Source organism: Phocoena phocoena, chromosome 12 (assembly GCF_963924675.1).
Source record: "Phocoena phocoena chromosome 12, mPhoPho1.1, whole genome shotgun sequence".
Lineage (NCBI taxonomy): Eukaryota > Metazoa > Chordata > Mammalia > Artiodactyla > Phocoenidae > Phocoena > Phocoena phocoena.
The window spans coordinates 58,521,353-58,665,531 of record NC_089230.1 but is presented as its reverse complement, the minus strand read 5'-3'; the positions used below and the strand labels follow the sequence as shown (position 1 = coordinate 58,665,531).

The 144,179-nt window shown below is 40.8% G+C and overlaps 2 protein-coding genes across 2 annotated transcripts; one reads left to right on the top strand and one right to left on the bottom strand.

Annotated features, from left to right (window-relative positions):
• Positions 1-15,841: 15,841 nt before the first annotated feature.
• Positions 15,842-17,419, top strand: POU3F2 (POU class 3 homeobox 2). Its single transcript, XM_065888783.1, has one exon. The coding sequence runs from the start codon at positions 15,970-15,972 to the stop codon at positions 17,281-17,283; it is 1,314 nt and encodes a 437-aa protein (XP_065744855.1). The 5' UTR covers positions 15,842-15,969; the 3' UTR covers positions 17,284-17,419.
• Positions 17,420-50,683: 33,264 nt separating this feature from the next.
• Positions 50,684-117,879, bottom strand: FBXL4 (F-box and leucine rich repeat protein 4). The gene is made up of 9 exons (XM_065888784.1): positions 117,762-117,879; positions 102,426-102,543; positions 101,191-101,774; positions 89,091-89,433; positions 83,344-83,588; positions 76,067-76,280; positions 59,619-59,690; positions 55,814-56,126; positions 50,684-51,216 (listed from the first exon to the last, which is right to left on the bottom strand). The coding sequence occupies exons 3-9, from the start codon at positions 101,700-101,702 to the stop codon at positions 51,053-51,055; spliced, it is 1,863 nt and encodes a 620-aa protein (XP_065744856.1). The 5' UTR covers positions 101,703-101,774; positions 102,426-102,543; positions 117,762-117,879; the 3' UTR covers positions 50,684-51,052.
• Between the last annotated feature and the right edge of the window lie 26,300 nt (positions 117,880-144,179).

Genomic DNA, 144,179 nt, shown 5'->3' with positions numbered 1-144,179 from the left:
GGTTTTGCTGATGTAATTAAGGCTCCTAATCAGTTATTTTGATTTAATCAGAAAGATTAAATGAATCTTTCTGATTAAATGAGTGGGCACCACTCAGTTGTCAGAAGCAGACACCTTTCACGTTATAGCCCCAATCAGGACTGTCCCTGAAAGATCGTGGTGAAGAGAAGTCCACCTAATGGGCAGAAATTAGAGCAGTGTATTTGCCGCCTTTGTCAGGACTGGATACGGCCAGAGATATGCATCTGACTTATACGCAGTGACTAATAGTTTGGTTTGACAGTTAAGGACAAGGTAGGACTATCTATGCCAAGAACGACTAGGGAAGAGGTTTGTGCCTAGACCTACAGAATGAGCACAGAGTGTGAAGACATCTGCTCACCAAATGGCCTCCATTGCAGGTAAGGCTGCAGAAGTTTTGCTTTCCATACTCACAACTTTGTGCTCTGCTGGTTTAGAGGTCTTAGTTCCCACAGGAAGAATGTTTATACAAATAGACGTAACAATTATTCCATTGAACTGAAAGTTGACACTGTCAACTTGTCCATTTCTTAGTTCCTTATGCCATTGAGCCAATAGGCGAAGAAGGGGATTGCTCTAATGACTAGGCTGACTGATCCTGACTGATTCTGCTGCCACAAAATGCAGGTAGTGAAAACAGGAGACTCACTGGGATGCCTCTTAGAACTTACATTTCCAAGAATGAAAGTTAATGGAAGACCAAAGTAATTAAAAAAAAAAAAAGACAGAACCACTGAGGATTAAAATCTTTCATAAATGAAAGCAGGGGTCCTTTGGCCAGGTACAGAACTAGCTGAAGTACCAGCTGAAAGCCAAAGAAACATGGAATGGGTACCGGATAAAGAAAGTTAGAAATATCAACTGTAGCCTTGTGACCAGCTGTAGAAACATGGACAGTAGTAGCAGCTATACATTTTTATCTTCCTTGCTTATATACATTTTTATTTCTATTTTCCTATTACTTTATATAAGGAACGTTGGTGTTAGTTAAATTTGTAATTTAGTGTTTTTGTAACTGAAATACAAGAGTAATTAGTGGCCCATACACGGAAACAATACCTGTTGGAAAATTAGGTCTCCTTTGTCGGGGGGCAGGTTGGGGGTCGGTGATGAGAGGGTTAGAGCATCTTGTGAAGAATAGTTGCAACTTACTAGGCAGAAGCATAAAGTTCTTGTATAAAAGTTCTGATATGTGTAGAAACACAGTATTACACCATTGTCCTTTAACTCCAATTTTCCCCCTTGTAGATCTTACTTTGTAAAACTAGGGCTGAGGTTCTTTAGATGACATTGTCAGTTGGATCCTTATTAAATTCTGTCAAAAGAGATCCTAGAGAGAGACCAGAAGACAGGGAGAGCGCAGAGAGATTTGGTCCTTTTTATCTGCTTGTTCTTCCTATCGATATCATCCAAGCAAAGGTACTTCACCCTGGCCACAGCAGTTTGTCTCAACCTCCAACTTTTTTTGGCACTTCTGAAGCAGCCTTATCAGCGCTGGTTCCCTTGGAAGCACCAGCAACAGCTGCCAATGCCTCCTGAGCTTTGAGTCTCAACTCTTCAAGACTATTCCTCTTACCTCAAGGTATTAAGACTAGCTGAGCAGCATTCTCTCTACAGAGGTCTGAATCCCCTCTCCCTGGGGCCCCTCCTCCAAACTCTAAAGTTTTAGTAGCCTCAATCTTTCATATTTACTCCCCCAGTCCTACTTTTTGTTGCAATTATTACCTCTATTATTCATTAGTTTTTGCATTTTCAGCTCTCCAACACCTGTGTAATCAAACCCATAAATTAAATTCTTTGTTGAAATACCTAGTGCGGTTTCTTCTTTACCTACTGGAGCTCGACAGATACACACACGAGAGAGAACTATGAAGCAGTTATAAGCAACAGATTAGATGTATACATAGCAACATAACTTAATATTAAATATACAGTACTGAGTGAAAATGCAAGAAACAGAAGGAGATTTTCAACACAATGTCATTTACATGAATTGAAAATAATTCCTTCAGATAAACAACATGTATTTTCAAGAATACGTGGAATTCTTGGTGGGAATGTAAACTGGTGCAGCCACTATGGAAAACAGTATGAAGGTTCTTTAAAAAGCTAAAAATACAACTACCATAAGATACAGCAATCCCATTCCTGAGCATATATCCAGAGAAAACTATAATTTGAAAAGATACATGCACCCCAATGTTCATTGCAGCACTATTTACAATAGCCAAGATATGGAAGCAAACTAAATGCCCAATGGACATATATACAATGGAATATTAGCCAGCCATAAAAAAGAAAGTTAGAAATAATGCCATTTGCAGCAACATGGATGGACCTAGAGATTATCATACTAAGTGAAGGAAGTCAGAAAGAGGAAGACAAGTATCATATGATGTCACTTACATGTGGACTGCAAAATATGATACAAATGAACTTGTTTACAAATCAGAAACAGACTCACAAACATAGAAAACAAACTTATGGTAACAAATTGGGAGAGAAAGGGTGGGGAAGGGATAAATTAGGAGTCTGAGATTTAAAAAGAAAAAGAAAAAAGAAAAATACATACAAACATATTGGAATGGTGACCTATGAGAAAGACAGGAATCTGAGTGAGGTATGGGGATAAAGGAGAAGGGAAGAAAGAGGGAAGGAAGGAAGGAAGGGAAGAAAGGAGGGAGGGAGGGAGGAAGATAGATAGGAGAAGGGCTTTGCATGACCCAACGATGTTGCTGTACCATGAACTGAGATGTATGATTAACTTAACCCTCTGCCCTTAAGAGCATGACAATCATGAAAGAGTCGTGGCTGTTTCAATTTCAAGCGACAGAAACTCAAACTAACTTCAGGGGAAAAAAGCGTGATTTCTTGGCTTATATAACAAAAGAATCCAAGGGTAGACTTTAGGCACAGCTGAATCCAAGGGCTTGATTATATCATCTTACGTTACTCTGTCGACTGCTTTTCTCTGTATTGGTTTCTTTCAAGCATCTCCTCTTCACAACAGAGCTCATAGAGGATGAATACTTATACCTTAGCATATAGGGTAACCAGAGATTTAACTTTTTTCTTCTTCCTCACCATTTTAGCCAAAATTATGAGGCTGATATTCATTGGCCCTAATTGGCCTGCTCCGGTCATGTGCCTTTCCTGAACTAATCACTATAGGGTGCAAATACTTTCACTGGCCAAACATAGGTCATTCTCCCCAGATCATGGGGTCGGTCCCATGGAACCTGTTACTAAAAGCAAATTCTTCACTACAACACCAATCTCATTAAAACAGTTCCAACACTGCCCAATTACTAATAAAGAATTCTACAATGGCACTGTTTTCCAGTAGAAATTTCATATCTGGGTAGATCACAGAGGTAGAGCTGGTCTTTAAAGAGAGGACAAAGAAGGTGACTCATGACCATGTGGCTATATTTTAGGAATGCTGCAAATTCCTCTTGCCTAAAATATCTTTCCCATCTGCCAACCAGTCTTAAATTCCTATTCCACTACTGAGATTCATTGTTTGGGGCCTATAACATGGACCCTCCAAGCTGCTTTGGAAAAACATGTAAATACCTCTTAGCATGTATCAGCTTTTAACACCTTGACATTGATACCTTGGCAGATGGATGATGACAGGGAAGGCAACAAGTGAGGAGTCCCTCCGAGGAAAGAGTCTAAACAGGCTAAAATATCACAAAGGGCAGACCTGGAACTGTGTGATCAGGGTGATGGGGCAAAGCGAAAAGGGTGGCAGGTGACAGGACATTCGAGACACAGCTTATCTGATTCACAATTTCTCTTGGTAACAACGTTACCCACAACACACCTAATTGTGTGTTAGAAAGGGTATCCGCTGAGAGGATGTTTGGGAATCTAGTCCCTTCCCCTAACAAGACAATTTCCATGTTGGAGACATGGCTGTAGAACAGCATCTGTCCTGGGTCTGCAGGGAGAGGGGAGATTGTTTAAATAGAAAATACTCACCGGAAAGAACCTCAGACGCTAAGAACCTTCTTGAAATATTTCTAGCTTCTAATAGTTAAACAAAGATGTTCCCAGAATGTTTGTTGATCTTTTCTATTGACATGGAAGTGCTAGTTCCTAAATGACGTTTTGTTTTGTTTTGTTTTGTTTCCAGCTAATGCAGCAACAGCGAGACAGCAATACCCCAAAGCTAGCTTCCCACATCATTTGGGACAAGGTATTTTCCTTCTTTAGAGTGTCCCAAATTTGAACTCTTCATTACTAAGTTTCTCATCTCACCAGGCCCCATCTTCCTAAAGGGAATTATAACAATAAAAATCTTCCCCAAAATTTAGTAAGTAGGTGGAAAAAGAGAGAGAGAAAGGAAGGAACTCAAACTATCAACGGTGGTTAACCTAAGGGAAGGGAAATGTGATGAAGGTGAAGGTAGTGGAAAAGAAAATTTACATTTTATTCTATATGTTTTATTATTGCTTGACTTTTGTTTACCATGATGGTGTATTCATGAATCCTTTTAATAATTTAGAATTTAATTAAATTTGCACTTCATTGATTCTACTAACTAGAACTTGTTCTCACATTTGGGATTAAACTTGACGGAGGCCCGGCCAGCTCTGTGGCCTAGATAAATGCTGACCACGTGGAGAAAAAGTGTATCCTATAAATGGTCCCCACTGTCTGAATTAAGCTTAAGAATGATGCTCAAATTATATAAAGCCAAGCTGAATAAAAATGCAAAATACTCCAATTCTTTGTTACATCTACTTCTTTCCTTTTTTCAAGAAGAATGAACTACTGCTGTTCTTGAGAGCGTCATAAAGATACAGGTCGGTTATACTGCTCCCCTGGATGGGTTTCAGTTGGTAATAACTGGTTTTCTGAGAGGTTTGAGTTAAAGCTCTTATGTAAATAGAAAGAGACTTACATAATGCTCTTTAAACTAGAACTTTGCAGACAATCTGCAGTAGGCATATGAAATCTGTCTGTGCCGCAAATGGCATCTGAAAACTATCAGGAAGCCATCCAAGATTTGGTTCAAGAAAACTGGAAGAATAAACACCCATCGTGCAAGCTTCTGATCAATCGTTTAACCAAACCGCAACCACAACCAAACAGAGAGTATGTGAGAGATGTGTCTTGGGTTTATAGCAGTGCTAGTAAACCAAAGTGTGTTTCAGCAGCGCTCTCGAGTACAGTTCATTGTAAATTTCTGCGGAAAATTCTCCAGGGGCTGGAGTCATGCCTTAGGCCGTTTCCCTCCCTGTAAGGTTAGACAGTGCATCATCTCACGGAAGAGGCTAAACTGGTATCGATTTTCCAATCTCTAAAAGGAGTAACCGTTTCCAGCAAAAGCACGCTGGGGGCGGGAGGTGGCGGGGAGTGGTGCTCTGTGTAAAGGGGAAACACACTGCAAACTGAAAGCGCTGAGGAGTGGGGAAGAGGGAGCTGCGGTGAGCGAGCGGCGGCTCCTCTCTGCCCAAGTATCGAGGCTGCGAAGTTCTGGCCACAACAGCTGCGACGCTCTAATTCTGTGGACCTGCCGGGAGAGCTGTTTCTTTGCCAAAAGAGAGAGATTTCTGTATTTCTCAGGGAGGCGGGACGAACCGTCTTCCATCCGTTTTCACTGCCGCCTCGCGTTGATCACCCCGATCCTTACGCCCTCCCCTCCGAACCTCATCCTTGCACAGCAGAGAGGGAGAGACCGGGGACGGGGTGCGCGCGCGCTCTGGATTTCAAACTCGACCAAACTTTCCAGAAGCCCCCGGCTTTCGCCGGACTCCGTGCAGGCGCCCCTCCCTGCTTCCCCGCCCTACAGTCCCCGGGGCCCAGAGGAACGGTGGCCTAACTTTCAGGTCCATTACAACCCTGAGATTGGATTGCACCGGGGGCTCGGGGTTCGTGAAGTAACTGCTGAGTCTGAGCGAGCTTGGGGCCGCGCGCTGGGGGCCGGCCGGCCGGGCGGCGGGAGGGAGGGAGCGGCCCCTCCTGCAGCCTCGGGAAGCGTCCCGCCCCGCCCGGCCCGGGAACGAGCTCCTCTCCGCGGGCTCCTCCCCACCCCCTCCGTGGCCACCCTCCCCCACGGTCCCGACGGCCCCGCGGGAAGGGGACCCCGCAGGCAGAGCCCCCCGCCGCCCGCATCTGCTAACTGCCGCGACACCTCTTTCCCCTGCCACGTAACACACCATTGACGACCGTGTAGACTCGCACTCCCGCACGCCTGCCCTTTCCCCAGAAGCCTGAAAGTGGCTGAATGGAAACACTGACACGTGAAAACTCTATTCTGAGTGACTTAGCATCCGCCGCCTTGAGGTTTTAATCTTGCTCGGCTCGTCCCGCCTGGCGCTCGGGGCAGCTGTCCGCAAGGTCCCGGCGTTCTTTACTGTCCCCGGGGAAGGTGAGGGGAGAAGGATGGGGGGAGGAGGAAACGTGAGAGGTCTGGGGCCACTCGGAATATCCAAGAGGACACTCCAAATCCTAATCCCAGGAACTTAAGTCCCGTGCATTGTTTCCAAGCCAAATGCACATGGCAGCTTTCTTCGGAGTCCTGGGATCCCCAAATCACGTCTTAGGAACCGGGAGAACGGACGCGCGCGCCACCACTGACCATCTGTCCTGGGGTTGAGGGGCGGTGCGGGTACTGCTCGCCCTAATCCTGCCACCCTTCATCATCAGCAGGTTTCCAAGTACGGACACACACACACACACACACACACACACACACACACACCTGGTCCTTCTCCTCACCCTGTGGCCGTCGCCCCGCCCTGTGTTGCCCCAGACAGGGTCAGACTGAGGCTAGACTGGCCTTGAAGGTGTGGACGCCTGTGGCCAACAAGGTCTGAGATTTCAAAACGTCGGGGCACTGCTGGGGAGAGGGCAGACAAACCTCTTATCAGACCTCTTCACGAAGGAAATGAGTGCCCTTGTCTTGGCCTTTGGTTGTTCCCCACCTAAGAAAACCTTTTTTCTTTTGCAACCACAACATCGAGGATCACTGGCATCCCTGCAAAATTCTAGCTTAGACGATTTTTCTCAAAAGCGTTCGTGGTACGTTTTGACAGGACTTTCCTTCCTTCCGCGTCCCTGCAGGGATCTTCCCGTCTAGTTTTCCCTGCCTGAGATACTGACTGGTGGCCCAGCCTTCTCCCGGACAGTTGCAACGGGTCCCTCTGGTGCTCCTGGTCTACTTGGGGACCGCCCACCAAGCTCCCTGCTCTCCATCTACCATTGTCTGTACCAGGTGGAGAACGACTTCATTCTCTACGGTATGACCTCCAACCCGATGGCTCTTCCTGATGAAGCCAACGGAAGAAGGAAAGGAAAGCAGTGTAGCTGGTGGCTGGACACCCCAAAGGTTGACCTCAGAGAAGGAAAACCTTCCACCACTGCCTCTCCCCACCTTGCATTGTATCCCTGAAACCTGGAAATGAAAATGGAAATTGTTTGATGTATGAGGAGACTTTATCTAATTAGGGCATAAGAAATTTAATCTTTCCAGCGTGGAGGTCATATAATTAATGTTAATTTAACACTCAAATTCTCAGTCATTAATTTTTATTCTCTTAAATGCAGTTTGGCAGGTGCCCCTGATCCATGGCAATGGATTTTACTGGATGTGAGAGCACACTTGGTCTTAGGAGTGACTCACCACAGACCTTCCCATCCTAATAACAAGATCACATCATGTATGCATTATTAAGCCACGTAATTGAACGGTCCCTAGTTTGCATATCAGACTATTAAAATAATGTGTTTTGCTTTTCTCTGAACACGAATTGTTCAAGCCTCTGCGAATATGTGGCGATTCTGATAATTATCACCAAATTACTACAAATGTTCTCTTCATTAACGTGATTTCTTTCAAGCATTTTTAAAAATGTGAATATTATTATGAATTAAGGAACTTCTTACAAAGTTGTGTCGACTCCTTTTTTTCTTTAAAGACTTATCACTTGGAAGGAAAGGATATAGTTTAAATGGAGGAGGGAGACAAACTCTCTTGCTATGCTTTTCAAATGGCTTCCTCCAGCCAAATAAAAGTTTTCTCTCTAGTTTTTCAGGCAGCTTCTAGGCAAGAGATAGAGAGAAAAGAGACACAGAGAGAGAGACAAAGGGGGAGAAAGTGGGGGGGAATTTAAAAATCACAAGAGAGTAAGAGAATTAATTTTTAAAAGTGTTTACTATCTGATTCCCTTCTGGTGTAGATAATTTGTCCCCACAAATAAGATCTTAACTTTTTACCTGTCCTAGAGTAAACGAATATTCCCCATTTAAAAAAATACCAACTCCAAATTTTCTAAAGCTAACAGCTCACAATTAACTAAATAGTGCTGTTTTCCCCTAGCTCTTCTGAGCTATGTGGTTGGAGAAATTATGAGCCGTAAAGAGCCTTATTGTAACCACTTCACACACTGTTTTCAAAGTTGAATAGCAAGATATTAGAAAGAAAGAAACAAAAAGAAAGAACACTACTGCAAAATAAGAGTCTTTTAAATGTGAGAAATTTGCATCTATACTCCTTTCTAGTCAAATTTCCCTTTGAATGATTTTTAAACTCATAACAAACAGGTCATTCTGCCTCTGGTGTCATCACTCCCTCCCGGTACAGGGTACAGCGTCGGCGCCGCGCGCAGGTCTCTCTCCTCCGACGGCGCTTCCAGCGCGGAGATGCTGCCATCAGTCCCGGCAAAGAGGGGGGTCTACCCACCGGAATATCTCCCGAGTTTGAGAAGGTTGTGAGATTTTTCCTAGGTAAAATATGGCAGGGAAAGAGGAGAGAGGGAGAGAGGGAGCGAGGGGGGAAGGCGGTGGGGGGGGGGGGGGAGAGAGAGAAGAGAAGGGAGATAGGGAGAGACTGGTGCATTCCGCCCGCTCCAGTAGTAACCTGCGTGGCTGTTCCCTGCTGGGCTGGATGCCCCCTCCCCTCTTTCGGTGCCCGAATCCTCTGGGCCCCTCTTCGGGAGCCCGCAGTTAGCTCTCCGGGGAAGGGGTGCCAGGCCCCGGGCGGCACTTTTATTTTGGCTAAGAGGAGGGAACGCTGCTCCCAGGCCCGAGGGAGGCGAACTGAGCCCTTCTGTTTGGATTTCCCTTCTCGCTATAGCAACCAGCAGCATCCGGACAAAAATGCGCCCTCCCTGGACAATGGCCCGGCCTCCCGCTTCTCGCCCTCTCCTTCCTCCCCCGGATCGCAGCCAGAACCTGCCTAGGAGCTCAGTGGCTCGGTGGCAGGGAACGCCCCTTCCCAGCCCGCCGCGTTCCCTAGCAGTCCCCCCTGGAGGTCAGGCCGGGGCGCCCGGACGCCGCCGACCGTTCTCCCCACCCGGGCTGATGCCCCACGCAGGCCCGGGCCGGGAAACGCAGCCTCCCGGCGGAGCACGCGGGCTCCCACCGCGGACTTCTCCGAGGGATTGTGTGGGTGGTTGGCGGGCCCTGAGTAGCACAAACTCCAGCTTTTTTCAGGGTTAAAAAAAAAAAAAGTTAGTATAATGCACGAAGGCGACTACTCCCCCATCCCCTGCACATCCACATAAATATAAGTAAGCATCCTAAACCGCGGTCCGAGGCTTGATCTCTGACTTTCTTTCACTCTCACAAGGTTCATTGCGTTCCCTTCCGCGCCTATTCATTATTCTCTCCCTCTGACCTAGGGCGTTAGTATGATCAGGCCTGTGACTGCCGTGTCCTGTTTTCCTATTTTTGCTTTTAATGCTGGGACCCGGCTGCCCTAGATTACCATCGAAACCTCGCAGGAAAGACTTAGAGGGGTTAGCTGGTCTCGCTGTGCCAACCTAAGGCTCCCTTTTTCTGAGTCTTCTTCCAGACAGTGCCAGCCTCTACTCTCCCAGGACCCACATTGTGGAAACCTGTCTTTTAAAAAATAGTCCTCCCTAACTTCATTAAGTCCAAAAGTGCCTAGAATGACAGCTTTGAATCTCAGAGACCTAGAAGGTGGTCCCGGCCCACAGCTATTACCGCTGTGGTCAACTGTACACAAGAAAAACTTCGCTCCGTGCACCCGGATACTAGCAAGAGACTATTAAGTGCACTCTTAACACTTTAGCAGGGATTTGCATTCGTGCTCTATTGAACCAGAATAAGAAAAATGAAGTCCGACCTCAACTAAATGCATCTTTGTTTCCCCCAGTGATGGAAACCCAGCCCTAGACCTTGGACAGAGTACTCGGGAAATACGCCCTCCCCCCACCCCACCCCGCGCCTGTGCGCAAGTGTGTGTGAGTCCTCTTGCCCCTTGCCTTCCGATTCTCAGATTGTCCCAGAGGATAAGAAAGGGAAGGGATGGTGGCAAGAACTACATCTCAGTACATCTCCAAAAGCTTTAGAGCTGAGGAGGTTTCTGCTGAAATCACTTTTATTTATCAAAGAGTTGTCATTTCCTCCTGGTGGCCATCCACCTGCTTTAGGGCAAGGGATGGGGGTGGGAAACACCTTCAGGCTCCACTGTTAGGAAGTCATTTAACTGACAGTCCTTTGAAAACGAAATTTCCGAAAGGGAACTAGGAGCCACCAATCCCCTCGTGTTCTGTTCCTGATATTTCAACATAAACAAGCTGCATTAACTCCAAACAGAATTTGTCTTGCACACTGATGGAATGTGTCCTTTATGCTTTCTTCCCCGTAAGGCCTCAAATTCACCACTCAGAATTTAGCAGGCTTCCTTTGGTAAATTACCCAAAGTAACCCCTGAAACAGCTAGACTGCCAGGGTAATGTGGTTTTAGAAGTCTTTAAGCCATGCCTGTCTATAAAATATTCACTTGTGGACTACAGAGGGGGTATCATTTTTAATGATGAGATTCAGAACTGGAAGAAAAGGAGAAAGAGGTTAATATCCATGAATTCAAGTAATTTCATTTCAAAACACTGAACTTAGAACATTACATCTCACTGGTTTACACAGTAGTGAAGATAAAATAGAATCATCCGTATGTGAGGCATGGACAAACACAGAGTTGCCAAGAATATGAAGAATGGGAGTTTCAACTTTCAGAAAACTTTTCCTTCTTCAAGACCGTTTATGACATGGAGACAGATGCACATTTAGAAACTTGTAAAATGTATGTATAGATAGTAACATATAAATCTATGTGAGATTTTTTTAATTGAGGAGACATTGTGCTCCTACATAATTAAAGATATTAATTTCTGTCCCTTTTTTAAGGTAAATGTTTACTGCTTCTCTCACGAGAACTGGCAACTTGGAAATGCATTTTCCTCGCTCCTTATAAATGCATCCCCAAGCCTGCAATTCTTCGAGCTTTAAGGAGGTTTTCATTAAAGGAGCTAGCTGCCTCTTTGTGTGGACTGGCTGCTTAAAGCTGCAGCTCTGAAGTGGGAACCTCAGTTTTGACATTCTGTAGGCCCTTAGCAAAGAAGTTCCATTACGTGCGAAGCTCAAACAGCTTCTGGGGACTAGCAGAAGAGCAGAAAGCACAGGAATGAATGACTGAGACAAGGGAGGAAGAAGAGGAGAGGAAAAGGAAGAGAAAGAGAAGGGATTCACAGAATCCTCCTCCAAGGTGGATACATTAAAAAGGAAGTCCCAGTAGGCAATTTTACCCAAGTTCAAACCAGCTGCCACCTCCTAAGAAAATTGCCTTCGTTTCCTGATTTCTGTTATCATAAAACTACATCAATAAGAAATAAATTAAGATCAAACGAATACCGTCTCACCTCTATTTTAATAACTGTGTCCTTTCAGCTCCATGTATGGGAGTGATTATGGTGGTTTTTCTGCCAAGTCCTGGTATAGAGAAACACAATAAATGATATTTTACATACGGTGTGAGTGTGTTTACTAGATGAACCAAGTTAATAGAGTTCAGGTTACACTGCATAGGTTGATACTGTTACTCAGGTGAAGACTTTGGGGGCCTCAGGTCAAGGTGCTGGGCACTATCAAGACCCAGGCCCGGCTCACTCTTTCGAGAGGTGTGACAATGAGGGGATAAATATCGGTCTTTGGGGTTTAGCTCGGATTCGCTGAGTCGTTTCTCTCCAGGCAGTGCAGGAGGGAGTCCGCACCAATTCCTTAGACTCGTCCAGGTCAGGGTACCGACTCAGTAGAGCACTTGCTGGGACATAGGGCAAGGGGATGGGCTGGCGCACTTGCCAGGATCTCCTCTCAGAGCGCCTGGAGCTTGTTCTCGAGGAGGGGGCCCAGGGGACCCCGCAGTCGGCCCCGGAGGCTGCGAGGCCCGCGTGAACTGCCTGCTCAGTCTTTGTCCTAGCCAATGACCTCGGGGAGCTGTACTGGAGTGAGGTAGATATCAAGACACCTTGTCAGTTCAAAGCATTTTTAGGGTTGTTTGAAATCCTCTGCTCGTCAACGTAAGCAGCCTCTGTATTTGAACAGTTGCTTTGAACAGTGAAAAGGGAATGAGCTGAATCGAAACCTGGAGGTGTCTCCCCGAGACACCTTCAACGTGCTTTTATGAGGGTGGAGAAAGGCAGGCAGACGTGCGGACTCTGCTCCAGCGGGGTCAGCTGCAAAGAAAGGCGCCCACGATGGGGGGAGAAAGGTAAGGGAGGACCGAGAAGCCCCCATCTGGGGCTGAAACCTCAGAGAGCCCAGGTTCTCGGAGCCCCGGGGAGGGGCAGCGCCGGAAGGCAGACTGGAAGCCGAGGCTACTCAGGACCCGGCGTTCGCGCCAACCGGGCCTCCGGCGACAGCCGGGGAGGCGGGAGTGGCGCGGGGGGGCTGGGTACCCAGAGCCACTGTGAGCGCCCAGCCCAGCCCAGCCGGCCCGGCGATTGGCCCGGCTCCGGGGGTGGGGGTGAGATGCAGAGGCTGAGGCCCAGGAGTAGGGCATTGCTTTGTGTACTCCCCGGGATTTACTGGGTGTATTAATCCGGTAGAACCACCCGGCTTACCCTGTTGGGAACGTTTCGGCTCCGTCGCCTGCCAGCGAAATGAGGCGGGGGTGGGGGTGGAGTGGAGACCCGGGACGTCAGCGTGGCATGGATCTCCGAGCGGTAATCGCCAGTGAAGTCCCATTGCAGACAGGAAGTTGGGATGTACACGTGCAGCCTATTCTTGCTCCCCTACCCAACACCCCAGCGCCCAAAGCCCGAGACTGGGGAAAGGGAGGCAGAAGGAGAGGAGGGAGGGGGACTTTTAAACTGTCTCTGAGTCAGGCCGCCTCGGTTCCCTCGGAGATTGGAAACCTTTTTCTTCCCTCGAGTGTTTCACCCCACCGGCTGCAAAGGGCCTTGTCCCTTGAGAAATGAGAAATCAAATCCAGAGAAAAGCAGACACCTGCCCCGGAAGGGGGAGGGTGGCGAGCTGTTCAGCGCCCGGACGCGGCCCTTCCCGGCGGCTGGATCCTTCCATCTGTGGGAGCTCTGAGTTCTCCCAGCCGGGAGGCGGGGAAGGAGGGCCGCCGGGGGCAGGGGGTGAGAAGAGGCGCGGCGGGCCAGGCGGGACGCGGCTGGCGAGCGGCCTGTGCGCTCCCAAAGCCCCGGGAGAGCCAAGCGCCCAGCGCTGGGGACTCGGAACTGCTGCGGAGGGAGGCGGTCCTGCCCTCCGCCCATCCCCTTCACTCTCAGTCGAAAAGCCGCGGGCGCCAGCCGCCGAGTCTGCGCGCTCCGAGGCTTGGACTTTTTCATTTTTTCGTAGCCCGGCAAAGTTACGGGATTCCTAGCAGCCCCCAGGCGAGCGGCCGGAGTGGCTCCGCGCTTGCGCGGGAACCCAGCGCCACAAGGTGTGTGTCCTCGCCTCGCCGCGCGGGTGCGCGCGTGGGGGGATGCAGGTCCGTTCCGTTGGCCGCCTGTGGGTTCGCCCCTCCCCTAACGATTTCTCTCTCTTCCACACACACGCTCGTAAACAGAGGGCACGTGGAAATTCTCAGCCAAAGCGCCTTGCCCGGGCGGGTGCTCAACGTGGTGATTTATAAACAGCTCGGCCACTCCCCAGAGACCTCCGCTCCTCGTTGGTCATGATGAATTCTCTGGCCCGTTCCACTTTGCTGTCTAGATTAAGATGCTCGGAGGCCCCAAAGTGCTCCCCTTGAGCGTTGATTTGGCTTCCCTCACAAACTCACGACCACCGGCAGCGCCAGCGCTAGGGCTACCACGCGCGAGGCCGAGGGTGAGAGGTGGGGACGCAACTCACTTTCCCGGTGGTTTTTTGTTTGTTTCCCTTCCCGGCAGCAACTTCTGATTCGTTTTGCAGTATCCGTCCGGTACACTCGGGCCTGCGTGGTGGTTCCGCTGCTCCAGCATGGGTCCGCGCCCGGGTCTCTGCTACCCGGCTAGCAGGCTCCGAAACCCGCGGCAGGCACCTGCTCCCGGCGGCTACGGCACTGACGGCGCGACGCGCTCGCGCTGGGAAGAGCTGGGCAGCCAGGGCAGGGTCCCGCAGTCTCGCTCTGGAGTTCACGGCTGAAGGCTAAGCACGGAGCTTCGCCAGTGAGCGCCTGGGAGCGGAGTTAGACCAACCCACCAGCTGGCGTCCGCCGAAGTTTAGGATCAGGAAGGTTCCCCTAGTACTGCCCATTTTTCTTCACACGCTCTTCCTCCCTTTCGAAGCAGCTAACGGAAAAGTTGCATCCAAAAGCTCCAGGAGCACGAGGAAGCGCTCACGCAGTCCCCGCGGTTCCGCTTCCTGGAGCCGCCCTTGGTGCCTCCCCCGCACCCGGAGGCCGAACACCCCCTTGCCAGGCACTCCTGTAGCCTGGCACAGGGCGAAGGTCTACCGGCTCAGGGTCCTAGTTTCCTAAACCAAAAACTGTGCGCACGCCCCAGTGTTTGAATGTGTCAGAGACTTTCAGAGTTTTGTTTTCAGTCCAGACCGCTGCGCTGTCAGAGCAGGCAACTCCTCTCCTGGACAGGAGTCTCTTACAAGCCGAGGCACGGGCTGAGCCTGCCTCTCGTGGGGTACTCATCCCGAGGGGCTGGAAGACAATTGGGCCTGGAACCTAAAAGGAAGACATCCTACGCTAGCGGCGGGGTGGAGGGGAAGAAGAGGACCTTTATTGGGGCAAAAGTGTCCGCACACCCTGGAGCAAGAAGCTCATGGGCACTGAAATTCTAACTGTGGGGGAAAGGAGACTTCAACAGTGAGTCTAGTCTGACTTCTGGCTCTAGATATGAGACGTTGGCATGTGTGTGTGTGTGTGTGTGTGTGTGTGTGTGTGTGTCCCAAGGTGAAAAAAAATCGGACTCCCCATGGCTTGTTGGGACTCAGCCTTTCTCTTCCTCCTTCTTCACCCCCCTCTCCCGCCCTATTGGGAAGAGAAGGTGGACAGACACCCCCCTCCCCTTCGCCACCCAAGTCTTGCAAGTGTCTGTGGTCGATAGATGGCTGGGGCGCCCCCCTCCTCCACCGGGACCGCCCGGCGCGTCTGCTTGGGAGACAGATGGGGGGCGGGCCCATCCGAGGGGCGGAGGAGGCCGGGGGTGGGGGAGAAGGGGAGGTGAGAACTCTGAGATTCTGAATTGGGTGGAGAGGGGGGACCAGAGGAGGGCTAAGAGGACTCCGCGCCCGGGGGGGAGGAGGAGGGGACAGCTCTGCGCCAATCAGTGGCGCCGGCCTGGGAGGTTGCTAGCGGTATCCACGTAAATCAAAGGGCGCGGAGCCAATGGGAGGGGGCGGAGGGGGCGGGGCCCAGGCGCGTGCCGCTGCGAGCTGGCGCTGCCAAGAGAGCGGGAGAGAGCTGGAGAGAGCAGGGAGAGGGGGGGAGTGCGGAGCTAGTCAGAGAGTGAGAGAGAGCAAGGAGGGAGAGGAGGAGAAAGAGAGCGAGGGCGGGCGGGAGGCGGCGGCGGCGGCGGCAGCAGTAATAGCAGGAGCAGCAACAGAAGGCGTCGGAGCGGGCGTCGGAGCTGCCCGCTGGGGAGAGAGGAGAGAGACAGAGAGCGAGCGAGGAGAGGAGCCCGAGGCGAAAAAGTAACTGTCAAATGCGCGGCTCCTTTAACCAGAGCGCTCAGTCCGGCTCCGAGAGTCATGGCGACCGCAGCGTCTAACCACTACAGCCTGCTCACCTCCAGCGCCTCCATCGTGCACGCCGAGCCGCCGGGCGGCATGCAGCAGGGCGCGGGGGGCTACCGCGAGGCGCAGAGCCTGGTGCAGGGCGACTACGGCGCGCTGCAGAGCAACGGGCACCCGCTCAGCCACGCTCACCAGTGGATCACCGCGCTGTCCCACGGCGGCGGCGGCGGGGGCGGTGGCGGCGGCGGCGGCGGGGGCGGGGGTGGCGGCGGGGGCGGCGGCGACGGCTCCCCGTGGTCCACCAGCCCCTTGGGCCAGCCGGACATCAAGCCCTCGGTGGTGGTACAGCAGGGCGGCCGCGGCGACGAGCTGCACGGGCCGGGAGCCCTGCAGCAGCAGCAGCAGCAACAGCAGCAGCAGCAGCAGCAACAGCAGCAGCAGCAGCGGCCGCCGCATCTGGTGCACCACGCTGCCAACCACCACCCGGGGCCCGGGGCATGGCGGAGCGCGGCGGCTGCGGCGCACCTCCCGCCCTCCATGGGAGCGTCCAACGGCGGCTTGCTCTACTCGCAGCCCAGCTTCACGGTGAACGGTATGCTGGGCGCCGGCGGGCAGCCGGCCGGGCTGCACCACCACGGCCTGCGGGACGCGCACGACGAGCCGCACCACGCTGATCACCACCCACACCCGCACTCGCACCCGCACCAGCAGCCGCCGCCCCCGCCGCCCCCGCAGGGCCCTCCGGGCCACCCTGGCGCGCACCATGACCCGCACTCGGATGAGGACACGCCGACCTCGGACGACCTGGAGCAGTTCGCCAAGCAGTTCAAGCAGCGGCGGATCAAACTGGGATTTACCCAAGCGGACGTGGGGCTGGCGCTGGGCACCCTGTACGGCAACGTGTTCTCGCAGACCACCATCTGCAGGTTTGAGGCCCTGCAGCTGAGCTTCAAGAACATGTGCAAGCTGAAGCCTTTGTTGAACAAGTGGTTGGAGGAGGCGGACTCGTCCTCGGGCAGCCCCACGAGCATAGACAAGATCGCAGCGCAGGGGCGCAAGAGGAAAAAGCGGACCTCCATCGAGGTGAGCGTCAAGGGGGCTCTGGAGAGCCATTTCCTCAAATGCCCCAAGCCCTCGGCCCAGGAGATCACCTCCCTCGCGGACAGCTTACAGCTGGAGAAGGAGGTGGTGAGAGTTTGGTTTTGTAACAGGAGACAGAAAGAGAAAAGGATGACCCCTCCCGGAGGGACTCTGCCGGGCGCCGAGGATGTGTACGGGGGGAGTAGGGACACGCCACCACACCACGGGGTACAGACACCCGTCCAGTGAACTCGAGCGGGGGGGAGGGGCAGAGCGCGGGGCTCCCCTCCCCTTCGGTCCGCGACCCTTTCCCGGCCCCCTTGTTCCCTCTCTAACTTCTGATTGTTCTTTTCTTTTTAATTATTATTTCCCCGTACCTTAAAAAAAAAAAAAATAAGGAAAACAACTAAGGCACTGGACTATCCTTTAAACGGTAGCAGGTGTAATGATATGTTTTGACCTTTACAGGCTAGTACCCAGTCAATGGAGTGGAGTGTCTCATAGAGAGAGTGAGAAGAGAATGTGTGTGTGCGTGTGTGTGTGTGTGTGTGTGTGTGAGAGAGAGAGAGAGTGAGAGAGAGAGAGAGAGAGAGAGAGAGAGATGGCTAGCACTGAGTTAAATACCTGGCAAAACTAAATAAATTACCAAAAAGACAAAAAAATCTACCAAACCGTGATAAACACAAAACACAGCTCCTGACGCTTGGAGTTGGCCCATGCTGCTGTGTTTATTTAATGTGGATCCCCATCAGGAAAGAGGGAAAAATACACACGTCCTTTGATGTAGGCAAAACTTAACCACATAAACTTGCACTGCAAGAAAATTGAAGTTTACATGAACAAATTCACAAACATGTTTTTCTTTCTCCCAGCGTTAATTTTGAAGTTGCCGGGTTTGGTTTGGTTGTTTGGTTTGGTTTGGTTTGGTTTTTATTCCTCGGAGAGAGTTGAAGCCAGCTTTTGGCCACTCTCCATCTCTAATGTTCTTGTGTTGCCCCTCTCGTTATTCTTACTGTTTGTGAACTTTGATAACCTTCAGATTCCCCCCTCCTTACATTGGTATAACGTTTATTTGCTCCTTTTACCAAAGCAAACCGATTGACTTCAGACAAAATAAATAATTCTCTGCTTTCAGGAAATGTGCATGGTCTACCCGCTTTATCCAAGGCAAGAATTCTGTTTGGAATACAAAAATGAAAGTGAAGCATTGGTTTTTGTTACCAGCCACAAAGTAAACTTCATTTTCAGGCAGTGTTTCGGGGGCAGGTTGAGGAGGGAAGAAAAAGAAAAATCGATAGTGAGTGACTGATTGCTTCATTTTATCAGGCGGGCCCATTGTGAAAGAGCTCAGAGGAAATGTGGAGGTTAAATATATTTCCAGAGTTGTCCAACAGAAGGAAAGTGGCACTTCGAAGAGAACTAGGGAGATATATATCTTCAGACACCCCTGTACAGTTCTCTGCCTTCGGTTTTAATAACTTAATTATGAGGAATTATTTGTGCTGACAGCAGCAGTTAAACTTTGTTCTTCTAATAGCTTTTGTTTTTTAACATAAAGAAAATAATCTGGGAACTTAATGGTGTATGCATAGACTGTGATTCTTAGCACACAAATACCCATATGCATACAGAGAATATCTCCACTCTAGGCTGACTTTGTCTTCACTAGCTCATTTGTTTATCAAATCATATATAAGGTCCCACACCCTCTTCTTCTGTAATTTATTACAGAAAATACCAGTTTGACTTGGAGAGTTTTCCCACCTCTTTTACTAAAGCCAAATGAAGTAGAAAAAAATGTTATTTTCAATCCTTCCTTTTCTCCCTTTGTTAACAGTTTTAAGTGCGTTTTTTGACCTTATCTTGATGGAAAACGATTAACTCTCATAACAAAAGACTCTACCGGGAAGTGAAGGTGGGAAAAAAAACCTTGTAACTTTATTGAAAATAAATACCATTAAACTGTGATCAGTTAAAATATTAAATAATAATCAGCACAAAAGGGCGCTAAAAGGGAAAACACTTTTTATTCATCTTAAAAGTTTGGGGCTTTTTTTTCTGGTTAGTTATTAGACAAATTTTTATTTTAAGAAATTAAATTCTCACTACCAGAAAATTATTGTTGGGCATCAGATTAGCATTGCAATCAGTAGTTAATGTTTTAGGAACTATGCTTTATATTGTCTTTTCAAACACCTGTGATTGTTTCATTTTCAATGTTTTTGCAAGATAAATGATGGCTTATAATGGGCATATTTATTTGCCCGTATTTCATTTCCCCCAATGACTGTCACAAGGAGATGGGCATGGAGCTGCTTCGGGGGGTGCATCATGCCGCCTGTTCCTAAGGTGTGGGAACTGGCCTTTAGTGAAGCAATCCAGAGCAGGGCATAGAGCCAATGGTAAAGTGAGGAAATGAATTTTCACATTCTTATTACCAAGTGGATAAGGTCAGAAGCTGGAGTTCAGGGGACGTGTCTATAGCTCCTCTAACTCTCATAGGTTTACTAAGATGAAAGTTACCACTGAACCTTACCACTATGTATATATGTTTAATATCTGTCTTTTGAAATGCAGAAATAGTTTAAACGTTTCTTTGTCTATTTTCTTTTTTTTTAATGCTACCCAGGGAAATATTTTCATATCATTTTTAAGTGGCCTGCCTCAATGTATATTTATTTCTTTTAAAGCAAAAAGGTTCTGGAAACTGTTTTTCTGTAGCTTTAAATGAGTAGGTGAGCAAAATCTATATGGGATGTAATTTTTTTTGTTCAGTCTCTTTAAAAATACTTTGTTTTGGTACATTTGGTTGTGCTTGTGGGGAAAATAAAAACGCAGAGATCCTTATATATTTATGTTAAAGTAATATTTTATTATCTACATAAAACAGAAATGCACAATACCTTCATAGTTTGTTCTAATTATTGAAATATCTTTATTTTATTTTAAAAATAGTGCCAAGTTTTAAGGGGGGAAAACCCTAGACCTTATACTGACTGAGTTGAGTTGTGTGTAAAACACTTCCCTTCCTTTATACTTCGTAAAGTTTTGGAATAAATTTTTTACATATACTGCCAGGTTTCATGTTTATAAATTTCAGGAACTTTTTTTTTCTTTTTAAGAGAGAATACTCTTCTGATTCACTTTTCTTTGCAAAAACTATCAGTCCCAAACCTTGCAGTCACTAAGCCTGTAGTATTCCATTGAAATGGTCATTGGGTTTGAACTTCAGTTTGTTTGCCATTTCATGGTCTGACAAAGAGGTGTTTGTCCCCTGAAATATCTGCAGTGCCCCTGCATCATCTTTCCAGGTTAGCTTTACCTTATCTGATTGTGCTTTTCTGGAGAGCATCCATGGAACTAGGTGGACTTTGATCTTCACCCACATGTCCTCACATAATTTGGGACCTACAGAAGAGCAAGGCTTAGTAAAGAGGATTATTCTTTTTCATAGTTAACAAATATCTTTCAACAAAGAATGATTCTGACAATATGCACTATGTGTGTTTACAAAGTGATTAGAGGTAGGTCCTCTATATTGTTCCTGTTAGGCTTACAGAAAAAGATGGAATTTGCAATGGTTTATACCATAGTGTCTATTTCTCATCAGGCAAGCAAACAGGATCTGAAACAAGCATGAAAAAAAGAAAATAACATAGGGGAAAGACTCAAGACCAGGATGCTAATAACAAATTGTTTCAGATAGTCTTAGATGGAACATCACAAGGTTTAAGGTTAGGGAGAAATCCAAGCAGTGTTGCATTAGTTTACAAGTTTGCTGATCTATTTAAAGTCCTGCTTGGAACAGTGGTTTAAGTATATATATGCCCATTCTGAAAGGTAGTTTCTGGGCTTATTACATCTGATCATCTTTTCTAACTCCTAGTCAATATTACACAGGTCCCAAACAGATTCAGCCAAATGATCTTATCAATAGTCTGAACAAGAAGTGACAGAAAGAAGAAGTGTTTTGTGACTGCAGTCATGCTGATGGGTAAAATGTTTAAGCTGGCTATAGATTTGAGTCCTGCGTCAATATCCCCCTCCGTTGTAAGCAGAAAACAAGCAGCATATGCCCTCTGCAGGGCATTTGAGTGGACCTTGAGAAGGCGTTTTTTGTTCTTAGCCACAGGGGCTACTGACTGGAAACCATCACGTGTTAAACGGACACGCCACGGTTTTGACCCATGCTTGCCGTTCAGACTCTAGAGCTACTTGGGCAGTTTTGATGCCCGTTTGGGGAGTGTATGGCATGCCAAGGTGAAAAACTCCATGGCTGCCAGTGGGAGAAATTTGTGGGGCAGTCATCCCTAAAATGTTGACTAGCCACGACGACAAACCCTTTCGTTTCCCTAAAGACAATAATGCAGAACACGGCCATCCTGAAAGAGCTCCTGTGTTTCCTCAAGATAGGTCACTTTTAAATTTTATGGGGTAAGACGGGGAAGAAATGATCGTGTGGGAGAGTTATGCGAAGGTCAGATGGAGGGAGTGACCATAAATAATATTACGCTTGGCACTTCTAAACATTCTCAGTTCCCATGAAGTTACCTCCCTTATATTTCAGATTCAGCAACAAAAGCACTCTTCTCCTTCCCCTCCCGCTTCTGCCAGTGGGAACCACACACTGGTTGGCAGAATTTTCTGGTGAAATAAAGGCATTAATCTTTCTATCTTCTTATGTCTTCAAAAGCAACTAATAAAGAGATGCAACAGCAACAATGGGGAAAAAATGTCATGTGAGCACATTGGTACCTGCCCTTGTGTGTCTATATGCTGCATTCATTTGCCTTTCATTTGCCTTACTGTGGAAGCAGCTTGCATAGTGCTGGGTTGCAGGGTGAGAGAAATGATCTTTTTATCACTGGTCTCTGTGATTTGTCTTTGTTGATTTTTCAATCAGTTTATAGAACTCTGTTCTAGATTCTATTGAATTCCTAGACAAGTTAAAGAATGAGGTAAAGAACGGAGCTTGTACAGAAAAAGGAAGAAGGATGGTGAAGTGAGGGTCAAAGGTAAAAGTGTTTCTTCGGGTCTGCTTGTGTATTTCAGTGTGGCAAAAGGGACAGTGTTTATTTAAAATGAAAGAAAAAGATGCATCTTTGAAGTTACTATGAATGAATCTTGACAATGTGACTAAATGGGATGTACAGCTAAATTTATACAAACGTTTTCCCTGTTCAGGAAAGTTTACTTTTTCAGTGGTGCATAGTCTCTTAACAGGGGGCAGATGGTGTTAGGAGAGAACCAGGGCTCCTGGTACATATTGCCCCTACTTGATTCAGGATGGGAAATAATGCAAAAGTGGCAGGGGCTTGCCACTCAGCTAGCAAATCATGGAATAAACTTGCTCACCTTTGTAGAACTTGGGCCAGAGTTATTTCAATGACCCTTATGTAGATGTGGGTACAGAAGGGCCAGAAAATGGCTTTTTAGTTTTCTTTAAGGCTTTGCTTGGTTGTGGAGGTAAAGAAGAATCAGAATATTTTCACATTGTTCTTGTGTTTGGTGGGAAGCTAGGAAATTTGTTTCCTCCTTTTTTTTTTAAGAAAAAAAGTTAATTAACTTTATCATGTAGTACTTTCCCTTTACCATACCAACAACTCTGCTTGGCTTAGCTATTAGAGGTTTTAGACACAATATCATATCCCATCAAAACAACCCTGGCCTCTCTTATTGTTCCTAGAATTCTGGTTGTTGATAACATTAAGATGTATTTCTTTTTTTTTTAATGTCTGAAATGTTATTTAATACACCAGTAAAAGTGCATCTATATCTTAAAGTTCATTTCTTCCACGTCTTTCTGAGTTTTTATAGCTCTTTGTCTGGGATTTGGAGGCGGGGGGTCGGGGGGACTTCCTTACGCGGATCGCAGATGAAGAGCCTGGGCTCTGGAGTGGCCTGTGGCTGGCGGCAAACAGCTCTCTGCTCTCAGAATGGGGAGCTGTCATCTAGAAAAAAGAAGAAAATAAATGCCCCACAAAGACTCACTTGTCACTGATTTTAGAAAGACAGGGGAGCACTTGGACCCCATCTGAGCAATATGGAGGGGATTTTAATTGTTATAAATTGTATACGATTAACTCTCGGTGTGCAGAACGACGGCGATAGGAAACCTCGCTGTGGAGTAAATTTGAATCTGCATCCATTTTGATTCGGAGCATATATTTTTCCTCCCACCAGTGTTTCCTCTGGGTTTGTTGTTCAAAAAGAAGGAAAGAAGAAAGCCACACACAACTAAATATGGCCAAAGTTTGGCAGCAGAGTGGGAAAAAGAAAAAGTTTCTTGCGGGTTTGTAACACAAATCAGCCATTGTAAATCACTGGGCTTTACGGTTCCGGCAAAAAAATCCTTGTGGAAAGTGTTGGGAGTTCTTTCCCTCCTCCTATTAAGAAATCTCATCCCGTCCGAGGATTTTTATGTTCCACAGCACAGGATTCTGAAGAGAATGATTTGACATTAACAACTTTGGGTCGTTTGTTTGCTACCCTAACAATATTCCTTCCAAGTTGTGACAGCGCCTGGGCCAGGCAGGCTAGTGTGCTGCGCGCGGGCGTCGGCCCGGCACACAGCGCACGGGAGACGCCCCAGCCCCGCTGCGCGCCCCCCACCTCGGGGAGCCCGGCCGCCGAGAGGAAGGCCCAGGCACCTCGGCCAGCCGGCACGGTGCGGGGGCGGGGCGGGGGGGTGGACCGAAGGAAGACGAGCCCGGCTCTTCCCTGACTCCAGCCCCGGCCCTCGCTCCGGGACGCTGAACTGCCCCTGAGTGTGGGCCAGAGATGGAGATTCTCTGCGGCTCCCGCTGCTCGGGCGCCCCGACCCCTAGGGGGAGGGTGGACAGCCCGGACCTGCTGGGCCGTTCCAGCACTCTCCCTTTCCAGGCAGACCCTGGGAGGCGGAAGGGGGTCGGCGATTGGTGGGTTCGCCCACCCCAGGCTGAGGGTAGAGCTGGTGGTCAGAAGAAGGAGGGCAGATGCCCTGGGTGCGGCCACCGCCCCCGGGGAAGTTGTTCCTAGTCGCGGTGAGTTGGCGGTGCCTCTCTAGGGGCGCGCGTGGCCGGGGCAGAGACGCAATGGGGCACAGAGGCAACTAAGTGTCGAGGGTCCAGGGGCGAGTGACTCTCCTAGCTTTCTGCCTGCGCGGCTTTTCCGCTTGACTCTGCAAAGTTGGGCCCAGGACATGGCTTTGTGCTTGAGAGAGGCAATTGTGGGAGAAGGAGCCATAAGAGAAGAGGGCAGAGGAGGCGACTGCAGGAAAACTGGGGAGGAAAAAAGCTGCCTGCGAAGTAGATAATTTGGCCTTGTCCTGTTTGTCTATTTTGGGGGGAGAGGGGGTGGGGAGATGGGGAGGGTCAAGGAATGGAGCAAGGGAGCCGAGAGCTGGTGAGCGAAGTTCTGAGCGTGTTCGCTTCAGCCCACACCCATCAGACTTGTGGCTGCCCTCGACCTCAGCTGCCTGACTCCAGTGGAGCGGAACCGAGTCTCCCAGCGCTGAAACTGGGAGGAAAACGAACCTCTAAACCCTCGGACACCGATCTCTCCCTGCTGGGCCTAAAGTCGCTCTTACGTCTACACAGGAGGAAACCTGGGAGCCCCTCTGGGCACCCCACCGTCCCAAGTCAGAGCTGAGGACAGCGAGCAGGGAGGGGCCGCGCCGCACCACCCGAGGCCTGGGGTCCTCCTCTGGGGTCTGGGTACCCGAACCCCAGGCGGATGCCCGCCTTGGCCCCCCCAAGGCCCCTGGGAAGGGTCGCTTGGTGGGAGGAAATCACTCAATTCTTAAAACCCTTGTCGACGGGCGCTGGGAGTTCTAGCAAGGCCTTTCGCCTCCGGAGGAGGGCACGCCCAGCGGGGCACTGGGGCTCTTAGGGCCTGGGGTGCGCGGCGGGGCCACTGAGGTGGGAAGCTGGCCGAGGAGGGGTGGGAAGGCGGCCAGGGCAGAAGCAGGGATTCCGGCGCGGCGCAGGTCTGGGCTGGCGCCCGGCCCGGCCTCCGCCCCGCGCGCCGGGCCTCCTGCTCTCTCCCGCCGCGCCCGCCCGCGGCCACTCACCGGGCCCCGGAGCCAGCCCGGGCGGGGACGCACGCAAACAAGGATGCTTCTATTTACTCGCCTCTGCCTGTGGATTTCTAAGACATTCAGCAGGCACAATCATTAAACTAATTTGTATTTGATTGTTTGGGCGGACGGAGGGTAGTTTTATTGCGCTAAGCATTCAAGCAGGCACGCATCGCTGATTACCAGTATACATTAAATAAAGTTGTTTGTACACATTGTCTTACCACATATAGGCAGAGGCTTATTATTCTAATTACTCTAATTAGTGCATTGAAATGTTTTCTACTTGATTTGAGGAGACAGTGATTAGTTCTATTACTTCTTTTAACTCGTATTTTATGGAAAACTGTTGGTGCATGTTCAAATTACTTTATTTGCCCCTGGAATATAACGCTGACCCAAACGCAGTGAACTGTATGGCCCTTGCGGGGCCCCAACTTTGATGTGGGCCTCGGCTTGGAAGAGGCGTCTGTTATTTATTATTTCCCTCCCACCCGCGCGGCCGCGTCTCCCAGAGCTGGGCCCGCCGCCCCCGCCCCATCCTGCGTCCCGGATGCGCGCCCCGCACTGGCCGACGGACCCGCGTCCCTGGCCCGCTGCCCCGCTAGTTCCCCGGTTGCGATTACTTTTAAGAGACGCCCTTAAGCATATTTCCCGTGAATCTGTTTCTTGAGCTTTAATGTTACTATTAATTGATAAGATCAGCTCATCAAACATACTATTTCGGTAGGGAATTGTAATTAAAACCTTAATCCTGTTTGAGACTTTTTTTCCTTTAAATTCCTTTTTTCTTATGGAAGGGGTGCAAAGTTCACTATAAAAAGTATTATAACAGGGAGATTAATTCGTTATCTAAATAACAATCTTTGCTATTGATCCAACGTACTTTCGCCACCTTTTGTTGGTCGGGGAGGCCCTTAGAAAGGAGAATATGACAAAGCAGAAGATTTGGAGCGAGCCCCGCACACTGCGATCCACTTGGCAAAGCCAGGGGGTCTGCGGCCCTCCCCGCTTAACCACAATCCGGGGAAGCTCCCGAGGTGGGTCTTGGGCGGCTTCGGCGAAGCCACGGGGAAGCGCCGGGTCAGAGCCGCAGGCCTGGGAGCGGGGCCTCCTCGGTGATCCTCTCCCCTGGCAGAAGGAGATGTGCTCAGTTTCTAGGTAAATATTCCACCGGTTCTGCTTTTACTGTTAATATTTAAACTCGGATTATCCCATCTCTAAATGCGCGTTCCTAACCTTTGCCTGTGGCGGGGATGTAATAAACCCTGGCGGGGCCGGGGCGCTCAGTCTAGCCCGGTCTCTGCCGCCGCCTCCCGCCTCCCGCCCCCACCCACGCCCCGTCGGCCCCCCCCCCCCGCCCCCCGGTCCCCGCCCTCCGCCCCCCGCCGCCCTCAGCGAAAGCCGCGCGGGAATGAAATCAGCGCCTCCCGGCAGCAGACGGCTGAGCATCCTGGGCGCTCGCAGGCTTGGGGAGGCCGCCCTTTATCCCGGCCGAGGAGTCCTCCCGGGCTGCAGATGGACTGGGGCAACCCCGCGGCGTCCCGGAGGAGAAAGCGCTCGGCTTCCCGGATGCGGCAGCCCCCAAATGGCGGGTGGGAGGCGGGGAGGTTGGGCGGGGTAGCTGGTGTCATGGTGGGGATCGGAGCCTCTCCAAATCTCTCTCCCCTCCTCGCTCGCCCTCTTTAAAAGAGGTCGTGGCCCCGGTTTGAGAAGAAACCCAAGAATTTCTGAAGCGAAGAGGAGCGTCTGTGCTCCTTGGTCAGCTCAGTGGTCCGAGAGTTTCTTCTTTTCTAAGAGCTTTCCCCCCACTCACACCCTCCTTCTTTCCTTCTAACAAAGTCCTCTTCCCGCACTCACAGACTTGTTATGTAACAGTCTCCCAGGCGGGTTTAACGAGAATAAAGGACACCCCAGCCCCACCCCTCTTTCCTTCCCCTTCCCTCCTTCCTCCCCCCTCTCTTCCCCCGGTGCATCTGTTCTCCAGGACTTTCTGTCCTCGCACCCAAGACGGCCGCAGGCCTTAGCCGAGTAGAACTTTGGCGCCCCACAGTGGCATCGGCTCAGAATTACTCTGGGTTTTACAGCCTCCTAATCTGTTCAAATGTTTTGTTGAAGATCCTAGTTCTCCTTCCCTATCCTCCTCCTCTGCCTCCTCACTCTGCGTTCTTTCCCTCAACTACTAACCAAACGCTTGTGAAGGTGACTCTATGCATCTGACTCATACAAAGGTTTCTAAACATCCAGTTCTAGAAACTAAGTAGTTTCTAAACCATTCGGTTCCTAAAACTGCATCTGCGAAGACCATACATGCAACACCAGAAAAGTTCCCAAAGTTAAGAGGAAAGTGCGCTCCCCCAGTCCTTGGTTCCTGCACGTTTGGACTGTGGTGGGCAAGTCTTCAGTTTCTCAGAGAAGCCCCTGCTTTTCAGGGCCATCAAGACCAGAATACCAGGCTAGAAGCAATGGTTAATATCAGGAAAAAGGGTGTCCAGTAAATGCTATTTTAACTCAACCTAGGTTTCACCTGTGATTTTTTCCTATCTAGTAGGTTTGTTCAGTTTTAGGGTTCAAAAGAGAGTTTCCATCGGTAACTTGAATAGAGAACCATCCATGAAAGAACTTTCCAAAATAGGGAAAACATCTCCCCCACTCCCTCAACACCTACCAGGGGTGTCAATTCAGCACGCAGAGCGGAGCATTGCTTTCTTCAGAGCCCAGTGAATTAGTCCCTCTTTCACTCTATGGGCCATTTTCACCATGGATGGCGATTTCCCCCTCTCCCTTCTCCCAAGTAACATGACAAGGAGAGAGAAGAGGAGAACAAGGGCCTGGAGGTACTGATGGACTTGGAACTGGGCCTGCAGTCAGAACACCTGCACTTGTGCACCAGCTCTGCACTTCTCTGTGAGCAACCTGAGGGAGTCAGTTGATCTCTGAATCTCAGTTTCTTGCTCTGCAGAATGTGGTTAATACCACTTCTTTCTTTCCAACAGGATCTAAGTAAGGCTCAAATGAAATGATGGCCAGGAATGCATATAAAATGTGAGTCTAATGGAAAGGGCTCTTGTTGCCAACTCCAGCGGGGCTTCTGCTGTGACTGTCCAGCAAGAAAGGTTTTTAACTTAAAAACAATGATGCAGTCTTATGTCTACCAGAGTGGGGAAAGAGAAATTCAGGGACGACCATCTCAATTGCATTATCCAGGAAAGGCATCACCAATTCTGATTAGCTTTAAAACCGGGCTGCCGCTGCATGAGATTTTTTGTATTTAGGATGTTCAGGCCCTGGCTTGTAGCTAAAACCGTCATGAGGGCCTCCAGCGCCACATCCCAGGACTCCTGCAAACCACTCCATGTCTTTGACATCTTACAACCTCTTGACGTGTATTGCATCCTTCTCCGGGAGTCATTTATAGCTGCCCGCCTTAGCCAGGAAGGGAATACTGGGATCATACACTTAAAAACCAATCATACACACACGTAAAGTAGCAGCAGCAACAAGAGCACTAACCACCAGCAGCTCATCGTGAATAGATACAGGCCTCCCACCTGTGGAAAGCTCCAGCGCTCCAGGGCCACGTCCAGCCACTGGGCTTGCAAATAAAGACAGTTTGGATCCAACAGGCGCTCTGCGACACTCTGGAGTCTCCCGGAGAGGCGCTGTGGCGGAAGTCGGTCCCCCACTCCGGGGTACCCTTCGCCGCTCAGGGGCTCCATCCCACTCAGAGAGTCCTTCCACCACCCTAAGGTCCCTCCACCACCCTAAGGAGTGGCCCGGCCAGTGCCTCCTTTCGCTGGCCCCGGGAGGCCCCCCTTGGGGCGCACAGCCGGGAGGGGCCGCGCCGGAGCTGGGGTCCCACGTGCGGGTCGGGTGCGGGCGAGGCGGAGTCTGCGCTCGAGTCCCACGGGAGCCCCGAAGGCGCGGGCAGGTCCGGGGCGCCCAATGTGCAGGCGGAGCGAGGCTCGCCCAGGGCCGCTCAGAGCTGCACTCCCTCTTCCTGTTGGTAACGTGGGGCGGCCGGGGCTGGGCCAGGGCCAAGTTTTACAAACACTGTCTCCCCAGGAGTTCAAGTGGGGAGGCAAGACGCGATCGGTCGGGGCCCGGAGCCGCCACGCCGAGCGGAGTATCGGGGGCCCCAGCATCCCGCATCCCCGGGACCCGGAGAAGCCGCCCCGCGCAGACGAGGAGGTGGCCCGGCCTGGAAATGACCTGAGGTCCCGCGATCCGCTCCCCGGCGGCCCCAGCCGCGATCCAACGGCTCTCGCCTAGATGGTTTCCTTCTGAACGCCTGGAGGCCCCTGAAGCTTCCCTGGTCCCGCCGCGCCACGATGGGGGCAGAGGGGCTGCGGAGGCTGCCGAAGGCCCCGAGGGCAGCGCGCCTTTTGCGCGCGGAAGGGAAGCGAGAGGGCACCCGGACGGCCTCTGGGCGGGAGCCAAGGACTGCTAGATGCACTGTCACCTGTTTGCAGGAAAAGCCAAAACACTAGCCCCAGGACCGCAGGACTTCTACCAAGTGCATGGAGTCCTGAACCAAGATGTGTGGGCGTTGCTTCCCGCAACAAGGCGTTGCTAATGCCTGGACGTGAACCCACACGCGTTTCCCAAAGGACACACCCAAGTTCCATTGATTAGGATCCTTAGTTGGAATAATCAAATTTGGAAGGGAAAGGTAATTTAGCACTCTTTTTGTTAAAAAGAGAGAGAGAGTGCTTTGGCAGAAAAAAGAAACTGGAGTGGGCCCTCTAGGTAGGAGGTGACTGGCCCGAGGGGAGGCGGGGAAGCAGGAAAAGCAGGTGATCTGGTTTGGTTCTTGGGCCAGAGCACTGGAGCCGGCACCTGGCTTGAGAAGGCTGCTAAGGGAGCCTCCTATGGAGTTAATTAGTAGAGGGTGTTGAAGAAGTTTTAATTAGATTCGAAAGGCAATTAAGAGCCATTGTAGAGGAGTGATCCGATGAATATCAGGCTTCAGGAAGGCAGTCGGTGCAGTGCATTGGGTAGGTCTGGGAGGACAGAAGGCAAGAAGGTTAGCTGGGGACCTGCAGGAGAGCCCGGACTCCACAGTGGTCGGAGAAGTCTGAAAGAGACAGCAGCTGATGGAAAGGAGGAAGAGAATGGTGAGGCCATGATTACACCTCGGGGGAATCAGTTGGCCCAGGATAGAGAATGGGAAGCAAGGAGAACTCCCTCTCTCTCTCTTTCTCTCTTTCTCTCTCTCTCTCTCTCTCTCTCTCTCTCTCTCTCTCTCTCTCACACACACACACACACACACACACACACAGACACACAGACACACACACACACACACGAGTCTCATGAAGCCATCAGGATAGCAGCTTTCTCAGCAATATTTGTCTGTTTATTGAACCTACCTCTAACCAGACCTTAGTAAAATCAACTTAATTTCAATTCAAGAAATTTTTATTAAGCACCTACCTACCATATGCGAGGCTCTTTCTTAGATGGTGTTTCTGTAACTGAGCTGGAGAGAACAGGAAGGAAGAGAAAATGAACATAAATCAGAGGCCACACATTTTTCATACATAGTAGGCGGGATCCACGGGCTGTGAAACCTTTACAGGACCACAGCCAGGCTTCCTGTAACTTCCCAGAAGGAGGCCTGCTTGAGCCATATCACTTCTTTTTTTCATGTATCTTCTACCATATATTTTCATCCAAATCTTTATTTGCTTCCAAGGAAGTTAAAGAAAGGAGTCTATTTTAAAGAAATTTAGACATCCGTTAAATTTCCTTCCTTAACATGTCAAGTCATCTAAAACTGGGAGGGGTTAGATTTGGGGATATTTGTTTACATTTAATACTACTTCCCAGTTAAAGTGCAGAAACCCCTTTCTAAGATTTCCTAGCCTTCAAAGGATAGGAATGGTATACTGGATTACTTTTTGTTAGGAGGAAAGGCAGGCAATTTGAATAGAGGCCAATGGAATACAAATATGTCAATATTCTCTTGAATATGGTATAAAGCACAAACTGTTCCACCTCATATCTTTTCCTCTTTTGTGTGCCACTGATAGTCAACCTTACAGTGGTTCTTTTTTTTTTTTTTTTTTGGCCCTGACCAGGGGTTGAACCTGGGCCCACGACCACTGGACCACCAGGGAATTCCCTGGTGGTTCTATTTGCTATTTCCCATTTAAAACCAAGCTAAGGAGAGGATCTTGATTTTTTTTTTTTTTCTTAGAAGCTTCCTAAATAGTATTTAGAAAAGAACTTTTCACCTGAAAAATTTGTTAGAAATTAATATTTGGGGGCTCTTGGGAGAAAAATGAGAAACTATTTTCTGCAATATTTGTCAGAATAAGATGTAGTCCTAATATGTTAAGAGAAAGTTTTCTGGAGTACTTTCACAAGCACTTTTTTTAGATGTAGACATACTACTCCAAGCCCACCCCACCCCCTGTAATGTTTTACAAATATGCCATATAAAAAAACCTCTCAGGTGCAAATAAGTGGCTGGGACAGGCTTTTGGCTCTGAGTTGGAAGATGTATGTGTCCAGTGGAACCTCTCTTCTTATCATTACCATAATTAATTTGATAACTCTAATGTATACCATTCTCTTTATAATTTTGCAGTATTTCATACAGAAAGATCAAAAGAAAAATATAACAAATACCTGCACACCTACCACACCATTTAAGAAATAAAACATTGCCAATGTTATTCACCCCTCAGTTATGGCTCTGTGATGGCCTTCTCCTCTCTTCCCTACCAGAGGTGACTGCTATCCTGAATACAGTTTTGCCATCCATGAATTTTAAAATATTTTTCTACATATTTTTTATACATGCATTTCTATTTTTTTGTTTTAAAACTTCATATAAATGATATAAAACTTTTGAATAAACCACACTTCATAGAAACAATATTAAATATCTCAGATGCAAAAGGCATCTTGGGTACACTGCTATACTTTTCAGACTTACATAATGCAACATATTGGTTCAAAGGCCTGTATGGCTCTTCCAAACCAGTTATGTTTTCAAAAATTGAAGCTCTGCAGAGCAGAGTAAAAGGCAGAATTAGTAATTACAATGTGTTTTTGCCTTTTTCAATAGGAGCAAAATCTCTATATTTTACAAATTATCAGCTTTGTTGTGTATATAAGCCAAAGAAAATAGACTGGAATGTATGTGTACTTATTAATAACTGTATGTACTAATACTTGGCCCTTCAGAAATATGTACTTTCAAATAGAAAACATTATTTTTCATTTGGAGTACTTTTATAAGTATTACATGGTTCAGGAAGGATTCTACTATATATATCAAGACAATTTGGAAATTAAAAGTGTACTAGTTTCTTTCTCCATTATAAATAAAAACAAGAGGGAGGTAGATTGTTTCCAAAGCTCGTCACACAGTAGACCCCATCCGACACCCTTTCTGCAATGTGATTTTGCCATTCCTCCCATCAGGTGGTAGAGTTATTCCCCCACCACCATTCCTACCTAAGCTGGGTTGGTCCTTGCTGTTACCAAGAAAATGCGGCCATAGACATGACTCTACATGGCTTACAAGGTAAGTTTTAAAAGACCTTGTCACTTCTATTTTTGCACTCTTGGAACCTCTGAGGGGAGAGGATAGATGAGATGCCTCAGCCAACAACCTGGCTGAACCCAAGCCCAGCCAGCTAGCCGAATGCAGCCACAACAGCGCTCACACAAGATCAGAACTGCCCAGACCATCCACAGAATCAAGAGGAATAATAAGTCATCATTGTTTTAAACCAGACATTGTGAGGTGGTTACAACACAGGAATAACTAACTGAAACAAGGTAATATGAGAATGGGCTTGTGTTATAGCTCAGGAACATTTGCGCGGTAAGGTGAAGTCGTAGGAAAATGTCCACAGAGGGAAGTCTTACCAGTTCTGCATCATAGTAAAACCAAATATTTTTTAAGTTCTTGGGGTGCCATTCCTGCCCAACTCACAGTCCTCCAAGGTATGTCTAATATGAACAGAGACTTTACACTAGATGAAATTTTTCACACAACCAGTCCAAATGACACAACCAGTCCAAGTGACTCCCTAAGCGTGTGGGGAGCCCTGAACTCCTCTGATATCAGTATTATTTATATTTGCCATGAGGAGTTTATAATCCAAGTACACATACCAATTTCCAGAACAACAGAAACAGATAGGTATTATGTGTCAGCTGACTCAATTAGAATCCTTAGTTGGAGGAGAATTCAAAGCTAGGAAGAGAAGGGTAAGAAAATGATTTAGCAGTGTTTAATAAAATGAGAAGACAGGGGGCTTCCCTGGTGGTGCAGTGGTAGAGAGTCCGCCTGCCGATGCAGGGGACACGGGTTCGTGCCCCGGTCCGGGAAGATCCCACATGCCGCGGAGCGGCTGGGCCCGTGAGCCATGGCCGCTGAGCCTGCGCGTCCGGAGCCTGTGCTCCGGAACGGGAGAGGCCACAACATTGAGAGGCCCGCGTACCGCAAAAAAAAAAAAAAAAAAAAATGAGAAGACGGGATCTGGCAGGAAGTGAGATGGTACTCTACAGAGGGGATGAATGGAAAAGACAAAGAGAACTTGCCGTTTATAGGAAATGGCTGGGAGGAGGGGTTGCTTATTTCTTCAAAATAGTAGGATCTGACTATTAGGGTGCTCCCATTTGCAGCTACTGAAATTCAATCAAACAGGCTTCTAAACCCTCAAAATCAAACAAAACCCAAAAGTAAACAAAAATGGGAATTTATTGGATCAGACAACATAACCCTTCTGAAATGACTCAATCCCAGGGGACAAAAAGCATCAGCAGGACTCAGTCTGGCTCACTTCATCTCCTGGCAGCTGAATGCATTCTGGTGACTGGAACTGCAGGCTTGAAGGTGTAAGTCTGTATTCTGTACAGTGAGGAGCCCTAGCTCGAAGAGTTCCACCTGAGGCCCAGAACTACTCTTATTGCCCATCTTTTTAAACAGTAAATGTGTGTGTGTGTGTGTACAGGTGTGTGTAAGGAGGGTTGCAATGCTCTGGTCAGTCCTGAGTTCACATGCCAACTTCTAAAACCAAGGAATCAGCTGCATCCAAACCATATGTCCTGAGAGTCTGAGAGTTGAGTGTTCCTAAAGAAAATCAGGGTGGTGGTTCAGGAAGCGGTAATATGTGGCTTGAATAGACAAAATAAATGGAATAAAATAAAGTGTCTACTATAATCAATGTACTTTTAATACAGTAATACTTGTATTTTAATCATCTGTTGGCTCTGACTTAAAGTAAGGATACTTGGAGAGCTCTTTCTCTCTTCTATCTTGACTTAGCAACTTAAAGAAATAGGTTGTATCAATATTTGAGTTACAAAAGAGAAGGTTATTTGTCTCTAACCCTACTGTTTCCTTATTTCTTACTATAGAGGTAATAGACCTTTCTAGGAAACTACGCTTAGAAGATTAAAAGATTTCATCTAAAAATGTACTTATTTGAAATTCCACAACATTCTTAACGAAAAAATATTATCTGCATAATTACATTAAATGGCTTCTGGAATACATTACCACTAATGATGCTAATAGAGTTAGTCCAGATGCAAACTATAAAAACATCCATTATCTTTTGTCCTTGAAGGAACTTCAAAAATTGCTTTTTTTCTTGTAGGAAGCTTACAAATGTTATACTCTAGTATCTTGTATGTTGTTTTGTAAACTGTTCTACAGAGCCCCGATAACTCACAGAAGTTTCTGAAATGATTCTGAAAATATATCCCATAATTTTGCACTTTTTTCTGTGGCCCAATTTCATATGTAATTGATTTAATGTCTGTAGTCACCAACATATTTAAATAAGATTTTTATTTTCCTTCTTAGCTTGTATTCAGCCTACAGATATTAGCACTATATACAACAGAAACATTTTCTACTATTTTGTAAGAAAAAAGTTGTTACCATTCTTGGTAATATGCAAAGTTGAAAATGGGTTTCATTGTGCATCAGGGTTATGTTAACTTATAGAATTTACAAAAAATGTCTGTAGTGATAAAGTAACTTGAATATTCTGGGTCTCATGTTCATAAAAAAGCAAATGTCCAACAAAAATGATGTTTATTAAAAAGTAAAGTAGGTGTTTGTAAGGTAGGCAAGAGCATGGCGATAGAAGAGTATATGTAATGTAAACTTCTGCTAGCCTTGAGTGATTGTATGACATCATTATTACCTACACAATATTCTGAATCTAGTTAATAAAATGTTTTTATTTTCTTGTATATAATATGTAGGTCATAAGCTTTTTTGGATTAGGCAGTGTTCTCCAGAGAAAGGATATATATGTATGTATGTATATACATACGTAAAGGAATCGGCCCATGGGATTATGGAGGCTGGGAAGTCCAAAATCTGTAGGGTGGGCTGACAGGCTGGAGACCCAGGAGGACCAGTGTTCCAGTTGAAGCCCAAAGGTAGTCTGCAGTAGGAAGAGGAAGAGCCAGTGCTGCAAAAGAAACCTGAAGGCAGTATGCTGGAGAAATTCTCTCTTGCTTGGGAGAAGCCAAGCTTTTTGTTCAGTTCAGACATTCGACTGATTGGGTAAGGCCCACCTACCTTAGGGAGGGCATTATGATTTACTCGAAGTCCATCAATTTAAATGTTAATCTCACCCAAACACAAAGAATACACCCGGAATAATATTTGACCCAAAAGCTGGGCACTCCATAGTGTCAAGTTGACATGTACAATTAACCATTCCAAATGCACTCCTTGTCAATATCCATACATATCTCCTAAAACCATACTTATCTCCAAATAAAGACAATAAGAAGGTCACAATTCCACCTAACATGATGCAATTATTCTGCATACAACCAAAAGTGCACTAACCCTTTCCTGAGGAGAGGATGCAAAGTCCTTAGATGACATTTACTCTTCTTGATATCCTTAACTTAAATACTACAATGGAAAGTTAACAATACTTAAATATAAAGAGAGTACCTCATATTACCTGATAAGGAGATAGGAGAAGGAAGAAACAAAGATATTTGCTATACAAACACACACACAAACATATTCATAGTAAAATAAGGAAGAAATATGACAATTTCTATAACTGGTCACATGGTCCTGGCTGGTGTTCCTGACTACTTCCTTCCACTACCCATTCCGTATTCCCTTTGCCTTTAGTGAGCACCTCTGCTGGTCCTGGTTCTTTACCTGGTGAGGTGACCCAAACCTTCATACCTGACAGTGTACTGTCATATAGGGGATACTGAGGCACCAGGCCAGGCAGTAAGTGACAAGTAGGGCAGTCTAGTCTTGGGTGGGGAAAATGTCCAAATAAGTGGACTGTTTTAATGTGTTTTAATCTTATTTTACTAAAAATGTTGTAAACTTTTCAACAGCTACTTGTTTCCTTCAGTTTTCATAGTGCTTTGGACCTGTTGTCTGAATAACCTCAGTTCTGTTCCAGTCGGCTTATTTTTATGGCAGAAAAACCTCTACCAGTATATGTGTTGGTTTTAGCGGGCATGTATCAGAGGATGCTGAGGAATAAATTATCCTTAGTTTGTTTTTTAATCAAGAAGGTTTCTAGTTTTCAGAGGAAATCCTGAATGCTATTACCCATTCATATACTATCCTGTATATGCTTCACATGAAGATAAGTGCTCATTTTATGGGAATGTAAATCTCGTGCCTTTCACCAACATTGAATTCATAGTTGGAGTTTCATATTCAATTAAGTAATTAAAACTTGTTGGAATGAAATATCCACTTTAAATTGCCACCATTTAAAATAAAGTATCACACATAATTAAAAAATAGACAAGAAAAAGATGGAAAGAAGAGAGTTTGCAAAAGAGATGATAAATCTGAAAGTAATAAATTAAAATGACTTTCAAAATAGATGGGAAATTAAGAAAAAGTAAAACTGCCTTTTAAAATATTGCCTATTTTATAAAACTTGGATCTTAATAGTCTTGCCTTATGCTAGAGACAAGGCCAAGCTGTGGATAATCTCCAAAATTTTTTTCAACAAATATTTATTGAGTACCTACTATGTATCAGGTACTATTCTAAGCCCTGGAGACTTAGCAATGAACAAAGCAGTCTTTGTGCTTATAGAGCTAAAAATGAAAGAGGGATGGATATAAATCAATCCATAGTTTGTCGAATAGTCAAAAGTACCATAGTCATAATAGTCCTTTCATGAACAAAAATATAGCAATGTATGGAGCCCAGAGAAGAGACTATGCTACTTTATTTTGGATGGTCAATAAGGGCCTCTCTGTGTAGGCAATATCTGAGCAGAGATCTAAGGAAAGTGAGAGCTGGCGTGGTGAAGATACATGGGGCAGAGCATTTCATTAGGGAGCAAGATGCTGAGGGTGAGGGGACTGTTGAGGAACTAAGATCTGATAGGATAAGGGCTCTGGTTTTTGTTTGTTTGTTTTTTTGTTTTTTGCGGTACGCGGGCCTCTCACTGTTGTGGCCTCTCCCGTTGCGGAGCACAGGCTCCCGACGCGCAGGCTCAGCGGCCATGGCTCACGGGCCCAGCCGCTCCGCGGCATGTGGGATCTTCCCGGACCAGGGCACGAACCCGTGTCCCCTGCATCGGCAAGCCCCTCTGGGTTTTATTCTGGATGATTTTAAGAAGAGAAATGACATGATGTGAGTACATGTTAAAAGGGGTATATGGATATGGAAATTAGATTGAAAGGAAACAAGGGAAGAAGCAGGGGACTGGATGTAATAATCCAACAGTAGTTGTAAGTTTGTAGTATTTCATTTTCATTTCATTCTGAGATGGATCTGCCCTGTATGCATTTGGAGAAGGCTAACACTAATCAAAGCACTTTTACTTCAAAGGAATATTAAGATATTTTAGTTTCCACATTTCTAAAATTTATATATGAAATAATTCCATCACTTACAGAGGTCCCATGCACTAAATGTGGTGATGAAAGAACTAAATTCACAAAGACAAAATACAAACACCAAATAACGAATGTATAGCTGAGAAGCACGGTATTAATAACTAATTTTAAATTATTATGCTAAGTGTATAGTATCCCAGTATGTGGGTTTTTAAAAAATTATTATTACCAAAATAATTTATAGGATTTGTACTGCTTAGACTAGTTTAGACACCTGGGGTGCTTGTTAAAAATGTAGTTTTCTGGGTTCTATCTAGTCTCAGAATCTCCATAGGTTTGGGGACAGGAAATTTACATTTTAAACAAGCTTCCAGATGATTCTTATATATAATGATGTTTAAACCAGTAAATCTCAGAGTAATGGAAGAATAGTAGTTTAAATATTAAGATAAAAACAAGTAGGATTGCATTCTATTACTTGGTCTCAAATCTATTTTTCAATCGGGCACAATATGAATAAAAGAAAATTAAAATTCTATCGCTCTGCCATAATTTAAAAAAAAACAGTGAGTTAAACTATAATAAAAATTGCAGAAGGATATGCTTTGTTAATTAGATGATGATGAGAAAGCATTAGAATGAGAGCTTTACAGTAAGAATGACCTTAGGAAACTTGTGGAACAACTTTCTTATTTCACAGATGAGAAAATTGAGACTCAGAAAAGTTGAATTAACAGCCAAAAAGAAGCACAGTCCAGACTGTGGTCTCATGACTCTCGTTTCCCCTCTGTTATTTCCATGACTACACCATCACTTATCTAGGAATATTTCTGTGAGTTTATCATTTTTTTTTTTTTTTTTTTTTTGCGGAACGCGGGCCTCTCACTGCTGTGGCCTCTCCCATTGCGGAGCACAGGCTCCGGACGCGCAGGCTCAGCGGCCATGGCTCACGGGCCCAGCCTTTCCATGGCATGTGGGATCCTCCCGGACCGGGGCATGAACCCGTGTACCCTGCATCGGCAGGCGGACTCTCAACCACTGTGCCACCAGGGAAGCCCCAAGTTTATCATATTTTTAATTTCCTACAAAATTAAGTGACAGTGATATTTGGGAAAAATTTATTTTATTTTCCAAAACATGAAATACAAAGAGTGAGGATCCTTCTAAATATCCTGAACCTAAGCCAATGTAATCAGTAATACATTTTTTTTAAACATTAAGATGTTATTTCCTTTCATATTATTTTGACGTCCTCTGGCTACTCATAGTGAGTACAAATATATGTGGTACATTGTGGTATCACTGTTCAGAATCATCTGTTCCCCACTCTGTGGGCTATGACTTAACCATAGCTCCAACAGGATGAGTAGCCTTGTTGTCTAGTGACTGGGCTTGATCACATGACTTGCTCTGTCCAACAGAATATGAACAGACTTGATGAACAGTATATCCACTGAGACGCTTTCATTTTTTATTTTTAACTTTTTATTTTATGTTGGGGCATAGCCAATTAACAATGTTGTGATAGTTTCAGGTGCACAGCAAAGGCACTCAGCCATACATATACGTGTATCCATTCTCCCCCAGACTCCTGTCCCATCCAGGCTGCCACATCACACTGAGCAGAGTTCCCTGTAACCAACAAGGACCTACTGTAGAGCACTTAAGACACTTTTAGATGCATTTCCCGTTGCTGCCAGTTCTCCCGCATCCGCGCCCTCTGCCACCACAGGGCATACCCCAGGTAAGGCCTTCTCTGTCAGCCTGGGTCCTGGTGGGGCAGACCTGAACCTGAACCACATCTTGAAGGACAGCCACAGCCAACAGCCCACAGAGGCCAACTTACCACATGACTGAGAAATAAACGTTATTGAAAGCCACTGACATTTTTGAGGTTGTTATTCATTGCAACCTGATAAAGCTAGCACACAAATGCTTCCATATCCAGGACAAAAATCTGGTACCTGAGGCAGAAAAATATCAAAAGTAAAAATGTTGAGGGTCCCAAGCCAAGAGTCTTTGTTATAACAAAACCGTGTAAATATCTTATCAATGCGCCTGCATATATGTTAGTGATGTTTTTTATGTAGTTTAGAGGTTGATATACGATAGGTGCATATTTGAGTTATGGTCATTTGTGTCTGGAAAATAGGTGTAATGAATCTACATGACAATTTCATAATGTAAAATTGCACCAACATGCGGAAAGGAAATGTCACAATATATCTGGGGATATAATGTTCAGTCCATGGAAATATAGGGAAATGCTTTTTAAAATTATAATCCCACAAACACACAATGCTCTCTATCAGTGTACATGACCAGTGTTGGTTTTACATTAGCGAAAACAACTTGCTTCTCCTTGTGAGTTGTTTCAAAGTTTTTCTTCTTAGTATTCTTAATTCTCCTACTGATTACTGAATATTAATTTAGAAAAAAATGCTTTTGAATTTTCTTCTTTCAACGTATTCAATGGCAAGGAAGAATTTCATAGATTTTGAAGGACCACTTGATTACACCTCTGGGGGAAAACTAGCAATAGCTTATTACGCCTATTTCTCAGAAATTATGAGATCAACGTTTAATAACGTCATCCGGCAGTGGTGAACTACAGCCAGTTCATAACAACTCAAAAGAGCAAAGTGTGCATCTCATCCCAACTCAGGCTTGAGGGACTTCACACTGATAGCTTGAAATCAGTCACAGTGGGAGAATTTGTAAGACAAAAATTGGAAAGCACTACAAATCAGGGCACTACAAATTTTCCCCCTCTGCCAGAGAGTTGGTTTTTAAACACTTATCAGTGTACCACTGGGCTTAAAAATTCACCTTCTTTAACATTTGGTATTTTAACGTTCAAAATATTAAAAAATAGATGGCCTAATTTGATTTATGAGGGAGGATGTAAGGCTACAGTTACAATGGAAGCTAGTGGCTTGTTACAGAGGTTTCAGAAGGACAGAAGGCACTGAGGCATGAGACTAGATGATGCGCCAGGAGCCCGGTGCCACTCAGACTCGAGACTGGTAAAACTGATGCACCCAGCTTAAGAAATGAGACCCTTGATTTTGGCAAGGAGTGCCCATAGATGGGAAATCAGAAGATATTTTAAAAGACAGAAGCTGAACAGTCATCTAATAGTGTTTCTCTTTTCTGGGTAGATACACATGGTCAGACACCGCTGACAAACAGTAAGGATGAAGTAGGCTAAAAACACACATTTAAAGGTCTTTCAACTTTAAAAATACTTCTGATTATAAAAATGTATAAATATTTTAGGTTTTACTGGGTGCAATTATTTTTAAGACTTTTAAACAAGTTAGCAGGGCTCCAACACTATCAGTTCTTTACTTGGGGTGTCTGTCAGCAAAAACATCTCAAGTAAGAAGAATGGTATGCCAGAATGTGTGTTAGTATTAACAGTTCTCTAGCTTGTGTTGTTGTAATCTTAGCAGCAATTCATAAATATTCTATAGAACACATTGCTGAAATATAACTTCCCACTTAAAAAAAAGTTTAACAGGGCTTCCCTGGTGGCGCAGTGGTTGGGAGTCTGCCTGCCGATGCAGGGGACATGGGTTCGTGCCCCGGTCCGGGAGGATCCCACATGCCGCAGAGCGGCTGGGCCCGTGAGCCATGGCTGCTGAGCCTGCGCGTCCGGAGCCTGTGCTCTGCAATGGGAGAGGCCACAGCAGTGAGAGGCCCGCGTACCACCAAAAAAAAAAAAAAAAAAAAAGTTTAACAAAATAAACACATACTGTTTTTTGTGAGACAAATAGATACATGTATATACATGTAACTAACATCTAATAGAGTTCATATAAAAGTATTTATTAGGGAAGAAACAATTCTCATAATAAATTACCACATGCCTTTATTAAAAGACTTTAGCAACAGATGATAGTAGTGAATTGTTATTACTATGCCTTTAAAAAATATATTACATATTAAATATTTTAAAAATAGTCACTGATCAGAAGTTAATCTAACATTTCTACTTTTTTCTATTACTACACAATTGATGATTAGAATAGTATATGGGCTAGCACAAATATTAAATAAAGCAACTTGACAGTGAAATTCTACTGCCATTCAGTGTTATTAATACTGAATTAAATATAAAAAATAATAAAAATAATCAGATGGTACAGCAGTTCCTTTAGGCATTTCCAATGACTAGATCATGATTCATATTTCTTCTAAAAACCTAATATATTAATAAAAATTGAGTGAGAAATTTTGGGCCAAAATATAAAGTAATCATGCTCAGAAATATTATTTTAAAATTCATATTATCAAAGTATTTAGTCAACTTCCTAATCTTCTTAAATAAAAATTAAAAATATTTTTATTAGAAACAAATTATAATGTATAATCTTTAGCAAATATATTAAAAATTATTGTAGTGAATACTTTTGATAATACACCATATAATGCTGCGTAGCAGCATTTTCCAAACTGTGCTCTGAGAAACTAAAGTTTCCAAGAAATGTTTACAGGTATTCTGCAGAAAATTAGCAAACACTACAAATCTTCACTCTATCCCCACCTTCACAGCGTCCATTAGATATTAAAGGTTCTGAAGTTCATTAGTAAAGAACTTTGTTGGATCCATTGTATCCTAATGCTTATTCACCATAAAATTTACTTTGTACATACCATTTTTGAAAATTGCTCTGTGGTTGTTTATATACATTCTGTAACCACCCGCCGCATCTTTGCCTAGCACACAGATGTCAGTACATTTTTGTTGTCAGTATATACTGCTGACTAAATGAATAGATGAATGTGTTTTATCTTGTGTCATTTATTCCATTCTAGCTCACTAAAAGTAGTTTGGGTGTGACCAAGAACTGTGGAACAACTTAGGAGTTTATTGGTAATGAAGGAATTGGCTTCTACAAAAAACAAATAAGGTACATGACACCTAGTAAGTCAAAGTAGGAAAACACTGTATCAAACTTCGTTTTGTTTTGTTTTATTTTATTATTATTACTATTTTGGCCGTATTGCATGGCAGGTGGGACCTTTGTTCTCTGACCCGGGCCCTCAGCGGTGAAAGTGTGGAGTCCTAACCACTGGACCTCCAGGGAATTCCCTGGTTTGTTTTAAATAACAAACGAAACCAACTTTAAGTAAATAAATCTTATTTGGGGTAACTACTGAGAAAGTATAAAGGAAAAGTAAACAGTGTGAATGCAGCTTACGGTTTAATTGCAGATGCAAGCAATTTTAGAGTTTACAACGGACCCGAGCTGATGTCATTTCATAGCACGAGGATGGATTGTTAGCGTTCAGCACATAGACGATAGCTTATCTTCCAGGCTTATTTTCATCTAATTTCATAGAGGCTGTGACACAAACCTATTTACCCAAACCTTCCATTATATTCAGCAGTGTCCTGAAATGATCAGTTTTGAAAGTGAACTAATGAGATACTCAAGCTTATCTTATTACTCTAAAGTACAGGATAATATGAACAATAAAAATCATTAGACACTGAACAGCATTTTTTTTTTTTTTTGCGGTACGCGGGCCTCTCACAGTTGTGGCCTCTCCTGCCGCGGAGCACAGGCTCCGGACGCGCAGGCTCAGCGGCCATGGCTCACGGGCCCAGCCGCTCCGCGGCATGTGGGATCTTCCCGGACCGGGGCGCGAACCTGTGTCCCCTGCATCGGCAGGCGGACTCTCAACCACTGCACCACCAGGGAAGCCCCATGAACAGCATTTTTACTCAAATAAAATTTTAAAACATCTCAGTCAGTTGTCTGCACAGATTCTCATTTGTAACGGAACTGTTTTATCTTTGGCATAATTTACTCAATTTATCTGATCATATGACTGCTTTGCTTTAAAATTTTTCCTTAAAAATTTTACAGCTAAGACTGCACTAATTTACTTTACCAAATACATTGATAAAAAATCTTCCTTCCTCTGAAAAATGTCGATTTTGACATAACAGCCTTTTTCCTTTCAAAATCGAATAGACAATTAAATGGTATTCATATGCACAAAAATTTAAGCCAAAAATTCAGACTCATAGGCAAAAACATTAAATACACTCTGCTCTGCCAAAGGAAAAATCTTGGCCTCTATCCACATTTATAAAGCAATATATAAAATATATATAATAAATCATCTCTGATTAATTTCTCTCTTCCCTTTTGACTTGTAGCTATAGCTGCCAATCATCACCTCATTTGCTTACTGACATTAATGTACTGCTAGAGAACTAGGCTGCAAGTATAAAACCATAGCTGCAAGAAGTAGTGTTTTGGCAATAGCTAACATTTTGTTAAGGGTCATTGACAAAAGTTTTGGAGTGGCTAAAAAAAGTTCTGAAGTAGCAATATTAAATGTGGTAAATGGGGGGAAAATAACATGCAACACCAATAAACGTGTGATAAATGGCTTTGAAAACGAAAATTACTCTGTTAGTAATAGGCATCTTTTTATACCTTAAAGTAAAAAATGAAAAGCCAAACATTCATTAATAATATATATGGTAACCAAATGTAATTTTTATTGACTCTCCTTGGTTAGTATTATTCCACTAGCAAATATGAGTTTTCAGTCTCTAATTCCTAGGAAACACCAAAAAATAGAAATATTTCTGAAAAGAAGTGTTTTTCTTTGCTACATGTTGGTTCACAATTAATCACTCCGAAGGAGAGGAAGTATATTAACTGTCTAAACGTTTTGCTACACTTTGTCTATTTTTAGGGTCTTATTTCAGAGCCATTTAAGTTGAGAGGATCCTTTAATTATGCTCCCAGAGTCAGGAACATACCTTTTATCTATTATGAGCCACTGGGAAGATAATTTGTCTTACCAAAATTCTAAGATAATTATAAAAAAATTTAAAAGTCAGTTGACAATGCTAGTAACAATGGGTCATCTGGCTTCAAATTTTAATGGATAGTCTATATATTCTCTCTTATTAAGGGAACGCTTGTACACTGTTGGTAGAAATATAAATTGGTATGGCCTTTATGAAAAACAGTATGGAAGTTCCTCAAAAAATTAAACATAGAACTTACCATACGATGCAGCAGTCCCATTTCTGGGTATACATCCAAAGGAAGTGAAACCAGGATCTGTAGAGTGCACCCCTACATTCATTTCAGCATTATTCAGATTCACAATAGCCAAGATGGAAACAACCTAGATGTCTGTCAATAGGTGAATGGATGAAGGAAATATGGTGTTTGTGCATTGGTGGGGGAGGGGATGTATAAAATGGAATATTATTCATCCTTAAAAAAAAAAAGGAAATCCTGCAATTTGCAAACAACCTGGTTGAACCTGGAGGACATTGTGCTAAGTGAAATAAACCAGACAGAAAGAAAAATACTACATGATGCCTGTCCAAACACCCAGGGCTTGTCTCTGATTGGTGCCCCCCCCTTCCCCTTCATCCTCCGGACAAATTGCAAACTGTTCGAAACAGGATGTTGAAGGTGCGGATTCCCCAAGTGGGGAGATTGTTAGGAGAGAGGCCGTTGGGGAGAACCCGAGCACCAGGAGATGAGGGGATGAGGGGCCTTTTCCAAACTCTTCCCGATCAGACGATGTACCATCCTCTTTGTGTCCCATGCATGTTTCAGGTGTAGGAAAGTTCCCCTGCACCTGGAGTTTTGGGACCCATGGAATTGGGGGCCAGGAAGTATTACTCTATAAAGGGGCTGCATTTGCTGACCCATCCTCACCAATTCTCTCAGCCCCACGAGTGTCCAGTCTTAGGTCTCATGCAGCTGTGGGTCCAGTGTGGTCAGTCCACATTGCATCACAGCCCCTGAACGTATTTTGTAAGTATTTCTCACTCTCTCACTGTCTTGGTATTTCTTTTTTATAATTTACTTTATAATGGTGTATAGCTGGTCAATGCTGTGTTTCTTGCTGCTGTACGTCCACTTGATTCACTTCCAGAGAGACATCAATAAATTTTTTTCCAGATAAAAAGAAAAATACTACATGATTTCACTTATATGTGGAATCTAAAATTGTCAAATTCATAGAAGCAGAGAGTATAATGGTGGTTACCAGGGACTTGGGAGGGAGAAATGGGGAGAGGCTGGTCAAAAGGTACCAAGTTTCAGTTATGCATGATGAATAAGTTCTGGTGATCTATTGTACAACAATGTGACTAGAGTTAACAATACTTTTTACTTGAAATGTGCTAAGAGGGTAGATCTTAATGTCACCATCCAAAGAATGTGTTAACTATCTGAATAGACAGGTTAATTAGCTTGGATGTGATTTTTTTTTCACAATGTATATGTATACCGAATTATCAACTGAATAATTGTATACCTTAAATATATACAATTCTAAATTGTCAAATATACCTCAATAAAAAAGAAAAAAATCCAAAATTCTTGTTATGGTAAAAAAGTTTTTTTTCTCTGGGTCAGTAAAAAACTGTCCTTAATTTTAAAATCCAAATGGTAAATGAGAAAGATTAAAAGCTGAGGACAGGTTTGAATGTGGTTTATAAAATTAGGAATGGGCAAACCTGGGTTAACTAACTGATTTGAGAATCTCCTCAGAGGTCGCACATTCAGTCCACAAGCCAAATCCAGACTGCAACTTAAGAATGGTTTTTACATTTTCTAATGGCTAATAACAAATAAATCAAAAGAATATTTTGTGACACATGAAAATTACATGAAATTCAACTTTCAGTGTCCAGAAATAGAGTTTTATGAGAACGTGGCTACACGTATTCACTTATTTGTCTATGGTGCCTTCCACATTACAATGGCAGCGTTGAGCTGTAGCAGCAGAGACCTATGCAGTGCTCTCATCATTTTGCACTACTGCTCAGCACGTTACAAATTGTAGTGATAGTTATTACTACCAACATTTTGAATGCCACACATACTGTCATTCCACAGTATTTCAAAATTTTTTATTACCAGTGCATACCGATAATGTCGGAACAACAAAAAAGTAGACTTCAAGTGTCATGTGTTTAAGGCACGGAGGAGTATGGATTATTTTGTTATCGAATTAGATGGCAAAGCGTTGTGTCTAAAATGCAAAGACCCTGTAGCTGCTCTGAAAGAATATAATACACGGTGGAATTACCACACTAAGCACTCACCACAATATTTTCGATTCATAGGAATGCAGTGGCCAGAAAAGTTAGAAAATTGAAAACAAGGTATCTCATCACAGCAGAATTTCTTTACAAAAATTAAAAAATGACAATAAAGCTACAGCCAAAGTAAGTTTCTGAGTGGCTCATGTGTTAGCCAAGCAAGGAAAGCCATTTACCAATGGTGAGTTAATTAAATTGTTTTTGATTCATCAGCTAAAGAAATGTGTCCAAAGTAAACTTGCTTAAGACTATTAAATTAGCCTTTTGGCAAGAACAGTTGCTCAAAGAATTGAGAACATTGAGAACAACATCATTAGTCAATAAAAAACCAAGGCAAATGATTCTGAGTTGTTCTCCTTGGCTCTTGATGTGTCAAAAGGTGTTACTGATACTGCCTAGTTATTGTGATTTATTTGATGAGTCAATGCCAAGGTTGAAGTGACTGAAGAGTTGGTTTCTATGAGTTGTCTGCATAGGACAATTACGGACAAGAATATTTTCTAAGAAGTTAAGAAAACACGAGCTCAGTGTAACCTGAAGCAGAATCTGCTAAGATGTGTTACAACTTGTGGTAAAAATATGTGTGGGGTAAACAAGGGCTTAGTTGGTCAAATTTACAAAGTTTGTGAAAATGCAATGTTTAAAACCTATGGTTATGTACTGTATTATTCATCTGCAGGTACTCTGTGGAATATGTATGATTCAATCTTATGTTACTGAACTAGCAGTGTCAATGGTGAACTTCATCTTTCCGTCATCAGCTGTTATTTTTTCATCAGATGTAGAAGCCGAATATCCTGATTTGCCCTCCCACACAACAGTCTGTTGGCTGAGCAGTGGTAGTTTTATTGTTGAGTTTTTGAGATCAGAGCTGATACTGAGATTTTTCGGAACCAGAAGAAATGCACTCAACCAATATTACAGAATACTGAATGGCTTTGTAATTTAGCTTCTGTTGCAGCCTTGATAATGTTTTGTAATGAATGCAACCAAAAACTGAAACAGTGTGCAACAGTGAGAATAGCTACTCGCGCTGTAGGTGGGAATTCACTGGGATTCAGAGAAAAGCTTCCGACTCAAGGAGGACTGGAGAGTGGTGCTTCTCAAAGGGTGGCCCTCAGACCAGCAGCATGAGCGTCACCTGACTATCATTAGAAATGCAAATTCTACTGAATCAGAAGCTCTGGAGGTGAAGCCAGCAAAACAGTGCTTAGATGTGAAACAGACTACAGTAAAGTAATTTTGATGACAACTAACAGTGTTTGAATCATGAAGTCATGTCAAGCTGCTTTATATACTTCCCGTGCTATCAAAGGTAAGATAAGCGGCAGGAGCTCTATTCTCACATGAACTGGCAGCAGATATGCTTTCTGAGCTCAAAGGATATGTCCAGGACCTCAATGCAAGTGTAAAGGAAATACCCATTTGTCAAAATCCATTCAATTATGCAAATGAGGAGCTTCCACCTAACCTTCAACCAGGAAGTGAGTCGGGAAGTGAGTAATCTGCAATGAAATAACATTCTAAAAGAAAAATATCAAGAGAAGAAAGAACCTAATGGAATTCTTTCAATGCCTTCCAAGTGATAAATACTCTCCACGAAAATCATTTTCTCGTGGATTAATGTAAGTATCTGGCAATACTTATCTGTATGAAAAGATACTTTCAAAAACAAAATATGTAAAATCTTACTATAGATCAACATTAACAGATGAATATGTACAATCAATTTTGATGACAGGAAATGTTAACACTGAATCCCAATTAAGTGAAATATCCTCCCCCAAAGTATTTCTTTCTTCTTCTTAGTAGAACTGTAATACAAAAAACTGTTCTCAATTATTCTTATGTCTTGAATTCTGTCAATAAAAACGTTGTGGAAATTCATTTTCTCTTTAGTTACATAAGTACTTACATAATAATCTCCATTTTGCCTCTTAGCCCACAAAGCCTAAAATATTTACTATCTGGCCCTTTACAGAACATTTTTTGCTGACCTCTGCTCTAGAACCAGATACTACCTGGACACTTTTAAAAGCATGGATTGAATGAACTGTCTCTACAGCTGGATGGCTTGAGTCTGTATGCTGCTGGTCTGCCATTAGCAGCTATGGGATCATGAGTAAGTTCTTCAATCTTTCTCTGCCTCACCTGTAAATGGGAGTAAGCAATGGTATCTATTTTACAGGGTTGTTAAGAGGACTAAGTGAGTTAGTAAATGCAAAACACAGGAAAGCGTGCCTGGCACAAAGTAAGCATTAACTCAATGGCAGCTGTTAGCTTAAGACAAAAGCACTGCTTCACCCAGTTGGTAGTCCAATTATAAATCTCATCCTCCTAAAACGTCCACTGAATAAAACATTTAAGATGTTTACATACATTCCTGGGTGAAAAGAAAATCCAAATGCATGAAGCTAATAATAGAGGATAACCAAGCCCTTTTCCAACTGCCCTTTGCTTCTGCCATTAAATAGAAGACATCGTGGGGCATACCAACAAGACAGCAGCTCTCATACAATGGTTTCTTACGTGGAGGAGATTGGATTACTATTTTAATATTTTAAATGTCACGTATTACATTCTTTATATTCTATAGAAGAATAAACACAGTACTACTAGTAATTTATAACACTTATAATTTTTAAATTTGACATATGGCTTAATTCAATAATATATTCTTATTCATTCAGTATTTACTGAATGCCTACTATTTTCCATATGTATAACTCCACTAGCTTTACTTTGGGGGTAAAATGCTTTCATATATGTACTATTGAGAGTATCCTCAAAAATTTCCTAGAGATATATATTAACTGTGCTAATTTTTAAACGAAATATGCTTTTTCTTAAATGACTACACCTTATAGCAAGAAATTCTAGACTAGTGCTGTCCAATATGATAACCACTAGCTTCAGGTAACTACTGAGTACTTGAAATGTGGCTAGTACAACGGAGGGATGGAATTTTTAATTAAATTTAACTAAAATTAAATAAAATAGCCACATGTGGCTAGTGGCTGCTGTATTGGACAGCAGAGTTCTACGGGATCACTCTAGGATGTGTGGATATTGGAAATTAACATTTTGCCCTGTGTGGGAAAGTAAATTTTGTTACACTATATATTTAGTATTAGTTTGCTATTCAAAACAGCCCTGCCTTTTCATTCCACAAAATATTTTCTGTCTACTTTCTTAGCAGCAGAACTAAATCAATTTACTATCTGACAAAACAATGTTTGCTTTGTTTTCTCCACTGTCCCTGATTTCTAATCATTTAAGGTGCTGGGGCAGAGAAAATAAAATAAAATAAAATCCACATATAATTCAGAAGTCTTAAACCTTTCCCTCTGGCAAATTTTTAAGGCATCTGCTGAACAGCTGGAAAAGTATTTCATTTAATAGTTTACCTCTTGTTCTTGATTATGCCCATATTTTACTACTGTTATTATCCAGTAGTAAAATAGATAAATATATCAGAAGAAAACTGGAAAAACTGAAAACTTTCAAGTTGAAGAATTAGTATATCAACGTAAAAAATAATCTTAACAGATAAAAAGTAAGATTCTTTCTCCAACCAACTCTGACAATTTTGTACATACCAAAAGAAATACTGGCCAGGTCATAAGGCTTATAATTAATAAGGCATCTTTACATGGAAGTGTGAAAAATTAACTTTATTCTTGCATAAATATCATGATATTTTATTGTTCAAAGTGCTCCGTTCAAAATAAGTTAAAATATTTCCATATTACTCTCTTATTAAACATCTAGTTATTGACTAAAGCACAATATCACTGATTAACATAAGACAAAAAAAATGAGCCACTCACATATTCTTGAAGGAAAGTGCTTACAATATTTTGTGAAAACATTTGTTTACATCACTGATTTAATGGGCATTTCCATATTTTTCTTTAAAATCCACAAATGTCTTAAGATATTCCCACCATTATAAAAACTAAACAAAACCAACCCCAAAACAAAACCCTACAAAAGCACATTAATTTTATTATAAGACATATATGAAGTCACTGAGTAAAGCTCTTTTTTATAAACACTTTTGGAAAGCTCACATTGAGTTCTAGCACAGCTCTATTATCAATCTGTGAACAGAAGGACACATCAAGTAAGGAAAGATCTTTACAAGATTCCAGGAGTTTTCTTAAAGATGCTGGACTTACCATTCTTGTTCCTGTTTAAAAAAAACCAAACAAAATATTATATAACATTTATATAATATCCTGAAAAAGCCCCTTTTTATTATTTAAAATAGACTTTTACAAATTAAAAACATTTCTTAAAACAAGGCTTCATATTGAAATAGTCCTGTTAAAAAAAAATAAAATTTCCCAGCCAAATTGGTATCTAGGACCTGAATTTTTTCAATCTCTACCCATTCTATCTTCATTCCTACCTCCTACCCTTTCCAATCAGCTCCTCCAGACTTTCCTATTTCTGTTCACCCCAGTTCAAAACTGTTTACACATCTCATTTTCCTGAACCCATGGGTCAAATCAGACAGCAATACTTAATGATTCAACCTCTAATTCCATGCAGTGCAATTACTGAGCGACTACCCTGTAGAAACTTCTGTTTCAGGCACTGGAGATACAAAGATGAGTAAGACACGTGTCTGCCTTAAGGAACTCATTGACTAGAGTTGAAAGCAAATAACTACAACACAATTTGATAAGTTCTACAGTAAGTGGTAGGTATAAAATGTCATTACTGGAAGACAAATGATGGATGATGAGTACTATTTAGCCCATGTTAAATCTGAAGTGATTATGAGATAGTTGGATGGGTTATAAATCATATAAATTATGTAAAGCACCTGATGCACGGCAGGCACTCAATAAGTACCAAATATCACTAGGCTCTAAGATGTCATCTGTTGTAACTATAGCTTTTCTAAGGAGAAAAAATAATGATCACAATCGTATTACATATATATACCTGGGATGGGGATTAAATGTTCTGAAACACTAGTCTATGCCTTTTTCTCTGAGAAATCCTTTCTTCGCCCCTCCCTGCCATGAGAAGGGAGAAGTAACTATACTTCTACCAGAAGCTGTAACTATACTGCTACCCTGGCTGCGACTGGCCCGATGATAAACCAATGCAGATTCTCCTGGGAATTTAGAATTGGGATTCAGTAAAGCCTCCAGTGCCCATTTGATCTCTTGAACTAAAGACATGGAAAATTGGGTCAGGGCTGCTATATTTAGCCATGTGTACCCAGAGGAACAGAGATGGCCAGCATGACAAGAAAAGAACAAAGCAAAACCAAAGGGAGAAGCAGACACAAATGTCTCTGTAAGTGTACAGCGGCAGAGGGTGTGGCTTAGGGACAGGGGCCTGAGTATGCAGGATAGGAGAAGGAACGAAAAAGAGAAAAAAGCTTCCTCGCGTTTTGATGGTTTTCCAGTCTCTCCTGAGGTCTGACCATACCCAGTTTCTACCCATGGGATCTGAGATGGACACCTGTATCTTCATAATAATCGCCTTTTTCGTATGCTTAAGTTATCTTGAGGGGGTTTCCGTTATATAAGATCAGAGAACCTCACCTAAGCCATTTGGCTCTGTGGAGATTTTCACCTAGGGCTGTGACTTTTTTCTATTTGCCAGTCTTGGTCATTAGAATCTGAGTTTCCTGATAAATTAGGAGTTCCTGAAGCCTAAGAGAATGCTAGGGAAGGAAGTCAGAGATTGAACATTTAACTGGGCTAGGGTCACCTGTCCTATGTTTCCAGGGTACTTTGTGCTGTTGTTTTGTTATCTACTTAGGACACAATTTTGTTTTCAGTCAGCTTGCTCCTTCAGGGCACTGAATATCTCCAGTGTTTAAAATAATGCCAAACACAGTATATGCTCAATAAGTGTGTAATGAATGAAAAAATGAAGGAATGGTGGTTAACTGTCCAATGCCATCACCCTGGTATAGACCCTCATGAGATGGATTATTGAAGCTAATCTCTTAGATTTTGATTTCTTCCTTCTCCAATTCACCTACTACTCATTTCCAGATAAGTATTCCTACAACACAGCTCTAAATAATATCACTCATATCCCTAATTAAAACCCAGTAAAACCTCTTCCTTGTTTAATTTTGCACATACTTCTCATCTTGGTGCTCAAAACTCTCCAGGATACCCTCCATTATACCAACATTCTAGATCAAATTAGACTGCCTATTCTCTAAAGATATTCTGTACTTTTAACACCTTTGCTTTCGTTTCATGCTATTCATTCTGCCTAAAATGCCCTTCTCCCCCAATTTCCTGCTCACTTTTTAAGGATACCTTTCAAATATCTATTAGCCTTTTAAATTAGGCTTTTCCTTATTTCTCTGATCATATATATACTCTCTTTTCTTTGAGCCCCATCAAAGTGGACTTGCTTCTGGCTTGCATTACAGTTATTTATATGCTTGTTTTATTCCTTCTTGCTAGGTTTTCAACTCCTGAAGACAGGGACTGTGTCTTATTCGGCTTTGTACTGATCGATAAGTACGTTTAGTATGACGAAGATTTGCCACTTAACACTCATATGTGCTAATCACAAAATGACACATAAAATAATGAATATCAGCATGGTTTAACTAAGAATACTTTTTTTTTAAAAAAAAAGGATTCTAACACTAAACGATGAAAGGAGACCAAAAAACAACAAAAGTAAAGAAAATATAGCACAGTGGTTAGAAGCATAGACTCTGGTTCAAGTCCAGATTCCTTACTAGTTATGAGCCCTGGGCAAATCCCTTAACCTATTTCCACCCATTTCCTCCTCTGTGGCTAATAATATCTACCTCATAAGGTTGTTGTGATGACTAAATCAGTTAATATATGCTCAGAACAGTATAAAGCACATAGTCATGTTGTTGTTAACAATATTAATTATTGACTACTAGTGATATTACTTTTCATTGTGCTCTTTATATTTGAAATAAGATGTTCCAATATATTCGCATGACAGTCATCTTGCATCGGTAATTAGATTTGACATAATAAATAATGATACTGCCTTGCTCTTACGCTCATGAAAGTCACAAATGTCTTCAAAAAGAAGTCTCTATACTTCGTACCTGCTTTTCTTTTATGTCTCTGTCAAGTAATTCATACATTTATAGACCAAACTTAGGCCACCTGACAACTGAACCCACTGCTCATCACAACTGTGCTTTTGTTTTGGGATCAGTGCTACCGACTTCTTTGGTAGCACATCTTTCATATACTGGCTACTCTCCATCTCAAGTGTATGTGTTTTGGGTTTATTTGAGGGTTTTTTGGAGGGAGAATCGTAAACTAGATTTTAAACAACAATGGCACCATCCTCTGAGGTGAAGCCTGACGCAATCAGTGATCGTTTTAAAAGGCCCTTGACTGCCTTTCCTCATTGTCCCTGTGAATTCATGACTTTTTCTTGAATGTTTCAAAATAATTACCTTATTAAAAAAAGTCTAGGCTAATTCAAGGGGGAAGGTAGATAGGCAGGCAAAGAAACAAGCAAGGTAAGTGGTGTGGTGTTTTGAAAAGACAGTACTGACCGTGGAGACAAAACCCTTGTACGTGAACCCTTGCTCTGCCACATATTAAGTGCTGGCTCCAGTATCCTCATCTATGAAAAGACAATGATACCAGCTTCCTGAGCGATGAAGATTAAGGAGAATATAACACAGATGAAGTATCTAGCCTAAAGTGTACATATAATAGGCAAGAATTTCTGCCTAAGGTTTTTTTTTCAGTCAACTGTTTTTATTGATTTTTAAATTTTTATTTATTTTTATTGAAGTACAGTTGACTTACAATATTGTGTTCGTTTCAGGGGTACAGCACAGTGATTCAGTAATTTTTGCAGATTATGTTCCACTATAGGTTATTATAAGATACTTGATATAATTCCAGCGTATATATCCTCGTTGCTTATCTATTTTATATACAGTAGTTTGTATCTGTTAATCCCATATGCCTAATTTCCCCTTCCTAAATTTTTAAGCAAGAATTTCTGCCTACAAGGAACTTGAATAAGTAGCATGCAACTATATAAGCAACATCTACAAATGTACCATAAGCCTGGACTGTGGAGAGATTTTAACTGAAACTACAAACATAAGTGTTGAAAATCTTCAGGTTCCCCTTTGGTTGAACATTCAATAAACAGTAAAGGATATAATTAGCACTTCAAGGACTAATCTGTTAGTATTAATAGATTACTAGCAACACAGTGCAAGTGCTATCTGGGTTCACCACTGTGTGGGCAATTATAACCGTGGCATTGCTAGCACTTCTGGCCGGTGTCAGAAGTAACAAAATATCACAGGGTTTCTGGCTGTAAATTGCAAAAAAGACACAAGGAATCCCAGCACTGGGAAGGATTTTCAATAGCTCTGCCTTAGGGTAGAACTATTCCTAAAAACTAGAATCATCAGGGATGGAAATTTCACAAGATTCCTTAATCAAGAATTTAACATCAAGAAGCCATATGTGTGTGTGTGTGTCTTGAATTCATTAAACAAACGGATTAACTTCTTATCTGTCAATAATAATAGAGAACACAGCTCACACAAATTCTCACTCTTCTTACTAGACCAAGAATTATGGTTATTTAGAGCTTTCTGATAGGCTCAACTATAAAATTCTGTTACTGCCCTCACTCTTTTACTTAAGTACAGTTATAATTATCAGGACAACATTTTTATTGTATCCAAGAATTTTTTTTCTCCCTATAAAAAGTCTGAGGTTAGTTTTTATGTCAAGGCTTTAAAAGAAATTTATAGATTGTATCCTTACCTAATATGTCCAGTTGGCGTAATCTGGTACAATTACATGCTAGTTCTTCAATGTCTGTGTCACACACAGACCTGTTAGCTGTTAGAAAGAGTTTCTGCAAGTTTGGAAGCTGGCGTGCCAGTTTGGCAAAGCAGCCGGTGCTGCTCTGCAGAGTAGGGCACCATCCGAGGTCAAGTTCCTCCAGAAGTGGACACCCAGAAGCCAGCTCTGCTATCCCGTTCTCAGTAATGTTCTTACATCTCCACAGATCCAGAGTCCGGAGTTTTTTACACTTGGCTCCTATCATGCTAGCTATCACGTCATAGTCTTCAATCTGGAAATCAAATAATTTCAATCTTTCCCACATTATGCTCAGAAACACAAACCGTTTTGAGCATGTTAAAGCATTCTTAATCACCTCCTGTTGTTTGCTTCTGTGCAAACATACCCACATTGCCATTAACACAGATGTGCCCACTCATCTCACAGACCTGCCACCGTTTCGTAAAACAGCGAGAGTAATCACTTACTTAAAAATCCATTTAACAGAATTCCAGACAGAGGACGTTAATGAATTAAATCCCAAAGCAGTCTGAAACCCTCAGTCCCTCTTAAAGAATTGGAGGATTATGTATTGTCCCTGTATGCCTCCCATTTTGACAGTGCTCTTGCTACTCTGATACATGTAAGATCTCCCTGATAAAGGCATGCACTTAGCTAGGCTCTAAAATAGTAAGTGAATATGCTGATGGTACTAATAAGGATACTAGTTTGGGGTTAAATGAGGCATTTGGGGACTGAAAATGCAACCTGAAAAATAATGTAGATTGTGATAAGTTAGCTGCTGTCAGTTATTGGAGGTGTCCAATGATTTACCTCATGATCGTGGGATAAGCTTCTACTATTCAAGAATTAAACATTTCAGTTCATGGGCTTTGAATGTTTTAATAATGTTTCTTTAAACAGATTATTTTAGGAGTTTCATTTGATTTTGTTATAATCAGGTATCAGCATTATCATCAGAAGTCAAAAGGAAACAAAACAGCAAACATTTCCCATGATCACTTCCTTTTGTCCATTGGTTTATTCATATTTTCATCTACGATGTGCCAGCATCACTCCAGATGCTAGGAGCAACAGTGAATCAAAAAAAAAAACACTGTGTTCACATTTCTTGGAAAGACATACAGACAAATAAATGAGCAAAATAAATTCAGAGAGTGATAAGTAAAACAATAAAACAGGGTGACATGAGAGTGATCAGAGTGGCAGAGGTTGAGGGAGGGAGTGGTGGCTGCCGGGATCTCCGGGAATGAGCGTGACTCATTCAAGGAACAGAAATACGATGGGTACACGCCCAAGGGGAGTGAGAGAGGGCAGGCTGTGAAGCCAGAGAGCTACGCAGGGGCCAGGCCATCAGGCCGTGAAGGACTTTGAATTTTTATTTTAACTAGAAGGAGATCGATGGAGGGTTTGAAACAAATATGATTCACATTAAAACAAAAACCCCTCCGGGCTCTGGAGGATGGTCTAAGGTGGGTATGAATGGAGGAGGAAGCCCAGTGAAGAGGCCTGCACTAGCGCAGAGGAGAGATGCTGGGTCTTGGATCAAGGTGAAGCAGTGGCATTGAAGAAGTGGACAGGTTGGGGGCTATATTTTGAGTCAGAACCAAAGAGCTGATAGATTAGAAACAGTGGTGATGATTTCTAAGGTTCTTGAGGAACAATCATGCAGAAGACCACGAGAAATCGATTTGGGTAAATACAACTATCTTCTTAAGTGAGTGGACCCAAACAACACAAAACTGTAGCTTTGATCCTTAGCGCAGCCAATTAGCTCCTTTGGGAAGAAGCAAATTAAAAGCTTTCCAAAACCCATGATTCTGATTGCTATTATTTTGATAGTCAAAAATAAAATATCAAATGAATCATCCTGCCTTTTGGTCAGCTGACAGGAAAGAAACTGAAATAAACATGGTATTAAAGTATCAACCAAGAGCTGTCTGTGTTACTGTCCTGGTGAACCCAGACCTGCTGTGAAGAACAGTACTTCTGTGACAAGTATGAAATGTTTCAATCATCACGTTAGTAGCAGTATCGGCAATATTAGCAGTATTTCTGAACTTCGGATGTCAAGTCCTTAAAACTTCATTTCCTGGCAAATCAATATCAATTGTAACAATACTGGTAACTACATACTTTAATTTAAAAATGGTCTGTTTATCTGAAGTAGCATTTCCCATGCCGTATCACATAATAATAGATGTAACATGAAAAAATGGGTTCATTAGTCAGGTAAAGTTGGAAAACACTGGTTTAAGCAAAGGCAAACTGTTTCTTTATTGCAGGACATACCATTGAAAACTCCAGGGGGAGGATATAGGAGCATCGTTTCCTAATTTAGACCCAGAATTCCTATTCCCCCTTCTTTCCCCCTATAATACACAACTTTTTAACTTGAATATCTTTTAGGACTAATGTTCCATAGGTCAACTTAGGAAAATGCTGACTTCAACTACACCTAATTCCAACTATAAACATACATAATTCCAACTCGAAAGTGTCTGTGATTAGAGGCCTGCTTTTCTAGAGAATGCTGCTCTAGGTTATGGGGAGGTAATTAACAGGCAGAATAAGATACCTCTGGCCAAAGTCAGAGCAGGGTCCTTACCAATCTAAAGAAGGCAGGCTAACAATAAGCAAAGTCCAAGTGACAGTAACTGGTTGGTATGTTGTCACAGAAAGTGCCATGGAGTGTCACTGAGCCCATCTAGAAGAGCCACTAGAAGGACCCAACAGAAGCCCATGAAATGCCTTGCTAACGTAAAAAGTTGACCAGAAGGGAAACCTAATGCTGAGTTCGCGGGCTCTCAGATTGCTTCCGGAGACCGGGATGGGCCTGAGCCCGTACCTGGGGTTTAATAAGGCCTAAACACTTCTCTGATCTTGCAACCGTCCGCTTATTCAGGTCTTCCTAATAAGTGGATGCAAAACTGGAATGGTTTAGGATCTCCTGAATCTGCTTTGGGTATGGGGGGGCAGGTAAGAAAATAAAGAGGTATGGATCGCTCCACGGTCAGTTATATTGGGAGATGCATTTCCTGTGAGTGTGCACACACGCACACAGGCTCACACGTATGCACACACGCGCACACAAGAGGTCTACTGTCCCTTGAGTGTCAGTCTTATTTGTTAACCATGTAATTTAGTTGAAAAACATTTAATTCATCCCATGAACTCTTCCAATGACATATACATTATAATTTTATATCTGAAAGGACTTTCAAGATTATTTATTCCAACAGTCCCTAGGTTTTTGGATTTCACAGACCGGTAACGTTTTAAAGAGATTAGTTCCAACATAGGTTGGTGTCCATCTTTTCATCTTACTCAGTAAGGACAGTAAAATAAACAAAATAAACCTATCTACTATCATCAGCATTTCCAGAAAATAATCTCTGAACTCAAAAACTAAAATTAGCTTTGTGAAAAACTTACCAGACTCCTGGCATTTGGGTATGATTGATATATTATTTTGTAAAGAAGCCCAGAGAGCAAATAGCTTGTCTGAGATAACATCTGGCTTGAGGCAGAACCACACTCCTTGCACCACGCTATACTTCTTTCCTTGTTCTCACAGATAAATAATGTCAATGCTTCAAAGACAAATTCTCCCATTTAAGAAAAATGTTTTAAAGCGGCTTGCACATAGTTATCCATAAATCTGAAAAGCTGTGGGTGGGTTAGGGGAGGGTCAGGATAAAAGTCACCCATGGGAAGAAAAAGGGAAGCAGCAATTGAGAATAAAGAATTTTCCAATACTTACCATGACACAACTACCCAAACTGAGGTGCTGAAGCTCTGAACAGAAGTTCAAAACGCTGAGCAGGGCTGTTTGCTGCCATCAGGAACCACATCAGAGGCAAATAAGGAAAGGACAAGAAAGTGAAACAAAGAGAAGAGGTCAATTAGACATTAAAGGCTGTCACTGCTTTTCCTGAAATAGAGCTCAAAACCTCGGTTACAAACACCACAAATGCCATTTAATGAGTCCCCAGGTGTTCACACCATTGATTGGCTTGGAGTCAAGGTAATCATTACTCGTCTCCACGTAGTAAGTCGTCACTCTGTATATGATTTTGCATGCCCTAAAGACACCTATATTCCCTATGACCTCTCAGTGCATTTTCCAAACGTAAGCAATTTGAAAGCCTGGTGAAGGCTGAACAAGACAAGATAAACCATCCCTCCCGCCCTCCAAAAAAAAAAAAAGCACCAAGGGTTGGTGACAACTGTAGAACAGCGGCAGCTCTAACATTCACTGATCAGCTGCAGGCTGATGGAACTGCCAATAGCCACCCCAAATCAGGATTGAGCCCGTGACTTTAATGTCAAAGAATTCTCGTTGTTGACAAGGATCCCAACAACCATCGAGCACCTGTCACTAGCACCATGCTGACTGAAACGTGCACTTTCTAGTCATGTTCCTGCCATTTCAGCCCATCCATCCTGTGCAATGGAAACGGTCTCACCACTAAAGAAACCCAAAGGTTTCCGAGACTGCTACATAATCATGGTTCCTGAAATATCTCTGAACAGTCAAAATTTCACTTGATGACATGCCTGCCATGAAAAATTTAAAAACGAGCAATGCAAAGCATTCAGATTTTTAGTTTTTTCTTTTATAAATTAAAAAAATACTACACAAACATGTGGCAAACTTTCTAAACATCTGAACTAAATAAATCATATCTAACAAAATTAAGATGATATTATACAGCCTCTGTTTAATCTATTCCAAGTGTTCAGAAGTGAACAAATTATCAGTTGGGGAGGGATTGAAGAATGTGCCAATGACAACACAAAACATTTATTCAGATTCTTATTGAGAAAATAAAGTAACAAAGTACTTCATTTAAAATAAACTTAGGGCAAAAATAAAATAATAGTAGTTATAATAGGCCCTAGATTGGTACCAAACTTAAGACTAATTGTTTCACTGTTGTGCATTTTTTTAAATTTAAGCAAAAAAAAAAAGTTTATATTGATTTTATGCTTCAGTTTCAACACAACTTATAACATTTATAAGACAATGCCACGTAGCTCTCAGAATGTTGACATCAGAAGAGGTATATGAAGATAAGTTTCAGATTCTCCGTAACGCTTAGCTATTTTAACTTACTGATGGGAAAATGACATTAGGTTTGTTTTTATTAAAGTACCAGATCTTATCACAAAGTTGTTTTATAAGATTTTCCCAGAGCAAGATCCAGAACATAGCAGAGAATTTTTAGAGAGAATTCCACATACTCTTGTGGATAAGAAATTTTAAATTAAAAAAATACATATACATATACCTCATTCATGATTCATGGAAATTGTTTGGTCATCTATTTTTAAATTCCTTACAGTGAAGAACCTCACATATGCGACAAGTACAAAAGTCCAAGACAATAAACACCCACGTAGTCACAACTCAGATTTATCAAATCTTAACATTTTGCCTTCTTTGCTTATCTACTCTGTTTGTGTATCCCTCCATCCATTCACATACTTTCTCAGAAGTGACCTTTATCATGACTCAGGGTTTAAAAACATGCTTGAAAATTACATAACTTTACTATACATTATGATCACTTTTGAATTAATATTCTCATAATTATGTATCTAAAAAACACCTATGTAAGGGTAGATGCATTTCAAGTCGTAGAAGAGGAATTAACGGCCTATTATACTTATTCAGGCAAATATTTTATAATAACTTACACAGTCCGCATATTAAATTGAGAATTAAAAATTCATTTAGGGCTTCCCTGGTGGTGCAGTGGTTGGGAGTCCGCTTGCCAATGCAGGAGACACGGGTTTGAGCCCTGGTCTGGGAGGATCCCACATGCCACGGAGCGGCAGGGCCCGTGCACCACAACTACTGAGCCTGCACGCCACAACTGCTGAGCCTGCATGCCTGGAGCCCGTGCTCCGCAGCAAGAGAGGCCACCGCAATGAGAAGCCCATGCACTGCAATGAAGAGTAGCCCCCACTCACTGCAACTAAGGAAGGCCCGAGCGCAGCAACGAAGACCAAACGCAGCCAAAAAGAGAAAAACAAATACCGTATGCAGCCAAAAATAAAATTTAAAAAATAAACAAATTTATTTAAAAAAATTCATTTAGTAGTAGAATTATCATTTTTCATTCCTACCTTAAAAAAGGAACTAACATAGAACATAAGAGATTCATATTGAATATCACACATCTTTGCTAAATAAGAGATGTGAGATCAAATGCTGAGACCAAGCTATAAGGGGATAAGGATGACCTTGGAAGGGATGCTGTGAGGAATGTAACAAGGAGTCAAATAGAGATAAATAAAAGGGTTGACTGGTAGCACTGAGGTGAGAAAGCACAAGTTAACAGTTTCCTGACTTCCTCCAGCAGAGCTCAAGATAAGCCAGAGACGGTGGGAGTACCCAGGTATAGAGCACACATCTATAGATCAGCTTGCAATCTCTCCAAATCCAGCTAACTGATTTCCTCCTAGAATATCTTTAGTATCTTCTTTCTCTATGCCATTAGTATTCAGAATTAAAGTACTACTATTGATGCTAAAGCAAAAAGGAGAAACTACCTCTTCACTTCCAGACATAAAATGACCTGATTTTAGAGAGACCACAGTCTCAGTGATTTAGAGCAGTTGAGAAAATACTGCTCATGGGCCAAATTCAGCCCATTGGTTGTTTTTGTAAAGAAAGTTTTATTGGAACATGGCACACCCATTCATTTATGTATTGTTTATAGCTGTTTTCACACTACAACAGCAGGGCTGAATAGTTATGACAGAGACCATATGGCCTGCAAGGCCCAAAGTATTTGCTATCCAGCCCTTCGCAGAAAGAATTCGCCCACCCCCAATTTAAGAAAACAATTCTACCTTAACGAGTACTTGCATCACTTTTACCCTTGTAGAACACACAAATAGATGGATTAAACCTATATTAAGCATACTACAAAAAAAGGTATTCAGAAATAAAAACTGAACAATTTTATGAACCTTTTACTTAAGACTTAAGATATCTTTTAGCTTCCCAAATTGACAAATTCTGCTGGTTAGACCAGTAAAATTCAATATAAGCACAAGAGTAGCTCTATAAAATTAAAACACAATTTAAATAGTTAGCAGCTTTAATAATGCAATGCAGCAGATTCATTTTCAAATGAGTTTGCAGTTTTTAAACAAAGGCCAACCTTATTTAAATCACTGTGGAACCGGAGTCACTAAGAAGTGACTGGCTCCATGTTAATTTCTTTTACAAAATTTTCAAAACATACTTTAGGTGAAGCTGGCACCTGGTAGTAGGATTTATGTTCATAAAGAAAGAATCCTTTGGGGACTTCCCTGATGGTCCAGTGATTAAAAATCCATCTTGCAATACAGGGGATGCTGGTTTGATCCCTGGTTGGGGAACTAAGGTCCCACATGCTGCCGGGCAACTGAGCCCGTGAGCCACAACTAGAGAGCCTGCGTGCCACAACTACTGAGCCCGCACACCACAACTAGAGAGAAGCCCGCGCATCAAAATGAAGAGCCTGTGTGCTGTAACTAAGACCTGACACGGCCGAAGTATGAATAAATATTTTTTAGAAAAAGAAATAAAGAACCCTTTTATATTCAACCTAAAATTTACCTACTAACTCTGTTCAGCGGCCTCAAAATCCAATGGATAACTATTAAGTTATAGAGAGTTATTATTGCCTCTACTTGTTACAAGGAAATTTATTAAGAGGTAAAAGAAGGCAGGAATTCAAATTTTCATTGACAGCTTTTTAAGAGATGCTACCCATAAAGTTCAAAATCTCCTATGCTCCACACTACTAAAGTGCTAAGCAAAAATACTCAATCAAGTGATCACTGGTGCTTATACTCACACAAATGGTTTAGATATTCCAGATTTGTAACTTAGTAGAGTTATAATTATGCATACCGTATACATTTTATAATGAGACCTTACATAAACCACATATGCAATACTGTGTTCATATTTTATATTAATACAGGTTTATAATTATTATAACTAATTAATAACTTTTGCAATTAAAAATTCTTGCAGTTAAAAATTAACTGGTGCTCATCTTTAATAAAGAATACAACCCTTACTTGTAACACTCAGTATAGGAAGATAGGATCCCAAGTCTGTATTTCTCTAAGTCCTGATTCCTAAGGACTTCCCTGGCAGTCCAGTGGTTAAGACTCCGTGCTCCCGGGACTTCCCTGGTGGCTAAGGGGTTAAGAATCCGCTTGCCAATGCAGGGGACACCGGTTCGAGCCCTGGTCTGGGAAGATCCCACATGGGGCGGAGCAACTACGCCCATGCGCCACAAATACTGAAGCCCTCACCCCTAGAGCCCGTGCTCCACAACGAAAGAAGCCACTGCAATAAGCCCGCACACGGCAACAAAGAGTAGCCCCCTCTCCCCGCAACTAGAGAAAGCCCGCACGCAGCAACGAAGACCCAACACAGCCAAAAATAAATAAATAAATAAATAAATTTATTAAAAAAGACTCCGTGCTCCCAATGCAGTGGGCACAGGTTCCGTCCCTGGTCGGGGAACTAGGATCCCGTATGTTGCATGGCACGGCAAAAAATAAACAAACCATGATTCCTAGAAAGCATCTTAAAGAAATAGATGTTTATATATCACAGACATGCACCAGCTAAAACAGAGAGACTAGTGACATCACCTGATCACAAGTATACTTTCACTGATGATGTATTTCAAACATATCACAGCAATAACTATAAGTAATGAGATAGGATTTTATAAAAGTATGCTCATTAAATGAAAATTTATAAATTTACATAAGAAATACCACCAAAGAAATCCTAAGAACACAATCACTCAATTATTGTAATTGAAGATCCATCTACATATATGTATGAATTTCTCTTTCTCTAATTTAATTTTTTTTGCCCCAGTGTTCCAATCTCTAAATTTGGGGAAGGGAAATATAGAGTAAAAGTTGAAGTATTTTAAGACCTATTTAAAGTACTTGAAACTATATATATTTAGAATATTTAGAATATTTCAATTCAATTACTTTATAGATATTTGCTATAAACCAAATTGTCCTTTTATACAGTTTAAATATATAATACGGTATAGTTTATATACAGATACATAATCACAACTTGAAAATAATATTGTCTTTTATAGGTTAAACCTGAAGATCAGCATTGTGGTAGAAAAGTAAGACTTCTGATTGTTCTCTAAAAAGAGAATGTTCAAGATCATAAATGACATAAATTAATAAACTCTTATACATGCCTTTGAGGAAAAAAAAAGGAAAGTTCTCTAAACCTAACTGCAGACCTACCCTAGACCACAGTCTCAGAAATTTTAGCATAAGGTTCAAATAATGTGTTGAATTCCAAAAAGCCATATGTGTGAAAGAACAAAACCTAAGACTAAATCACACACATTTGCCTTGCCCTGCAGTCTCCTTTCAGAGCCTATTTTTACCACTGCAGTGGATCTCTCCTATAATAATACAGTTGAATATATCTTCGCGCACAGATGACTAAACTGATCAATTTCCGTATCAACCCATGACGGATGATGGCAGAGATGTGCAGTCAAAAAGTCATGGCAGGGGCTTCCCTGGTGGCGCAGTGGTTGAGAGTCCGCCTGCCGATGCAGGGGACACGGGTTCGTGCCCCGGTCCGGGAAGATCCCATATGCCGCGGAGCGGCTGGGCCCGTGAGCCATGGCCACTGAGCCTGCGCGTCCGGAGCCTGTGCCCCACAATGGGAGAGGCCACAACAGTGAGAGGCCCGCGTACCGAAGAAAAAAAAAAAAAAAAAAAAAAAAAAGTCATGGCAGTTTGCACACCGGCTGGACTTGACTGTAACCTTATTACCTATGTAAAAGAAAGAATATTTTGATCAGAGGGGTAAGGGTTGGACCACCAAGGGAGCATAGGAATCTGAAGCACACATTGGTTGATTGACACTGTTCATCTAAACGACGCTCAGCTGAAGAGGGTGCACTGGTCCAAAGACTTTATCTATTTTCTTCCAAAAGCATGTCCTTCCTTCCTGTTAAGAGGATGGTATCAATCTGTTTTGTGTTGATGCCTTTAAGCATTTAAGTCACATAACTAATGCTCACTGTTCTCATTCTGAACTCACCAGACAGGTCTTATAACTGTAATTTGGTTTCCCCTGTGACATGCCAACAGTGAGAGAATGTGTTAATCAGCTATCTCTAATGAATGTGTCCTTACCAGGTAGATTTCTTATACCCGGTATACTGGTTACTGTCATGAATGTGGATGATAATGAATCTGACCCCCAAGAAGCTTCTCAACTGTGACTGAATCATAGCCCATCATGCAGGTCACACACACTCAATCCCACCAAAAAGCGTGGCACTTCCCACTGGCACTTCTATAAAGCAATCCAGGTTAGAAAAGAAGTATAGACATATTCTTGCCTGGAGACATAAAGACTTTTAAAAGTTTGTTAGTTTTAGAATATAATATAGTAAAAGTTATTAAAACCTTAATTCTTGATTCTGTTTAAGAACAAAGTAATTATTAATATCTTTGTTTTATATGTTGTCTAAACAAATCTGTCTGAAATGGACTGCCTTTTAGGTGACAGCTAATGACAGCCTGCATTAGTCAATTTAGGTGACCAAAGTAGGTTCTTCCTGCTTCAATTGTTCGATCTTAGTTAATAATCAGCAGTGGCCCTGGTGAGAGGCCACTCCTTTCCTTAAGTCTGTTAAATGCACTTGCTTTACTAAAAGAAAGACCATCCCTGCTTCTACTTACCAATATACAGGAATGTGTTCCCTAAATCAAATAAGAACGCAGTCAGGAGAACACCATTATCTATGTGTCAGAAAGCAAATTCGTGGCACGAAATCAAATCATTTATGTATCTTTTGTAGGAAAGCTCAGGTGGTTTCATTAACAGACAGGGTGGTATGCATTTTTACTTATATATTCACTCTGCTGAATAAACTGGCACAGAAAAAAGAAACTAGGAGGAGAGTGTTGATATCCAACAGAAGTAAAGATCAGCTACTTTTGTTTGTCTTCTAGTTCATGAAGATGAAGGCAGTGGGGTCCATGAAACTGTCATCCCTGCCTAGCAGGCCAAGTAAACAGTTGCTGAACCACACTTATGGATTACTGTCATATACTAGTCCCCTACAATACCTATAATCAGTTTTTGCACTACTTCAGATTCTTTCAATTTATGCTCTATCATTCTTGAAGTGAGGCAATCAAAATTGGATGCAGGTGTTCCATTTATAACTCCAACTTTTAAAAACACACTCTTGGTTTTCTTGCTAAGCAACAGGATGACATTCTTACTGAGCTACCTATCATGCCCCATCTCACCCCCAACTTCAGATATTTTTTCCCAAACAAAGAAAAGGTAAATAGGCTCAAATTCCTAACACTAATCCAGATTGTTTTAGACAATGCAAAGGACTTCTCTTGAAGTCACTTTTTATGCAATATGTTAAAAAGTTATCCTTATGCTATCCTTTGTAAGTTGTATTAGTTTGCTAGGACTGCCATGACAAAGTACCATAGACTGGGTAGCTTAAACAACAGAAATTAATTTTTACAATTCTGGAGGCTAGAAGTCTGAGATCAAGGTGCCAGCAGGGTTAGTTTCTTCTAAGGCCTCTCCTCTTGGCTTGAAACTGGCCATCTCCTTCCGGTGTTTTCATATGGTCTTCACTCCGAGTGTGTCTGTGTCCTAATCTCCTCTTCTTATAAGGACACCGCTCATATTGGATTAGGCCGCATCCTAATGACCTCATTTAACTTAATTACCTCTTTAAAGGCCCTATCTCCAAATACAGTCACATTATGCGGTACTGGGGGTTATGACTTCAACATATGAATTTTGGGGAGACACAATTCAGCCCATGGCACAAGTATTTACGAATAGGTTGCACGTATATGTCCCTTCAGGGGTAAAAGAGAATTATATCTTCTACTTATTTTCAAATGGTTCAGGAAAAAAATATGCATATAGGAGGAAAATGTACTTTTTATGCCACTTTTCGTAAGCCTAGAATTATTTCAAAATAAAAGCTTTTTCCTTTTAAGTATTTAAAAGTCTATTTAATGAGTTAAATTTCTATAACCCTCCTTTCATGAGAATACATCATCATGTATGGCTAAAGAAGTACTTGCAGTTAACGTTTATCATAAATAATAAGAATCTTGTGAATAGAGATGAAAAGGACTAAAGGTGCTTAAAGTCTTTCCAATCATTATATACCTCACTCTACTATAATTACTTCTTTGTCACGAATGGCAGAAGAAACTAAGTACAACTAAAGTTCTCCTTCTTGTTTGTTCTAAGTTCCCATCTTTTGCCTAAAAGTCTTGCCTACACAATTCTAAAAGATCTACCAAATTCAGTAGAAAGAAAATTACTGCAATTAATCACTCATTTCACTAGTTATGCTGGGATCACGCAATAAACAGAGTCTAAATCTCAGCTTGAGGGTCGTTTCTGTCTCTCCATCACCTAGTACTATCTTGTTTTTCACCAGGCATACATTTACAGCTCCGCAACTGCTGAAATCCAACAAATGTATACCCCTAACTCTGAAAAGAGGTTATTTAATGATTTTCTTTTTTGGTTGATGTTATAAGAAGACATTTGCTATTTCTCTGATGAAGCGATTTTTCATCGCAATCCTAAACATACCTAAAGAAAGAAAAAGATCTCATGAAATAAACTAACCAAACAAATAGAACTATATTTCACTATTTTTTAGAGCTAAAAATTCTGGACAAATACAGTTCAAATATTTTCTTACAAGTTTTCCAAGTTGTAGATCCACCCACCCCTCTGCTTAGTTGATGTGGTTATTCTGTAGAAAGACAAACTTATGCTTACTAACTTAGCAAATAAAGAAAAAATGAATTGACAAGCGAGAGTTATCACTCATTCATTCAACACAAGTTTACTGAATATCTACTAGACATATTCACTATAATGAATACCAGACACTGTTCTACGTACTGGTTGTAAAAAGTAAACAGTCAAACATGGTCCCTCCCATTAGGGAGTTTATAAGTTAGAAATGAACATCCCTTTTACCAGAAACAGATCATAAGTGTGAAAGCAGTAATTCGGCCTAAACCTCTCTTAGCACATGATGGAAAAGATATTCCTATTTAGGAAGACCTAAAAGAATACTTCACGAAGTTGGGAATGACTGCATAGGACTATGCTGAGTAAACCTATACTATCATTTTCACATTTACACAAGTCCATCTAATTTATAAAGTGTGTTGTTGTTTACATGTACGACCTAATTTGGGCTTCTCAATAGCCTATGTGATAGGGTAAGTTTTTTTTTTAACAGATAAATGAGCTTTTAGCTTAGTATGAGTGACTTACCCAAGCACATAAATCTTTCAAGTGGGAAAGCCAAGAGAACGACTGAGTTTTTTCATTCTGTCCCATCTGCCACAGATTGGTCGCTTCACCCTCCTCCGACAGCCTCAAATGCTTCCCTCTGTCCCAGCCGATTTCTCCATCAGTGAGGGGGCTTCCCCGGATGCGGGAATCTCTCCCCTGCTTCAGCTTCCCACCCCTCCACCCCCCGGGGTGCAGGTCCGTCCCGCTTCCTCTCCTCCTCCTTCTCCCTTCTTTCTTTTGTCATACCCAGTTATACAGGGATCTTTACAGTCTTTCCCAGTGTCCAAGGTCTTCTGCTAGTGTGTAGCTGGTGTTCTGTGAGAACTGTTGCATCTGTAGATGTACTCCTGATGCATCCATAGAGAGAGATGAACTCCACGTCCTCTTACTCCTCCATCACCTTGGAACTCTCTTGGACTGAGGTCTTTGACACTGATCTCTGATACAGACCAAATAACAAATATCTTCCCAGCTTTTAAATTATCAAATAATGTCTGAATCAACACCCAGACCTCACCGCTAAGCAGTTTTAACCATACCTAAAGTCTGAACAAGATCCTATTGCTGCTTCCTCTCACTGTAGGGTACTAGCTATGGTATTAGCCAAAGCAGTGGAGCTGGGGAGAAAAATCTTAACGAGCTAGGCCAGGTCATAAAAGGCTGGGCTCAAAAATTGGTGACAATGACACTTGGGGCTTATTTTAAGGTTGCTCTCACACAGTTGACTACCAAAGCAGCAATTAAGCAGTACAAATGAAATGCACTGGGATACAGCCCCAGTGTCTGACAAGGTTACACATGAGGCTCAGTGGTCAACACAGCAGGGCTTGTTGGTAAAATGTCAGGTACAGAGAAGCCCAGTGCCCTGGGCCCACTGCCTGTTTCGCCATTGGCTCAGGGAGGTGCCACATCAGCACACCAGGATCTACCTACCTGCATATAAGGCAATTCTGACCCTACTATAGTTTTGTTCTCTGCATTCTCATTCTTATTGAGTAACCAGACCTGCAATGTGTCTGGCTCTACCTAACCACTTAGGAACACACTACCTGGACATCAACAATGCACCACTTTACATGCTAAAATATTTGGGGAAATTATATGTTCCAATGCTGCTCCCCACTATAGTGTAATATTGAGAGTTGGCCTATATATATATACCATGTGCTTGAGGTAGTTCATTAACTATGGACTCTACAAACTATTACTTAAATTATACTAAATGTAATTTGAATAACTAACTGTTATTATAAATTCAGAACTAAGACTTCAAACTAAGTTTGTTCATAATAAAAATAAAAGGCAAAAGTCCATTTGTCTATAGTAGATATTTTAGACTAGAAAACGTTTACAGAATATAACTTAATAGTTTGCATTTTACACTGGATCGAAATGTTGTGTATCTTATTTACAATGTTATATTTCCTTACCAATTATGGATTAGAAAAGGATTAAGCAGTAAAGAGAAAAGCTCTATTTTAGATAGACAGCCAAGCTATTAGAATAACTACTATTCTATGCTCTTATATATCTTACAATTTTCACTGTAACTCTGAGGCCACCAAATCTGGGTTCAAATCCTGACTCTAACTTATTGCTCTGTGCCACTGGGAAACATTAATCTTTTGGGACCTTCATTTCATCATCTGTAAGATTTAAGAGTAACACCTACTCTCAATAGACTAGTGTAAAGGATTAAATAATATGCAGAATGTCTAGGACAGCAAACAACGTATTCAGTAAGTTTTCCCAAACTTTGGGACTAAAACCCAGGTCTCCAATATCCTCTAAAGCTATATTCACTATGCACACAGATTTGCTTCAATCTTATAAGATGGCATAAATACATTACATTTATTAATGTAAATTATATATAGGCACATAAATATAACTCTACTACATCATAAATCTGACCTCTCTGAAGATTATACACTACAATAGAGTCAATATTTTGAAATACTTATTTTTTCTTATTTTATAATTATGTAGTGTTTAGAAAAACAAGGGTAAAAGTGGCACTGGATAATATGTATTCTTTAAAAGAAAAAACCTCTCCCAGGAAGTTCAAATTCATATCTTCTTTTTCTCCTCATATATTTCCTTAGAGCCATCAGAGGCATCTGAAGTCAACTGCTATTCCTTCTTTCCAAGACAGTTTATAACATCTGAATGTACTGCCAGCGATTACGTGGAAGGTTTAGAGAGAAGCCAATCCCCTAAATCTTGTCTTCTCACTCTGTTTTCTCCCATCCACCAACATCATTGAGTGCAGGGCTGAAGCAGTGAACATATGGAAGGGAAAAGGGGGTGACATAATGCTTTGCCTAAGTGACAAGGGAGGTGCTTATGCTGTGGCTTCTGTTTGTTTTAAAAGAGACCAGCTGATTGTGTTGTCTTTTCCCTTTATTCCTCTGAGTTACTTGGTGCCCGTGGGGGAGTCTGATGCAGATCCCAAGAATGACAAGATAACAGAAGTGAATAAAGTATAGGCAGAGAGACCTGGGAAGCTGTAAAAGTAAACACTGCCTGGGTAGGTTTTTCTTAATTTTGAATTTTGCCATTTATATCACTAAGATGACACTATTTTTTATTTTATTGTAAGTCAACTGTAGATCAATGAAAATCACTTTTATAATTTTTTCTACGTACTAAATGTCAGAAAAATTGTGTAGGGTAAGTTTATAAATGATTTTATGGTATTTTAGCAGATAGACTAATAAAAACAAACTTTAACAGGTAGTAACATATGGTACAAACCAAATTTTACTTAATGCAGTCATACAGTGACTTCACATCTATGTTTAAGTAACTGAGGGAAGCTGAGCTGATGCTATTTAGACTTGGATGCATATGTATAGGTCTCCACTCGAGATGAAATCTTCTCAATTCCTATAAATCACACTTTTAAAAAAATATGTAGTCATATTCTATCAGTTTCTTGGGGTAAATGGAAGAAAACTGTGGACTATGTAATGATTCCCTGACACTTAGATCATGCTAATTTATGACATTTCAAAAGCATCACATGGAATACATTTTTACAAATCATCACAGATGTAAGATGCCTAGCAAGTTGATATAATTTCTTGGTTTTTACCCGATTTTTCTTCCTGAAGGTTCACTTATTAATGAACTATGCTACATTTCTTCTTAAAGTTAAATTTAATCAGAATATTTTAAAATGAGGCATCATCTTGCTCAGAGGATATCAGACACACAGAGCAATATAAAACAGTAAATACACCAGTAAAAAGCAGGTGTGGCATAATTTCAGAATAGATAGGTCTACCCAAGAAAAGATAGCTGACAATTTTACACCCACATAAATGACGAGTCATTTCACCACAGACCAGTGAAAACATGGGCTAACACTATCTTTAAACTGGCATTCAGGGACAACAGTCCTCTCATTTTACAAAGAAAGAATCTTGGAATTTGAGAGACTATGTGAGTTAAGTTTGTCACTGGTAGGGCCAGAACTAGAATCAAAGTCTTCTTTCCAACAAAGCAGGTCACCAGTTAAACTCTAGGTAAAAATGTTGCCCCAAACCAGGAATACTATATTCAGACTTCCACAGATTAGTTTAAAAACTACATCAAGCTAAAGATATCTACTCTGATCTACCAATAAAAAAAGCTACACACCCAGATGGTTTTATAGATAAATTCTATCTAACAGATAATTCTCATTTGTTAAAGTTATTCCAGATCAAAGAAAAAGATGTCAATGTCACAAATCATTTTGCTAAGGTGTCATAATCTCAGCTCCAAACCTGATAAAATGGCATGAAAAGGAAAAACACAGCTCAATTTCATTGAAGAAAGCAGGTGTAAAAACTATTGATAAGTCTTAACTCTTAAAGAATATTTACAATGAACCAGGTACTGTTGTAGACACTTTATATATACTAAATCAGTTAATCCTCATAACAACTCTTTGAAAGGCATACTATCATCATCTCCACTTTACTGAAGCACAAGGGGTCAAGAAACTTTCTCAAGGTAACATAATTCGTAAGTGATAAAGCTAGAATCCAAAGTATTGGATTCTAAGTGATAAAGCTTGGCTCCAAAACATTAGGAAAATAACCCAGCTACGTATTAAGTTAAAACATGTAGGACAGGGCTTCCCTCGTGGCGCAGTGGTTTAGAGTCCGCCTGCCGCTGCAGGGAACACGGGTTCGTGCCCCGGTCCGGGAAGGTCCCACATGCCGCGGAGCGGCTGGGTCCGTGAGCCATGGCCGCTGAGCCTGCGCGTCTGGAGCCTGTGCTCCGCAACGGGAGAGGCCACAATAGTGAGAGGCCTGCGTACCGCAAAAAAACAAACAAACAAAACAACATGTAGGACAATTATACTGCAATAAAGATGTTTAAAAAAAATGTAGGAATTACCGCAGGAATGTAAGGATTGTTCAACATGTCATTATATTAATAAATAAAAGAAGAAAAAAGATCAGTGTGGTAATGGAGGCTTTAAAATTTTTAAATACAATATACATTTTTGATAAAAATATTCTTAATCAAATGAGAATGATAAAGACTACTTATCAGAAAGAAACATCAAACAATATATAAAATTAGTAAGCTACACGAGGAATTTCTATTTAGTTCACTAATGAAGTTCTAGTGCCTAGAGCAGTGCCCGGCACGTAACAGGCATGCAAATATTTGTTACATAAATATTAAAAACAGAAAAAAACATTCCCTCTATATTAGAAATACAACTGGTATACCTATTGTGACTCTATTATTCTACATTATTTATGAAGTTCTACTTAACGTAGCAACACTTTAAATATTGGAACAGAGAGAAAAAGTATATTAATTTCCAGATTATATAACTGTATCATTAGAAAAACCAAGACATAAGTTATTAGAACAATTATAAGCATTCAGTAAGGTGAGCAGATACAAGATAAATATACAAAAGCCCAATTTTTCTTTATATTAACAATAACCAATTAAAATTAAATAAAATAGTATCTGAGACTAAAAAATAGAAGGGTTAAATTTAACCAGAAAGATATAAAACCTAAGTGAATAAAACTATAACATGTTCTTGGATGTAAAACAAGACCTATATGAACAGATAGGAAGCCTTATTAAAGAGCCAAATGAAATATAATAAAGGCACTGCTAATAAAATCCTTGCTGAAAGATATATCTGAAAGAATAATACACAAGGATTTTTTTTTAAGTTTAAAAAGAATAGAGAGGAGACTTTCCTAACACATAGTAACACATACTACAAAACTGCCGTAGTCTTACTACTGTTATTAGTAGCTAATATTTATTGAGAGTTTACTATGTGTTCAGCACCCTCTAAGTACATTACATGTAATTAATTCTCACAATGACCCTATGAGATCTGTATTTTTATTACCTCCACTTTAGATATGAGGAAACAGAGAGATTGAATACTTGGCCAAGGCAACATTCAAGACAGGCAAGGGGTCACTAGAGTGGAGTACACCATTTTGGAAAAGTAATTTGGCTATCTTATGCATTCATTTAAATCTTTACTGAATGGCCAATCTTTACCAAGTATGATACTAGATACCAGGAACACGGCAATGAAAAAGACAGACAAGGGTCCTACTTTCATGAAACTTATATCCCAATGTGAGGAGACAGGTGATAGTAGGAAAACCAATAAGATAATCTCATAGTGATAAAGTTGCTAAAAAGAAAATACACTGTGGGTGATATGACAGAAGCAAACTAGAAGCGGGGGAGGGTTACCTTTTATCAATGTCTAAGAAGCCATCTCTGAAAAAAAAACATTTAAGTTGGACATTGAGTTGAGAAGAGGCCAGCCATGTAATGAGCTGGAAGGATATTCCAGACAGGCAGAGGAGAAAAAGCTGGGACTGGATCAGAATGTTCAAGGAATAGAAAGAAGGCCAACATTACTGGAGTAGAGGAAACAAGTATATGGCAGTAAGTGGATGTTTATCACAGGGGCTCAGGCACATACTGTGACCAGATATACCACTTACAGAACTCTATCCAATAGCAATAGTAACCGGTACATATAAAACTCTGTGCAAAATAATGTTATCGTTAGGTGGTTTGCAAAAGAAAAACAGCTGGAAAAACCTACATGTTGACCATTTGGGGAACAGTTGAGTAGATTATGGTAAAATGTAATATGTATACATATAGCTGATCCACTCTGTTCTACAGTAGAAACTAACACAACATTGTAAAGCAATTATACTCCAATAAAAAAATAAAATGAAAACAGTCAGGTGGTAGTATATGTAATGACCTGGTAAGATGTCTTAGAGCTATGTGAAAAAAAGCAAGCAGATCAATAAATATTTTTCTTTAATGAGACTCCTAAACTATGTATTAGGGATTTTAACTCCAAAGTCTGGTCCTGGATAAACTCCTAAACTATGTATTAGGGATTTTAACTCCAAAGTCTGGTCCTGAATAAACTCCACTTTGCTTCCTCCCACTCCAAGCAAATGTTCTCCTACATACTTTCCTCCCACCTCTTTCTCTAATTCATTCCCTGCCAGCATTTCGGCTCACCTCAGCCCATTGCTTGCTTCTTTACCTACAAACATGAACAGCATTACAAAAATTCTAAGAGCACAGAAGACAACGTTTTCTTAAAACGAGAAAAACCCACAACACAATAGACTAATTCTGAAATGACTGAATCAGCCAGCTCTAATGATTTTAGAATAGTCAGGTTGCATCATATACTTAAACTATTTGAAAATCAGAAATCACATTACTATGAGCAATTACAGGTAACTAAATATTCGGTTGGCTATTAACACTAGCAGAGGTGTAAGTCTTACCTCTACTTTTGTTCGATAGAGAACGAGTCGTTTAAGGCCACATAATTTGGCAATGTGGTTGAAAGCTTGAGGCGGTAGTTTATCACAGGATGAGAGATTTAAGTCCTGTAGATTTAGACACATCTCAGAAATAATCTCCAAGCAAGTTTCATTAAGGAAGTGGCTGCAAGATAATTCAAGACGCACTAATTCAGATCCACAGACCTTCAGAAACCTGTGAAAACAATGTTCCGTGTGAATTTCGTAAAAGATATTTTATATCTTTTACACATCAAGTACTATATATTCATACCCCTGAAACTTTATCAACAAGCGGTGCGCCTGTTTATCCCTTAAACAAACGCACCACTCATCCCCGTCCAGGTCTCTTGACGTCTTCTTGCCCATCTCAGTGTCGCATCAGTCACATACTGTTATTTTATTTATGCCGCATCTTTTTTCTATATGATTTAATTATTAGCTTACAATAACACATGCAAAATAAAACTGACTAAATCAATCACTTATGAAAGGAAAGCAAGTAAAGCACTGGACTTCTAAGTCAAAAGATGGATATTTTGCCCTGTTCCACCATTTTCTAGCATGTGACCTTGGAAAAGGCATTTACCCAAGTCTCAGCATTTCCTCAGATGTGGAAGGCAGACTAGAAATAATGTTAACAGCATTCACCACACTGTGGTTTTAAACATCCCACAATAATGTGAAAGCAGTTTGCAAAGACCAAAGTACCCCACGAACGTTAAAATAAAAGTGAAATCTTGGCCAACACACATTCAAACAACAATGAAAAACTCTAATTGCTACAAATTTATTTTAAATGTTGCAAATAACTCAGTAGCCCACACATCTTATTTACACCCAAACATCCAAGAACATCCCTTTATTCTTAATCCATTGCAGCGTATGTTCTGCTCTCCCTAAATTCATCCTTTCCTTTTAAATGCTAAATTAAACGGCCTTTCTTTCCAGTCCTCATATTACCTGATTTATTGTGGCATTTCACACAACCGCCCTCACCTTCCTTCAAATTCTCAGATAGTCCTCTCGCTATTCCCTCCTTACATTCCTCTGACCTGTCTCACTGCTGCGTCCTTTGTATTATAGTAGCTAAATTGCCAGTTTGCATCAAGCACCTTAATTCATTCACTCAACAAATATTTATTGAGCTCCAACTATGACCCAGGCATTCTCTAGGCACTTGGAAGTTGGCAGTGGGCAAAGCAAAGTTCCTGCTCTCATGGGGCTTACTTACATTTTGGTAGGAGAGGTAGATCATAAACAAATCAATTACATGAGTAAAATTAATAGTATATTAGAGAGTGAAAAGTGCCAATGAGAAAATAAAAGCAGAGAAGGACAACAGGAAGTGTCAAGGGTAGACAGGGTGGTAAGGGAAGCCTCATTGAGAAGGTGAATCAAGACCCAAAGGAAGTGAGGGGGTGAGCAAAGCAGTTCCCTGGAGAAGCAGCACTCCAGGCAAAGGGAGGGGCAAGCGCAACAGCTCTGAGGCAGGACAGCTCAGACAACGCCTAGAGTACGGAACTGTCAGGAGGCTCAAAGTGAGAGGGAGATGGGGAGCAGATCAGAGAGGTAAGGGCAGTTCAGAGTGTGTGTCCTATAAAGACTCTGGCTTTTATTTTGAGGGAGGTGGGATCCTCAATCATCAGAGGGTACTGAGCAGAGGTGTGGCACAACCTGCTTGTATTTTGACAGGGTCACTCCGGTTTCTGTGTGGAGAACAGACTGAAGGAGAACAGGGGTAAAAACAGGGGGACCCTCAGGACACCACGACCATATTCAGGGAAGAGAGGATGGTGCACTGGATCCGGTGGTGGCACTGAATGTTGTGCTCAATATTCAGACTCAGGATCTATTTCAAAGGGAGGCAGTGTGTACTACATTATGACATACCTTCTTCATACTGAACTGAACTCAGGCTCACCTATTTCTCAACCATAATTTATTTTTCTGTTAACCAGTTTCCTTACATACTGATTTGTTTACATTGAGTTTTATAAGGTGCCTCAAATCCTTCGGCAATTGAAACAGATTCTTGGTGTACCCAGTACTTAGCATGATGTCAGGCATGTAAAAAGCACTGGATGACTCTGTTGAATAAATCTTCCAATGGTGAAAATTCATTTGAAGAATTTCAATTTCCTCTACTCTGGAACAAACTAAGTTTTATGGACTCAGAGAATTTTTCCCTTAAGAGGGTCAAACTCCTAAGAAATATGACAAAATTAACATTTTTACCTTACTCTGAGTATACATCGTAGTTATGGCTAGTTCTTCTCTATTTATAAGCTAGCAATCTAGAAATGAATGTAGGGTGTCAGAGATCTGGAGTATCCTATTTTGATTTGATACTCCTAAAATTATTTGCAGATTACAAAAGTTAAATGAGTATATTAACTCTTAAAATTAAAATCTTGAGGCATCTTATCTCTTGAAGATAAGATTATTTGCTATTATTTGGCAAAGCACTTTGTTCTACAATTCTTTTTGGTATTGGACTTGGAATACTTTGGCATTTCTTTTCTCTTTGCTCTCATTAATGAACTTTTCCCTTCTAAAGATAGAAAGTAAATCACCAGAACTGTTAATAGATTAGAAAAATCCCAAATTGATTGAATGAATGAAAAAATTTGGAAGCACAATAAAGATAATGATCATGCTTATCTACCTTTATGACTCTCTCTCTTCTTTTTTATATATTGCATATTTTTACTGAGATTATTTGGTCAATATCCCCATAGTCTCTCTTCCTAAACTTACAAGATCTACACTACCTACTTTTTCATAATATTGCCATTCCAAGAAGGCAGAATTAGCAGCAGAATCAATTAATTAGCTGAACACAACTCTTGTTTCTTTCCTTAATGCTCCTCATAAAGTTTTATTTTAATGCATAATTACATACATGTTTTTGTCTTGGTCATCTATTTATTCATCTCAATTGTGATACTGGTCATTTGAAAGGAGAATTATAGCTTGTCTACTTCCTGCAGCCTGTTCATACCATGTTATGAATTCTCATCAAGTATTTCTTGATATTGAGGATATTAAGAGAAGACCTAAGTTCAGATAAACAATCCCAAACGAGGTCTCTTACTACGAGAAATGGAGTCTCTGGAGAGAGAAATAAGTCGCTTATCTTTATGAGGTGAATTCATTTGTCCAGATTAATATAAGTACATAAAAAGTAATTTACTAAATGGTAACTTGCACCCTAAAATAATTAACATCACATGAATGAATGATTTAATCTGAGTTTATTCATCACAACATAAAAGGCACTAAATCTTACAAGCTGCCTGAAGTATCAAGGTAAAGGGGAGAATTAGGTATAAATATCCACGGCTTCTGATTGCTAATCTCATGTTTTGTTAGCTGACCCTCACTTGAGTTTTATAAGACAGTATATTTAAGATAATTTTAATCCCAAATAGCTGGAGCATTATTTACTATAGCCGATCCAAAATAAAGTCATTAAAAACAAAACTTCTTGCTTAACTGTGTACGGTACTATCTAGCAATGGTAGAAGGAAGTGGAAAAGAAAGTCTTAAATTGTCTTTAATCTCTAGGAATTGACCATCTAAAAGAGACAACAGTGTAAAACACAGGCAGGCAACTGTATAAACAAATATATGAATAAGCAAAAAGCTCTCTATTCCATAAAACTGTAGCTCTGTGTCAAAACATCAAGTTCTTAAATCTAGAAAGCATCCAATAATGTTTTCTGAAGGGAACAAGTAGAAGGGTGAGGGATAGAAATCTCTACATAACTGAGGTGGAGCTCAAGGTGATTATTTTGAGCAACTACCTGAAGAAAAACGATAGAGGAAAAATAAATAGAACCTAAGACTTTTTGAACATCAGAATGATATGATTAAGCCTCAGAGCACCAACAGGCAGGGAGGCAAAGGCATATCCAAGACTTTAGGGAAGTGTCTTATAAGAGAAAAGTGGAATTACAGTAGATGTGATTTTAATGAGTAATGATATAAATGAGCAGTACTTGAAGTTACAAATCACAAATCTGTAGATAGGATTTTAATAACTGATTAAAAGTTTTAAGTTCTTATTATTCCAATTACCCTGTTATTTTGAATAAAATAAATTCCTAAGTTCTTTAAAATCCAGTGAAACAATTCCAGCTTGTGAAGATAAGGTTTTTAGGTAATAAAAATAAACTATATCAAACTTTTCCCAAAGACTTACTCAAAAAGCAAGCTCGGGCTTCCCTGGTGGCGCAGTGGTTGAGAATCTGCCTGCTAATGCAGCGGACACAGGTTCGAGCCCTGGTCTGGGAGAATCCCATATGCCGCGGAGCAACTAGGCCTGTGAGCCACAACTACTGAGCCTGTGCGTCTGGAAATTGTGCTCCGCAACGAGAGAGGCCGCGATAGTGAGAGGCCCACGCACCGCGATGAAGAGTGGCCCCCGCTTGCCACAACTAGAGAAAGCCCTCGCACAGAAACGAAGACCCAACACAGTCAAAAATAAATTAATTAATTAATAAACCCCTACCCCCAACATCTTCTTTAAAAAAAAAAAAAAAAAAAGCAAGCTCATCATCATTGGTCTCTATTTTAAAAATGTACTTTTTCTCTTTAAAGTATTACAAGTAAGTCTTCTTCACAGTAATGAGCATAAATAGACCATACTTACTCATAGATTATTCATTAATAATCAAGCCATGAATATTTATTGTTTATTCTGGGAATGCTGCCTATAAGCCATAATGACTATCAATTCAGCAGTCAGGTCAAGGGGGCCAACAGCAATCAGTAGGCAAAACTCCAGTATCTCCCACCCAAAAAAGAGTCTCTCTCCCTGTTATTTAACCTTTTTATTTTCTTAATGAGAACAATGACTATACTTAAAGGAATGCTATCAAGATTTATTTATGGTTTTACTGGCTGAAATATTCCTGTGAAATATGGAAAACTTAAATTAATGTATGTACTTTTGTGATTATTTAAACAGCCCCATGGCAACTAAATGGCTGAATTGAAAATGGAAGAGAAATTGCTGGTTAGAAAGTAGATTGGAGCTTTAAGCTCATAAAAGAAGATATTTATCCATCACGTGTCTAAAATGTTAACAATAGCATTGCGAAGTTTTCTTCTCACAACTTATGTTTCTGCTCATGTACCCGAAGAAGCTACATAAAGTTTTTAAAAACTGATTTAATACTATCTCTACATTTTATTCATTATACCATGGTTATATGCAACATTTTGCCAAAGAAGCTGGACTTCAGCCATTCATTACCAATATTTTCTTTAACTCATTAGTTGCCTCCCTGTTATTTTATTTATAAAATATAGGAAGGATATGTTTAAATGTTTATTCTTATATCTTTATCTTTTCTGTAGCAGGAACTATTTATCTATCTCTTTACATGGCCCACGACACTCACCATAATGCCTTACACACCAAGAGTGAAAACAAAGTTAGTTCCTAATGGTGGGAAACATTGAAAAAAGAGCTATGAGGGATTAAAACACCCAAAAGTCCTTATAACGTAAAATAATGCTTACTGATACCAATGGTTCTATCTGCTCTCAGAGTCAGTTAGTCTTGGTTTATGATCTATAGTGCATGCTCTCAATACCCACAGTCATCATTAGCTTCAGTTCTTCTTGGTCCCATTAATAGCGAGGAAAATTAGCCAATGAAGTGTGTGTGTCTGCAGCAAAAGGAAGTAGAAAGGACTAAGCTTGTGTTCCACTGGAGAGCTGTCAAAGATCCAGCAATTTTCAAAATGTGGATTCTATGAAAATTTACCAAAATCACACTGCCAAAAAGAAATGCCTAATTTTCTACTATATATATATATAATATATATATCCCCTTTTAAGCAAATTTACATAATAAAAAAGAATTTTGTATACATAGCCTGTTGTAAAATCTTTAGACTCTGACCCACAATCCCATCATGTTTTATCTAAGAACCCCTTCCCCTGGCTCTATTTCTGGCAGAAAAGAAAGAAACTCAGTGCATCCATGGTTTCAACATGTGCTATAAGCCATTACTGCTTGTGTTTATTTTTTACTTTGATGCATAAACGATCAATATTAGCATTTTGAACACATTGGTGCTATGTCAAACATGACTTCATCTGAATCTAATGGTATCAAATATTTATTTCTGGAACTGCATCTTTATTTTTATACTTTAAGTCAAGGGGAACAAAGCTCAAAATACAGATTTCTAATTCATAAACCACTGTTCAGGAATGTATCCACTGGGGATATGTGTAGGGAGGGCTGTAGTTCATTCTAACTTCTAAAAACAGGATAGGAGATTATTCGTTAATCAAAAATAACAGGTAGGGCTTCCCTGGTGGCACAGTGGTTGAGAGTCCACCTGCCGATGGAGGGAACATGGGTTCAAGCCCCGGTCCGGGAAGATCCCACATGCCACGGAGCGGCTAGGCCCGTGAGCCTTGGCCGCTGAGCCTGCGCATCCGGAGCCTGTGCTCCGCAACGGGAGAGGCCACAACAGTGAGAGGCCCGCGTACCGCAAAAAACAAACAAACAAACAGGTAATTTCCCCAAAGTGTCTACTTCTTCGTTGTTTAACTTAATGAAACGGATTATACTGTAACGTACAATGAGAATAACCATCAAGGTTAGGAGAAAAACACCTGTTTGTTTCACAAGAAAAATGACTATGGCATTACTAAATGAATATGTACTCGTGCAAGCTTTCAAATGTTTAACAGGTGTCATTTAATAGTAAGGAAACTAAATGCTTAAATAGAAAGGAGCAGAAACACCTGGGCAGGTCTGCAAGTGTGGTCGCCTATTTAACATGCAATTGCATTTTCAACATAATTAGTTTAAATGAGCTTCTAAATTTGGGTGATGTATTGCACATGTAATTAAGATTTAATTAAAAATGTTCTATAATAAATTGTTTTCCATTTCTGACAAATCACATTAGGGAGGTAGATTTTGATTTGGAAATAGTTTTTAGAATGTGTTAATCATCTGTGCTGAAAATATGAGAAAGAAAAAAAGGAGCTCTGTTGAAAGTTCCTTGGGATTTAAAAAATATGAGGTAAAGGGCATAATTTCCCTCCATCTTGTGAAGTCTAGCTGAAGAGGATGGTGAAACTAACTCATCCACTTTTGTAAGCAGAAGCACTCTGAACATGATCTAAAGTACGCGATATATAATTTCAAACTTTTATTATCGAAACTACCACATAGTAAGTATAGCCTGCTGATTTAAATAACCTCAACAAGGCTTGGCACTGACCTGCTAAATCCTGAAACAGAGATGAAGCCCCTATTGCCAGTCCAAGATAAATTAAGCCACTGGACGAGAGTACAGCGAGGCTGCAGAAATTCCAGAGAGGTGTCATTTAGTTTTGCCCAGTATGGTTGCAGATTGAGGTGGATGTACTGCAGAGGATCACAGCAATGCTGGTTCAGTAGTTTGCAAGTCTGTGCTAATCTACACAGGTCTGGTAGTGTCAGATGATTCAGAATCAGTTGAATGAGCTACATAAAACAGAGAAACCAAGATCACCCAGACTGAAAAAACAATATCACTTTTTGAAGCATATGATATGATCTAATAAAGAACAATAGTATCATACATTTTATAACAATACTTTCACATACTAAATAACTCAACAGAATTATCCAAATCAGTAGTAACCATACATACATAAGGCAATATATATTACATTTCAAGAGCATTCAAAGTATATTCAATTCATGTCGACTATTTTTTTTTTACAGTGCAAAGATATATTTTGGTAATCTATTGAATAATACAATTTTTCACATACTTAACATTTACTAAACATCGACTACACGTCAAACACTGGTGAGAAGAGCTCCCACTTTCAGGGTTTCCAGAGTCCAGTGGGGACTGGTAAGTACGATGATATGTTTTAATAGCTTGGATAGACGCATAGACTGCTACTAGAGCCTGACACAAGACACAGGCCTAACCTCAGTGAAAGCGGACTTGGACCAGCAAGGCTCAGCTTTAAAGAGTGAGAGGCAAAACTGGGGAGAGGAAAGATTAGTTAGTGGTAAGGACTGGATCACAGAGAGCCTCACCGAGGAGCCTGGATTTACTCTGAAAGCAATGAGGAGTCTTGAAGGGATTTATGTAACTGCAGAGTGACAGAGTCATATTTATGGTTTAGAAAGATCATTGCAGGGGGCACTACCAGAGGCAGGCAGGGAAACCCGCCTGGCGGCTACTGTAGATTCCAAGGAAGAGGAATCAGGGGCCTGCTTAAGGCAACTGGCAGTGACTAGGGAGTAGCTAACAGATACAAAAAAGTATTAAGGAGGAGGAACCAAAAAGATTTTTATCTCTAATTAAAACAGTTTCTTTGAACTAGTTCAAGATTTGTTTTTTCTTCATGGTGAACAGTCGGGGGCTCCTAAACTAATTTTCAAAGAATCACTGCTAAATAGTCTATTCTGAACCAAGAAATACTAAGAAAAAATATCAAATATTTGCTAAATGGTAAAAAAATCTTTAGATGAGAGAGAAGGTTGAGTTTCTTTTTTTTTGCGGTACATGGGTCTCTCACTGTTGTGGCCTCTCCCGTTGCGGAGCACAGGCTCCGGACGCGCAGGCTCAGCGGCCATGGCTCAGCGGCCATGGCTCACGGGCCCAGCCTTTCCGCGGCATGTGGGATCCTCCCGGACCGGGGCATGAACCCGTGTCCCCTGCATCGGCAGGCGGACCCTCAACCACTGCGCCACCAGGGAAGCCCCTGTATTATATTTTAAAATAATTCTATTCACCATATTTTGTTTGCAGAAGTAAAACTGGTCTGTAATTTTATTTTTATGTGCTAGAGTATTATAACAGCTTCACTAAGAAGTTAAAAACTTTCCTTTTTCTTTACGCCTTGAAAGAGTTTAAATAATACAGGGTTTGATCACTTCTTAAATGTCTGAAAGAACCTATGAGCCATCTGGGCTTGGCAACCGTAGGACCTTAAATAGTTGTAGAATGAATTTAAAATTTGTTGTTTTAACTACGATATTAAAAGCTATTTCAGTAAAATTTTTAAGCAGTTAGTGCAAAGAGGCATTAAAAGTTAAATATATCCATGTATCAGAGGATAAATAATTTACTTTTTTCCAGATGATTTATAATTTAAATAACTCCCAGCAATTGCTGGCATCATTCCAAAGTCACCAATATTAAAAGATGTATATTGTGTGAAAACATTTTCTGATCCTTAATATTGTATTTTAAGCAAATATCCAAGTAGAAAAAGGATAATGACGTTATTGAGACCATGACATTGGCTTGTGAAAAAGCACTTTTGGATTGTGAGTAAGCAAAAGATAACAGGCTTCAGGCCCACAGGATAATACCTATTAATTATTACGCATCTAGTATCTAGTGTCTGTCAAAAGATGTTTTCAGATGGGGGCATCCTAGCCTAAAGTACCATTTGACACCACGGTGAAAGTAAGAGGTTGTCTGTAGGATGTTGTATGTCTCAAAACACAGCTGATCTGCCCTCAAAACCCACTCTACTCATAATACAATTATTTTCAACGAAGGAAACATTATGTCACTTGACATATTTAAATGTGGGGTTTTTTTTTTCCTTTAAATAACTTGGATTATATAATTGGGGCAACTTTTAAAAAAAGAGTTTCTCTTTTTACTCACTGTGAGATCATTCAGTGTTTTGCAGCATCAACTCTTTATGCATTGTACTGCTTTCATCATGGCTAATTAATGTCCTTCAGGACGACTGATTCTATTTCTTGGTTTCGTTTATGTGATTTTGTTGTATTGATTAAACCCCTTGCATGTACTGGAAGCTTTTACTCTTTATTGGCTCCTTCCCTACAGCATAAAAGCATACTGAAATCTCTCCCAGCTTGCATCACAAACAGAAACCTTCCCACCCTGCTACATCTTCTGCCACTCGTCTTTTCTCCTTTTAAAAGATAAATTAGAGCAAATAATATCTATAATAATTTCATACTCTTCCTCATTTTGATATGCCTTATTGAGTGTGACATGAAGGGGTGGAGTGTTAGGATGCCAAGTATTATTCACTACTGGTGGACAGTCTTGCCCATGATTGGTGTATACTTAATAGAAATATTTTTCTGCTTATGCTCAGAGAGCAAACACTTTTTGTCTCTGCTTCTCCCCCGCTCCTTGATGCCTTAACCAGATATGGTAAGGTTTTTCTCATCTCTCACCCTATGGTCATAGTTCCATTGAACCGATAATGGTAAAGGATTATCAGAGATCTCCCGATGACCAAAACCAGTGGGCACTTGTCACTGAGCTCTCTGCAGCGGTGTGGCCAACCACACCCATTTTCTGTTCTCTATACCTCTTTAGCTTCCTATCGTTGTTTTTAAGACAATCTCATCCTTGTCCCAAGTGCCTTTTCTGACTTGTCTTCCTCTCCTGGACTCTTAGATGTTAGTAATCCCAGAATTCTATTCTTGGCCCTTTATTCACACCCTCCGAGTTTTCCTGGTCAGTTTCATCTACCACGGTAGCCCTCTCCTCTTCTGAGAAGACTCACACAAATGTAAACTCAGACCTTCCTCCTGTGTTTCAAACTCAAATAGCAACTGCCTACTGTCAACTTCTCAATCAGAGAAGTTGGCTTTGATGAATCACAGGCACCTCCAAGTCAATGCAGCCTTCCACCTTCACCCACTGGTTTATGATTAATGGCATATCCATCCACCAGGTCATTTCAACCAGAAGCCTAAAAGTCCTTGTGATGCTCTGCTTCATGTCCACATTCAATAGTTACTTTGATTTCTACCTTCTGCATCTCTAGAATACTTCTCCGGCTTACCTCCTTTCCAAACTTTCCAGTACCCAGAGCTTCATAACTTCTTGCCTACATTTCTGCAGTAGCTCCCCGACTGGTATCCCTGCTTCCCACCCTGACCTCCTTTTGGTCTATTCTTCATTTACCAACAGAATAATCTAAGAAGGAAACCTCATTTTGTTATTCTTCTTTTAAAGTAAATAAAACTTTCAATGTTTCCCTACTGACTACAGAAAAGGTTCACAATCTTCATACCATGACACATACGAAAAACAAACTTTACATGAGGCCAAACACCTGGGCAATCATTCTAACTGTGGGCCAAAGCATGTGCAAAAATGCCTGCATGTTATGGATAATTTCTGGAATGCTAGCTATTATTCCACATCTTTTTCTCCCACTAAAAAAAAGCATATGAAGAATTCAGAGAACACAAGAAAGTGAGTGTGAAATTATGACAGGTATAATCTTGGATTTGTTCTAATTTTTTACCAAAAGTACATGATTTATAAAATCTAAGGTCTCTATGACTCCCCTCAAATGATTCTGTGATGTACAGGAGAGACACAGCAGCCTGAGGACCACTGGCTGAAGAGAGAAAAGGCAAACCTCTTGGTAAAACCCACAGAGCCCTCTACAACGTGGCAGGGTGGGCTGTGCACTGCCAGGGCTGGGATGTCCCAATCACTGTCATCTGTGTGGATGGTGGCCTATGGAGTGATGCACCGAGGCAGCCCTGAGCCTGTGTCCAAGTTCATCTCTTGCAGCTTCTGCTATCAAATCCTATTCCAGCCACAGTGAAATACTGGAGTTCCCAAACAGGTCACACAGTTTCACTTCTTCTCACCTTTGGACACTCTCTTCCCTTTGCCTGAAGGTCCCGTTACTCATTTGAATGTGACATGTTAACCATTTTACGAGGTCTGGATAAAATTCAACAAACTCTTTAAAATACATTTCCTGAACTTAAACCTCTATACTGTAGTTTTAGGAAACGGGTAAGAATCAAGGAAGTGAGCTTCCTCCAGATGAGCTGCTGCCACTGCTGCCAGGACAGACCCTCCTTGAAGCCCCCAGGGAACAACACCGTCAACATCCCACGCTCCTCTCTCCCAGCTCAGCTGCTCCTCCATCTTTCCTCCCTCCTCCCTCTAAGGGCCAGGGTGTCTTGTCCACCTATGAAGCTTCCTTCCATAACACAAGACTTGACCTAGAAGGCCTGGGCTGGATCCTGGTTCCATGGCTTACTGACTGAATTACCTTAGATCCTTAAATTCATCTTTATGTGGCAACTTTAGCTACTTCACAGGATGTACCATAGCATTTGAACTGTGAAATGTTGAACAGGCATTATAGCTCCTGTTAGGCACTCAAGAGGCTACCTTATTGTTCCATGCAAGTTAAGCTACTTGTATTATTACAATGAAACCTGAAATACCCACCAGTGTGGAAGGAGGATAGTTGAACTGGTTAAAGTTTAAATTTATAAAATTTTTCTTTAAAAGGTCTGATCATATTATTTTTAACCACACACAGCTCTTCTCAGCAGGGGAAGGAATGCCTGGCCCTACTCCCACCCCAGGGGGTGTGCTAATGGCATTCGGTGCCTGGGAGCCAGGAGTGCTAAATATACCCTGGAAACACCCCTGCAGTGACACACTGAAAACAAGACTTTAGGTAAAAGGCACTCTATACCTGCCTAGACCAAAAATCATAGCTAGTTAGAATATAGAATAGAGTTAGTATAGAAGAGTATATGACACTTGGAGACACTGTGCACTATTAAACAGAATTAGCATTTCTCTCACAGTCTAATTAATACTCTTATTTTTCATAGCAAATCATCTTTAATATAACCGGTATCAAGTTAAGCACATATTGCCCATATTAACACTGTGTAATTATGAATTAAAGTGGAGTGTAATTTATCATTGCTTTATGTATTTTGGTTATTGTTAATCAGTCATAAAATAACATATATTTAATAGCTTATCCAGAATCACTAAAGTCAATCCAAAACAAAGGTGGTGAAGTTACTGAACACAATTTTGTCTAGTCTTTCCAAAATCAAAATACACAATACATCAGATTATGTATACCTTGCTAAGGCTCCGATTTCTCTGACATCTAGCAAAATAGACATTAACATCCAAACATTTTTAAATGATAGTATGTCCAATAATGCTACTGAATATCTTTGGCTTACCTCATAAGGTAGTTTATCAAAATATCCATTACTTGTCCCTTCCCTGAGGGCAATACTGCTAAACTTTTTGTTCAGATTGTCCATTCCACGTCCATTCTTTTCTTCATAGTCATCTTCTAGATCATTCATATCAATAAGTGAAGTCTTGAGAGAAAGCACTGGCTTGTCCTTTGTACCATGTAATACAACGGCATCTAATTCAGTGTAATAATCCAGAAGAGAACTATTTACTTCCAGCCGTATAAGATTTGTGGGAAAATTTATCTGCTTAATACAAGGTTTAAACTGGCGAGCCTGGGAAGCATTCACCTTCGTAGGTTTCTCTGACCAAAGAATCTCCCATCTGCCAAAGAAAGAAACTTCCCTATAATACAGTTTAGAATGAGATTTACTGTTACCTTAATGTTAGGGTCCCAGCCCAATACGTTACAGTGTGAAGCAAAAGCATTAAACAAGGTGGATAGGATCAAACCAAGAATTGTTTCCAGGACATGAAATAAATTTTAAACCTAAATGACACAGACCTTATTACTTAAAATATTTTTACTACTTAAATTATTTTTACAACTCCCTAGAAAGTCCTTTTTGGCAGATTTCACTTTGGTAAGTTAAAAACTGGAATAGGTAGTCAGCGGTACATGAACAACACTCAGTTTTACAGATAAAGTAAACACGAAGTATTAACGCACACAGTAGAAAGCACTCCCGTGTGCATGCCCTAAACCAACTGTGGAAACTAAACTGCTCACCTTGCCTCACGAAGGTCTCCTTCTCTGTTTCTGTTACTGGTGCCATATAAATTCAAAACTTTCATTATATTTTTCTTTGGCCACAGCACACGGCATGTGGAATCCTAGATCCCCCCACCAGGGATCAAACCCGTGTCCCCTGCGCTGGAAGCGTGCGGAGTCTTAACCACTGGGCCACCAGGGAAGTCCCAAAACTATCATTTTCTTTGATTTTCTTTTATCTAGTCATTAAATTTTATCAGAGTTTTCATGAAATTGTCTCATATATGCCCTTCTCCTAAGTTTCCATTATTGTCATCTTTTAGTCATCCTTGTATCCTCAGTACATAGCAAGTAGCTAACACGTAACAGGTGAATAACATTTTCTCCTATTCCTTCAAAATGAACTTCTACTTTTCAGCCAGGTTAATCATTACTTTCCAGATAATAAACTTATTTCCACACGAAGGTGTTTGCTCATGTTGTCTTCCCCTCCCAATGAAATGCCTAACCTACAATTATCTGCCCATCTTTTCTTCAAGGCCTAACTCATATTCCATGTCTTTATATAGGTCTTCTTAAAAAATTAGTTTCCAAAATTATTTAAAGATTCTTTGTAACATAGCATCATTAGATATATAATATTCTCCAATATATGGCATAAATAACCATTTCTCTAATATTGTTTTCTAGTATAACAGAGAAAGTTAAAAACACAGACAAAAATACTTCAATAAATACTTCTATTTCTATTTATTTACTTTAGCTAGCAGAACTTTTACATAAAGATTTTATGTCAGAGATTAAGAACATTTTTAAGTCTCCCAATACATACTACAAACTGCTTTCAAAGAAGCTTATGCCAACAATATATAAGAATGACCACTGAAAGCACTCTTTATTTTTAAAATTAATCTCTAATTCCACAGTGACCCAGGTCTCTGTGACACAATTTATAATTCACTGACTACTAATAACACTTAAAATGTTTTCATATGCTTATTAATCATACCAAAATTTTCCCCTCCAATATATTGTCAGTTCATTTCGTTGCCCGAACGGCCTATTTACTTTTTATGAATTTTATTTTTTTGATACAGCAGGTTCTTATTAGTTATCTACTTTATACATATTAGTGTATATATGTCAATCCCAATCGCCCAATTCATCCCACCACCACCACCCCCTCTCCTCCCCGCTTCTCCCCCTTGGTGTCCATATGTTTGTTCTCTACGTCTGTGTCTCTATTTCTGCCTTGCAAACCGGTTCATCTGTACCATTTTCCTAGATTCCACATATATGCGTTAATATACATTTGTTTTTCTCTAACTTACTTCACTCTGTATGACAGTCCATCCACGTCTCTACAAATGACCCAATTTCATTCCTTTTTATGGCTGAGTAATATTCTGTTGTATATATGCACCACATCTTTTTTATCTGTTCATCTGTCAATGGGCATTTAGGTTGCTTCCAGGACCTGGCTATTGTAAACACTGCTGCAATGAACACTGGGGTGCATGGGTCTTTCTGAATTATGGTTTTCTCTGGGTATATGCCCAATAGTGGGATTGCTGGGTCATATGGTAATTCTGTTTTCAGTTTTTTAAGGAACCTCCATACTGTTCGCCACAGTGGCTGTATCAATTTACATTCCCACCAACAGTGCAAGAGGGTTCCCTTTTCTCCACACCCTCTCCAGCATTTGTTGTTTGAAGATTTTCTGATGATGCCCATACTAATTGGTGTGAGGTGATAACCTCATTGTAGCTTTGATTTGCATTTCTCCAATAATTAATGATGTTGAGTAGCTTTTCATATGCTTCTTGGCCATCTGTATGTCTTCTTTGGAGAAATGTCTATTTAGGTCTTCTGCCCATGTTTGGATTGGGTTGTTTGTTTTTTTTAATATTGAGCTGCATGAGCTGTTTAGATATTTTGGAGATTAATCCTTTGTCTGTTGATTCCTTTGCAAATATTTTCTCCCATTCTGAGGGTTGTCTTTTCGTCTTGTTTGTAGTTTCCTTTGCTTTACAGAAGGTTTTAAGTTTCATTAGGTCCCATTTGTTTATTTTTGTTTTTATTTCCATTACTCTAGGAGGTGGATCAAAAAAGATCTTGCTGTGATTTATGACAAAGAGTGTTCTTCCTATGTTTTCCTCTAAGAGTTTTATAGTGTCGTCTTACATTCAGGTCTTTAATCCATTTTGAGTTTATTTTTGTGTATGGTGTTAGGGAGCGTTCTAATTTCATCCTTTTACATGTAGCTGTCCACAGTTTTCCCAGCACCACTTACTGAAGAGGCTGTCTTTTCTCCATTGTATATCCCTGCCTCCTTTGTCATAGATTAGTTGACCATAACTGTGTGGGTTTATCTCTGGGCTTTCTATCCTGTTCCACTGATCTATATTTCTGTTTTTGTGCCAGTACCATATTGTCTTGATTACTGTAGCTTTGTAGTATAATCTGAAGTCAGGGAGTCTGATTCCTCCAGCTCCTTTTTTTTCCCTCAAGATTGCTTTGGCTATTCAGCGTCTTCTGTGTCTCCATACAAATTTTAAGATTTTTTTGTTCTAGTTCTGTAAAAAATGCCATTGGTAATTTGATAGGGATTGCACCGAATCTGTAGATTGCTTTGGGTACTATAGTCATTTTCACAATACTGATTCTTCCAATCCAAGAACAAGGTATATCTCTCCATTTGTGTCATCTTTGATTTCTTTCATCAGTGTCTCCCTCCTTAGGTAGGTTTATTCCTAGGTATTTTATTCTTTTCATTGCAATGGTGAATGGGATTGCTTCCTTCATTTCTCTTTCTGATATTTCGTTGTTAGTGTATAGGAATGCAAGAGATGTCTGTGCATTAATTTTGTATCCTGCTACTTTACCAAATTCATTTATTAGCTCTAGTAGTTTTCTGGTGGCATCTTTAGGATTATCTGTGTATACTATCATGTCATCTGCAAACAGTGACAGTTTTACTTCTTCTTTTCCAATTTGTATTCCTAGTATTTCTTTTTCTTCTCTGACTGCCGTGGCTAGGACTTCCCAAACTATGTTTAATAACAGTGGCGAGAGTTGACATCCTTGTCTTGTTCCTGATCTTAGAGGAAAGCTTTCAGTTTTTCACCATTGAGAATGATGTTTGCTGTGGGTTTGTCGTATATGGCCTTTATTATGTTGAGGTAGGTTCCCTCTGTGCCTACTTTCTGGAGAGTTTTTATCATAAATGGGTATTGAATTTTGTCAGAAGCTTCTTCTGCATCTATTGAGATGATCATATGGTTTTTATTCTTCAATTTGTTAATATTGTGTATCACATTGACTGATATGCGTATATTGAAGAATCCTTGTATCCCTGGGATAAATCCCACTTGATCATGGTGTATTATCCTTTTAATGTGTTGTTGGATTCTCTTTGTTAGTATTTGTTGAGGATTTGTGCAACTATATTCATCAGTGATATTGGTCTGTAATTTTGTTTCTTTGTAGCATCTTTGCCTGGTTTTGGTATCAGGGTGATGGTGGCCTCATAGAATGAGTTTGGGAGTGTTCCTTCCTCCACAATTTTTTGGAAGACTTTGAGAAGGATGGGTGTTAGCTCTTCTCTAAATGTTTGATAGAATTAGCCTGTGAAGCCATCTGGTCCTGATCTTTTGTTTGTTGTAATATTTTTAATCACAGTTTCAATTTCATTACTTGTGATTGGTCTGTTCATATTTTCTATTTCTTCCTGGTTCAGTCTTGGAAGGTTATACCTTTCTAAGAATTTGTCCATTTCTTCCAGGTTGTCCATTTGATTGGCATACAATTGCTTGTAGTAGTCTCTTATGATGCTTTTTATTTCTGCAGTGTCCATTGTAACTTCTTCGTTTTCATTTCTAATTTTATTGATTTGAGTCCTCTCCCTCTTTTTCTTGATAAGCCAATGGACTATTGATATCCAGGTAAAAACTGATTACAGCAAGGCATTTAGGGAACTGAAATAGACAAAAGAGTATGAAACTCAGGGGAGAAATCTGAGCTGAGACTATAGAGGTCATCGACATACAAGTACCATAATAGTCTTTAGGCCAAGATGGGGGCAAGAAAGCCATATAGCACCACTCTCAGGAGAAGGGAAGTTTGGTTAATTTCTACGTTTAGGAATAAAAACATAAGGCAGAAACTCAATGAGATTCCAGTAAACATATCACTAACCATAACAGTAGGACTTTTGCAGTTAACAGAACCCTTATAATCACCCCATATTTGTTAGATTTGCTACTTCTCTCCTGAAAACTAGGAATAAAACCCATCAAACATATAAAGAACCTGTGAGTATTTGTATTCAGAGACAACCTGAAAGTAGGAATGGAGAGACTGGTCCCTCTCTACATCCAATCTTGGGAGGCAGGGGAAGAGTTCTAAGGAACAGAGCAGGTTGCGGCAGATTTGAGGAGGAAAGGAAAGCTAGCTGGGCATCTTCTCACTTTCTGTGACAAGGCAGAAAAGCAAATTTGGAATGCCAGCCTAGACCTAAGAAGTGCCCCTAAAGCCTAAATGCAAAAATCTTTAGGGTTTCTAACAATGAAATTGATTTGAACACTCTACTGAAAATCCACACCGTTAAATAGAGCTAGCCATACAAGAACAGAAGTACGAAACATTTAAAACAATGTTCGTGGGAAAACGCATTCCTAATTTTGAACAGTACATTTCCAAGAATCCTGGGGTAAATGGTGGAAGGTATTAGAAAATTCAAACTGTGGTTTTACTCATCCTTTTGTTGCTGCTGGAAAATGACATGAAATGATGCTGGAGGAATGTCTCATGTCCAAGAAAAAAGGACCACTCAGGACCCTGTGAAATAACTGCCTGTACTGGTTCACAACACATGTGGACTCTAAAGCAGCCTATTTTATTGTTTAGTTTCAATTAGAAGTTTTTATGAGCCTTAACAGAAACTGAAAATGTAATACAGAAATCACCTCTGCCAGGTCCCTTGCCAAGCACTGATTAGAGCAGAAATATTCTACTGTAATAATGTATTAATCTACTAAAGTCCTCTCTCTCTCTCTACCTTGCATAATGGACAAGGTTAAGATGATGCTTTAAAATGACTTCCTTAACATTTCTAGCATGTTTAAATGTTTAATGCTATGTTAGCATCATTTTTGCTTCTGACTTTATATAGCATAAACATTATATATTTAGTTATACATATAAGTTTAAATATCAGAGCATACTTAAAGTTGAAAAATATCAAACCTTATCAGTTATTAGAAATATATATATATATTTTTTTGCTGTACGCGGGCCTCTCACTGTTGTGGCCCCTCCCGTTGTGGAGCACAGGCTCCGGACGTGCAGGCTCAGCGGCCATGGCTCACGGGCCCAGCCGCTCCACTGCACGTGGGATCTTCCCGGACCAGGGCACGAACCCGTGTCCCCTGCATCAGCAGGCGGACTCTCAACCACTGCGCCACCAGGGAAGCCCTAGAAATATTTTTAAATGTCTAAACATAAAAAAAAATTCAAGTATCATTAGTTTATTTATATTCATCATTGATTCATCATTGATTCATCATTGATTTTTCTTGATAGCCTAAGAAGTAATAAAGAAAAGTGGTAAAAAGATGGAAAAATTATTTTATAGATCTGTGGCCAGTTGAATTAAATTAACATTAACTCTGAGACCAATACAAATTGATTTAGGGGTATGTGTATTTAGGTGTTTTTGTTTAAAATTCTAATAGAACTAGAATATATTATTTTAAAGTTAGAAAGAGAAAGATATCTACTTTATCCAACAAGAGAATATGTCAATCTTTTAATTTTTAATTATAGTATGGTTGATTTACAATATTATAATAGTTTCAGGTGTGTGACATAGTGATTCAATATTTTTACAGATTATATTCCACTTAAGTTTATTATAAAATAATGGCTATATTTCCTATGCCAATCTCTTTTTATTCTAGAAAATTAATGCCAGAATTTAAAAAGCTAGTCAGTGAAAATAAGCAAATACAAGCAAATGCACGTGTGCGTGCATGTGTGTACACACACACACACAATTTTCCATGAGATAGCCCTGACTCTTAATCCTCTAGACCCAGAACAGTGTTGATGAGATTAAACTGCTTTAAGTCATGGCCTTTGTAGTCCGCACGTTTACGTGCTGACTATATATGCCCACACACTGTATTCATCTACTGGACAAATTTGACAAACACTAATGTCCTTTGTAAGTATTTTAAATCTACAGTGTCATGTGCAAAATTCGGCATGGAATCCCTATCAGGCTGCACTTTGTCTGCACTTGGAGCCCTTAATTCTGGGTTGGTAACCAGCATTCTCTTTACCAGCCCACTTATTTCTCCTTCTGTTGATTGCACTGAATGCCTACTATATGTCCAGTGCTTGGACACAAAGCACTCTGTCTCTGTAACTGCTGACCTGTTGTTACTCACTGAGAACATCTCTCTAGGGCTCCCAGGAAGCAGCAGGTAGACAAGAGAGGAAGAGAGATGTTCATCAATGTAAACCAGAGAATGCAAGTTTTCTAACATATTCAGGTTGGAAGCCAGGCACATGGATGCAAAGAGCTTCCCTATAACCAAAATTCCTCCGGTTAGTAAGCACAACTAGTAACCAGCAAAAAGAAAGTTCTCTTGCCAACACTGTTCCATTTTACCTGCTGAAAGTGAAGGGATAGAATAGGAAAACAAACTAGAATAAAATTAAGTACTCTAATAGGTATACCTACTCACTCCCTGCTTCCCAGCCTGTCTCTAATTGTAACTAACAAAGTGGCATCTGCTTTAAAAAGAACTAACCGATAAAGGGTCTGATCATTTCTGACTTAAATGACAAAACCATGCTTCTCAACTCACAAAGTCAAGGGGACCAGACTATGACCAATTCGTGAAATCATTGCTTAAGCAACTTCCTTTGGCAACAAATGCTTTCTGTGATGGCCACTTTCTTTCTCCCTGCCTTCTTAACTTCAATATTCTGTAGTGAAAATGCTTTCAACACTCAAAAAAAAAAAAAAATCCATACCACTAAATTTTATCCCCAAATAGCTTCATTCCAGTCAGCCTCCTTAATATGACCTCAATTTGTCATTCTCTTCCTCCTCTTTTCCGTCTCTTTCCCATGTGTAACCCTGCACTAGCCTTTTTTCTGACTCTTACACAAGCATCTGTTAAGATCTTATACTCAGAACCAGGACACTCTATACTACCGTTTTTCTTTTCTCTTAGTAGAGCGCTAGGCCCAAAGTCAGAACACTCTGAGATCTTACAGAACTACCTGTAACTTTCCTACCTCACTCACCGAACAAAGAAATGCGATCAGACAAAATGGAGAAAGATTGCTTTTAAATTTTAAATGTTCTGGGACAAGTTCATTTCCCATAAATTCCTGAGCTACTCCAACACACTCTCTTATTAGCTAACTCCTAAGGGAGAAATAAAACCCTATGCAATTAATTAAAGTAACAGGCAGTACAGTCCAGTGGGTCCTAAGCCACAGTGTGTGATAGAGCTTTCCATGATTAAATGTGAAAAAATAAAGAATACACTGGTATATATACAGACATGCACACATCTACACGTAAGTTGCCAACCGCTCTTCATTCAAGATTCTGAATATGCTCATTTCTCAGTATAAACTGGGGTTTCTTTTATGAAATGATAGTGATGAAAAATGATGTTGGTAGCAAAGTAAATAATCTGACAACCCTATATCAGTTCTCTAACTTTTGTTATCAATACCACTATGTTTATACCATTATGTTTACCAGTTTATTGGAGTTGCCTTTCTCTACCTGTGCTCTGCTTAGATCTCCTGGTAGGTCTGGTGCCCATGTCCCAGATGTGCGGGCTTGTTCCTAAGGGCTCCCACCTGCAGCCTTCTACAGAGAACTACATAGGCTCCCAGAGCCTCCTCTTCATCCTGAGAGTGGCATGTGCCTGGAAGACTTCCATCTCCCCTTCCTACTCCCCCAGCCCACAGCCCAAGACAGACAGGCAGGAGCATAAGAGCCCAGCTCCCGGGCAACTGTGCCTCCAGGCTGACTGGAATTTCACAGGACTTTGCATCCTTGCCTGATTTCTTCCCTTCCCTACAGTGCTTTCCCCACTCCCTTATCTTCCCCACTCCTTACCAGTTTCTTCAGGAGCACTTCCTTAACAAACCTTTGGTAGAGGAACAGTCCTCTCAAGGTCTGCTTCTGGGAAACTGGATCCAAGAGCTCTATGAAATCCCAAAGCTTGTGGCCTTTCAACAGCTTGTTCTCTCCACTCTGGGGCTTTTCTCACTTCTTAGAACACCAAGATCTCACCTCATGGTTTCACCTTTGCACGTAGTATTCTCTCTCCACCATTCCTACCCAAACTAAAGCTTCACTCAACCCTCAGGTCCCAGTTAAGTCACTTCCTCTGGGAGGACTTCTCGGAGCCCCACAGGTTAGGCATTCCCCTCTGCCCGCACATGCAACCTGCAATCTCACGGCCCTCTTCCAGGCTTGCCTGTAAAACTCAAAGAACAAGACCCACATCTGTCTGGCTCTGTTTTGTTCCTGGCAGTGAGTGAGCAGAGAAGGTGTTCAATCAATGTTTCTGATTGTCTAAAGAAATTCACCAAAACGTTAACAGTTGCTGAATCTGGGCAGAAGAACTGTGGGGTTTTTTTTTTATATATTTTCTTTTTTGGTATTTTCTAACAAGTTTTTTTAAACACTGAAACTGGTTTCATAATCAGTAAAATTTAAAAGGCCCTTTTTTATTCTGCAATAATATATATTGGTTAGCTTCTTTTTCTCTTAAAAGTTAATGGTATTTTCTGTGGAATAAGGTTAAAAATCAGTTAGGCAAAGTAGAGATACATCTATAAATAAAGCTGTCACTTTGATCACAATCACGCACTACAGCTCTCAGCTAGGAACCCAAGAGCATGATTCATACTCAAAATCAGTTATGCAGACATTAAGTTTTAGATCAGAGGAAAGACATTACATGTTGCATAGATCTTATCCCCATATTGGTTCATCTTTTTAGAAAAAAACTAGATAGCTTTGTAGGAAAGAGGCAAAAAATGACAGAGTCCAATGAAACAATTCTCACATAAGAAAGGATCCTACTCAAAGTATTTTTTTTTCCTCTCAGGAAAAAAAGCCTGTATATTAAAGGATGCTGGTTTCCTGTTTTTAAAAAAAACCGACCCATTAATAATATTGTTCACAATGAATTATCAAAATCGTTCTGATAAGAACACATAAAGATTATACCAGCAGTCTCCAGCTTGAGTTGAGCTGTACTCTGCATTTGCTTCCTGGTAGACTGGGAGGTGCTCCCTGGGAGTTGAGGGGACAGGGACTTCAAGGAAGCAGTGTGTTAGATGCAACGTGCAATGTGATCTGGGCCCTCACTCCTCCTCCACAGGCAGCTGGGCTCCTACAGTTTAACAGGTGTCACCGACTGCCCTTGGGCTAGAATAAGCTCATAAGGGCAGAGATTTTTGTCTATTTTGTTCATTGTTCACTAATGTATCCTCATTACCCAGAACAGTAATTTAGCACATAGTAGACACTCAAATACTTAATGAATGAATCAAGCAATATAAAGGTTAAAAACTGATAAGATCAATAAGTACTCGAAAAATGGACAAATACCATGACAGACAGTTCAAGGAGAAGGAAACATAAATGGCTCTTAAACATGAGAAGATATTCAACCTCAGAGATGATAAAAGCATTTCAAATGAAAGTTAACATGAGATAACATTTTTCCCCTAACAAATTGACAAAAATGCTAAAATTTATTAAAACAATCTGTAGGTGAGGCTTCGGGAAAACATGCATGCATATACATTGCTGGTGGGAACAGAAATAGGAGAGCCTCTTTGGAGGGAAGTTTGGCACTACGTATTAAAATTACAAATACATAGACCCTTGGCCCAGCAGTCTTTCCGGCAACTTATCCCACAGATATACTTGCACACATGCGAAGTGACTCACGGCAAGGTTATTCACTCATTAATATTAATAATAGCAAAAGTATCGAAACAACTAAGAACCCATCAATAGGGGAGTTGTTAATAAGTTGGGGTACACATACACGGCATTACTTGAAACTGTAGAAAAGAATAATGAAGCTCTCTTTGCACTTACATGAAAAGATACAATATACACCAGTAAGTGAAACAAATGAGGTACAGAACAATGCAAATAGTGTGCTTATTTTTGTGTATAAAGAAAAATAAAATAAATACATTTGTATTTGCATAAAGAAACTCTGGAACAATGCAAAGAAGTGGATAAAAGTGGTTTCTTTGAGGGAGGGGTGGATCCTAGGCACATGGGGAACAGGGTACATGCAAGACTGCATTATGTAATTTTTAGATTTTTGAACCATGTGAATATATTACCTACTCAAATAATTATATTTTAAAAAATCAGGAGGCTGAACTACAGAAACGAGAGAGAGAGAAAGAGAGAGAGAGAGAGAGCGCCTTTAGGGAGAATGCATGAATACTTAAGGCAATATGTATTTATTTTAATTAATTAATTTATTTATTTATTTTTGGCTGCACTGGGTCTCCATTGCTGCATGCGGGCTTTCCCTAGTTACGGCGAGCAGGGGCTACTCTTCCTTGCGGTGCGCGGGCTTCTCATTACAGCGGCTTCTCTTGTTGTGGAGCACAGGCTCTCGGCACACGGGCTCAGTAACTGTAGCACGTGGGCTTCAACAGGTGTGGCTCGTGGGCTCTAGAGCGCAGGCTCAGTAGTTGTGGCGCACAGGCTTAGTTGCTCCGTGGCATGTGAGATCTTCCTGGACCAGGGCTTGAACCCGTGTCCCCTGCATTGGCAGGCAGATTCTTAACCACTGCGCCACCAGGGAAGTCCCCAGCATTTATTTTTAAATGAATATACTTGTTACGAAAACATCCACCTAAGATTAAATCTAATCCCCTACGGACTTCCTCTAAAGTGTCACTCTGTAGGTCGACTTTGAGTTACTCAAAGTATTTAAAAGCAGTAATATGATGTCTGTTTGAAAATCTGTTAGAAATCATATTTCCAACTAACTTCTCAGATTGGCCCATGTCCCAATTAGTTCAAATCGTGCTTTTCATTTATAGTAAATTCACACACAAATCTCGCAATCCATGATTATTATGGTGTGAGGTTTTATAGGTATAAAGAATGCATTACATTTCATATGTCTGATCTTTCTTTCCCTATCAGAAAACTAAGGAAAATTTTAAAAATCCAATTTGTTTAAATGACTTAAGAGAATGCTTCCAGTGAAAAAAGACCTCCAGTATTAAAACTACCACAACCTTTCAGCCATAGAACATGGTCATTAAAAAATGAGTCTTACCTGACTTCAGCTGGTGGACTTGGGGAATAGGGATTTGCAGAACAAGCTAGAATTCTAATGACTGCTCCAGGATGATAGGTTTCCAGAACGTGAACGGCTGTAGGATACACCTGTTGTTCAAAAGCAAGTTCCACATAGTCTTGGCTCTGGAAATTAGGCGGCGTCCTCTTAAATGGCACAGGAGCGCTGGGACACTGATCCCACCATGTTCCGTAAGTTCGAAACACAGCTGTCTGAGTGAAGTCACCAGAACTCGGGAATACATTTGGTACACCTGCTAAGTTCCACATGGTATAGGACATGCTATTCTCACTCCCATAATGGGAGCTGAAATCCACTACTTCTTTGGCATACTGGACCACCTCTGCATTGAGAGGGGAAGTCCGGCTGTTTGCTTCTATAGTTCTGTGGCTGTTCATCATTTCTCCTCTTGTAGCTGTCCTGGCTCGGCGCCGAAGGCACATATAATAAAACATAGTCAGAACTGTTAACATGGGAAAGACTGGTGGCATCTAGGTGTGAATTATGAAGCTTCAAAAGGTCAGGTGTCCTCGGTAAGACGCGCGAACTCTTCGAAGGATGTTCTAAAAAAATGAATGGCTTGTTGAAGTAAAATAATTTAAATAAACAGAAAAATGCATGGATAAGGTAAGAAACAGCTTTTTACCCAATGCAATTTCCCAGAATGAAACTGAGAAAAACAACATTCACGTAAATGAGACTCTCTGGTATAATTTATCTAATGTACTTTTAAGAAAACTGAATACTGAAAATGTATACAATTTTATGCTATATGGGAAGAAAAACTGATATTATAAGGCAATGGCAGATGTATGACCCAAAAAAAACATATTTTATGCAAAATTATAACTATCCTTCAAGAAATACTAAGTCCTTGAACTTTTAAAATTAAAATTATCTAAAATATATGGGGAACCACTAAAATACTGCTGTAAATCCAAAAGGATCTTAGGCATTTTATAACTTCACATTTAAACAAATGATTCCCTATTGTTAATTATGACTCACTTCCGAACATGCTAAGTACAGATTTCACATTATGGGAATATAGATTTCTGGAGCTGACAGTTAATCCAGACCAACTATATTAACTGCCTTACACATCACAGATCACCAGACAGTGTTTAATTTATAACCCCTAGCATCATTTGTGAGGGTAGTCCATGGCTGGCTGGCATCTGGTTTGTTGCCAGCTACTCTTAGAAATCACTCACCCCAGATAGAATGGTCACAGGATACACACCAGAAATGCAAAGGTTGGCACTCATCCATGTGGCCTGGCAATTACACTCTGATTTCAGGTACCAATGTTGAAATATGACATTCTTTTACCTGTAAGACAAGAGTTTTAGAAAATATTTTTATTTCTGACTTAGGAAGTCAAATATCCCCACAAGTTTATTATCATAGATAAATAGCTACTTACTAGATACAGAACGTTCAAATTGAACACATCACATCTTTCTGAATTGTGTGGACAATTTTGAATAATTAATATATTTTTAAAATTTTATGACAGAATGTAATAAGAATACTATTAATGAACCCTTTTTATATAGAGGTTGCAAACCCATAGCTTATGGGTCAAACCATGCCAGCAAATATATTAGGTCCAAATATATTTGGTGATTTTTAAAATTTGGATGAGTTTACAACCTTTAACAATCCAGAAAACCCTGTTGAGAAGAGGCCTGGTGGCCGCTCCTGTTCCCAGCCAGCTCTACTAGTTTACAACACAGGCCTGGCCCCTGTCTGCATTGACTAGTAATCTCTTGTCTACACAAACAGGGAAATCAAGCATATTCATTTTTCTACCTGTAAAGTCTTGAGTTTAATTTCTCCTAAGTAAAAGAAGGAAAATAAAACAACTTTTCTTCAGTAGAGCAAAACCTTAACACTAAGATTATAAAACATTAAACGCCTCTCCAACCCAAAACCTCTAACAGCTTTTTGTTCTTACGTACAAGATATAATCTAAATCCCTTGGTTTGACATTTCAAGGCTCTCCTCAAGCTAGACCCATTTCTTTTTGTCTAATGCAGTAAACTCTTTCACTTTCTGAACACCCTTCCTATTTTACTTTAACTCTACCTCTACATTCCTTTTCCAGCCACTTTATTCCATAAGTAGGCTTATTATCTGGTACCACCTTTGTATCAGATATATACCCTTGTTCCACAAGGGCCTACATTAGGACCAGGTTTCTTGAAAGAAGTAACCTAGCCAAAGATTTCATTTATCAAAGTACTCAGTACACAGTAGGCACAAAATATGTCACGTGTTGACAGAAAGATGATGAGCAAACAAAAAAATTATACAAATCTAAAATAATTTAAAATTAGATAACAGCATCCTCTTCCTCTCAATCCCAGTCAGAACCACACTGAAACGCCTGACGAAAATATAACCGGCAAAACAGTAAATAAAGAGCTGAGTTAGAAACATGTGAGGAAAACCCACAGTTGTGAGAAACAGAGGGGAAAGTCAAAGGGCGGAGAGCAGGAGCTGAAGCTAGTATGAGTCCGGGAACCAATTATGGGTCTTAGTGGTTGTAATAAGGGGGCTTTCTAACACACATGCAGAGAGGTTATTTCAAGCCACGGGTCACATTTCGAAGAAACTTCATAAAGCCAAATTCAGGAAAAATCACCCTATCTGTAAAGCCAGGAACGCGAAAACTTAATTCATCGACCAGGAAGCCAAAGTACACTTGACATCAACCTAGGCAGTGGCGGAAAGTCACCGGAGGGAAATCAGAACCCTGTTAGGCGTGTACCACGCAGAGTGTGGGCCTAAATTCACACTGTCTTCATGGCTGAGAATCCCTACACCATCCCTAAGCCAAAAGATCTAAAAAGAAAGAGTGGTCCTGAACTGGTAGGGGCAGATGTGAACCTCTTTGCGGGGATGCTTCCACAACACGAGACTGACTAAACCCTTACTAAAGATGCATCACAGTACAAACTTGCAGACCGTAAAAGAAAATGAACCACAGGGACGGACAGTCAGTAGGCAGACACACTAAATGGAAGAACTTGCACCCTAAAAACAAGAAATAATAGAACACTCTGAACAAGACTTTTCCTGAAAAGACTAACAAAGCATGTATTAAAATAAATGAGTTTCTGCAGCACATGCTCTAATGCTGACATATCATGAGTTGACAAATCAGATTCACCTCAGGACATACAACACCAAGTGCTGAAGTATAGGACAGGTTATAAATGTGGGGAAAATAATTATCTAGAATATCACCTCTTTATTCAAACATTCCACCTACCACAAGTATAAATATGTCAAATAAAAAAATTTACAAATGCATAAATATCAAATCTTTAACACCAAAACCTGAAATGAAATAGCTCTTTCTTTTACCACATACACTTTATTTCAAAATAGGCCCCCAGGTAAATTAAGAAGTGTAATTTTCTAAAGAAGTTACTTGGCCCATCTCTTTCTTAAAAGAAAATTAATGAAACAAATTTAAACTGCAAAAATGAAATTTATGAAATAAAGAATAATGTACAAGTATCCAACTCAACTGACAGCTCAGCTAATTTGGAAGACTGTGGATGTTTTATTCCTGGAAATCTTCAAGGGAAGGACAGAAACCCATCTGCCAAGGTGGATGGATGGGTCTGACTGTATAATCTATGGACATCACCTCTCTCTCCACAGTCTATAAATTGCTGCAACCGAGCTCCTTTTACTTTCTTTATAAAACTGCATTTATCAGAAAGCAATAGTTTATAAAACCAAAGAAACACCTGCAAAATAAGATATCATCATTCATGTGAACATTCACAATCATTCCTGGCAAAAAGGTTGAGACAAATTGTGGAAGACAAATTCTATTTGACCTACCAAGCCATGAACTTTACAACTGTTTCCCCGCTAGCTTTTACCATCATAGATTATGGGATAATATCAAAAACAGCAAGACTGTCGTGTGGGCAATAGCATTTTTAAGCTGTTGTTAAAATTAAGTAAAATTCTGCACTGAAGTAACATATGTACAAGTGAGTTCTAACTTTATAACATATAAAGAAGTTTACATTTACACATGAAGTTTACATTTTCACACTTACATATGAAGAAGTTCAAACTTCTCAGTGGAGAGATGTAAATGGATGCTTGATTTTTTCCAACTACGGATAACAATAATCTTTAGAGTTAATTTTTTGTGAGGTAAAGCTAAAATGACAAAAAATTTTAAAAGAAGGAAAAGCGGTGTAAAAAAAAAAAAAAAGCACTGGAAAGAAAGCACTGGAAAAGCAAATACATTTATTCTTTTTCCAGCCATACTATTTGGAAAAATGTAATGAAGTTAAAACCTGTTTTTGAAAACAAACACGGCATGGAAATAAAAAAGGGAAATGTGTAAACCCATTGTTAACATCCTTCTTGATTCTAAACTCCTTTCCAGTCAACTAAGATGACACATAAAAGTATTTGGGGGGTGGGGACGAACATATGGAGACGAAAGGATAGCTCACTCTACTTTTCCCTGGGAAACGAAGCTGAAAAAGGGAAGAGAGCCGCAGTTTCAGGACTCATGTGGGCAGCAACGACCAACGCAGAAGTTTAAGTTGTCCATGTACTATCTGGACTTTTGCCAAGGCATTGAGGCAATTTGTGATAACCAGTGAATATCCCAATGGGCACTGAACCAAATGCAAAAGATACAATAACTCCCCTTTAGGAGGAGAATGGAATTCAAAGACAAAATGATTTTTCCCACCTGGTGCAAATAAACAAATATTAGTCTGGTACACTAAATTTGTCCAAGAGGGTGACTATAAGATATACCTTTTGGGAGGTATATACCTTTCTTTTCCAGTTCATTCAAAAAGCTACATTATACAAGGATCATTTTTACAGTGAAATGTCTGTAATATATTAAATGTGCTTTTCAAATAATTTTGACTATAATAAAACATTTGAGCAAAACAAAACAAAGCTACATTAATTTTAAGGATTCTCACAATACATAAAAAATATTATTTTCCATTTAACAAAAAGTCTGAAATAGAAATAGGGTGATCTTTATTTTACGAGTTATTTTATCTAATCAATTGTCAACAATGATTACGAAGTAAGAAATTCCCCACAACTCACTGAGATTTTATACTAGCACAATCAAGGAATACAAAACAACAGCCATTTTAACCTGCATCAGGAGACTTTCATACACCTCGGGAAACAACTTGCTTTATGCGACATGATATCATTTTAATACAAGTTTATTTTCAACCACATCTTTCATATTATAAAATGCTTAACGAAGTTAAACAATACAATTACAGAGAAAGCAATAACAGTGGAAAAGAGAAATTAAGAGGTATAGACAAGGGAGAACATATGTTTACTACTGAGATCTGAAGTGAGATGGGGAGTCGATGAGGCGGAGAGAAGCAGGATGGCAGGAACTGCAGAGAAGACAGCAGAGGAAAGAGGAGGAAGGAAAAGGGCTTTTCATGAAATCAACAAAAGGAGGCAGTTGGGATGAACTCGAAAGCCTAGGTTCATGGTGTGATGGAATAACCTGGAAAACAAGTTTAAAACTCCAAAGAGGATTCTCAACTTATATTAAAGTCAAAAGATATGGGAAAGATAAAAAGGCCAGGCAAAAAGGCAGAGTCCTACACTGAAGGCAAGTCATAACACAATACTTACTTGTAAAATAGCCCACAGAGATGTGTCAATGAAGTGACAGAAAAAAACGAGGGTTTCGGCAGCCTCGCAGGATGTTACCAAAATGTCACAGAAGGCGTCATGTGGTAACAGATCAAGAAAAAATGGCTGAACTTTAAATGCTGTCATTTCTGAATCCTGATGAAACTGATCAGGAGACACTGCTTTCAGGAAAGGACTTTTCTGGTTGAGTCTAGACATCAAGACACGAGGGAATGGAGGAAAATATCAATCAAGAAAAGAATGGAATTACACTTGAACTTGGTGCGGCAGCTGACATAACCAGCCCCCTCCCCTGGCCTGCCCCCTGTAGGCTTCTACGCCACCTATCTCTCCTATGCTCTCCTATCTCCTCCCACCCCTCTGGTAACTTCTCAGGTAACTTCTATGCTCTCCTATCTCCTCCCACCCCTCTGGTAACTTCTCAGCCTCCTCTCTGGGCCTTCTCCCTCCTCATTCTTCTAAAATATACAGAGGTCCCATTAAAGGAAGGCTGTCTTCCTGATAACATGATACATGAGAACCTCCCACCTACCTTGGACCAGTCTTCTCCCTGTCCCTTCCACTTCTAAACACCCCACCCTTCCTATAGACCCACCAGAACCTCTACCACGGCCTCAACTGCACTTGTGCTTTCACACCTCTGCATCTTCAAGTCTCCCACTGAGGCTGTGTGGCTCTGGAATTCCCTTGCTCTTCCTCTGCTTGGCACCCTCTTACTCATCTTTAAGGTTCAGACCTTATCCACTACCCGCTTTTTCCTTGCTCTTACATTTCGTGTGCCATTTCTTACATGCTGAGATAGTTTTTCTACCTTAATAGACTACGAACACCTCAAGTTCTAAGAATGTGTCTTAATTAGAACTACATCTTTAGGGCTTAGCACGTGCCAATATATACTCAATAAACATTTATCCATTTTTGGGGAGACTGGCAGAGTAGATGGCAGAAGAGAATTTAAATATATAAGTTTAAAATAGACACAGAAATAAAACCCTTCAATACAAGGCACATGTAGACCAAAAAAAGAAGCAAAAAAAGTTCCATATTTTGATATAGAGAAAAAGAGGGGGGAAATGGATAAGGAAAACAGAAACACAATAGGTAAGAATCAAATGTATTACCTTCCTTGAAGCCCTCCAATAAGGAATAGTATATATATATTGAAATTTTACTGTTCAAAGGGAATGTAAAACAGTGGTAACTTTTTGTACTAATTTCTATTAGTACAAAAGCAGCTTTGAATACGTAAAAAGACCTGACCTTGGCCACAAAGAAACTCTGATTGAAATTAAAGAAAGATTCATGAAAGAGATGATTAGAGAAGTAAAAGAAAGCTATTCTCTCAAATATGATGATTTTTTTTAACACTCCAAATCTATGTTAAGACCATGCGGTGATTATGGAGAACTGGAAAAACTGTGGATGAAAAAGAAGTTCTTAAACAAAAAAGGGATAACCTCAAGCAAAAGAAAAGAGACAGGCCAAGAGAGGCAATAATATCAGAGTAAGGGTAAAAAGAGGTTCATATTGTTCAGGTATTAGATATGCTATAGGGCGGAGCAAAGTCTAAACAAAAGCATCCCTTAATTACTTACAATGTACTATATTGAAAAAATATGACAGTGTCAGGGAGGAGACTATGGGGGGTTGAATATTATAACTTCACGTTTCTCTCTCTTCCTCTAAGTAAATTCTCCTCCAGTTGAAACATTTTTATTATGACTATAGTTTGTAATCAACAAGGCCCCAATACAGAATAAACAGGTTGAGCTCTTAACTGAACCATGTGGACGAACAGAGAGAAGAGAGCCTCCCATCCAGCTTCAAGGCTTTTTGAAAATCCAGGCATATAAAGCAGAAGGAGAAGGCAAGGGAACCAACCAGGAAGAAAAACCTAAAGGCCAGGGAAAAATCTTGAAAACCAAAGGGGTAAACAGTATCCATTTCTCTTCCAGGAATCAAGGTCAGTTTTGAAAATACAAGAAGTATGGAACACAGTGGGCTCTTCAAAATTTCTGCTGAGTTAATGAGCAAATGGCCAGGACTAAGCAGGAAGTGCCTAACCAGTGAAACTAGGAATACACTTGTCAGAAAACAAAGGAGGTTTAGAATCAATTTAAACTAGGAATTGACAATGGTTAGTTCTACAGAATGTCTTATTTCTCCTCTTTCTTTCCTAGACTTTAACAAGCATATCTAAACTTATGAAATATTTCATAAGCAATCTTTAGTAGCACGAAAAAGGAATTAAGGAGTCAATGTTAAAAACACACACACACACAACTGTAGGATAAATGAATGGTGATTTTCTGATACAATAGATCTGGAAACCCTCTTCCTACCCAAGATACTATCTCACAAGTGACAAAGAGGGACATATTTCTAATTACACAGGTATGACACTATAAAGTACCTTACTTACAAATGTCACTAATGCTATATTATCTCTATTTTACATGTTTCTTAATTGTTTAATGATGAATAAGAATAAACCATCTGAATGGGAAGAATTATAATAACCCTAAACCTCTAGCCGACACACAATGTATATTTAACTAAAACCTACAGTATTAAAAACTAGGAATATCTGGTGGCAGATAATTTTAATGGACACACTAAAGAGGAAAAAATCTCTCTCTAGCTATTAAAACCACAAAGTAAATGTGAAGTTATTTTAGCCAAATACTAACTATACATTTGTACATTAAAATAAAGAGCATTTTACCTAATAAAAATATACTGAATTTATTTGGCCTTCCTAACAAAAATCCAAGTACAAGATCATAGGTATGTCACTGCTAGCCATTCAAGCTAAAAGAGCCATTAGTTAAAATGGTGTAATACTGTTAAATTAACTTTGGGGTATAACTTACATTCCAAAACATGTACTCCATTTTAAGTGTACAGTTCAACGAGTTTTGACAAAGACATATACCAATGCAACCACCACCAGGACCGAGATATAGAATATCTCGACTCTCCCAATCACCCATCCACTCCCTGTGCCAGGAATAAACGGATCTTCTTGCTGTCACTATAAATCAGATTGTCCTTTATTCTAGAGTTAACATATAAGTGAAATATGTATGTACTTTTGTGTCTAATTTATTTTGCTCAGCATAACTGAGATTTTTCCCTGTTGTTACATGTAACAGTTTGCTCCTTTCTTGCTAAATCATATCTATTATACAGACATATTCATTCACCTGCTCATAGACATTTGGGTTGTTTCTAGGACCAAAATGTTTCCAAAATGGCTGTAACATTTTACATTCCCACCAGCAATAAGTGAGAGTTCTAGCTGCTCCACATCTTCATCAACAGTTAATATTGTCAGTCTTTGGACATTCCAGTGGGTGGGTGGCGATACCCTACGGTTTTAGTCTGCATTTCTCAATGGACTAGTAATGATGTGGAGCATCTTTTCATGTTCTTATTTCCCATACGTATCTTCTTCAGTGAAATGTCTATTTTGCCCATTTTCATTGCTTTTTTGTTTTCTTTTTATTGAGTTGTAAGAGTTCTTTATACACTCTAGATACAATCTTTATCAGATATATCTTTTGCAAATAGTTTCTCCCAGTCTGTGCTTCCCTTTTTTTTCTTTTTTTCCTATAAATTTATTTTATTTATTTATTTTTGACTGCATTGGGTCTTCGTTGCTGTGAGCGGGCTTTCTCTAGTTGCGGCGAGCAGGGGCTCCTCTTCATTGCGGCGCGCAGACTTCTCATTGTGGTGGCTTCTCTTATTGCAGAGCACGGGCTCTAGGCTCGTGGGTTTCAGTAGTTGTGGCACGCGTGTTCAGTAGTTGTGGCTCATGGGCTTAGCTGCTCCACGGCATGTAGGATCTTGCCAGAGCAGGGCTTGAACCTGTGTCCCCTGCATTGGCAGGCGGATTCTTAACCACTGTGCCACCAGGGAAGCCCTTGCCTTTTCATCTATTTGATAATATCTTTTAAAGAGAAAAGTTTTCAATTTTTAAGGGCAATTTATCATTTGTCTTTTATGACATATTTTTGTGTGTCCTAGCAAATGCTTTACTTAAGAGCAGTTTCAAAAGAATAAACCCTAAGACAGATAGTGTTTAATATCTTAAATCTGGGAACAGTTAAATACAGATCATTCAAATTTTAAGATATCAAACTGGATGCTACAAATACTTCCAGTGGGAATACAAAATGGTACAGCCACTTTGGGAAAGTCTGACAGTTTATTATAAAGTTTACATTCTCTTACCAAACCATCCAGCAATCCCACTCTTAGGTATTCACCCAAGTGTATTAAAACCTATATTTAAACAAAAAACCTGTACACAAATGTTTATAGCAGATTTATTCATCATCATTCCAATCTGGAAATATCCAAGATGCCCTTCAACAGGCAAATGGATAAACAGTGGTACACCTATCCAATGAAATACTACTCAGTAATAACAAGGAATGAGTCACGGATTCAGGCAATAGCAGAGATGACTCTTAAAATGCATTTTTTGACTGAAAGACACACAAAGGCTACCTAATTGTTTAATTTCATGTACATGATACTCTGGAAAAGGCAAAATTATAGGGAAGGAAAGCAGATCAGTGGTCACCAGGGAGTTAGGGGAGAAGACAGGGTTGCTTCCAATGACTACAAAGGGGCCATGCAAAAGAATTTGTACAGCAATGAAACCCTTCTGTATGCTTCTGTTTTCAGTCTTTGCTGTGGACCAAGACAGTCAAGTTGGAGATTTGGTATCCCAGAATTGGCTTGTTTATGGGCATCCTAGCTTATTAGTCTGTTTTTGACCAGCACACCCTGAAAGATATCTACTAGTTGGCATGTCCTGCCCATTCATTATGCGCAGGGCAAAGCCTGATCTCAGAGCCCCAGCCACTCACCTAGCCTTTGGGGACCACCTGCCCAGAAAAGAGACCTTCATGACTTCTGAGAGATTCCCGACCAGGAACAAATCAGTCACTACAGATCTGAATTTATATATATGAGTAGAATTATCCATCTTAAAGACATAGAAATAACTTGGGTAATTAGAGCAAATGGTCTCCAACAAAAGTTAATGCAAAAGATAGAAGAGTTTTAAAATAATAACTATTATCTTTAGTGTGAATTAATAGGGCATAGGATCCATAAAATAAGTACAAGCGAATTTAGAAAAAAAATTCTTTTAAGTTCGTAGAAATTAAAGTCATGGTGTTCAAAATAAATTGAAAATCTAAATGAAAAAAATAATAAGTAACCTGGAACACAGATGCAAGAAACCTAATATCTATATAAAGTGAATTCAAGAAGAGATTGAAGCTGATGAAAATTCAAAAAATTGCTAGAAGATACTGTAATATTTTAGAAATTCTTAAGGAAAAAGAACTGACTCAAACTCTTATTCACATAGATAAACAAACAACAAACAGAAAACTGTTTCTAGACATGCAAGTATACTTCCCATAACTCTTCTTAAAAACATTACTCAAGAAAGTATTCCAGTCAAAAAACAAATGAACTAAAGTAAATAACTTTTAAAAAGGGAAGACATAATATTCAAGTAACCAGTGACCTTATAGTTAAGTCTAAATCATTATAGATGCAGTAGTGGTAAAGTTGAAAAGGATGGTTAGGGAAAAAAAACAGAAGATAAGTGATTTAAAAAGGAAATCAAATCAATTGAACCAAGAATGTGGGGAAGGCAAGGAGTCAAGGTCTCACCTTATTAAATGGAGGTGTGAGGGCAACAGAAAGTCAATTCTACATGGTTTTAGAATTTCCAAACTTGCAGGGGAGAAAAAATGTAAATATGAATAGGTTAAATTTTCCTATTAAGAAGTAAGCCCTTTTGCAAGCAATCCTTGTAATGGAGTGATTCTGTATTTTGACTATGGTGGTGGTGACAAGATCTACATAAAATGTCAGAGAACACACATACACACACAAGTGCCTGTAGTGATAAAACTGATGAAATCTGAGTAAAGTGTGCAGATTGTGTCAATGTCAATTTCCTGCATGTATTACTGTGCTATAGCACAATGTTACCACAGGAAGAAACTGGGTGAAGTATATACACAACATCTTCCTGTATAATTTCTTTTAAGTGCTTGTGAATCTATAATTATCTTTTTAAAAAAGTTTTCTAACAATGCAAAATAAATAATAAATAAAGACAAATTTTCAATTTGGGAGGGGGGAAGGTTTTAAGGAAAAATGAAAGTCTAGCTAGATGATGTTTTACATTTAAAGAGAGGCAAGTAAAGCAAAATGATGCAGAATAACTGAAAGAAACATATGGGCAATAAAGATCTATCCAGTATACACAAAACTGACAGAGATGGCAACAGTAATATCAGAAATCAGTAAACAGAACCAAAAAATTTATATTTTATAAGATTAAAATCCACTAAGAACAAACATCTTTAAGGATGAATCCAACCAAATTCACAGTCACAGTAAGAGACTAATATATTTTGCTTACTGATTTGTCAGCTTTGAGAAAACAGTAAATAAGGATATAGTACAATGAATGTGTCAAACCAAAAACAGGGAAAGGACAGCTTATCAAAAATGCTTTGGGAAAATGTCCATACATTTAGAAAAGTAAATTTAGAATACAGTTGATCCTTGAACAACGCAGGGGTTAGGTGCATGGGACCTCTGTGCAGTTGAAAATCCATGTATAACTTATAGTTAGCCCTGCATATACACAGTTCCTCCTCATCCTCAGATTTGCATCTGCAGATTCAACCAACAGTGGACTGTGTAGTACTGAGCATTTACTATTGAAAAAAATCCACGTCATACTAGCAAATGCAATTCAAACCCATGTTATTCACTGGTCAACTATATTATCAAAGCAACCTTTTTTTTTTTTTTTGCGGTACGCGGGCCTCTCACTGTTGTGGCCTCTCCCGTTGCGGAGCACAGGCTCCCGACGCGCAGGCTCAGCGGCCATGGCTCACGGGCCCAGCCGCTCCGCAGCATGTGGGATCTTCCCAGACCGGGGCACGAACCCGTGTCCCCCTGCATCGGCAGGTGGACTCTCAACCACTGAGCCACCAGGGAAGCACCAAAGCAACCATTTTTTAAAAATCTAAATATATAATACAAAATATCCAATAAGAGAATATGTACAAAGAGTATTTTAAAAACCTTGGAACGGAAACTCAGGAGGCCATAAAGGAAGAGAACACAGAACTGACAACATACATATTAAAGATTTCTACATGGCAAAAGATCCCAGAAACAGCATTATAAAGAATAAACTATGAAAAAATACTAGAAATGGTGTACCAGGTCATTGATAGCATGGCATGTAAAGAGCTATTACAAATCAGTAAGAAAAAGAGGAACACTTCAACAGAAAACTAAGCAAAGAATATGAACAGGTAAGTAACAAAACATTTACAGATATTCGACTTCATCAATAAGCAGACAAATGCAAAATTGAAACAGTAAAAATACTACTTTTCATCCATAAAATTACTAAAATGTAAAAAATGGTATCATTTTAGCAGTGATTTTGTTTTCAGGAAAATTCTTCACATGTCTCTCACATTTCTGCATATCCTATAAGCAGGGTCACTGATAATCTCTGTTCCAAACTATCCTTTCAAGGGTATTTATACAGCAAACGTTGTTGGCAGATAAAGAGAGGTCTCCCTCTGGAGTAGAGGGAAGGTTTTTTTTTTTTTTTACTATCCAGCATAATAAAGATAATGTCTCTCTCTAGGGCAAAGGTTAGGCAGGTTTACTTGCAGCCTATTATGAACGAGTCAGGTTCCCTAAGCTCAGGGTTCCTCTCTTGTAATGCAATCTACTTCATGTGCTAGAATCATCTGACCCTCATCACATCACCCTGTGGAAATTAGGGTTCAAGGAAATGGCACAAGACAATGATGATCCTCTGGCTACTGTAATTGCTGTGTTTTGTCTCTGACCCAGGATCTCATGTCTTCTACCAGCAACCATGAAACTATGAGCTTGCAAGTAGGGTAAAACTCAGCCTTGACAATTCCTGGCAATGATACAGCAACAGCAGGCAGCATTCTCAGAAATTGTATAAATTTACTCTTATGGCAACCTTTTGAAGAGAAATATGGAACAATCTATCATAATTTCAAAACGTATATAGCCTTTGACCCAGCAATTCCACGTCTAAACATTCACACTAAGGAACTAAGTAAATGTGCAAATATGTGCACATAAAAGTAATCCCTGAGGCTTTGTTTCTAACAGAAATAAGTTTGGAATAGCCTAAATATCACCAGAGGATTGGTTAAATAAATTTTGGGTTATTCCTACAATGAAATATCAAAATACTTTAAAAAGATAATGTTATATGCACTGACACAGAAAGATGTTCATCAGTTATTACCAACTGGCAGTTACTGAAAATTATATGTAGTATACTGCCAGTTATTAAACACACATAGGCTTATACACATGTATTTTTAATGTCTGGAAGGAAAGAGAACAAGTGATTAAACAGTGATGATCTCTGGGGAATGGGGTTACCAGATAGGTGGGCACACCACACTTTCACTTTCCCCTTTGGCTATTTCTGTATTACTTGACTTTTTTTTAAAGAACATATACATTTATTTTATGATCCAATAACATTTGTAAGTATCTATTATAGCAACACTTGAAAATCATTACATTTAAGATGTTCAACTGGGATAGTAAAATACAAATGGGCATGGTGCAGTCCCAGGGATCACTTCTATAGGCATTTATCCCTTAGATCTACTGAAACCAGGTACAGAACATCCTGAGTCACAGCTGATGAGGAGAGACACACTCCACTTACTAGTACACAATGCAAAGTCAAAAGACATGCAGATTTTGAATCAAGCTGCTTTTCTAGGTACATCTCTGAGGAGCAACTCTAACATGGCAAGTTGTGAGTTAGCAAGAGAAGGGATTTATTTAACAATGGTTAATGATTCAACTGACCATGAGAAAGGCAAGCTAAAAAATAATTTCAACAAGATGCAAGAAACTTTAAGGAGGGGGTGGAGTAGGGAGGAAGGGATAAAAAAGGAAATCAACTTACCCTCACTAAATGTGTCCATTCCAAAAATATTTAGGCACTGTTTGAATCACTAGACACTAAAACACATTATAAAGCTAAAGTAATAAGACCAGTATGGTGTCAGTACAGGAAGCCAGAGACTGCTAAACATTAATTCAGAAAAAGTCCCAAGAATATACAAGAATTAGGGCCTCAGATAAATACAGTACTTGCCATCAGTAGGGAAAAACAGAATTCAACAAATGATGATGGGGACAATGACTAACAACTACAAGAGAGGAAATAAAGGGCCTTAATTCCGTCCTTATACTAAAATATAAGTGAGGTAGGTTAAAGATTTCAATATGAAGAATAAGACCATTAAAAGTACTAGAAGAAAAGAGAGGAGGATACTTATATACAATTCACGTGGCAAAAGGTCTTTCTTCAGAGGATACCAGAGTTAGATCTATGAAGTTAAAACCGATTATGTTCATCACAGCAAAATTTAAGAGGATGAGGCAATGAGACTAACCCAGTAAAGAAAGAAAGGGTGGTTTTTGTTAACTGGCCATAATTAGGAGTAAAAGATAACAGCAACATTTTACGATGTCACTGTACAGAGGACTATAATTGCATTACTGGATCACGGCGCTAGTAAAAAGGAATTAACCATCTTACATTGAGCTGATAACCTCTCTGATTTTCAAGTCCATAACAGAAGGGAAGAGTATGAAAATGCAGGACTCAGAGAAGCCAAAATTTGGGACAGTAGTAAAAAGAAAAAAAGAGAGAAAGAAAAGATATGGTACTCAGAAAGGAAGTGTGGAAAGAAGGATCCAATTCAATGAACGAGTAGAGCACCTACTACGGGGTGATGCATACTGTCACTAGAAAAATAAGTACATGTCCCTTTCCCCCAAGAACTTAGTATCTAATAAAGGGCTAGAGAAGCACTGATGTCTCAGGAAAATCTCCCTCTACTCAACCAACTGGTACAATATGTAATATAGGACAACAGAAGCAATGAAGTGAGCTTTAAGTGGAAAAAAATGTACTTATATTCTGAACTTAAGAATACCAAGAAGCAGTAAAGGCAGCTTGTGTCCTCTAACAGATCAAAGCAAGCAAGATCCCCACACCTGCCGTGAGTCCTCCGGGGCATAAAGCCAGACACAGCATCCTTGCCAACGCAACTACCTGACCACAGGTTTATAGCATCTTGACTTTCTAGTTATTTGTATATTTTAATTAGTGACTGCAAGCGAGGCTCTGTGGCAACGAGCATTTGGGAAACCATCAAGGAAATCCAAAACCACTCGCATTGCAAACATGCTGACAAGGAGGCCAAGTGGATGTTCATCATCACACTGTATTCTAAGGATATCCCTAAAACACAGAAACTGGGCTGCTGCCGGGTATCTCGTGGCAGTCCTGAACTAAGACATGGGCCTGGTTAGGTAAAAACCATCGGGTGCCAAAAACAAATCAAGGAAGCACGCGCAGGAGGCAGCAAGTACACAGGCGGGCAGGTGGCCGACTCAGGGCTGCAAGGGTCAGCACTACCCGCCAACCCCGCGGTGTAAACAACCCTGCGCCGCGCGCACTGGGCGACGCCTCACGCCCGGCGGACAGTCGAGCAAAGAAGCAGCGCCCGAGGCAAGTAAGCTGTTTGCAGGGTCACCAGCAAGCCCCGCAAGCGCAGGCGGGCGGCGGGGCCGGTAAGGCCGGGGAGGGACCTTTGCCGGACGCCCGGGCTCCCCGAAGCGCGGCTCCGCCCGGGCCCGGCCCAGCCCCAGCGCCGAAAGAGGAAGACGGAGACCCGCAGGAGGGAGAAGTAATGGAAGGGCCGTACCCTGCAGGGTCCGGTAGAGGCGCGCGCCGTAGGCTCCACCAGCGACCAGCCGGCGCAGGGAGGCCGGGGCGCGGGGGCGACTCCCAGGCTCCGCTCAGCGGCGCAAAGGCGGCGCGCCCGGCCGAGCACGACCCGGAAGGAAGAGAAGCAGGCTTCGCGGAGGGGCGTGGTCAGGGACGGGGCGGGGCCACGGCGGCGTCTGGACCGCCCCTCCTAGGCCGAGGGGAGGAGCTTCCTACTGCTTTCCTTGCCGGAGTCGTACCCTACAAATTGCTTGTTACTCCCCAGAAGGCAGCGGTTGCACGGTTGCAAATGTACTGCGGAAATAATCTCTTCCTCTCATCAGCCTGCTAGGACTTCTCCAGTCCAGAGTTGTTGGGTCAGGGGATGCACAGGGATTACTGATGTTAAGGTTCTCAGAGGAAAAGTGGAACAAAAGTTATAGGCGCTCCTAAAGGCATAATTCACCAAGTTTGCAAACCTCTTCTGTCCCAGATACAAGTCCTTCCTGCAGGCTCATCTCCCTCCCAACATTCCGAAGGCCGCGATCATTACCTCTGTTGAAGAAGATGCTCTTACGGTCTCCCTTAATCATTTTAATGTGTTTTGAGTAGATACAATATTACCCTTTTTTTAGTTTGCATATTTATCTTGCATATCGCAAGGTTTCCATTAGGATGGAAAACGTTTAATAATGAAGAAAGGTTGACCTACACATTACTTGCTATCTAATTGCTCCTAAAGAGGCAAAATAATAAGGATATTTATTTATAAATTATATACATGGACTGAGCTAATACATGATGTGCAGTATAAATTGAATATAAAAATGGAAAAATTTTAACAGAATTGAAGCTTAATCCCCATTCCACCCTCAACTCTCCTTGAGTGTGGCCAGCACTTGGTGACTTGCTTGCAAAGAATATGGAAAGGAGGGGAAAGTAGCTTCATTGTGGAGAAAGCTGGGAAACACTTCCTTAGCCAGATGGAAGTTAACACGGTTAGTGATGAGCCAAGTTGATAGCATGTGCCTTGATATGGTGAGAGGAAAAGGGTACTTCATCTCTGTGATAGTCTTCCTCAAAACCTGTAAACCCTGTCTAACCTTGAGAAAACATCAGAAAGCCCAGGTATCCTATAAAAAACCTGAACTAAATGCCAAGTTAATGAAAAAAAAAAAGAAAAACTGAGAAATTGTCACAGACCAGAGCCCTCTCCCTTAGGAGGCAGGACCACTAAATGTAACATGGTATTTCGAATGGGATCCTGGAACATGAAAAGAACATGAGTGGGAAATCTAGTTCTACTAGAATAAAGAATGGAATTTAGTTAGTAGTGATGTGCCAGTGCTGGTTTCTTAGTTGTAACAAACGTATTATTATCACATAAAGTATTAACAATAAAAGGAAAATGGATGAGTGATGTAAGGGAACTCTCTGTATCATCTTTGTGACTTTTCTGTAAATCTCTATTTATTCTAAAATAAAGAGTGGATTACAAATAACAAATTAATTGTAAGTAAATGAAACTGACTGTTTATGGTTGCCAGCTAGACTTAATTGAGCTGATGTCCATAGAGCACTCAGACTCAGCCTTACTAAAACAGTTTCTCATTTCTCATATAATTTCTAAATAAACTTTTCATTGAAGTAAAAAATGTCTTTAGAAACAGACAAAATACAATGCAGAGTTTGATGAAAAGTGAACATACACATGTATTCATCACTCAGGTAAAAAAAAATAATTACTAGCACTCAGAAGCCTCTCTTTGCTCTTCTAAATCTCTACCCTTTACTCCTCTTCAAAGGTAACTGTTATCCCAGGCTTCCCTGGTGGTGCAGTGGTTGAGCGTCCGCCTGCCGATACAAAGAATGCGGGTTCGTGCCCCGGTCTAATCAAGGGACGCGGGTTCGTGCCCCGGTCTCGAGAGATCCCACATGCCGCGGAGCGGCTGGGCCCGTGAGCCATTGTCATAGAGACTGTGCTCCGCAACGGGAGAGGCCACAGCGTGAGAGGCCCGCGTACCGCAAAAAAAAAAAGTAACCATTATCCTGACTTCTAATACCAGAGATTCATTTTGCTAACTTTTGCCTTTATGTAGATGGATTCATACATTATATGTACAGTCTTTTGAATCTGGTTTCTTTCTCTCAAAATTAGGTTTGTGAGAGTTATTCATATTATTGAGTGTAGTGGTAGTTTCTCGAGTTTCTGTGGTACAAATATACCATAAGTTATTTATCTATTCTACTCCTGATGTACTTTTAGTTTTGATTATTACAAGTGATGCTGCTATGAACATTCTTACTCATATTTGTCAGTGCACATCCTTTGCATGCCCTTCCATACATTTCCTACTGTGTGTGTGTGTGTGTGTGTGTGTGTGTGTAAGAGACGTAGTAGTTGGTGCTGTTGTTTTTAAAGGCACTTAAGTGCTGCTTGGAACGTATATAAGGTTCTATTTAAGGAAAGGAAAAGACCATTTCTGTGAGTAGATGGAATTTCGATCATCATTGTTCAATCTATCCTCCCTCCATCCTTCTCATCCCAAGGACCATGCCATTGCCGTGATTTGTTTGCTGGGCAGAAGAGCCAACTGAGGCCAAGGAAAAGGGTGATACTTATCAGTTCATGATGGCACTGATTTAATGGGTGAACTAATGCCTCGTTATTAAATGGAATGTTGTTTGGAGCTGAATAGCATCCCACGCCGTAACAGCGCTATTACAAATAAAGAAAGTCCCAACAAAGCTTAATTGTGCATAAAGTCACCAGCTCAGCAAGTTGCTTATGATCCATTCTATGTTAGCTTCAAAAGTTACAATGTTCTGCTCAGAAGGGGAGGCGGGCAAAGAAGCAGCAGGTTCAAAACTCTTCTTTGTCTCTAACTCTTGAAACACTCACCGTCATACCCTTTGCTATTTTCAAGTGATTTTTCTTCATCTATTTATTTATTTATTTATTTTACTTTTTGGCTGCGTTGGGTCTTCGTTGCTGCGCACGGGCTTTCTCTAGTTGCGGCGAGCAGGAGCTACTTTTTGTTGTGGTGCGCGGGCTTCAGTAGTTGTGGCACACGTGCTCAGTAGTTGTGACTTGCGGGCTCTAGAGCACAGGCTCGGTAGCTGTGGCGCACGGGCTTAGTTGCTCTGAGGCATGTGGGGTCTTCCCGGACCAGGGCTCAAACCCGTGTCCCCAGCATTGGCAGGTGGATTCTTAACCACTGTGCCACCAGGGAAGTCCCTTTTCTTCATCTTAAAAAGAAATTTCTACCGGTTATAAACTTTCAGGGCAATGAGTAAGTATGGCAATAAGATACTATACCAGAGAGGCAGAGATGTCATTCAATACGCTGCCAAGAGGACCCACAATGTCTTCGTGGTGAGCTCCCTTAGGTTTTCTGTCATTGGTTCCCAAATAAGTTCTTCTGTCAAGACCTCTCAGAAAATGCAACTCCATACATTTCCTACATAACTCAGCCAAAATAATTTACCCCTCTGTGAAATCTTAAGTTAACTAGTTTGTTGGAAAATGGCATTCAGTCAGTAATATTAGTCCAAGGTGTTTAATTTGCAGGTGGCCAAAGAGCATGAATAATAGTGAAAGTGGTCTATCAGTGTACTTTTTTAAACCTCTTACAGTCTAGAAAAGTTTCACTTTAATATTAACCTATCACAAAATTAGTCTAGAAATCGTCACAGCCGTTAAGAAGAAAGTAAGAATTTTAAGCCAGAAGTAAGCCCAAAAGTTATGTAGTCCAAACCTCCTTTTTTTTTTTTAATTTATTTATTATTATTATTATTATTATTTTTGCGGTACGCGGGCCTCTCACTGTTGTGGCCTCTCCCGTTGCGGAGCACAGGCTCCGGACGCGCAGGCTCAGCGGCCATGGCTCACGGGCCCAGCCGCTCCGCGGCATGTGGGATCTTCCCGGACCGGGGCACGAACCCGCGTCCCCTGCATCGGCAGGCAGACCCTCAACCACTGTGCCACCAGGGAATTCCCAAACCCCTTTTTTTACAGATGAGGAAACTGGGGCTCAGAGAAGTTAGGTGACTTCCCCAAATCAAAGTGTCAGAACTGTCCATGAAACTTAGTTCTCTGACTTTATCCAAATCCAGAGGCTTTGGGGTTCTTGTTTTTTGTTCTTTAATGATACCACATTTTCATGTTATTATTTAACAAAAACTAAACTAATCATGCTTCTATATTACCATAACCTTGAAAGAGCTGAATACAATAGAAAGAAAATTGAACTTGGGAGTAGGAAGACCTGTCTATCTAGCTCTGCTATGTAAGTAACTCTGTGATCTTGGATAAGTTACAACTTCTCTGAGCTTGTTCCCAGGTCTATGAAATGTGCCTAACTTACAGGCACTGGAGAGATCTAAAAGAAATCATATATTTGAAAGTAATCTGTGAGCTATAAAGTACTATGCAGTGTATGAATATTATTAATATTTATTACAAGGTGTTGAAGATCAGAAATTGAGTCTTTCCAGTACAAAATGTCAGAACAGAACCTTCAAGTTCATTCTAGTCTAATCCTTCCCATTGTCACCAGAGGTGAGAAAAGCCCAGAAAATGTGAGTAATTTACCCAAAGACTTATGGTAAGTTGCTGGCAAAGCCAAGACTTGAATATAGGTCTCCTAACTTACAACTTATAATATCTTTGAAAAGTGACTACTAATTACAAACCAGTAAGATGGTTTAAGATAACCAGATAAAACTTTAGACAATCTACACAGGCCTCGAAGGGATATACTGAAATATTTTTTTAAATATTTTTAAAATATATTTTTAAAATAACTTATCTAACTCAGACTGTTTGTGCTGTTTTGAGTTGTACTGTTCTTTCTTCTGTAGCTTGAATCATTTACTTAAAATTTTAGCATTGATAAATGATTCTCACTGGTCAAGAATAATATAGGAGAAATACCACCTGGAGACAGTGGACAGAATAGATCTCTTCCTGAAGTAACTTCACACCTGTGGTTCTATGATGGCTGGAGCACACAGCTGTGAAAATGAAGCTTGTGGTCAGGACCTCCACTAAACCCAGTTGAGGCTACAATCCCTCTCCTTCCTACTTTTCCTTTTTGAAGTGGAGATGCTTTTAAAAGAGCTCCTGTGTGTCTGCATTAGGCAGATCCCTATGGTCTATTCACAGAAGAAAAGCAAAGATTCTCTGTCCATACAGGTAAAGCAAAAATGATATGTGACTGAGAGTTTCAGTAGTAATGTTCCATATAATTCAAAGTCTTTAATCCCTTACAACTATTTTCTCCTCAGTGGAAGATTTGAGGGGACTGGATTATCCGGATAAACACTCAGTATTCATTCATTTATTTGTGTTCTGGCACAAGTGTGAATAGCCTGTCCCCACTGTAATATAATCTATGCATTTATTTAAAAGAAAATTATGAAAATATGATTTTCTAGGTTACGTATATCCATTGGAACATAAAGAAGTGTACCCTCTTTTAGTTATTGAGCCATAACTATTTTCCCCATCAAGTTAATATAAATAATATCACAGGGACTTCCCTGGTGGCACAGTGGTTAAGAATCCATCTGCCAATGCAGGGGACACGGGTCCAAGCCCTGGTCCGGGAATATCCCACATGCCGCAGAGCAACTAAGCCCATGCACCACAACTACTGAGCCTGCACTCTAGAGCCTGCGAGCCAAAACTACTGAAGCCTGCGCACTACAACTACTGAAGCCTGTGCACCTAGAGCCTGTGCTCCGCAACAAGAGAAGCCACCACAATGAGAAGCCCGCACACCGCGACAAAGACCCAATGCAGCCAAAAATAAACTTATTAAAAAAATATATCACCTATATAGTAAATACAAATGAACCAAGAATAATTTATTATGCATAATTTAAAATGAAATCTTTACACTAATTGGTGAACCTTTATTATAAAGCTTCCCCCAAACCCAGTACCCACTGACGACCTATTTCCTTCATCCAGCATTATCTCTTCTGGATAGCGTGTGAGCAGACAAACATCATCTGGCAAGAAGCACCCTAAAAGTGTATCTGTAAGTATCATCCTTTGTGATACTATAACTGTTTGGGATTTCTTGGTTAGAATCCTCAGTGCCTTATTGGGAAAAATTCCTCTATGTCAAAGAAACATAGAAAATAAATTTAAAAGTAGCTTTCTTTTTATCTCTCTCTTTCTTCTGGTTATAAATTGGTAGAAGTTTTCCAAGTTTTGAGGAGAAATTGACTTTCCCCCTTAATGGGTTCCTCAAAACGTTACCAAGGATAAAGTTCCTATTATACACTATCCTTCTGCTATTTTTTTTCTTGCTTATCATTTCAGCCTTTAATGGTGACAGATCTGATTGCTTTAGAGTAGGGGGTCTTTCCTCCAAATCAAATGACTCACAAAGCAAGTCACTAAAAGACGAGGGTGAGAATCCAGGATGGGCTCCTGGCAGCATTCCCCCTTCCGCTCGCGTCTTGGTCTCCTGCCCCCTGAGAACGCCTGCGGCTGCCAGGACAACACAAACGTCTTGGAGACGGGCCAGACGAGATTTAACAATGGTCAGCTTGGATCAATCAGTTATGGAACTGAGCACTTTATTTACTATTTCCTAAGTAGATTGCTATTCATATAATGTTGGACTATTTTATAGGATGAGCGGTCTTGAGCTAATTTCATATTTGTATGTCCTATTTCCCTAATAATGAATATTTTTCCATAGCCTTTAGTGCAGCTAGGAAGCAAGCTTAATGCAATCACTGAAAAGTACCTCTTTAGGGAAACAACACAAGTATTTGAAATTCAGAAGAGTGGGTTTTTGAGCTACTTTCTGTGAAGGTCATATTCTGAAGATGGGAGGGGCCGTTTTTTGGTAAGGACAATATCACTATTTATTCTCCCATTAATAAGAATTTATGTTCATTTAGACAGAGAGTTGGACCTTACATACAAATTGTGTTTGGTGGTTTATTCTATTCCAGTTCTGTCTGTGCTTCTGACTGCAAGTAGGAATCTAAGTAGACATTCTTTCACAAGGAATGCCTGACAAATACCATTTGTTGTAAAAATAGTAAAAGTCATATATGCCAGTACTTTAATGTGAATCTGAGTCTCCTGGGAATCACGTTAAAAGACAGATTCTGATTTTGGGTGGAGCTTGAGTTCTGAACTTATAACAATTCCCAGGCTATATGGATGCTACTAAGCCTTGAACTACACTTTGAATAGAAAGCTTTAGGCCATTTCACTCGCGAATATTGTATCTGACCTATGAAGATTTAGTTAGCATGACCAAGCCCCAATATTACAGAGCAATATCTCAACTTTAACTGGAGTCTTGAATAAGGTGGTAAGTGGATGGAATCTTGTTAAATATGTGTGCCGCTCCTTTAGATGGTTTTACATTTCCTTGGGAATAGGGGGAGGTAATCTAGATTCTATTTTCATTTTACTGAAAAGGCCAATTCAAGAGAAAAATCTATGAGGTGATAGCCCAAGTGGGTATCCCTTTAGTCTCAGAAGACTGTAGCTGGCCCATCTTTCAAGGTAATTGAGGAAGCCAGCAGCCAGTATTAGCAGAGTTTTGGAGACCGAATTCTGGCATGTGCCAAGACTACATGAGCTGGAGGAGTTTAGCTTTCTATGTGTCAAAGTTCTCAACCAGTAATGCCAATCTCTAGCTGCTGTTCTGCTCTGGCCTGCTTTTGTTTTCACCAAGAGCAAGTGCAACACAGAAACGGGGGCATAAAAAAAATCTCAGATCTGTTATTCACAGCAACAGCTTCAAGCCCAGACAGCTGCAAAGTAAATCTGAACAAGGTCTTGCTGTGACTTTGTGACCAAAGACTTAAAGCTCTCATGCCATTAGTGGGCTCTGGTACTTTATCAAACCTGTGATATTCCCTAGCTACCAGTAATTGCTGATTAATGAGCAAAGTTTTCTCTGCCTGGTTTTCTTCAGGATTCTAATATACCTTCATCTTCTGGAAATGTGTTGAATCAGTCAGTTGACATTCTCTGTGAGCTTTTTGATTTTTTTGCGGTACGCGGGCCTCTCAGTGTTGTGGCCTCTCCCGTTGCAGAGCACAGGCTCCGGACGCGCAGGCTCAGCGGCCATGGCTCACGGGCCCAGCCGCTCCGCGGCATGTGGGATCTTCCCGGACCGGGGCACAAACCTGTGTCCCCTGCATCGGCAGGCAGACTCTCAACCACTGCACCACCAGGGAAGCCCTCTGTGAGCTTTTTTTAGATATTGATGTATCTAAACAGAGGACATCTCGCTCTTTTACCTGTTCCGCTTGAGATGACCTTGTAGTGCTGTATCCACATTAAGTTATACCTTTAAGAAAACAATCACACTTTCATGCATTCAGAGAGAGTAATTAACAGACTAGAGCATTTGGGAAAAAATTTTTTTGTTCTGTAATTTTCAAAAGCTCTTTACTTAAGCAGGATACGAAAATGATATAACTAGAAGGATTTCTAAAGAGCGTCTAGTCCAGGGTGACAAATGAGCTTCACTTCCAGTGCCGCAGGACAGAGGAACGAGGACAGATGTACCTTTTATTTTCCAATCCAGATCTAGTATCAACCCTAACTTCTAATCTGAGTTTTTCTTTTCTTTCCTTCTCTCTCTCTCTCTTTTTTTTTTTTTTTTTTTTTTTAACTATTTCTCTATCCAGACACAAGTACCAACCAGGCCGCAAAATTACACCTGAGGAAGGACTGGGGACATACCAAGAGCCTAGGACAACTCTGCCAATTTCACCTCCCTTTCAGACTTCCTCTACCCCTTATTCCATGATTGACCAGCATCTGGGGCTCCGCAGTACCACATACATGGCAAGCTTCATCCTCTAGCATTTTTAAAGGGGTCCATATTATGACTGGGTGCTTTGTGCCTGATTCCATGGTCACAAAGAATCACGTTACAGCACCCTTGAACCATACTACAGAATGTTTATGACCAAGCCACAGCTCAAAATAGTTGGGTACATAGATGTGTCTCTGGTTTCCATTTACATCCTCTTCCAGAATCAAGGCTTCAAAACAGCTGGCAGGTGCCTCCTTTGCTTTCCACACTTCCTCTCTCATTGCATATAGCACTGGGAGGGAGGCACAGGTGGGTGATAGTACCATTCGAGACCTTATAATATCTTGGAAGCATCCAAGTATAGAAATATATTTTGTCTTGTTTATTTCTGGATTCAGGAGAGTGTTAATTGCAGCCAAGATGTCTAGAGCTGATTTAGATCTCTCTCTGTCAGTATGACCTTGGCTAAGTTACTTCACCTTTTTGATATTTTGTCAAGTGCGGATAATGGCACTTGCTCTTAAATGTGGTTAATCAAGATATGCAAAAGAACTTTGCTCTCTCCACAGGAAAGTTTCTCGTCTATATAAACACGAGGAATTATTAAGATACTGATATTTTCAGGCTGAGTTAAATGTGATTGAATTTGGCACCGTTAAATGTGCATGTTCAGTGATTTCGTTATTGGTGGGCTGATTCTTGGTATGTTAATGAAGACCTATCTATAGTTTTCTTGATTAACTCATGGCTCAGGACCTGTTACTTCAAGCGCCAAACAAGGTTCAGTTTTTTGAGGCATTGCATCCAATATCTCAATTATTCATCTTAGGAATTAGTGTAAAATTAGCACAGATCCTGTTCATATGGAAATAGATGGGTATGTTAATTGAAATGCTGTAGCTGGAAAAAGTTTTGCATAAAGAAAGGATTGATATTAATATCTTTGAATGGAAGATGTATATCATATTGTTAGTAAGGAACAATTCATTCATGTGTACTTTTTCTAAACAATTATTTTATGTAGTTTATCACACTTCCAAAGTAGAAGCTATTCAGTCTAGCAAATATTTTGAAATAGAAATATGCTAATAACACGTTTTAACTTAAAGTAAAAGCTATGTTAAAACATTAACATTGGGCTTCTTTGGTGACGCAGTGGTTAAGAACCCACCTGCCAATGCAGGGAACACGAGTTCGATCCCTGCTTTGGGAAGATCCCACATGCCGCAGAGCAGCTAAGCCCATGCACCATGACTACTGAGCCTGCGCTCTAGAGCCCGCGAGCCACAACTACTGAAGCCCGCGCGCCTAGACCCCGTGCTCTGCAACAAGAGAAGCCACCGCAGTGAGAAGCCCGCTCACCATAACGAAGAGTAGCCCCCGCTCACCACAACTAGAGAAAGCCTGCGCGCAGCAATGAAGACCCAACGCAGCCAAAAATAAATAAATATTTTTAAAAATTAACATTTTTTTCTTGCTCCTTCTTGTCATATTTTTTATCACTTTTCATGTTCAAATTTTCACATTCAGCTGCTGTAAGGGTTTATTAATTCTTAATCAGAACCAAATAATTAGGGTACACTTCTACCAACTATCCAGATTAAACACTAGGTGTGTGTGATAACTTGCCATCACTAAAATTCCTTGGTTCTCCCTGGTAAGTCCCTTGAAGCCTTTTCTGAAATTAAATACACAGTTAAGCCCAAATACTGGGAACAATAATTTATAGAAATGTGAAGTAAATGAGACACTAATTTACATTGCATGTAAATATATATATTTTATACTTACGTATATATCTATATACACACGTACACATACACACCAGACTCAAAGACTCTAATCAGATTTAAATTTCTGAAGCTTATAATCATATATAATAAATACATATCATATAAACCTTATTGTACTATTATAACCTTAGTATAATATTTCACCATTCTTTGTCATTCAGAAATTTAACTCAGAAATTTAACTCAACAAATTTGTGTTATGGATCTCTTATGTGAAAGGTATTCTGCTAAGTGCAGAGGACATAAACACTAACAAAGACCTCACTACCTAGCCAAAGACATAATCCATATCTACAGATAACGTTAATCCCAAGAAGAGGATTTAAAAGCATTATAAACAAAATTCTGAAGGAGCACAAAGTTGGATAAGATGCCACCAAGCATGGCTACTTAAAGGAGCTGGCATGTTGAACTGAGCTAAAAAAGACAGGTAAAATTCCGGGGATCTCCAGGCAAAGGCAAGGACATGAAGAAGAGCCTGCAGGGGAAAAAGAGGCAGGAAGAGTTTTTGGGGACTAGTGATAGGAGAGAGCTGCCAAGAGTAGCGAAATATCGCCAACCCTTTTTTTATCCACAGCATACCGTGATCATTTTGCCCCCTTTTGATCAATGTTGTGAAAATGTTGTTATTGAACACAGATTGGTATGTGAAGAAATTCTAAAGCAGAAGTGATTTTCTAGGGAGCACATACACTATCATTTCACTTCTCCTGATGGCCTGAGATAACTGAGGTTGGCATTAACTGACACAGTCAACGTTAATGCTCCTTAAGCAAGAGCTTAAGGAGTTCGCAGAAGGAAAAAAGAATCATCCAGCGATACTGTGCTGGCAGCCATCTGACAAAATCGGAGCACAGGTAAGATGGTGGGGGGAGGCACTGGAGGCCCCTGGGCTGAGGCGCTGTTGGCTGAGACTGCAAGTCCAGGCCCCCAGTTCCACTTCATACTCCAGTGGAACCCGGTAGTAAAGGGCAGTAGGAGTTGGGGATAAAAACATTGAGCAAGTAGTCCTCAAAGAGAGGGGCTTCTCCAACCATTTCTAACTCAAAATTATGGGACAAGGGGCTTCCCTGGTGGCGCAGTGGTTGAGAGTCCGCCTGACGATGCAGGGGACGCGGGTTCGTGCCCCGGTTCGGGAAGATCCCACATGCCGCGGAGCGGCTGGGCCCGTGAGCCATGGCCGTTGAGCCTGCGCGTCCAGAGCCTGTGCTCCGCAACGGGAGAGGCCACAACAGTGAGAGGCCCGCGTACCACAAAAACAAAAAAAAAGAATAGCAATAAATGGATCAACAGTCAGGAAAATGTTATGGCTATATCAAAAGATGAGTGAGTGAGTGTATATTTATATGTTCATAAGGTATCTGAGTGTCATTATTTTTACAATCCCCTGCTTAAACAGACTTAAAAACGACATTGCAAGCCATTGGCCCCGATGATCTCAGATAAGAGAGCTTTATCTGAGGCTGGAGGGCTCGTGCCAGGTGGGTGACATTAGGGGTCTAGGGAAGGGGCAGGGAGAATGGAGAGTAAGGGTCAGAGAGGAGACACTTGAAGAGAATAGACTCAGCAGGAGAGGAAGGAATATGACCCGAAGGTTTGAGCCTAAGTGCTTGAAAAGATATTCATCAGAAGAGAGGACCGAATTTTGGGAGGGCGTGATGAAAACACTTTATTTAAATGTATTGGTTTTGGGACTTCTCTCATGGTGGTTAAGAATCCGCCTGCCAATGCAGGGGACACGGGTTCGATCCCTGGTCCGGGAAGATTCCACATGCCACAGAACAACTAAGCCTGTGCGCCACAACTACTGAGCCTGCGCCCTAGAGCCCCCAAGCCACAACTACTGAGCCCATGTGCCGCAACTACTGAAGCCCATGTGCCTAGAGCCTATGCTCTGCAACAAAGAGAAGCCACTGCAATGAGAAGCCCATGCACCACAGCAAAGAGTAGCCCCCGCTCGCTGCAACTAGAGAAAGCCTGCGTGCAGCAACGAAGACCCACACAGCCAAAAGTAAATAAATACGTAAATAAATATTTTAAAATAAATAAATAAATAAATATAATGGTTTTTAAACTGTGGTATTTCCCAGGATTTGGTCCTGGCCCGCTTCATTCTTCCACAAAACACTCTCTAGGCAAACTCATCTCGTGCCTCTGGTTAGCATATTCTAATCGTGCCAGAATTCATGATCCAGCTCAAACCTCTCTGCTGAATTTTAGACTAGTATATACAGCTGGCTCCCACACACAGCTCTTCTTGAATGTTCCATAGAACATTCATTGAACATTCAATGTGTGCAAAGCAATATCACCTTCCCACTAACACCTGTTCCTTTTCCAAATTACCTTAACAAATGATACCGTCATTCACCCAATCATTCTGGCCATGAGTGATCTGGAAACCAATCTAAATGTCTTCCTTTACCCCACCCTTCACATTTAATTGGTCTCTAAGACTTGCCATTTCACCTTTTAAGTATTGTTTGAATCTATCCCTTCTGCCTCCTAAGTCATTTCCCTGACTTCTTAACTGGTCTCTCTGCCTTCATGCTTTCTTTCTTCTAATCCAGGCCTCACATTGACAGAGTTATATTTATAAAATGCAATATGGTCACACTACACAAATGGTTAAAACTCTTCAATGACTCTCCATTGTTTATAAGGATCTAGACCCAAATTTTGTAGATGGTACATAACATACAGGACACATCGTGAACTGCTCTCTGCCTCTCTGTCCAGATTCATCTCTACCTCTTGTACCCTATGATCAGTCATATAGAGTTATCATGAAAATAGCCCTGCCTTCCAGAATTTACCATTCAAAAACTCTGCACAGTGGAATTCTCAAGGCAGAAGATCTTACCTTGATCAATGAAGAGCATCTGTATTTGCTTCAAGGAATCTTTCAAGAAACAGAGAAAAACAATCTCAATCCAAACTTTCTGAATTCATTTAAAGAAATTCCGCAGAGAAAAATCCTCAAAAGGGGATATTTGCAATATATATTTTATTGTAAATATTTGTTTTATGAATTTATAAATATTTGCTTCTAATTAACTATATTTTTATAATTTCCTTGCATTTACTTTTATGATTAACATTGGTATTTTTATAGCATGATTAGGACCAGAGCTCCGATTCATAACACTGTATCTATAGGACTTTATCTAAAGAATTTATCTAAAAATGACCTGGGGCTTCCCTGGTGGCGCAGTGGTTGGGAGTCCGCCTGCCGATGCAGGGGACACGGATTCGTCCCCCGGTCCGGGAAGATCCCACATGCCGCGGAGCGGCTGCGCCCATGGCGCCCGCGTACCGCAAAAAAATAAAAAAATAAAAAATAAATAAAAATGACCTGACTTCTAACAATCATACAAAAAGCAATTATGCTGCCAGAAGTGCCCTATACACAAAGACAGAAATGAAAAAGAGAACAGAAAGGATATTAAAAGAACTCCAAGAAAATGCTTTGCACATCTCTATAATAATAAAATCAGAAAGAAATGAACAGTAGTCTAAGAAAATATAAATTACCAAAACTGGCCCTTGACGAGGTAGAAAATCTAAATAAATCAATTTTCATGTTAAAAAATAAAGTTGTCACAGAACTACTCCTCAAAAATGTGCAGGACGCAGATGGTTTTACAGATGAATTATTTCAAACTTTCCAGGAACAAATTTTTTCTATGTTATATAAACTGGTCCAGAACATAGATATAGAAAGAAACTGTTTCTCTCCCTTACATGAAGTTAGCATCCATTCTAACAAGGAGAATACAAACTTCAAACCAACTGCCCTTAAAAGAACTAACACAAAACTCCTAAGTAAAAGATGAGCCCATTTAGTTTGAATATTTTTAAATGTTAAAGAATGACCTAGGGGCTTCCCTGGTGGCTCAGTGGTTAAGAGTCCACCTGCCAGTGCAAGGGACACGGGTTCGAGCCCTGGTCTGGGAAGATCCCACATGCTGCCGAGCAACTAAGCCTGTGCGCCACAACTACTGAGCCTGCACTGTAGAGCCCGTGAGCCACAACTGCTGAAGCCCACGCGCCTAGGGCCCATGCTCCGCAACAAGAGAAGCCACCGCTCGTCGCAACTAGAGAAAGCCCATGTGCAACAATGAAGACCCGATGCAGCCCAAAAATAAATAAATAAAAAAGAAATAAATTTTTTTTTAAAAAAAGAATGACCTAGCAAAGTTAATTTCAAAAATGCAAGGACAGTTCAATAGTAGAAAATGTATTAATAAATCAAAAGAGGAAAACCATATTATCATCCTGTAATGAAAAAAAAAGGCATTTAATTTATTTTGATAAACTTGAACTAGGAAAATGCAGACAGTCCGTGTTTGGCATAATCATCACCTACTCTTAAAATGGGTATGAAACGGTTAACCAATAAACCCCTGAGATGCCACAAGGTATCATAAACTCCATACATTCTGTACAGTAGAAGAGCCTGTTTCAGTCCAGTTCTGTCTACTCCCTCCTCCCGGAAATGGAGCATGAGATGCAAAGTGCTTCCCATGGCACTGCCCTGGAGCAGAGTAGGCATAGACAAACCACAGGGAGACAAGGCAGGGAGCAGAGAGCACTGCACAGGTAAAATCCTCACTCCTAGAAAAGCAGGCAGCCATAGCAGGCATTTCAATGGCATGTTGTCAGGAAGAAATACAACTGATGAAGCAACTGCTAATGCAAAGGCTGTTCATTCTCTGGAACTGACATCACAGATCTGGTGTAGAGAAGAGATCATTTAACATAGATGACTGTAGACCTGATCAGTGGGGGACAGAGAAAAAAAAGGCAATGATCCAAATCAATATAAAAAGAGCATCCAAACTGGGGCAGGATAGAAATTGTTACCTTCGCCACACCTGGAACCACACTGCAGATGTGCCCTAGTTTGGGATATTTATTTATAGCTGAATTCATCATATAATTTGTAGGATGAAGAAAGAGGGAGGTACTACACAAGCCCACGCTACACAAGCCCATGAAGACCTAAGGGTCTGCAGTGTAAGCTGCTCTTTTCTAAGAAGAGTCTCCTGAACTGCTTTGTTTTGCTTTGTTTTTTTTTGTTGTTGTTGTTGTTTTTAAATAAATTTATTTATTTTATTATTTTATTTTATTTATTTATTGTTTCTGGATGCTTTGGGTCTTTGTTGCTTCTTCGTTGCTTTTCTCTAGTTGCAGTGAGTGGGGGCTACTCTTCGTTGCAGTGCACGGGCTTCTCATTGCAGTGGCTTCTCTTGTTGCAGAGCACAGGCTCTAGGCACACGGGCTTCAGTAGTTGTGGCACATGGGCTCAGTAGTTGTGGCTCGAGGGCGCTAGAGCACAGGCTCAGTAGTTGTGGCGCACTGGCTTAGTTGCTCCCCAGCATGTGGGATCTTCCTGGGCCAGGACCTGAACCCGTGTCCCCTGCATTGGCAGGTGGATTCTTAACCACTGAGCCACCAGGGAAGCCCTTTGCTTTGTTTTTCTCTGCCTTTAAAAGCTGGGGTGAGATGTGCCTCCAGCTTCAAGTGAAAACAAACTGCCACAATAGCCACTGCTGACTGGGGAAGAGATTGTATATGAAGCAAAGGCAGCCTTAGAATGGAGCCAATGAACCAAGCATTAAACTAATAAAAGATGATGAAAATTGTTTACAGTGCAATAAATTTAAATTTAAGTAAAAAGATGATGCTTGAACTAAGTATATGATTACTTTCTATAAATACACTTTGGTAGTTTGTATGCATAGGCAGCTATGTCAAGAGTTCCAAGAACACTGCCAGGCTGAATGATTTGCTGAAAGGACTCACAGGACTCAAGAAAGCTGTTGTACTCACGGCTATGATTTATTACAGGGAAAAGATACAGATGAAGAGAAGAAAAGGGTAAAGGTACCTAGGGTGAAGTCCAGGAAACACCAGGCACAAGCTTCCAAATGTGTCATCCCAATGGAATTGCACAGGGACATACTTAATTCCCCCAGCAATGATATTTGACAACACATACGAAATGTTCCCCAAAAAAGCAGCTCAACTGAGTCTTGGCGTCCAGGGTTTATAACGGACGCCAATCATGCAGGCATGCAGGGCTGTATGAATGCTCTCAACTACTCAGACTCTGCCCATATGCCCAGAGCAAAAACAGACATTCACTGTAAGTCACGTTTTATTTGTTTTTTTTTTAAATATATTTCACTTTTTAGAGCAGTTTTAGGTTCACAGCAATATTGAGCAGAAGGTACAGAGATTCCCCGTATACCTCCTGCCCCTACACATGCACAGCCTCCCCATTATCAATATCACCCACCAGAATAGGTACATTTGCTACAACTGATTAACCTACGTTGACAAACCGTAGTTTATATAGGGTTTATTCTTGGTGCTGTACCTTCTGTGGGTTGGGTTAAACTTGTAATAACATGTATCCACCATTATAGCATCACACAGAGTAGTTTTACCGCCCTAAATATTTTCTGTACTCAGCCTATTCATCCTTCCCTCCCACTAACTCCTGGAGACCTCTGATCATTATACTGTCTCCATAGTTTTGCCTTTTCCACACATCAGAAGATTGGAATCCTACAGTGTGTGGCCTTTCAGCATGGCTTTTTTCACATAGTAATATGCATTTAAGGTTCCCCCATGTCTTGATAGCTCAGTTCTTTTTAGCACTGAATAATATTCCATTGCCTGGATATACCACATATATTTATCCATTCACCTACTGAAGGACATCTTGGTTACTTCCAAGTTTTGGAAATTATTAATTTAGCAGTAATAAACATTCGTCAGCAAGTTTTTGTATGGACGTTAAGTTTTCAACTCATTTGGGTAATACCAAGGAGCACTATTGCTAGATCGCATGGTAAGAGTGTGGTTAGTTTTGTAAGAAACCACCAAACTAACTTCTCAACGGGCTGCACCACCAGCGGTGAATGAGAGTTCCTGTTGCTCCACACATAAATCATATTTTTAGGGTAAGTCTATCTGGTCAAACAGGTGTAGCCTGGCCCAAGACCTCAGGCACACAAAACACTCTTAGCTGGCAGAATACTCCAAGGCCTCAGAGGCTATCTCCCAGGAGTTAGTCAAGGGCCAGCTCTGAAGCCGCACTTTTATTTCTAAAGGACTGAATTTGAGCAACAAAGGCCTGCTGAGTTAACACTTTCCTGCCCCCCACAGCCCAGGTCGTGAGAGCCCAGCTGCTCCTAAAAGGACCTGTTGTACACCCAATTAGCATGAGAAGAGGGTTTACCCTATGATTTTCTTCCAGGCAGCCTGAAGTAACAGGAAACACCCACTGGCTGAAACACAGATCCTTCTCTCCTCAGAGGTGTTTTCATCATTCCTGGGGTGATACTACTCCAACCCCCAATTCTCTCCTTTACCTCTAGCTAGCACTGTACCCTGCCTAGAGAGACAAGAAATAAAGTTCTCTACTGTTCTCCGGGCTGGAAATCCCTCCCTACCCATGTGGTCCGAGGGAGGCTGGAAGCAAGCATTGAAGGTTGCCTGGGTTTGTTCTGGCATTGGTGAGTTGCAGTTCTTAAAGAATCCATTTGGTTAGAGGAAAAGAACCTGCTCTCAGTTCCTTCTTTGGAATTCAGCAAAATAGTAACCTTTAACTAGACTACTTTAGAAAAATGACAATTCTTTGCGAGGCTGGGATGTGACCTTACAGAAGGAAGCATGTGCTCTGGATTGGCAATGCTCCATCTCTCTTAGCCAGAATGTTTGGGTCTGGGACACAAAGAGGAGGTGAGAATGATGCCCTTCATAATGACACCTAAGGACCCACCCTCAACGTTTCTGGTTAGACAAGGCCAGATGGAGAAAAATAATGCATGCATGTTAAGAAAGCTGGATTTATCCTGGAGGTAATGGGAAGCCGTTGAAGGAATTTACATGGGCCATGACAGACTAAAATTTATATTTTTAAAATATTGCTCTGCACACAATGAGGATAGAGGAAAACGAGAATGGATGCCAATTTAGGAGATTAGTGCATTAATTAAGGCAAAACTGGATGGATTAAGATAGTATCCGTGGGAGTGGAGAGGACTTTGGATAAGAGATATTCAGAGAAAACTGACATGTGCTGGAAAGAAGCTGACATGATGCCCATATTCTAGGTTGGATGACAGAAGGATGGAGAATCCATTAGCCCAGGGTCTCTAGTAGGAAATAACAGAGGAAGGAGTAACACCTAGCATGATGGACTACACTTAGGAGGGGTTAACACATCTTTAAGTTGAATGTTGGAAGAGGAATTTTAGGAAGGTTATTCTGAAAGCAGTAAGTCACAGGTCCTGATTAAGTGAGAAACAAAAGCCAGAGAGACCCCAATTACGGTGTGGCAGTGATAATAGGAAACAAAAGAAAAATCACTAACTTGAAACCATAAAACTCCTAGAAGAAAACAGGCTGTAAGCTCCTTGGCATCAGTCTTTGCAATGAAAGAGCTATCAAGATTTCTGATATTTTTACCAGAAATAAACAAATGAGACTACATCAAACTAAAAAGCGTCCGCACAGTGAAGGAAACCATCAACAAAATAAAAAAGCAACCTACTCAATGGGAGAAAATATTTGCAAATCATATATCTGATAGGGGTTAATATCCAAAATATATGAAGTACTCATACAACTTAATAGCAAAAAAACCAAACAATACAATTAAAAAGTGGGCAGAAGATGTGAATAGACATTTTTCTAAAGGAGACACACAGGTGGCCAACAGGTATATGAAAAGGGGCCCAACATCACTAATCATCAGGAAATGCAAATCAAAAGGACAATGAGATATTACCTCACACCTGTTCGAATATTATCAAAAAGTCTACAAAGAACAAGGGTTGGAGAGAAGATAGAGAAAAGAGAACACTTGCGCTCTGTAGGTGGGAATGTAAATTGGTACAGCCCCTATGGAAAACAGTATGGAGATTCCTCAAAAATTAAAAATAGAACTACCATATCATCCAGCAACTCCACTTCTGGGTATCTATCTGAAGAAAAAAACACTAACGTGAAAAAATATATGCACCCCCATGTTTATTGCAACATTATTTACAATAGCCAAGACATGGAAGCAACCTAAGTGTCCATAATTTATGGATGAATGGGTAGAGCAAATGTGATTTTATATATATATATATATATATGTGTGTGTGATTATATGTATATGTATTATATAATCATTATTATATGTAAAGATTATAATATATACATATATGTGTGTATATATATATACATAATTCAGCTGTAAAGAAGAATGAAATCTTGCCATTTGCAGCAACATGAATGGAACTTGAGGGCATTATGCTAAGTGAAATAAGTCAGACAGAGAAAGACAAATACTGTATGATCTCACTTATATGTGGAATCTAAAATTACAGAGACTCCCCTGGTGGCGTAGTGGTTGGGAATCCGCCTGCCAATGCAGAACACAGGTTCGATCCCTGGTCCAGGAAGATCCGACATGCCATGGAGCAACTAAGCCCATGCGCCACAACTACTGAGCCTGCACTCTAGAGCCTGGGAGCCACAACTACTGAAGCCCATGTGCCTAGAGCCCATGCTCCGCAACAAGAGAATCCACTGCAATGAGAAGCCCGCTCACCACAACGAAGAGTAGCCCCAGCTCAATGCAACCAGAGAGAGCCCACGCGCAGCAACCAAGACCCAAAGCAGCCATAAATAAACAAAATTTTTAAAAAATAAGATAAAATAACAAAAGAAAAATGTATAAACTCTGATGACTGGTTAATAGAATACAATGTATGATGGGGAAAAAAATAAAGATGATTCCTGTCTTCCAATTTTAATTCCTGGCTGAAGTACCAATGTCATATGATAGGAATGCCATGGATAAATAATATTATTGGGCTTCTCTGGTGGCGCAGTGGTTGAGGGTCCGCCTGCCGATGAAAGGCACACGGGTTCGTGACCCGGTCCGGGAAGATCCCACATGCCGCGGAGCTGCTGGGCCCGTGAGCCATGGCCGCTGAGCCTGCGCGTCCGGAGCCTCTGCTCCGCAGCGGGAGAGGCCACAACGGTGAGAGGCCCGCGTACCGCAAAAATAATAATAATAATATTAATTCTAATAAGAAACTTCAATTTGAATTTTTATTACATGGCTAAATTATTTTTTCCATTTGGCACAAAAGCCTCATTATGCCTACAACCATTATCGTTGGGAAAATAAGTTTTCTCATCCAGAATTGAGCTGATTTCCAAATTACCACTTGTGCCGATAATGCTTAAGTGCCATAGCTTTTGTTTCTTCAGTACTCTTGCTCTCTGATGAATGGTGATTTAGTTAGTGTAACTGTTCAACCAAGTTTTAAAGCCTGATTGTAACTTTCAGTTCAAGGTGTTTGACATTTATCCACATTTAAATATCTGAAAAACATTTGGAAACTTCAGCTGGGAGATCAAAAAATTCTGTCACAAAGGTTCCTGACCTTTCTACATTTCTGAGGAAAGGAATTAAGACTTCAGGTTTTCTTAATACACATTTGAAACAAAGTTCATTGATCGAAAGTTTTCTGTTCTGCATTTGTCTCTTTGGCTTCAGCTAACGTCAGTATGAAGTCTGTGGCTCTCCATCCATTACTTTCTCTTTTTCCCTCTAACCCCTATAAAGTTCAAGTGACTTTCAGTAGAGTAAATACAGATCCAGGTTCTGTTTAGGTTTGAGTATGTATTACCAAAGTGGTCAGAATACTAAACTAAAACATCAATAATCCTAACACTGGCTGGCAAAGGATTTGCTTAAATTTGAATCCTCAGTCTTGTTTTCATTTTAGTAAAATTGGATATTTTCCAATTCCTCATTTATTCAGTAAATGATTCCTTATTGGGGGTGTACTGTGTGCCAGACATTTGGGATACATCTGTAAAGCAAATGAAGGCCTTTCACTCATAAAGCTTACACTTGAGTAAGGATATAAAACAATAAGCATAATAAATAAATAAATCTATGGTATGTGAGGAGGTGATTAGTGCTTTGAGAACAAGAAAATGTAGAGCAGAATGGGGAGGATTTAGGAAAGGGGGGTAGGGTGGAGCAGTTGCTGTATTAAATATGGAGATCAAGGTGGGCCTTAAGGAGGAGGTGAGACAGAAGTGTAAACCTGAAGGATGTGAGGGAGAGAGCCAGAAAGATATCTGGGGACAGAGCGTTTCAGGTAAAGGAGACAGCAAAAGCAAAGAGCCTAAGGCAGGATAGTGCCTAGAATGTTCAAGAAACAGCAAGGACTGGGGTGTAAGGGGATTAGCTGAGGAAGTAAGCTGTTGTAAGCATAGGCATAGATAGGTATTCACAAACACCTGTTGGCAAACTCAAGGTCTCATTTGATCTGAACATAACTATGCAACCTTTTTTCAGCCCCAAATAGATTTTCTGCTTGTTGATCTCCCATTTTCACCATTTCTCCAAGACATTTTGTCTATTTCTACCTCTACGCCTGTATGAATTCCTCTTGCACTGCATTTCGTAGCTTTCGCTTAGTAATAAAATCCTCTTCTTTGCACAGCAACATGGATGGACTTGGAGGATATTATGCTAAGTGAAAAAAGTCAGACAAAGACAAATACTGCATGATATCACTTGTATGTGGAATCTAAAAAGTACAACAAACTAGTGAAGATAGCAAAAAATAAGCAGACTCACAGATATAGAGAACAAACTAGTGGTTACCAATGGGGAGAGGGAAGGAGGGAGGGGCAAGATAAGGGTAGGGGACTGAGAGGTACAAACTATAATATGAAGCAAGCTACAAGGACATATTGTACAACATGGGAATATAGCCACTATTTTATAATAACTATAAATGGAGTATAACCTTTAAAAATTATGAATCAGTGTATTGTACACCTGTAACATATAATATTGTATGGCAGCTATACTTCAATTTTTTTTAAAAATTGGCCAAAATAATTCTCTTCTTTGCTAAGGTCTACCTCATGGTTCATTCATTCTCAATAATGCTTTCCCTAACTTCACTTACCCTTTTTTTTTTTTTTTTTACTTACTCAGTGCCACACATTTTATCCCTTAAGTGTTTGCTGTCTGTGTCATTCCTTTATTCCATCATTCATGTTACTCTTTTTTTTTTTATAGGGTATGTGCTTCCTGAAGTCCCAGATCACATGTCATACATACTTCATCTATATTTGACTAGCCTTGACTAGCAGAGTGTTTATATCTTATCAGGCTCTGGTCGTACAGAGATGAGTAACACTCCATCTCTATCCTGGAGGAGTACAAGCTGGAGAGAAAATGACTGGCAAATCAATAAAGATGATATTATACGATCAATGGACAGGTATAATTCTGAGAGTGACAGCACTCAGAACAGAGAGGAAAAGAGGAACAAATATGTATCAGATGCCACACGTTATCTCATTTAATTCCTACAATAGTCTAGCAGATGGAGGTTAGAAACCTCGTTTTAGAAGATGAGGAAATTGAGGTCCAGAGAGGTGAAGTTTCTTGACCGTGGTTACTCAGGTAGAGAAGATCAGTCCTGGGACAAGAACTGGGCCTTTGATTTTCATTTAAGTACACAGTTCTTCCACTTACCTATTATCCTTTATCAGTCCAAAGAACACAGCAACTGAGAAATATGTTTTATACCAGCCAAATAAAATAGCAATTTCTTTCATTTGCCTTATGTTGCCTTTCAAATATCAGAGGATGCCCATGGTAAACATACTTCTCTTTATTTTATAAACTTCAATCTTGTCTCTCCTCAGACTTTGAGTTAAAAATAAAATAAAATCTAGTTCTAGCTATATTTTTCTCTTACAATCCCCATTATATGTTTGTTTAAAGATCAGTTGTGAAACGAAAATGTCAAGTTCAAATTCTAACTCTGCCTTTTATTTATTATAGGTTACTCAATTTAGTGGTTTTAGGTCACTCCATTTGTAAAATAGAGATACAAAGATGAGGACCCTTGTAGAATTAATTAATATTTTTAAAATCACTGATACTATGCAACTGAAAAATGTTATTTAAGTGGACAGAATTACAGTTTTCCTGGCATGCATAGGAAAGACTATTAGGATATGTGCATTAGATAATTACCTGACTTCTCAAATAACCATTGTGGGAAAATCTGAAACCATTCAAATGAGAACAAACAGAGGATAATTATTCAAAGCTTGCTATATAGCAAGGGAGTCAGCAGCCATCATTCACATTTGGGCAGAGACTCAAAGGCAGGCAGAGGAGTGGGAAAGCTTTAGAGTAGAAAAAAGGGATCCTTCAGGTATGCCTTTACTGAAGGCTGTTAGCATGGGAAGCTTTAGACAGGCTATCTAGAAGTGGGGCATCCTGTGTGATTGGTTAAGAGTATATATTTGGCTTTCTCTGGTTGGTCCTCAGTTGGGAGCAGGGACAACAATTAGGGAAGCTGTCTTATTAATCAAGTCCTGGCCGTTTTGTTACAGAGGTTAGTGTTTGGCTTTCTGGGTTGGTTGCTAGAGATAGAGGTCTGACTACAAGTCTGACTTACAGCAGGTTGGCTCCCTGGACTAGTTACTGCAGGTAATGGATTGGTTTCCTGGTCTGGTTGCTGCAGACTGGGGGTCAGAGTTTTATTTTCATTTATGACCTGGCCATTGTCTTGTTAGATATTCAGTCTCTCACTGTATATCTATCAACAGTTGATTTAGCAGGTCTCTATGATTTAAAGAACTCTATATGTGTTTTAATAAATCACTATTTTAAAATTTAGTTCCAGAATCATCTAGAGTACATATACCAATTTTTCTAAGCATTAATCTCACTCAATTCAGTATATTAGTAATTTGAGTGTTTCCTTCTCTTGTCAAAACTTTTAGCTAAATATTTCAAATGTGACCTAAAATTTCTATCACGATTTATTAGGCAATATATGTAGGGTGGAAAAGTCATTGTTGGATTCTAATAGAGTTTATTGCCATTGTTAATTACCATGGTTATCATTGTTAATTAGCCCTCCAAAAAAAGTTAGGCTGATCACATATGTGTTCATATACTTCAAAGGCTAAGAGGAAATAAAAAACTATAACTGGAACTCAAGGTGCTATACACTAAACAATATGAAATTTCTGGAGAATGAAATCACTTTCAAAACTCTCCATAACAAAATAAATCTTTGTAGCCAGCAAAGCAAAGGTAATTCAGATACATGCTGAGAGAGTCATAAAACTACTGTCAACATTGCGACTCTAGTAACTTTCTTTTGGTCACTTCCCATGACGGTGGCCAGAAAGACAGAGTGGACATCTGTTTTTTCCCTGCCTGGATGATTTTTGATTAGCAATGTACCCCTTCTCCACACTCAGCTCTCACTGTCAGGGGTTAGAGGAGGCTCCTATGGGGTAGACCCTGGTGTAAGCCAATCAAAATGTCAAATTTCATGACCACTGTGATTGGTTCAAAGATGGGCTTATGATCTTAACTGATCCAATCAAAATAAATGTCAAGAGTTTAAAGGAGAATACTGGAACAAATACTCTCACACTTTCCAGGTGGGCCTGAGCCAGAAATCCTGTAGCCCAAGGACAGTTGGCAGCCATCTTGCACCCACAAGAAGGGTCACAAGTTTGAAAATAAAATCAACAGATACAAAATATAGTCCAGCAGTAAAGGGAGGGAAACCAGAAAGCAACTGATGAGATTGTTCGAATCTGAGTATTTTCTATTTATAACTTTATAGTCTTTTCCTAAAAGACTATAAAACATGGCAAAGCATAAAGACAACATAAACAAGGCTAAAGAAGCAAATAATCCCACTGTCCATAACCTTATCATCTAGAGATGACCGTGCTAACATTTCAGAAGTCAGAATTTCAAAAGGCAGAGTCAAAAGCTTGTAGCTGGGGCTTCCCTGGTGGCTCAGTGGTTGAGAGTCCGCCTGCCGATGCAGGGGACGCGGGTTCGTGCCCTGGTCCGGGAAGATCCCACATGCCGCGGAGCGGCTGGGCCCGTGAGCCATGGCCGCTGAGCCTGCGCGTCCGGAGCCTGTGCTCCGCAACGGGAGAGGCCACAGCGGTGAGAGGCCCGCACACTGCAAAAAAAAAAAAAAAAAAAAAAAAAAAAGCTTGTAGCTGGAAAAAGAGGGATGTATTGGGGGAGCAAAGCAAAATGGCAATATCATATAACACATATCATCAAGCAGTCAACAGCATTTGCCATGCAAGATGGAACCATTTCTTTGGTGAAAGCCCTGTGGCAAAGTTTATGATTATTTCTTGCAAGCAGCAACTATAGCCCCAAATCAAAAGGCAGGATTTGACTAACCCAGGTTTGATTAGACAAATTCACACATGTAATCTCAGTGTCAAAGCACAGCTGCAGTCATTTACTGAAGCCAAGCAAAAGTCATAGCTCTGAAAGGGAATATCTGTCTAAATGTCCCTAAGGCTTCCCTGTCCTCAGGAAGCTTTCCATCAGGAAAGCTTCCCTACAAGAAATGAAATCACAGCCATGTACTTAATGTGATTTCAGGACTACAAGTCTTCATTTGAACAGAAAAGTGCCTTCACTTTGGGCCTTTTATATGTACTCCTACCTGAGCCCACATCTCTCACCCCCAGAGACATTTTGGTGCATTAGAGAACAAAACCTAGTGCATTCGTCCTAAAGAGATAGTTTTTACCTCTAAAAGAAACAAAGATTGACTGAGCGAGAGTTCTGTAAATGAACCAGAGACAGCCCCTGTGCATTCACCTAAAATGGCCCCAGAGTTACTGACTTCACAGCAGACTCAGACCGTCAGCCCAAAGCCAGCCGGAGCCAAACTCAAATTCTCACACATCCAG

Coding starts and splice junctions, on each gene's coding strand:
- POU3F2 (XM_065888783.1), top strand. CDS start 15,970: ATGGCGACCGCAGCGTCTAACCACTACAGCCTGCTCACCTCCAGCGCC.
- FBXL4 (XM_065888784.1), bottom strand. CDS start 101,702: ATGCCACCAGTCTTTCCCATGTTAACAGTTCTGACTATGTTTTATTAT. Junction 76,281..83,343: donor TCTGTTTCAGGATTTAGCAG/GTCAGTGCCAAG, acceptor TTGTTTTCACAG/GTTTCTGAAGGTCTGTGGAT. Junction 56,127..59,618: donor GTTTGGGTAGTTGTGTCATG/GTAAGTATTGGA, acceptor TTTGATTTCCAG/ATTGAAGACTATGACGTGAT.